Source organism: Trichosurus vulpecula, chromosome 4 (assembly GCF_011100635.1).
Source record: "Trichosurus vulpecula isolate mTriVul1 chromosome 4, mTriVul1.pri, whole genome shotgun sequence".
Classification (NCBI taxonomy): domain Eukaryota; kingdom Metazoa; phylum Chordata; class Mammalia; order Diprotodontia; family Phalangeridae; genus Trichosurus; species Trichosurus vulpecula.
The window spans coordinates 302,303,420-302,447,598 of NC_050576.1; the positions used below are offsets into that span (position 1 = coordinate 302,303,420).

The 144,179-nt window shown below is 40.7% G+C and overlaps 1 protein-coding gene across 1 annotated transcript; it reads left to right on the plus strand.

The window, feature by feature from the left end:
• Positions 1-17,857: 17,857 nt before the first annotated feature.
• On the plus strand, positions 17,858-106,743 carry SIAH3 (siah E3 ubiquitin protein ligase family member 3). Its single transcript, XM_036757648.1, has 2 exons — positions 17,858-18,007; positions 105,828-106,743. The coding sequence occupies exons 1-2, from the start codon at positions 17,873-17,875 to the stop codon at positions 106,506-106,508; spliced, it is 816 nt and encodes a 271-aa protein (XP_036613543.1). The 5' UTR covers positions 17,858-17,872; the 3' UTR covers positions 106,509-106,743.
• Positions 106,744-144,179: the final 37,436 nt, after the last annotated feature.

The following is a 144,179-nucleotide window of genomic DNA, read 5'->3' on the forward strand; positions in this document are numbered from 1 at the left end:
AAACAAAAGAAATAAAAAGTCCCACTTTGCTTGCCCTTACACTCTACCACCTAGGTGGCTAGCACAAAGTAGACAGAATAAATGAAGCGACCTATGTGAGGAATACACAGAAGTCCAGCTTGTCTGGATCATGGAGGAGTGTTAAAGTAACAAGGCTGCAAGTTAGGTCATGGCCAAGTTATGAAGGGTTTTTTACAAGTCAAACAGAGGAATTAATATTATATCATAGAGGCAATAGGGAGCCATGGGAGGTTATTGAGCAAGGATGCGACATGGTCAAATCAGGTCTTATAATCCCTACGAATGCTTTTTCAAATGCCTTCCTGGAAGGATCTCATTTGACTCACCAGAAATTGGTATTGTGAGCGTATTTAACTATGTGCCCCGGGAAGACAAACTCCTCTCCTGATTGTTAATACCAAGATAAAAATGGATTTCTCTCCACGGAGAGCTGCCTCTCACCTCTTGCGACCAGGTGGGTCTGTCTTCTCAGCTATTGGCACCTGAGGATCCTCACCAGTGGTAGCATAGCAGATAAAGCTGCTCAACTTGGTTTCAGAAAGAGCTGGCATTCAGATTCTTATTAACTGGGTGATCCTGGGAAAATCACCTAACATCTCCTAACTTGACTTTTCTCATCTGTAAGATGGTGATAATAACATCTGTAATATTTTTCTCACAAAGTGGTCGAGAAGATTGAATGAGATAATGTAGCTCAGAACCTTACACAAGGAGAAGCCAAGGCAAGAGAACTGGGGCTTGTGGTTTCAGCAAGTCCTCTAGGGAGCGCTAGCAAGCGGGAGAAGGAGATGACTTGGTTTTCCAGCAGCTACTGCTCTCATCACTATCATCATTCCATAGGGGCAGCTTGGTCAGAAAGACCCAGGTTCAAATCCCACCTCCTGACATTTACAAGCTCTCAGATCTTAGGCAAGTCACTAAACCTCGGTGTGCCTCAGGCAACTCCCTAGGATTTATCCATTGAGTGACAGAGGAATTGTGTCAAAGGATCAGAGGGAATTCATCATGTTTGCTCTCCTTTGTATATCACTGTATTCACTCCATAGAACAAGAGCACTTTTTTCTGTCCTCAGAGAGTCCAGCTCAAAGTATATTCTGAGAAGCTAGAGGCAGCCTAGTACTGTGGAAAAAACCCTGGCTGGGGAGTCAGAGGCCCTCAGTTCAAACCCTGCCTCTGGTATTTATTGCCTTTGTGACCTTGGAGAAGTCGTTTTTCTTCTCCTGGACTTGGTTTGTCCTCTGCATTTCCTTCTCACTTTACATCTCTGAGACAATGCAATGCCACATTTTTCTCACTTTAGATCTCAGAGACAATGCAATACCTCATTTCCCTCCCATCACTCCAAAAGTTCACTGGTCTTTTTTTTTTCTCCTTTCTCTGGGTAACATTCTTCCAAACTCCTGGCACTAGTTAGGATTCTCCTCTGCCCTCTTTAGCTTAGGTTCTTACCTTTGTTTTCCCCTTGAGGCCCCCGTCTTTTCTGTTGGTTCTAGGAGCACTTCCTTCTTTCTGATAGAAAGAAGAACAGCATTTCTCCCACCTTTATCTGTTCTTCTCTGTAGGGAAGTCAGCCTGTATTTTGTGCACACATAATTGCTACTTTGTGCTGGCTGAAGCACAGAGAGCAGGGTTTCTGCTCTCACTGGTGTATTCCCAGCTCCCTTTCTAGAGGTTATGGTTGATAAGGGGGTCCTCAAAGTAAAGAGACTGGAGAGGTGAGGATAGATGAGAATAGATGGAGGTCCAGACAAGTTCATCTGATTAGAACATGGAGAAGGGCTGTGTGTGCTTAGCGGGGTGGGGATTGCGGGACCAGAGGAAAGAGCTCGTTTGGGACAGGTTGGGTGGGGGAGACTGAATAGAGTGTAAAGATGGAAGCAAACAGGATTAAACAAAAGGGTTACCATATGGTTGGTGTTAGATAGCAGGAATTAACAAGGGATCTGTTAGCAATTGAGGGTCAGGTGAAAAGGCTAATGAATGGGGGGGATGAAGGAGGTGTAGGTATTAGTTGGGCAAGGAAAACTGAAACATAACAAACCAAAGAATGAAAAGGTGGGACAGTGTCTTAGAACAGGAAACGACTGCTTAGAACAGGAAAGAGTGGTTGTTGTCCTTCCTGCTTGAAGAAGACCAAAATGACATCATTATGCTAGAGTCAGTGTGTTGGACTGTGGCTGATCAGACCAACAAGAGCCTGAAATGCTCTACCACAGGTCTGACACAAAGCTCATGTGAACATTTGGGGTGGATTCTCTAAATTTGTGCATCTTGCCTTTCTTTTGAGCTATTTCAATTCTGCTTTGCTCATACAGCACAGCATCTTCTCTGCATGCAGAGCTGTCCTGTGCCAGTGTCTCCCATCTCAAAAATCAATTCCAAAGTTCTTAAGAGAGACCTTGAGAGTGTCCTTGTATCATTTCTTCTGACCACCATGTGAATGCTTGTCCTGTGAGTTCTCCATATAATCATCTTTTTTGGCAAGAGTATGAAAAGAGGGAAATAAAAGTAAATCAGAGTGTAGAGGAACTGTAGGATCCAAAGGGTCCTACACCCAGGGCAGTTAGGTGGCCCAGTGGATAGAGTGCCAGGCCCGGTCATGAAGACTCATCTTCCTGAGTTCAAAGCTGGCCTCAGACACTTAACTAGCTGTGTGACCCTGGGCAAGTCTTCCCCCTCCCCTTTGCTTCAGTTCCTCATCTGTAACATGATCTGGAGAAAGAAATGGCAAACACTCTGGATATAGGAAGATCTGAATTCAAATCCTACCTCAGGTGCTTTCTACTTGGGTGATGCTAGATCAAGTCACTTAACTTCTGTCTGTCTCAGTTTCCTCCTCTGTAAAATTAGGATAATAATAGCACCTACTTCCCAGAGTTGATGTGAGGATTAAATGAGGGGATATTTATAAAGCTCTTTGCAAACCTTAAAATGCTATATAACTATTCTTATTATTAGGTTTATTTGGCTGGAACATAGAGTATATAAATAAGCATTTATTAAGCACCTACTATATACCAGGGACTGTGCTTTACAATATTATCTCATTTGATCTTCATAACAACCTTGTGAGATAAATGCTATCATTACTCTGATTTTGCAGGTGGGAAAACTGAGGCAGAGGTTAGATGGCTTATCTGACATCTCACAGCAACTAAGTGTCTGAGGGCACATTTGAACTCAGATCTTCCTGACTTCAGGCCCAGCTCTTTATTCACTGTGCCACCTAGCTGCCTCTAAGGTGAGAAATAGTGCAATAAACCAGGAAAAGATAGTCAGATTGTGAAGGGCTCTAAGTGCTAAATGGAAAAGTTTGTATTTTATCTTTGGAGGCAGTGGAGGGTCAGAGATGCTTTATGAATAGAGAGTGATAAGATCGTATCTGTTTATATTGATTGTCAGCTTATGAAGTATGAATGGAAGAAGGGAGAGACTTAAGACTGGGAGACAATGAGCATGCTATTGCACTGGTCCAGGAGAGAAGTGATGAAGGTCTAAATATTGATTTCCAAACAAATATTAAAATCACCAAATGGGATGGTAGTATTTGGGGTGATGAGGGAGACCAGCAGCAAAGTGCTATCATCATTGGCGAATGTGGGAGGGTGCCTTTGAAGACAGCATATCTCAGTGGAAAGAATAAGGACAGGATTACCTAATCATCTTGGAAGGTTAGATGCAGTCTTTCCTGAAGGCAGCAGGATGGGTCTTAAGATTTATTAAAATCCCTGTGAGATATATATATTATATATATATATATACACATACACACACATATATATATATATATATATATATATATATATATATATATATATATATATATATATATATTTGTATGTTAATATTGGTGCCAGAGCAGTTTATGGAATTGCTTTGTTTGTTAGTCTATCATGGAAAAAGTTATCACATGTTTCTCTCTGTCTCTTTGTCTCTATCTCTGTATCTCTGTCTCTCTCTGTCGCCCTCCCCTCTGTTTCTCTCTGTCTCCCCCTCCCTCTCTTTCTCTCTCTCTCACTCCCTCTCTTTCTCCCCTCTCCTCTCTCCCTTTCCCTCTCCCCCTCCCCCCTCTCATTTCTCAGAATCAGTCTGAGAAACTGTGACCTCTACCATGCAAAGGGGCCAATACAGGTGAGAAAGAAGAGAGCACCTTGATGAGTCGTAATTTAGGAAAGGAAAGAGCCATCCTCCTTCCCCAGAAGCCCCCACAGTCCTCAGGGGCACATGAAAAATCCATTGCCTTTTGGCTTCAGTGGAGAGAACACCACAGAGAAGTAATATTACCCATCCACAAGAGGCACCTTTGAAACTCCTTTCCATCACCTGTGCCCTTGAACGCCTGAGGGAAGTGTAGGACTTTGCTGATGAGAGGTTAACAGGAAAGGTTTTGTACAGCTTCTGTGTAGCAAACAAAGAAAATTGGGCAGACAGCCATGAACCGGAAAAATACCTTTTGACAGGGGAACAGAAGCAGGTGAACTGGTTCCAATGGGTGATAATGGAACTCAGAAGGTCAAGTTGTTCCCAGGGCCATGCCATTTAAATGGTTTCATTCTCTTTTCCTTCCTTTTGCTTGTAAGTACACTAATACTTTGTATTTGTATCTTGCCAATCTTCTGAAAAGTTAAAAGGAGTTGGTAAATATCATCTTGACAGTTTTCTTGGCATCCCTCAAAGGAAGAGAGGACAGATGTGCTAAGGACCTTTTCACAGATAGGAGAACTAATGCTAGCTAAAGTGGATGCCTTGTCTGAGGCTGGAGAGTGGAAGTTGGAGCCGCTATGTAAAGTCTTACAGCTTTTGTCATAATTTTAGGTCTCACAACTTTCTGTGTTGTGTCATAACCACTAAGAAGTATGTTATAGAATTTCTAGTCCAAATGTCAATACGACATTAGCTTTTCAAATGGTTGCAGTCTATTAAATTCTTCCTACTTCTTTTGGCTCTTTTTTTTTTGTGCTGTTAATGAGACTTTCTGTTCCCATCTTTATACAACATCTTAAGATGCATCAGGAATTTTTCAGAAATCCTTGACTCTCTTCATCTTTTCTACCCTCCCTCCACCCCCATCTGTTAGGGTTTCCATGGTAATTATTCAGGCTCATTGAACTATTCACAGCTGTGTTTAGAATTTAAGTAAAATTTTGGAACCTGGATTCAAGGTTTTTTAACATAGCCTCTAATTCAGCTTAGATAAAATGAACTTACACATGAATTACCACCCTTCCTCCTTAGAGACATTTTATGTTCATAGAATTTATTTGGATATATGTTAATTTTATATTTCCATGTTCAGTCTTCTTTATTAGACTGTAAGTAACTTGAGGGAACCCTGGTATGCACCCTCAAGTGTTTAGAATAGGAGAGAGCTACCAAGCTGATACTGAAACAGTTGATGCCTAGGCTAAGGACCTGAGATAAATTGAACTGCATCCAAGTAAAAATTTGATTTGAATAAAAATGGAAAATACAATACAACTCTGATAACCCAGAACGTTGAGGGGATGAGGGACTCTAATAAATTGAATTTTTAAGTTTCCTCAGGGTATAATAAAACAGACTCAGGCTCCCTGAATTTAACTGCTGGCAGCTTCTCCATGCTACCACCTGAGAATTTAGGAGCTCACAGAATAAATCCAGTCCCTCTTCTTCATGACAGTCCTTCAAGGATTGGATGACAGATATCAAGTCCCCCTTAAATCTTCCATTCTCCAAGCTTAGCACTTCTACTTCCTTCAACCTGTTCTTACACTGCATGGTTTTTGAGCACCCTTCCCTCCATATCATCCCAGTCACCCTCTTCTTAACACTGTTCAGTTTCTCAGTATTATTAAAATATGACCCAGAAGGGAACCCAATAGTTCAAGTGTGGCCTGACTGGGATAGGGTATCGTGGGAACATACCCTTTGATTTTTCCACTTGTGTTGGGATGATTGTTAAGGGACAATAGTTCATCCATTGAAATGACATTCCTCTCCTCTCCTTTCCTCCCCTCTCCTGTCCCCTCCTTCCTTCCCCTCCCCTCCCCTCCTCTCCCCTCTCCTCCCCACCTCTCCAGCCCTCCTCTCCTCCCCTCCCTTTCCCTCCTCCTCTCTTCTTTCCTCTCATTTTTTCTTCCTGGGCAATTCTCCACCAGATAAATGTCATGACATATTGAAGAACCCCTTTGTTACAACCTTACTTCTTATTCAAGTCTGGATGTTATTGGCTAGTGATGATTCAATATAATACCCAAACTAATTTTCCTTTTTTCAAGATTCCTTCATGTGCCAAGAACCTTACAGAACTTTCCCTCCTTTCTTGAGTGGCAGAAAGAACCTGGACTTGAATCAGAAGTCTTGAGTTTGAATCTTGATTCTGCCATGTACAAGTTTTGTGACCTTGTGGAGGTCATTTGCTGAGCTTTAGTTTCTTCACCTGTAAAATGAGGACATAATAACTGGACTACCTGATTCACAGGATTTCTGTGAAATTTAACTTATATAATTTGAGCAAAGCATTTTTTAATCTCTAAGGCTCCATGTAAATGTCCAGTTGGTCTGATCCCTAGAACAGCCCAAGTGATATTAGGCTCCACTCATCTACAATGAAAAAACAGGAAAAAAAATCCATTGAGTTTCCATTGAGAAGTAAAGTTGTGACAGAGTGGTCCTTCGATACGCAACAACATTTATCTGCTTGGGGAATTGCCCAGGATGAGGCAAGCAGAACGAGCGTGTTGATTCACCAGTTGATATATCTCTATCTATATATCTATCTATGTATACACTTTTGAGAAGAGAATCAGTTAGGAAAGGAACATTTTGTGGGTTGATCCACCCTTCTCATCTCTATGCCTAAACAGGAAGCATATGTGAGCTTCCTGTTGCTTGAGTTTGAGAGGATGGACTCTTTGTCCTAAGCATTACTTCCAACCCTTTCACCCTTCAGCTCTTTCCCAGGTTCTAACCCCAGCCTTGGAGGCTCTCTCCTCCCTTCCCTATCTTAAGTCCTTGGGCAATTGGTTCAACATTACACTACAAATTTACATGTGAGGTGTGCACTGCCCAAGTAAGATGTATTTTTCACATGAAATATTGTCTATACTGTCTAAATGTATAGACAGTTGACTCAAGGAGATTTTTCTGAAATCTTGCCTACCACTATGCAAGGGAGACTTGCCTGCTCCCCACATGTGCCCCCACTATGGCCTTCCCTGCCCTTCCCTTCCCTTTTCTTCCCTTCCATACCATTTTCCTCTCCCTCTTTATTGTCTTGCTTAGTGACCTCAGCAGCTGTCATGGCTTTAATAACCATCTCTACATAGATGCTTCCCAGAGTTATATATCTAACAACAATCTCTCTCCTGAGCTCCAGTATCATATCACCAACAGCCTTTTGGACATTTCAAGTTGGATGTTCTGTAGGCATCTTCAACTCCACCTGTCCAAAATGAAATCATCTTTCCCCCTCCTCTCCCTTACCATTGAGGGCACCACTATCTTCCCATTCACCCACACTCACAACTTTGGTATTACCCTCAACACCACCATCCCTTTTCATTCACTCCACATTGCCAATCTATTCCCAAGCAAAAACGGACTCAGATTCAGATTCAGACTTTAGAATCTTTTCTTGGTGACAAGATCAAAACATACAGCCAGAAGAAGTCAACAAAGTCGAAGAGCCTACATCAAAAGCCTCCAAAAAATATGAATTGCTCTTAGACCATGGAAGAGCTCAAAAAGGATTTGGAAAAGCAAGTAGAGGAAAAATTAGGAAGAGAAATGAGAGTGATGCAAGAAAAATCATGAAAAACAAGTTAATGACTTACTAAAAGAGACCCCCCAAAATACTGAAGAAAATAACACCTTAAAGATAGACTAACTCAAATGGCAAAAGAGCTCCAAAAAGCCAATGAGGAGATGAATGCCTTGAAAGGCAGAATTAGCCTAATGGAAAAGGAGGTCCAAAAGACCACTGAAGAAAATACTACCTTAAAAATTAGATTGGAGCAAGTGGAAGCTAGCAACTTTATGAGAAATCAAGATACATATACACAGAGGGCACAGGGTGAGTTGAATATGAAGGGATGATATCTAAAAAAAATTAGATAATGAGAGAGGGATATATTGAGAGATGGAGAAAGGGAGAGATTGAATGGGGTAAATTATCTCACATAAAAGTGGCAGGAAAAAGCAGTTCTGTTGGAAGGGAAGAGGGGGCAGGTGAGGGGTAATGAGTGAATCTTGCTCTCATTGGATTTGACCTGAGGGGGGAATAACATACACACTCAACTGGGTATCTTACCCCACAGGAAAGTAGGGGGAAACAGATAAAAAAGGGGGGAGGATAGAAGGGAGGGCAGATAGGGGGAAGAAGTAATCAAAAGCAAGTACTTTTGAAAAGGGACAGGGTCAAGGGAGAAAATTGGATAAAAGGGGACAGGACAGGATGGAGGGAAATGTAGTTAGTCTTTCACAACATGGGTATTGTGGAAATGTTTTACATAATGATACATGTGTGGACTATCTTGAATTGCTTGCCTTCTTAGGCAGGGTGGTTGGGGAGGGAAGAGAGGAGAGAATTTGGAACTCAAAGTTTTAAAAGCTGATGCTCAAAAAAAAGTTGGTTTTGCATGTAACTGAGAAATAAGATATACAGGCAAGGGGGCATAGAAATCTATCTTGCCCTACAAGAAAGTAAAGGGAAAGGGGATGGCGGGGGGAGTGGGGTGACAGAAGGGAGGGCTGACTGTGGAACAGGGCAATCAGAATATATGCCATCTTGGAGTGGAGGGTAGGGTAGAAATTGGGAGAAAATTTGTAATTCAAACTCTTGTGAAAATTAATGCTGAAAACTAAAAATATTAAATAATAAAGTATGGAATTCAAAAAATAAATGCTTATTGATTGACTTATAACAGATGCTGAAATTTTATCACATTATTTTTAAAAGTTAATGTCTCACAGTTGAGGCAAGGGTAGATCAAGGTCCTTATTTGGAAGACTTTATTCTATGGGAGAAAGGGTAGCATGGTGTAATTGTAGTATTAGTAGTAACTGACATTTATATAGTACTCTAAGGCCTACAAAGTCCTTTAATGTATTGTTTTCAGGTAATAATTAGAGATCATGGTGAATGGAGATTTTTCAGGAAGATTTAAGTTTGAATTCTGCCTCCAACTCTCACTGGCAGTATGTTCATAGGCATATCAGCTAACTTCTTTTAGACTCAGTTTTCTCTGTCTGTAGAATGGGGATAATAATGGTGCCTCCTACTTCATAAGGTTGTTAGGAGAATCAAATGAGAAATATATGTAAAGCCCTCTGCAAACATTAAGGTACTATATAAATGCTATTATTATTAGAGACTTACAACCAAGGGAGGCAGTTGCTGCAGGTAATATTACCCTCATTTTACAGATAGAGAAACTGAGGTACAAAGCAGCAAAGTTTGTCACATTGCTAGTCTGTGTCAGAGGCAGGATTTGAAGCCAGGACTTCCTGACTCTAAGCCCCGAATTCTTTCTGTTATACTCCCCTATAGCAAAGTGAACACTAGCCTGGGATTAGGGGATTGGATTCTAGTTCAAATTCTTATGTCCTCAAGCAAATGATTTCACCATTCTGGGCCTCAAAATGAGGTGGCTGGATAGTATGAATTTTAAAGATCTTTTCATCTCCAACATTTTATAGTCTGGGCAAAAACCACCCCAGAATGTAGTCCTAATCTCCCACTTTGCTGTTACTTTCTCTTCTTTGCAATCCTTTCCTCTCCTTTTCTTCTGAAAAGAGGAAGGGAATGAGGGTGCGTGGGGGGATGATAGGAGAAGGAGTTGAGGGGAGAAGAGGATAAAGAGAATGATTTCAATCTCTCCCTCTCTCCAATTTAAGTCCTGATAACAATAACAGCCTAATAGGCATCTTTCACCCAGATGAATAGAAGTTATGATATCCACAGCTGTGAATACCATAAAAACATCAATGTATTTTAACAACCGAGGGATTAAGCTCAAAGTAGTAAGTTTTCTTCATCACTGCTCTGGCTTATTGAGGGGAAATTGGCAATCTAATCAGGAGCTCATGATGCCATGTGTAGGGTCACAGGTTATGGTGACAGGTTAGACTATGGTAGCAAAAGTCACCATATGATTCCCTTTCATTGAAAAACCTTCAAGGGCCTTACAAATGCCACCAGGTATGTGGTACTTTCTGATTTCCTTTCTATTTTCTGGGGGACAGGTTGACAGCATCCTCTTGTCTGTGTGTTTCGGTATATTCTCCCTCCCTGAGTATCCCAGAAGCAGCTGTTGTTGCCTTGGCAACGTGACAGCATATGCTTGTTGCTTTTGGGCCATCTGTATACAGTGTGGTGAATTGTGTTTGGGCTGTTTGTTCTTTTCCCCAATTGTCTGGTCCATTGTAAATCAGTCCTGTTTAGTTCCAGTGTTTGCCTTACAGAACACTTTATCCGAACCTACAGAAATCTACTTTACCATAACTTTTGTTTCAAGAAAGCTGAGTGATGCATACTCCAATGTTAATCATAAAACCAGACTAAATGAGTTGTCTTATGTAAAGTGCTTTGCAAATTTAAAAGCCCTATGTGCATTCTATTATTATTAGAAGGGATTCCTATAGATAAGATAATAGATTTAGAGCTGGAAGGCATCTCTGAGCCCATTCAGTTCTTTTTTTTTTTACAGATGTGAAAACTGAGGCCTAAGGTCAGTAAGCACCTGGATTGAGATTTCAATCTCTGACAATACATGACCTATTTTTCATCCATCCGCTTTCCCTCCATCAGTTCACTATTTTCTTCATGCCTTAGGAGACATTTCATGAGTTCCTAAAACAAAACAAAACAAAACAAAACTATAAAAGGCATTGCCCATTGGCCAACCCTCTGATGTTGGATCTCTCTGTACTTAGTCTAACTTATCCTCAGAGCCAAACAGACACAGTCTGTTACCAGACCTTGACTCAAAGTTTTTTTGATCCAGCAACACTGGCCTTCTGGCTGTTCCATGAACAAGATGCTCCATTTCCAGACTCTGGGTAATTTTTTCTGGTTGTTCTTCATGCCTAGAATCTTCACCTCATCTCTGTCTCTTGGCTTCAGGTTCTAACTAAAATCCCACTTTCTACTTAACCCTAATCCCTCTTCTTTCCCCTCTTAACTATTTCCTATTTATCCTATTATCCTATTTATTGCTTTGTATATATTTGTTCACATGTTGTCTCCCCTGTTAGATTGTAAGCTTCTTGAGAGCAAGGACTGCCTTTTGCTTCTTTTTGTATCCTCGGTGCCTAGAATACAGTAGGTACTTAATATATTTTTTATCGACTGACCGGTAGGCCCTACAAGATCTTGTGCTCCATTGGCACAATCTTGAAGAGGCCATAATCACCTTTCCTCTGTGATAAGGCATCAAAGAAGGACTTTAGTAGAACAATGTTTTTGCTGCCACTAAGAATGATGCTACCTTACACCTGCACGATCTTACCACTACTCTTGCTATTTTATGATTTATGATAGCATTATTAATACATGACAACCAAACTCCACTATCAGACGCCATGACCACATGGATAACATTTCCCACCAAGCTAATTGACCCTTTTTAAGAGTGGTGTCAAGCTCAAATAGAAACAAAGACCACTACATAAGGATTGTTGTGGGCCATGCATTGACTTAGTTTTAGAATGTTGCATTTTTATTTACTTTAAAAATATTTCCAATTTTATTTTAATCTTTTAAAAAATTTAATTTTAAAATTAAAATTTAATTTAATTTAAAGGCCACACTAGTGTGTGATGTGGGTTACATTGCAGCCATGGGCCACATATTGGGTACTTTTGCTTTGTAACATTGTTTCACTGACCTCATGTCACCATGGAACTAATGTACCATCTCAGGGCACGTTTATGGAGTACATTGTAGCTTTCACAGCGACTTTACGTACCGGGCTCTTCCGATTTTTTGATATTAATTGATGATAAATGATTTGTATAAGGTCACAGAATTCGTGAGTTGAGGATCCAGGTCGAGAATCCAGATCTGACTATAAGTTGTTCAATGTCCTTCCCACTATGGGCTGAGAAAGTCCTGTCTGACTCAGAATCTCTGTCTCCCTTCAGGATTCAGCTCAAGCACCATCTTCTCCATGAAACCTTTCCTAGTCCCCTTAAATGCTAATATCTTTCCTTCTAAACGACCATGTATTTATTTTTTTAGGGTAGGTAGGTGGTGCTGCACTGGCCCTGGAATCAGGAGGACCCGAATTCGAATCTGAACTCCGAGACAGGCTATGTGATCCTGTACAAGTCACTTAACCCTGTTTGCCTCATCTGTAAAATGAGCTGGAGAAGGAAATGGCAAACCCCACCAGTATCTCTGCAAAGAAAACCCCAAATGGGGTCATGGAGAGTTGGACACAACTGAAAGAACTCAACAACAAATTTATTTTGTTTATACTTATTCTATATAATGACAGCTAGCATTTATATAGCACTTTAAGATTTGCAAAGCATTTTACGAATATAATCTTGTCTTATCCTCACAATCACCTTGGGAGGTAGATGCTCTTATAACATCCCCATTTTATAAATGAGGTTAAGTGACTTGCCCATGGTCATAGGCTAGTTAGTGTCTGAGGCAGGATTTGAACTCAGGTCTTTTTGACTCCAGGTCCAGCTCCAGGTCCATTGTGCCACCTGACTGCCACATATACTTCCATATGTATGTTCTTGTTTCTCTGCTTAGAATGTAAGCCTCTTGAGGGTAGGGTTTGTTGAATTCTTTGTATTTGTATTCTCAGCTCCTAGTACAGTGCCTGACATATAAAAGGTGCTTAATAAATGCTCAATTGCTTGATTGACTAATTGAGGTAGTGCAGGTTTGTATAAAATGGGGATATCAACACATACTACAAAGATATTTTTGTACCCTATACTACCAAAGGAGATAACATATGTAAAATGTTTTACTACAGACTTATAATAACAACAGCTCACATTGTTAAAGCCCTTTAAGGCTTACAAAGCACTTCCCCTATAGCCGAGAAGTTGACCCATCCACTCTGCTTCTGACTTTCTATACATCATAACTCAGCTGTCTTCTCACCCTGGAATATCCTTGCCTATTGCAGCCCCCTTCTCCTTTTTTGGGGGGGGGGGTCTTCTGGAGATAGGTCTAGCTTGGTCATGCGTCATTCCCCTTCCAGTTGTATTTCTGACCCTCTGGATTCTACCATCATGACACAGTTGGCTTCTCATCCTGTATCATCCCACCATCACAAATGCTTAATGAATGCTTGTTGCCTGGCTTCTTGGCTGGGCCTTAAATACAAATAAATGAGAGAATTTGCCAAGGAATCAGGGATATATGGGAAATAAGAGAGAGAGAGACAGACATCTCCCCTAGGTGTCCAGCCCTATTCTCGAGAGAGAAGCAAGTGACCCAATCCCCAGGACCTGGGGTTCCTGGATGCACTGGTTTCCCTTGAGACAGGCCTGTATATCCATACAGCCTCCAAGAGAAAACATGCCAAGGCTTGGAGGATAAGCAACCTGGATATAGTCCTTCAATGGTACTGTGAGTCATGTGGACTGTATAGGTCCCTGGGGCATAGGATCACAAAAGAACCAAAGCTGCCTTGATTACTTAAATGTTTGGCTACACATCCTATGCATTTTCTGTCTCTTCAACAAAGCCTTTCCCACATTCAATATCTTGGTAACCTGAGTGCTTGCCTGGGAGTTGAGACTTTTTTTCTCTTCCTTTCACTTCTTTTAGGAGAGATAGATATAAGATGAATTCTGATGTTCCCAGGGGAATCCCTAGGTAGGAGAACAAGTATTCAGGACTGACCTTTGAAAGATCCCACATACACCAAAACATTCACACTAGCCCCTTTTAAAGGGGAAAAAACCCACCTATGGACACAAAGTGGGTATTCATCATTTTGCAGAATGGTCAAAGACAGTGTGGTATATAAATGCAGGCTATTATTGGACCATAAGTAATGGTGAATATGAGGAATTCAGAGAAATTTGGAAAGATTTGTATGCAGAGTGAAATAGTGCAAAATCAAATCCACTTCTGAACCAAGAGAACAATATACATAATAACAATAATGTAAAGGAAAGCATCATTAAAAAAATCAGAATTCAGATTAAGAAAATGACCAATCTTGACCTCAGAGGACTAGAGATGAAATATATCATATTCTCCTTAGTAAAGAGAGGTGATCCACAGGTTCAGAATGGGACATATGTTGTCAGATACCTGACGTGTCAGTTTATTTTATTTAACTGTACTACTGCCTTAGAACAACGGAGGGTTCTTTCAGATTAGTGGGATGTGATGGACAGCTAGGCAGTACAGTAGATGGAACTCTGGCCCTGGAGTCAGGAAGACCTGAGTTCAAACCCAACTCAGGCACTTATTAACTGTGTGAGCCTGGACAAGTCACTTAATTTCAGTTCTTCATCTATAAAAGGAGATGATGATGGCATCTACTCCCAGTAGTGGTAAGATCATGCAGGTGTAAGCATCTTGACTTTTGTCTTGCCGCTGGACTTCAACGACTCTGGAGGAGAAAGTGAGGCTGATGACTTTTCGAAGCTCTGCCTCACTTCAATCCATTTCATGAGCAAGTCAAGCTATCACCCTTGTGATGTTATTGGCCCTCTTGCAGAACGAAGGACAAACAACAACAATACTTCCCAGGGTTGTTGTGACGATAAAACGAGAAGATATTTGTAAAGCACTTTGCAAAACCTAAGGCAGCATCTCAGGAGTGGGAAACCTGTGGCCTTTAGGCTGCATGTGGCCTCTAGGTCCTCAAGTGTGGCCTTTGGACTGAATCCAAACTTCACAGAACAAGTTGACCACATGCGGCCTTGAGGTCGCAGGTTCCCCACCCCTGATCTAAATACTAGTTACTGTTACATAAATGAAATCCAGGTGTGTGTGTGTGTGTGTGTGTGTGTGTGTGTGTGTCTTTAAAGGAGTGAACCTGGTTCATATGAGCCTAGCATTTCAGTAATAGACCATCCTACAGTTGCATATATACTGAAGGATTTCTAATGTCTTTTTTTTGGAGGGGAGAAGGCAAGGCAATCGGGGTTAAGTGACTTGCCCAAAGTCATACAGCTAATAAGTGTCAAATGTTTGAGGTTGGATTTGAACTCAGGTCCTCCTAATTCCAGGGCCAGTGCTCTACTTGCTGCACCACCTAGCTTCCCCATCTAATGTCTTTTTTTAAATAAAATCTTAGATATTCCCAATACAGTAGGGAGAGATTGTAAAGATCATCTCATCTCATCTTCTTTTCCCAGATGAGGAAACTGAGACCCAGAAAGGTTAAGCAACTTACCCAAGGTGAAAAACATGATAAGGAGTAGAGTTGGAATTAATCATTTTGACCTATATATCTCATGAGGTAGTAATGAGTATCAAATGACATTTTATAGTGAAGAAAGAACTTGTTTGAATGTTAAACATTGTCAAAAGATCATAGGTCTGGAGCTGGAAAGTATCTCAGAGGCCATCTTGTCCAATTATCTCATTTTACAGATGAAGAAAATGAAGCCAAGGAAAGTGGAATGATTTGCCTGAAGTCACAGAAGCACTGAGCATCAGTAGAAGGATTTAAACCAAGTTCCCTGACTCCAAAGCCAAGATGTTCTCTGCCATATTAGCCACTGGAGGCCATAATACCATAATATTATGGTTTTTAAAAGTAAGTTAAGAATACTCTGGGGATCTTTTTATCTAACAACACCAACAATAATAATAGTAAGCATTTAAAAGTTACTTAAAATGGAGCCTTTTCTATATTTGTTCCAGTGATCTGAGGGCAGCACCCCTTACTAAGTTTCATTTTTCTTCTCTGCTGTATTAGAAAGCTCCAGGGATTTTCCTTGAATAAATTATTAGTTCAAGTTCAATAAAGAGAATATTTTGATATTCTGGTTTACTGCCAGCTTAATAGTTTGCTTCCTTTAAATTCTCTGAGCATTTGAGGGAGAAAAAGTTTGGTTCCCAATTCAGTTGAAGAATCAACATTTGGGAAGCTTAGCTCAGCAGACAAATTCAGTTTCTTCTGGTTTTGTAGTTCATCATTCAAATAAATTGCCAGAAGCCACATGTGTCATAGGCATGTAGTTTTTACATATGTTGACTCACGGGGAAGGACTGGCATCTCTGGAAATCTTCCATTGCTGGGCATAGCTCACAATATAGGATCACTTCAGAAATGAGCAGTGGGTACACGGTGACTGCAGCTCAGATACACAAACCCTCAGCCAGTCGGCACAGCATGGGGGCTCTTCTGACCTGATCAGAATCCTGATGCCATCCAGGGTTGATCTTACATGAAAAAGAAGACACAAGAATAGGGGTGAGAGAACACACACACACACACACACACACACACACACACACACCCCAAATCCCTCCTAGCCTTCCCAAGTCTATCTCTTCTTGTTTGTTTGGTTTTGGTTTTTTTTTCCCCCAGAAAAAAAAGAATGGTACATTGTAAAAGAGCTATCAACCCCTTCTTGTCAGAAAACCTAAATAGCGCCCCTACAGGATGGCTTGGCAGAAAGCTAATTCAATTAGTCCCCTTTGATTCATTAACCAGCAGAACTGGCTGTCACTCAGGATGGCCCTCCACAACAAATCAGCTTTTTGATCCACACACAGGCTGACTCTGTTCACACACAGTCTAAGCATTTTGTGGGGCCAGCCTCCTTTCAGGCTCAAGTAGAGAAATGTGTTACTGCTGGAAACAGAGGGAAAAAAATACAAGGGATCGGGTACATGCCGACTTCATCTCTATTTTAAACGTCACTAACAATTCAGTGGTTAATTAGTAATTTGCTGCCCACCAGTATGCAAATGAATGACAAGCAAAGACCCTCAGCAGCTGTAATTATTTTGCTGATTTACAAGCCACTTTCCCCTCAGTGTTGGTTTCTCTGTGTGTGCGTGCATTCATGCATCATGGATTTCATTATTTTTAGAAGCTTGCCCTATGCATTTTTATGCTTTCATACTTCTGGCTTCCAGTAATTAGTGCTCTTGAGTACTACATGTACATGCGTGTGTGCAGGTATATATGTGTATATTTTAACGAAGATGCATTTGCTAGTATTTCCTTTGCTCACAAGGGGTGAAAAATAAGATGTAGCAAGCTTGTGAAATCCAAATCATAACATATAGAGAGGCAGACCCTGAGACTGAGAGCGACTCACTTTTTCTCTTGTTGCCAAATTCTTCCGGGGGACTGCTCTAGTCTTGTAATACTTGGTTTTTCCTCAAGCAGCTTGTGGGAGTCAAGCTTCACTCTTCTTTGTGTGTCTGACTACTTTTGAGCAGGATATCTAAGGCTTAAATGCTCTCCTTGGGGGGGGGGGGCGGGGCACTAAGGAGGGCTCTCATGTTAAATTAAGTCAATTAATAAATGGAGACATTAAGCAATCAATTTTGTCAGCCCATCTCCCTAGCATTATGTATGGTTGGCTGTAATCACGAGATAAATGCAATGTGCTGATATATGGTAATGTTCAATAATCCATTCTCCACCAGGCTCAATTCATCAGGGAGTTTCTGGAGGGGAGGCATTTGTTATTGGCTGTCTCTGCACCTCAAGGATAACATTTCTGTCCTTTTGATTGGCCGACCCACTGCTGCAAGATTCTAACCGTCTTATTTTGATGATGAATATGAAGGCATGCTAAGCCGTGCTGGAGAGTAGTTTTTGCGAGGGCTGCACTCTTGCCAGCACAGCTCAAGAACTGACAACCTCTTCCGCTGTTTTCCTCTACCAACAAACCCCCCCACCCCAAAAAGTTGTGATGCTTTTCTTCACCCAGTGTTTTGGGGCAGTGTTAGATCTCATTCATCTCAGGTTTCAGCACTACAAGGCGAAGAGGGTCTTCTCCGCTGCCGGGCAACTTGTGTGTGTTGTAAACCCAACGCGGAACCTAAAGGTAAGCTGCTTTCTCGGTCCGAACCTCACCCAGCTTGGGTTTGAGAGCATGGTTTTCCAGAAAATTTGGACGGGGTTGGAGCCAATTCTGTCTGATTCTCTCTCTGTCTCTCTGTCTCTGTCTCTCTCTCTCTTTCTCTCTCTCTCCCTCCCTGGCCTCTCTCTCCCCACACTCTCTCCCCCCTCCCTCCCTCCCTCTCTCCAGCGCTCTCTCTCTCACCCTCTCTCTGTGCAGGAGGCTTGTACATATTTTGTGGTTGTTTTGTTTGCTCAGCTCTCAAGAAAAGAAAGGTATCCAGGATGTAGTCTCATTTCTTTTCAGAAAAGGCATCCAAGTGAGACTGGGTTGGGAAGAGCAAGGGTGCCTGCCCCCTCTTCTTATCCTTCTGTCAGGAATATTCATGGGACAAATGTTCAGGAGAAATGATTTGAAAAGTTAGAGAAAATGGCAATCTGTTCCAATGTGTTCGGAGAAGCCCTAACCACATGGATACTGGGTGCCGTCTGGCTGGTGCCAAAGTGAGAGATGTGGCTGATGAGAAGACTTCAAGGGGTGGGGGACATCAGAGAGAAGAGGGAGAGTTCTCTTCTGTAAGTTGTTGGCCCTTGCCCTTAGAAGGGTAATTGCATTGGGTTTGCTAGGCTGGACTCTGTGAGCTAGCTGTGCTTCAACCCTGAGGCCAAGACAGAGGGAAAGAAAGAAAGCAAAGAGGAGGAGGAAGCCTCTTTTTATTTTGCTGCCGTAAAACACTTTGGTCCCTGTTGCTTGTGCTTGCTATGGCCTCTGTACTGAGAATCTTGGAGCTGCAGCTGCTTCAGACCCTGTGAGTTAGTGTCTCTGTTAGAGAGCAGTCAGGTTAAAGGGAAACCACTGATGGATTCTTACAGATATTATCAATGGGGAGATAAAGTACCAGCAGCTTGGCTGAGAGAATGTTGAGAGAGGAGGAGGATAGCAGGATGAATATGAATCTGTTGAATTTCTCTGAATATGCTGTAAAAATGAAAGGCGGATACTTAAGGACTTGTTCCTGTTTCACTGCTGCCCCCCTCATTTGCATTTTCCTAAATCCTGCTTGAGAGGAGAGGCTATGTTAATAAAATGTATGGGCATCCTCAGATAGGATGGTTATGGCATTCTCCCAAACTCTCCTCTGATCACCTGGGGGAGCTGCCATTGGCTTATTTTTCATCACCAGGAAATCTAAAGCTTCTGCTAGACAATGTGGACCTTATGAATCAGTGCTGAAGTGTAGGGTCCATCAACCCAGCCTTGGACTTCATAGGAGTCTCTAGGAGAGACAGTCACCTATCACCTAGGGTCAAGATGCCAGAGGTTATTTCTCCCCAGGAAGTTACATGTTCTTTAGCTGTGGAAAGGACCTGTCCCAGGTGCTGGGTCTTTATCTTTGAGCAGGTGAATAACTTTGTGTTTTCATCTTTGCCTAAAAAGCATGTCCCTCTTCCTACCCCCATTCAGAAATATGTGTTTCTTAATGACTTATTCTTACAAATGAAATTTACTCTCAGTGAGTTTCAGCAGTGTGTTTGTATAGGATATCTTTTCATAATCCATCTTATGACCACTTTTGAGGCCATATTTACAATTCCATTTATAGTTATACTTCTTTGCCACTTTAGTTACCTGGTGCAGGGAGGAAAGGACCATGTATTATCTTGACGTTTTTTTAAAAAAGTTTTATCTTTTTAACTGTTTAGTCTAAAATAGCATTTACTTGGTGACTTAATATGTTTTTTAGATTTATAACCTAAAAGGTTAAAATTGATATGAGAAGATACCCTTGTTAATGGCTTGAAAGAAGGAAGTGATATGTGTGAAAGGTTTCCAGATAAATGGCAAGAGTCTAATTGTGAAATAGCAGCCCTGATCCTATTCCAAAAGGAAGTTCTAAACCTCTCACTTAAAATCTTTAGGCTTTTCCCCCTTTGTTTCGGAATGGACCTGTGATTTTGTTGGTGTGAGGAACTCCTAGTGAGGAAGCTCCCTCTACCAATGCATGTCAACCATCTGCTCTGCAACTTAAGGTCTTTTAGAGTTGCCAGAGGCAAGTGACTAGCCCAGGGTCACATAGCCTATGGCCATTCTGCTTCAGAGGTGCAATTTGAATTCTGGGCTTCCTGAATCATAGGACAATTCTCTATGTACTACACAATGTTACCTCTTCTACAGAAAAGTCATGTGAGAAATAGCTCTTTTTACAAAAGCAGCATATATCTTAGTCACCAAATATGACTCATTTTTCCAATGCTTTCTTCTTCTTGCTTTTCATTTTCTACACAAAACCATTTGGGGATTTTGCTCAAACAGTCCTCACAATAGGTAAACAGAGCAAGCTGGGTGATCTGTTAAGGGTGCGTGCAGCATGACAAACAAGCGTGCTTGCAGTGGGGAAAGGGCTGTAGCAGAGCTAGACACATGGTTACAGCCCATGCTGCTGCTGCCCCCTCTCTGGTATATCTGCAGTCCACCAGGAGTGAGGCAGAGCCCAGGTTTCTAGAGTCCCCTTGATCATTCACCGATCTCTGCCGGGGGAGGGGGGCAGTAGGAAAACATTCCACCAGAGTAGTTAACTAGCCACGCAATAGGAAGCAGAGATCTCTTATAGTCCATGTGCCCACAAAGGAGATTCCCCATTCTAAATTTTCTTTTATACAGAATAGGCAAATAGCCGATTAGATATAGACTTAGGAGCCTCTTACGTTTAAGAAATAAAATTTAAAAAAAGAAAGATAAAAAATTGCTGACCAAAGACTGGCTATTGATCTTTTCCTCTCCCCCACCCCCAACCCCTTCTGTATGAAAGGCTAATCCATGCAATTGTGACCAAGGACAGATAGATTGCAACCTTGGTTTCAATTTTCTGGGTTAAATGTGGCCACAAATAAGGTTGGGAAGCCAATGTTTTTCTTTGTGGAAATATTTTGCACTTTGTTCTTCCCTGAGCTTTCTTGAGAATGCTAACAGCATCTTAGGACCTGAGGCAAGTGCTGAGTTATAATCAAAATTCACTTGCTGAGCAGAGAAAATCATGTATTTACCATGCTTCTATAGGTCACCTTCATTCTCAATCTTATTATGGCTATTACTCAGTAACCTGGGATTCTTTCAAGCAGAGACAAGCTGATGCCTCCCTTTTGAAATTAAAGCCAAAGCTTTCTTGAGATTGCAGACACTCTGGTTAAACAATTACGCTCTGTAAGCCAACCCTAATTAAAGAGGATTGCTTTGAGTGCCAGTGTGCTGTTGCCTCTGACATTAGGGACATAGCTTTCAGGGAAAGTTTTCAAAGTGTTTACTAGGCATGGGAAGAATCAGTAAATGAAACAATATTGTTTGAGTGCAAATGAGTCTCAGTGTCCCTCTATATTTCTAGGTGACTGATTCTGTAGGTCTCCCTGGATTTCTTCTTTCTCAGAGATCTCTATGACTCAGTATACCAGGATACTTCCTCCCCATACAAAGAAAAGGTTTGACCACAAAGTAGCAGATAGCCTTGGCTTGATGTGCTCTATTTCTCGAAGAGTTTTTTGGAACGTGGGCAAAGTGGGCAGCAAGCCTGGAGACACCAGTCAACCAGACCTTCATCTTCCTCTGAATTAGTACATCTCCCCTTTACCCTCTAGCTTCTCCTAACCACTGCTCAAGTCTTTTCTTCAAAAGGACACACACACACACACATACACACACACACACACACACACACACACACACACACACACACACACACGCATGCACGCATGCACGCATGCACACACACACAAACTCCGAACCCTTTTCTTCACTTTGCAATAGCAACATGGCATATTAGATTGAAATTCAGAAGACCTGGGTTCAATTATTTGGTCCTATTATCCCCTATGTACAGCTAGGTGATATAGTGGTTAGGGCACTGGGCTTGGAAACAGGAAGGCTCCTCTTCCTTGGTTCAAATCCATCTGACCTCCAACACTTACTAGCTATATGACCTTGGGCAAGTCACTTAACTCCATCTGCCTCAGTTTCTTCATCTGTAAAATGAGCTGGAGAAGGAAATGGCAAACCACTCCAGTGTCTTTGCCAAGAAAACCCCAGCTGGGGTCATGAAGAGTCAGACATAACTGAAAAATAAAAAAGATTTCCCATCTGTGTGACCTAGGGCAAATCATTTAATGTACTTGAGCCTGTTTCCTCATTTGCAAAAGGACAGAAAGAGACTTAATGATTTCTAAGATCTCTTCCCAATCTCTCTCAGAGATCCAGGCAGCATGATATAGTGAAAAGAGCACATGTGTGCCAGAGGACCTGGATTGGAATCCCAGTTCTACCATTCACTGTATGTACGACTTTAAGTGACTTTAATTCTCTAGGTCTCAGCTTCCTCCTCTGGGAAATGAAGAGGTAGACTGAGTAATGTCTGATTTTCTTCCTATCTCCAAGTCTATGATCATTTGTACTTCAATATTTTGCCTCTGATCAGACTTATTGGTGCACATATCTTACCTTTGCAATAGAATCTAAGGTGCATTTTTTGTTTTGTTTTGTATTTGGATCCCTAGTGTCTAGAATAATACCTTGCTTGTAGGTATAGTGATAAGGACTACCCCTGTGATTTCATAGGTATAGGGAACTCCTAGGTGAGGAAACTCCTTCTGCCAATGCATGTGGGCACCTTTTCTGTAACTTCTCTGTAATTCTATAATTATATGGATCTTAGAGAGTTGCCCAGAGCAATAAGAGATTAAATTGCTTGCTTATAGTCATATAACCAGTATATGGCCAAGGAAGGACCTAAGTCCAAGGATTCCTGGCTTTGAGTTCAGTTTCCTATCCATTAAGCCACACTAAGAGTTGCTATTCTGTGTAGTCAAGGTCTTCTTGTCACTCTCCTCCTCCCCCCTCCCCTCTCACCATGTGACTTTTTCCATCAGCCCACTCTTCTTTCTCCCAGTGCGCTGTCCCAGATTCCAGGATCTAGAATGAGGATGACTGAAGCTTATGAGGCCAAAGGTTTTTGGGTGAGCACTCAGCACTTCCCAGGTGGGACAGCGCAGCTTTGTAGACTAATTGCTGCATCTCCTTAACGCTTCAGAATGTAGACTAGCACGGCTGCTTTGAGGCAAACAAGTCAGAAGCCTCTCCATTGACATCTACACGTTGTTGCCAATGCATCCTTTAAAGGCCAGTTTCCTTCCTCTCAGTGACAAAATCAAAGGAGCAAATGCCTCAGCAACTCTCCCTGAGTTGACCCGTCTAGTAAATCTACCCAGTTCCTGGAGTTGTTTCCTTACATAATTCATTAACTATGATTTCAGAGACAAAAGCACACAGAGATGCAGCACAGGATAAATGGGACAACAAGGGCTTTATTTTAATTATTTAACAGGTGTAACTTAGCATCTGCCAAAGGGGGCAGTTTCAGGACCATTGCTTGAAATTACTATGGATTTTTTTAAGGTCTACATATCTACATGCAAGGTGAGTGGGGATGAGGCTTCCAGGAAGGGAGAAAGAACAGTGTTGTTTAGTCTTGTTAAATTCTATGTGACCCCATGGACTTTTGTCCATGCGGTTTTGTTCACAGAGATACTGGAGTGGTTTACCATTTCCTTCTCCAGCGTGTCCCCATTTTACAGATGAGGAACTGAGGCATATAGGGGCTAAGTGACTTGCCCAGGGCAAGCTAGTAAGTGTATGAGGCTGGATTTGATTGACTTCAAGCCCAGTGTTCTATCCATTGCACCCAGAAGAAAAATGACAACAATAACAAACAGTAGTGTAGACCAATGCCCAGAGCCATCTCTAAAACTAAAAGGATTATCTTGTGAAAGCCACAGCTTCCATCCCCAGCCCACTTTCCTTCCTTTAAGAGCTATTGTGTATCCTTGGTCGACATTCATTAAGTCTCTTCTATGTGCAAAACATTCCAGGTGCAGGGGGTGGGGTGTTGGGGGTCGTGGAGGAGAAGGGGTATCCAGGTGAATAAGGCAGATTCTGTCCTCAAGGAGTTTATAGTCTTGTAATGGAGATTGCATGAGGACATGCATATAATAATAAGAATTAGAATATGGTAAGTGCGTGGGAGGGGTGGGGGAGGGAGATAGTGGTAGTGCAAAGTACTAGTAGAGAGGTTATGATTGATAAAATACTCTGGCATGGGGGTGAGGAATAGGAAAGACTTCCAGGGGGAGGTTGCACCTTAATAACACTTAGGGATGAAGCAACATGACAGCTAAATGTCTTGGCATTGCTTTTAGAACAGATTTTTTTTTAAAGAGAAAATTTCTCTGGAAAATAAATGCTTTAAAGGAGATAAAGACTTCCAACAAAAGCTTTCAGCTCTAACGTGTGTCATTGACATTGGACCCATGGAGCTATCTCTCAATTTTGCAGGGACTTAGGATTCCATTTGTGAGCTTTCTAGCTCTCTAGTCTTATCTCTTTTCCCTTCTGTTGCCCAGTCCTTGGTCATCTCACTCCCTTTTGCATCTTTAGAGCTGGACAGGGGAAAGAGATAAAGATGAATCCATAACCCAGTGATACTATGTTATAAAAGAGCAGCGATGAAGCCATAACCCAATGATGACTATGTTCACAATCTGAATCCAACCTAGCTTTTCAGACCTATTTCACTTTATTGCCCCTTATGTACTAGATGTATCAGCCATATTGGTTTACAGCTTCCCATACATGATATTCTCTTTCCTTTCTCTGTATCTTTGCACAGGTTGTCCCTTGTGCCTGGAATGCACTTCCTCCTCATTGCTATCTCTCAGAATCTCTGGCTCAACTTAAGGGACCTAACCCTCTTCCTCCCTCAAAAGTTATTGGTGCTTTCCACCAAAAAATGACTTTGTATATATTTTTGTATTGTCTCATTCGCGTATGTGTCATTTCCTCAATTGTCTGTAAGCTACTTGAGGGTAGGAACTATTTAATTTTTTTGTATTTCTATCCTAGCTCTTATACAGGGCTTTGACCATAGTAGGTACTTAATCAATGCTTGTTGAATAAATAAATGAATATCTAGACCATATGACTTTCCACGCTGCAACTCACTCCAGCTCTTTGAGCCCTAACTCTGAATCAGAACATTGTATTGTGTTAAGTGTTATAGAGCATACAATGTCACAGAGCACTTTTGGTTAATGGTGATTTACAAGTGTGGCCCCAGAGTCACATAACAACTACTGTCCCAACTAGTCAATTTATTAGAGACTTATTAGCAATTTGAATGAAAGGCGAGCAGCAGAGAAAGTTGATGCTAATAGGTTACAATGAGACTAGGGGATTATCTATGTGTTCCACTTATCCAACAGCACAATGCTGGGCTGTGATCAAATTGTATGAAGTTTCCTCCTATGTGGGCCCAAAGAGGCTATTTGGGGAATAGCTACTTTTATGCATGACATCCTTACCCCCCCTACCAAAATGGATAAAGAACAGGCTAGAATGAGAACCCTGAAACTTAAGCCTTCATTTCAACATTTCAGAACTCTTCCCCATGACTGTAATTCAGATAGTTGAAAATAGTTCAGCTTCATTTTCTCTACAAATATGGTAAGCATGCCATCCAAGCTTTCATCTGAGATATCCATTGAAAAAAGAAGAGCAGAACCAAAGGTGATGAGGTAAGAAAAGGATCCCTGGGGCACTCTGCTAGAAACTTTCCTCCATGCTGGTATCAGTCCATTAATCATTCCTCTTTGGGTATGGCCATTCATTTGCCAGCTCTTGATCTGCCTATCTGTTTTGTCTGTCATTTGGCCTATTATCTTCATACTTGCCCACAAAGATCTCACAGAAGTCTTAATTAAATGCTACATTGGAATCTAGGTATGCATGGCATCCTACTGACCTACTGTGTGAGTAACCAACATTTTCTATCAAAGAAAAAAAAAGAAGAAATGATTCATTTGATGTGACCTTTTTTTTTTGATGAGTCTGTACTTGCATTTAGTGATCTGTGCTTCCTTTTCTAAATGTTCATGAACCATACTAGGGATAGGGACAGGGATTGATGCTTATGTAGCATTTTAAAGTTTGAAAAGCACTTTACCTATGTTATCTCATTGGAACCTTACCAAAACCCTGGAAGGTAATTGCCACAGGTATTATTGTCATTGACAAATTAAGAATTTTTCATCTGTTCTGCTCTTCATGGAGAGAGCTCTAGGATGCACCCGGATAATTAAAATTTTCCCATCACTGCTACGTTCTCCATTGACAAGTTCTTGATTGACTTCCTACACTATTCATCTATTTCCTTCTTCTGTCTAGGTGGTCTATAGTATATTCCCATTATATTGCAACATACAACTTCTGTTTCTCCTCTTATTGATCTTCATTCAAACACTTCTCACTATGCTTCTCTTTTTCTGGTTCACAAATTCCCTCACATGAGTATATCTTCTTTTTTTCACTGTTACTCCAATGTCCCATCTTTCTTAATCGATTCTTTTTGACATGATATTCTAGTTATTAGTTCTATCCTACCATTTTTTCTATGATACTTATGAAGTCAAATTTAGCTTCTTGGTTTCAGGTCTTCAGCTCACCTTGCTGATTTCCCATCTTTGTCACTTTCATGCAGAGATATTCTAGACTATCAGTTCTAAGATTGTCACTTATTTAGGATATTATCTTCTGAGATTTATTGTGTATTTCCACTGCTATTCTTCCTCTATGATAACATATCTATCATAGTTGTATTGAGGCTGGTCAATTTAGATAGACAATTTTCTCCTTCCCTTTCCATTTTCAGTTTGAATTACGAAAAAAATCCAAAATTCTCCAGACAAATGTTTTAATCCTTATTTTTAACTCTGTACCTCCTAATATCCCATGCTTCTGCCTGTGATGCTCAATTAATGCTGAGGAAGTAGACAGAAACAGAAAGCCTACCAAATGGCGTAGTATCTACAGTTCCTAGGCAGCATAGTGGTGTAATGGGAAGAAGACTAAACTCAGAGTTAGAAGACAAAGGTCTCCACTGTGGCGCCTCCATTTCCAAATCACATGACAGAGGTCAAATCATGTAACTTCTCTGAGCATTAGTTTCGTCATCTGTGAAATCTGGATAATAACAATAATACTTATATTACCTAATTCACAGAGTTGTTAAAAGGAAAGAGCATTGTAAATTATAATAAACTTTATAAATGTTACATTGTTAATTTATGTGGTCCTCAACTGGAGTTTCACTTGTCTTTATGGTGGTATACAAGTGACTCTGGATTCTACTGTAGCAGGGCATACCCTCTAGCAGGTCTTCTCAAGCCAAAGAAGCTTTTGTACCATTCTTCCTTGGACTGCAAAGCCAGATGAATATACTTAACTGCCTTTGTTTAATTAAATAAATCACTTAACCACTTTAGGACTTAATTTCTCCATTTATAAAAATGAAAGATTGGATTAGATGATTTTTTTTGAGATGCTTTCCAACTCTCAATCTATGGTCCTATCATTATGTGACCTCAGTGTTATCTCTTTTGTTGAATGTAGTATGGATATTCAAAAAGGCCTTGTAATCTACAAAGCAATGAAATCTCCATCAATTTGAACCTTAGAGGTTATCTATATAGAAGTATAATTTTCATAGGATACAAAGTCCTATGGTTAGAGCTTATTAGCTTTGCCTCCTACAATGGGGTGAGAAATAAGGAATAATAGTAATAATCAGCATTTATATAGCCTTTTCAGGTTTGCAAAGTGTTTTATATAGCAGTCTCATCTGGCCCTCAAAACAAGACTATGAAGTAGATGCTATTGTTTATCCCCATTTTACAGATGAAGAAGCAGACAGGGAAAGGTTAAATGACTTGCCAAAGAATATATAGCTAGTAAGCAGCTAAGACAGAATTTGAACTCCGGTCTTTCTGACTCCAGGTCCACTATGCCACCTAGTGACCTTACATACAGTCAATTACTATTGTGTGATGAGGATGACTGGGTGAAGGGGAAAGAAAAATAATTGCAGAGCTAATGGGGAGGAGAGATGTATGCTAGCCAAGGACACTGTCTTTCTGATTTGTCCTCCCAGAAGAACTGGACCCCTTCCCAAGCGCACCTTGTCCTCAGCTCCTTGACGGTGTGTAAATCATAGGGGGAAGTAGCAGGACTTTAAAAAGGGAAACACTTACTGGTTCCCTGGTGCTGGACCAAATATAGTGGAGAAGAAGAAGATTCTCAAAGTTAGAGGTCATACAAAGTCATCCAACCCTACCTCCAGGGCTTGTAAATAACAGCACTGGGTCTTGATTTAAAAAAAGGCTATATTTCCATTTAGACTTTTGATGCAGATGAAAAGTACCCTCAGAAAACAGATCTGAAATCAAGCTAATGTTTTTAGCAGAGCAGCAGAGTAACTGTGACTAATTTGGAAGATGGGTTTAACTGGAAACATCAGTCTTACTTGCACACCCCTGTATCTCTTAATCATTTCTTGGTCCTTTAATGTATTTTTAATAGTGAGTCTGTGATTAGGAGGGAGAGCCCTGATTGCTGCAGAGCTGGCTGATGCAGTAGCTGTGGGAATCCTGGCAGCTGCAGGGTATGGCCTGTGGCGTCTTTGGGTATGGCGCCGGCTTGGAGCTTACTGGGGCACAGTGGCCAGGAGCAAAAGGGAGAGTTCATTTTAAGTATCAGAAGCCTAGTGGAAGATAATACTTTCAGACAGTAGACGCGACTTAGCTGGGCATCAGGAAGACGCTACTTCTTAAGAATAAACCAAACCCAGATCAATACCTGACATTTTGAAAAAGCTGCTGGGAAAGTCTGATCTTGCTCATCAGTGACCATCATACTAAAAAGAAGCTGAGACCCCTTATATTTAGCACTTGAGGCTTCTGTCAGGGACTTGCTGAGTGACCCTCAGACAAGCTGCCACTCTGTGCATACGGTTCTCATTTTGAAGAATGGGGTGGATATTTTAAGGATAACTTATACTGTTGTCAGGGTTTTCTCTGAGTAAGGGGCTCTCCACCTGGAATCAACATGTCCTGGAGGAGGGGGAAGCTCTCAGAAGATGCTAGTGAAGAGAATGATTTTGTGAAACCATTTCATCAAAGCCAAAGTCCCTCTGGAATACTCCATAGACTTCAGACAGATCAGCACCATGGCCAGAAGCACAAGACCCTCCAGGAAAACCCACAGATCCCAGGGAAAACATAGGCACGGACAAAAAAGGGTACCTGATCCTTACAACCTATTGCTTGCTGCAAATTGCTCTGACGTAACAAGGTTCCACCTGTTGGCTATGCTCTCACTTCTGTCCTGACAGCATGATAAGGACCAGTCTCAAAAACACCAATAGTAAAAGCCCCGTTTCTCCTTGCCTCAGAGGTGCCTCCCTAGGGCTATAGTCCCCAGCTGCCACCTTCTCATCCCCATAGCTCAGTCTCTTTCCTCTCTGTGTCAACAAATGTATCTACTAATCAAATTGAAAGCTTCAGAAAGTGGTTTTCTATGGCTATGGGGGGAAAAGGACCACCGGGGCCAGATTTTCCTTAGGGCTCCCCTCTCAACTATTTTGAATTGGATCTGGGCTAGTTTAATAGGTTTAGAGTAATCTGACAATGTTGAGATCTGCCTGCAATAATGAAGTGAGCCACTCAAAACTGAAGTCAATCTATGCAAGATTATCCTTAACCAAGCAATCCACCATAGTCCCTTATACTCCTCTCCTTGGCTTCTTATATTCTGTTAAGAGCATAAGGTCCTTAAAGGTAAGGGTTGTTTTTGTCTATGTAGATACCCAGTGTCTAGTATAGTGTTCCGCTTGTGTGTGTGTGTGTGTGTGTGTGTGTGTGTGTGTGTGTTCTAGACCTTTGATTTTATTGGTATAGGGAATTCCCATCCTTGCTTGGCAAATGGTAAGTGCTTAATACATACTTTTGTGTTGATTCATTGCTACTACGAAAACTTCCTCTATTTTCATAAGCACCTCATCTATCATTTAAAGCCTTAGACAGTTGCCTGGGAGTCTGAGGGGCTAAGTTCCATGCCATTGGTCACATGGCAAGTGAAGATGTGTGAGTTAGGACTTGAACTCAGGTCTTCCTTGATTCAAATACAATCTTCTATCAGCTATTTGTCTCTGCCTCTCCCCTCACATACTTTGAATACAGTGGGTGCTTAATAAATATTTGTTGAGTTTAATTGGATTTTCCTACATTTCCTCTCCTTCTCCCCTTTCCTTCCTTCCCTCTTTCCACACTTCCTTTCTTCCTTCCCTCCCTTCATCCCTCCTTCCCTCCCTCCCTTCCTTTCTTCCTCCCTTCCTTCCTTCTTTCCTTCCTTCATTCCTCCCTCCCTTCCTTCCTTTCTTCTTTTGTGTTTTTCTTCTATTCCTTTTTTATTCCAATTTTTCCTGTTTTCTTCAGGCCTTTCAGTGACACACATAGTGCCCAAACCTATCACCTCCAGGATCAAATAGAAAATTCTCTATTCAGTATTCAAGGCCCTTCATAACCTGTCCTCCTCCCCACCTTTCCCCCACCTCACATCCCATCACATACTCTTTGATCCAGTGACACTGGCCTCCTTGCTGTTCCTCAAACAAGAACCCTCATCTCCAGACTCTGGGCATTTTCATTGGCTGTTTCCCATGCCTGGAACATTCTGCCTCCTCATTTCTGCCTCCTGACTTCACTGGCTTGCTTCAAGTCCCAGTTAAAATCTCGCCTTCTACAGGAAGCCTTTCCTGACCCCTCTTAACTCTAATCCCTTCATTCTGTTGATTATTTCCGTTTTATCCTATATTTTCCATTTTTGTACATAACTCTTTTTATATTGACTCCTCCATTAGATTTCAAGTTCCTAGAAGCCAGGGACTTTTACCTTTCCTCAAATCCCTGGTGCTTATCACAGTGCCTGGTGCTTAACAAATGTTTATTGACTGACTTAACAATAGTTGCACTGACAGATAAAAGACTCTGCAGCTTCTAAGCTGGCCTGTTCTCCCTCCTTCTAGAATGGTTTCACTTATTGCTGGCAGGTGGGTAGCAACCTTATTTCTTAAGATCTCCCATAACCTGCTCTCTTAGTCATCTGTTTCACTACTCATGAGCCCTCACTAACAGGAAATTTCTACTGCTCCTAGAATCAGAGAACTGGAAATTTACCCAAGAGATAACCCAGTCCACAATACATACATATACATCTGTGTATACACACAGAAACATATATGCATGTCAGTATTGATGCACATAGCTTAGAAAAAACTATAGAAAAGAGATTTCCATGGCTTCACCTGCACAGTTGTCCCACTTTCCTCTTGTTCTTCTAAGAGGAGTCTGTGCCTTTTCATTTTCTCTTCTATGGAGAAGAAAAATAGCTTGTCGAATGAGAAATTCAGAACCCGCCTACTCTGAACATTAAGGGAATATAGGCAGGCAAGACTCACCCATGGAGAGACAGAAGACAGAGACTTTTTTCCTTCCCCAGGAATAATCCTTTTCGACAGAAGCAAAATTACTTCAAGAGAAGTTTTCTCTTATCCGAATGACACCTGTTTTGTATAAATGCTGCTGGCCTCTGAAATTCTGTACTTGATTAGTATTCACACTGTATTGCTGCAATTTATTTTTTCTCAATTCCAGGAGGAAGAAAAAAAATCAATGGAAATAAAAAGAAATTTGCCTATCAGAAAGAAGAAGCTAATCTTACTAAGAAAAAACCCACACATTTTATAGGAAATTCAACCAAGACTTTGCCCCAATTTGCCACAAAATTGAAGCAAAACTTTTTAAGGAACTTCAGGCATCTTCCCGTAATTTTATTTAAAAAATGAAAGAAAAGGAGATCTTGGGGCACTCTTAGCAGGATGAATGGCAGGGCTGTCAGAATAAGGTAAAATCAAATCAGAATTCTCAGTGTGAATTAGGGAGCAAAGTCTTCCTTTGAAGTTGAATTTTGACACAGTGGAACCTCAGCAAAGAAGTTCCTTAGTTTTTCTACCTGCCGAGCACAGAGGAGACAGTCAGTCATCAAACATTTATTAAGTACCTACTATGTGCCGGGTACTGTGCTAAGCATTGGGGATACAGAGAAAGGCAAAAACAGCCCCATTTCTCAAGGAGTTCACAGTCTAGTAGGGGAGACAGCATGCAAACAGCTATGTACAAACAAGCTATGCACAGGATGAATAGGAAATAATTAACATAATAATAATAATTAACAGAGGGAAGGCACTAGAATTAAAGGAGATCAAAATAGGCCTCCTGTAGAAGGTGAGATTTTTAGCTGAGACTTGAAGCAAGCCAGGGAAGCCAGGAGGTAGAGATGAGGAGAGGGAGCATTCCAAGCATGGGAAACAGCCAGCAAAATGCGTGGATGCTGGAGATGGGAGTTTCTCGTTTGAGGAACACCAAGGAAGTCAGCGTCACTGGATTGCCAAGTATGTGATGGGGTATAAGATGTAAGAAGACTGAAAAGGTAGGGGTGGGGCGGGTTATGAAGGTCTTTGAATGCCAAACAGAAGGTTTTCCATTTGATCCTGGAGGTGACAGGGAGCCACTGGAGTTTATTGAGTGGAGGGGGGTGGTAACGTGGTCAGACTTGTGCTTTAGGAAGATCACTTTGTCAGCTGAGTGCATTATAGACTGGAGTGGGGAGAAAATTGTTCTAGGGAGATTACTAGAAGGCTATTGCAGTAGTCCAGGTAAGAAGTGGTAAGGGTCTACACCAGGGGGGTAGCAATTTCTGAGGAAAGAAAGGGCATATGTGAGAAATATTATGAAGGTAGAACCAGAAGGCTTTGGCAATAAATTGGATATGAGGGAGAGGGGGTGAAAGAGATTGAGAAATTGAAGATGACACCTTTATGGTGAAACTGGGTTATTCTCAAAGGTAATAGGGAAGGGAGGTAATGACAAGATGGCAGAGCAACAGCAAGAATTACAGCTTAGTTCTCCTACCACATTTCCTCCATGAAGATCTTGAAAATACACTAGACCAAATTCTGATCAGGAAACCCAAGAAAAAGCCATAGTGGGTCCTTCCCCCCCTAGCTCAATATAGCTTAGGGAGACAGACAGAAAGGTTTGGGGTTGGAGTCTGGCCAGGAGCTCCCATGCATGGAACATTCAGGGACTCAAAGAAGGCTGAGACTAGTCACCAGAACAGGAAGCATGGGGCAGAGAGAGATTCCAGGGGATACCTGAACTACTGAAGTATACAGTTATAATACCCTTTAGTAGCTGTCACCCACTACTGGATTCTGGGTCACAGATCCAGGGCTGCCTGAGGAGAGGACTTGAATATTTGGGCTCTAGCTGTGTGCTTAGTGAGGAACAAGTTTGAAAGCAAACAGCAGCTGTGTGTGTCTGATTTCAGGAGCAGAATAGGAACTCAGTTTTAGCCTCCTGCTTAGGCCGAAACCTGCAGTGGAACACCCTGGGAAGGAAAAGATCTTAGGACAGCATCTTGTGAAGTCCATGGTTAGCAGAAAGAACACTGGCCTTGGAGACAGGAGACCAGGTTTGAGCTCTGACTGTGTGACTTTGGATAGTTCACTAAAACTCTCTGTTCTTCAGTTTTTACATCTGTAAAACAAGGACACTAATGCTGGCACCACCTACCTCACAGGGGTGGTTGTCGCAACAATTTTGCTAGCAGCTACTGTGGCTGTGTAAAACCAACAACAACCAGCACACAGAACGCCACGAGCCCAGGTTCTTTTGATCTGCTTTACTAAGGAGAGAAACGTTAAGGGGTTAACAATCTTACTTTAATTCAGCATACAAATACTGTTCACTTAGTTCAGGGGGAAAAGCCAGCACCCTGAACTTCAGAGCAAACACAAACAAATTACAAACATCAACAGACAGATCTTGTCTGATTCAAATCTCGATTTATAGTTACCAGAGTTTAACAAAGTCTGAACATCTGGGTTTACAAGCTGGAGGGCTCTTAACTACAGTTTCCAAAAGGCTCCACATCAGCGGGCCACCAAGAGTGAAAACCCTAAGCAAAAAGCTCTGTTCTCTCTTTTTATGCACTCTTTAGCCATCATCAAACATCATCTGAGCAACCAAAACTTAAGCTCTTACTATTGGCTCAGGTCTTAGCAATTCCCCTTGGGACCCTGAGGGCTTCACGCCCACCCAGGCTTAGCACCTAATAGATAGGGGTTTGGGCTTGGGGCTTAGCACCTAATAAGACTCAATCAAAGACACCCAACTTAATTGATATTACAGTGGTATGAGGAAAGTGCTGCATAATGTTATAGTACTATTTACATGTGAATTATTGATAACTGTTGTTAATAATAACAGTAATAATTATGACACCTTATAATCCAACTTCCATTCCCACAACTCTACTAAATGATCTAATTGCAGTGGCCTTTGGTTTCAATTTTATTCTTCCTGGATTACTAGGTAGCATTTGACCTTTGATTACTCCCTGTTTTGATTACTACATGTCCTATAGAAACATCAACCCTTCCTTCTTCTTTGGCTGTTTCTTCTCTGTTCCCTTAACTAGCTTCTTGCCTCCAAAACCTTCAAGTAGTGTTCCCCAAGGATAGAAGGGAAGAGAAAGATTTACAGTAGCATCTCCTATTTTCTATCCCAATTTTCTTTTGTAGTCCTGGGGAACTGGATCTTATCAAGTCCACTTAAAGATAGTGAAGACAAGACCCAGAAAAATGGTGATTCACTTTGTGACTTAAGACAATTGAATTAAACCATGCAGGGCCTCAGTTTTTCTATCTAGGAAATGGAAACTATATGCCTTTTGCCAAATGAGAAGGGGCTCATAAGGAATGAGAACAGTGTAATTGACTTTGTCCATGGGGTTTTCTTGGCAAAGACACTGGAGTGGTTTGCCATTTCCTTTTCCAGTGGATCAAGTCAAACAGAGGTTAAGTGATTTGCCCAGGGTTGCACAGCTAGTAAGTATCTGAGGCTATATTTCAACTTGGATCTTCTTTACTCCAAATCCAGTGTACTATTCATCGCACTCTCTAGCTGCCCAAAATAGCAGTGAACTTCAATTTCCCTCTGTCAGATATAGATGAATCTAACAAAAAATAAACAAAAAATAAATGAGATATCTGAGTAGAATTTTAGAACAGTTTGATATGATAGACCTCTGAAAGATATTGGGTGAGAACAGAAAGAATACTATTTCTCAGCTGTATATGAACCTTCACAAAATTGACCATGAATTAGGGCATTAAAACCTCCCAAAGAAATGCGGAAGAGCAAAAATATTAAATGCATCTTTTACTGACAACGATGCAATAAAGTTGTATTCAATAAAGGACCTTCAAAGCAAAGATTAAAAATTAATTGGAAACTAAATAATTTAATCCTAAAGAATGGATGAGTCAATGAACAAATCATAGAAATAATCAATAATTTCATTAAGTATAATGACAACAATGAAACAACATTCTGAAATTTTGGGGCTACAGCCAAAGCAGTACTTAGGGAAAAATGTGTATCTCTAAACAGTTTCATCAGTAAGAGAAAGAGCTGACCAACAAATTGGATCTGCAACTATGAAAATAAGAAAAATGAAACAGTGACAAGGAAGTTAGAAAGAAGGGAAGATTTGAGGTGGGGGAGAGATGATGAGTTCAGATTTGGACATGTTGAGTTTAACAGCATCCAATTTAAGATGTTGAATAGTTGAAGAATAGAGTCTGGAGGTTAAGAGAAAGATTGGGACTGGATAAGTAGACCTGAGAATCATCTGCATAGATAATAATTGAATCTATGACATCAATGAGATCACTAGGAGAAAGTTGATAAAGGGACTTCAGCTCTGATCAATCCATGAATATTTCAGGAAATTGCTTTTCAGGATTGTTTGAAGTATATGGATAAGTGGAATAAAAAACAGTGACCACTGAGGCTCTGTTTTCTTTTATTAATCTCCAGTACAATTAATCTAAATGTGCTAGAAGAGCGATTGTGTGGCAAATCAAGTTTGAAGTGATTGGTTACTTAATGGCTATGACTGCCTACATGACAACTGAAATCCACAGACCCACTCTTCATTCATCACTGAAATGAATAATAGGGTCTCTAGTTCTCAGGTTGAAGGGGGCATTTCTCCCTATAGAAATTGGATCTAGTTTCAAATCCTGGACATTCTTACAGAGACAAAGCACTCACAAGTCACACCATTTCTAAAGGGAAATGCTGGAATCATTTATTCCGTTGATGGATTCATTTATTCATCTCTTTTGTTGTAGTATAGTCTCAGAAAGCACACTCCAAATAAGGAAATGGGACTCACCAAGGAAGGTCAGTGGAAAAATAATTTAATGGAATAAAAGTGTCTAGCTTAGTCTCTTACACATGGAAGTCACAAAATGACTGTGTACATGTAGTAGTTGGAACCTGGGGAGTTGATGAAGATTTCCAAGGGTGGAAAAGTAAAAAGAAATGAAAACAAGATCAGGATAAAACCTTAGCTTGAAGGTGCTGGAAACAATAAGCCAGTCAAGGAGAGAGAGAAGAAACAATTAAAGAAGTTTTATTTCAATGCCTCATTCAGATGTGGAGTTGGCCATTGGTTTTCAATGGCTATGCCAGTGATCCATCAATTGTGGCAGGTTCTACCAAGCTAGAAAAGCTTAGAACATGGGTATATATCTGTTATTTGAGGAGCAGCCTAGCTAAGATCAGAAAGTTTCAATGCCAGGGGGTTGGACACCAGGTAATGAAACTGGGAGGACCATTCCGACTATTGAAGAGTCTCTAATAAAGATTGGAGGAGCTGGTGACCTTCATTAATGGAACTTGTATTCATAACTGATGAAATAACAAGTCCTTATGGTATTGATATATAATCTTAGGGAGAGTTCTTGGGGTTTCTGCTCAGGAATGCAGAGAAATGCTTGAAATGTTAATGTTTGCAGTCTGGGGAAAAGCGACTTCCATATCAAAGCCAAGAGATGGCTTTAGTAATCTGAGGATTTGTTCTGGGTTTGTTGTTATTTCTTTTTCCTTAAATGATGTATTCAAATGATTAGAATTTCATTGTTTGGAAGAATTTCCACCACTTCACCCTTCTGCCTTCCTTTGCTTAATGATCTGACCATGTCATCCTCCTATTCAGTAGACTCCTGTGGCTCCCTATCATTTCCAGGATTCTGTTTGGCATTCAAAGTCTTTTACAACCTGCCCCTCCCTCCCCAATCTTTCCAGTCTTCTTCCACCTTACCTCCCTCTCTTGTTCTGTGATTCAATAATACTTCTCTCCTTGTTCTCAAATAAGATACTCCATATCCCAACTCCAGACATTTTCACTGGTTGTTCCCTATGCCTGTTCTCTCTCCTTCCTCATCTCTGCCTCCTTGCTTTCCTGATGTTCTTAAAGTTCCAGCTAAAGTCCCATCATGTTTGAGTAGCCTTTCCTGATCCTCCTAATATCAATGCCTTTCCTCTATTGATTAACTCCAATTTATCCTATAGACATCTTGTTTGCATATAGTTGTTTTTACTCCTTGAGAGCAGGGATTGTCTTTTGCCTTTGTATACCCTTAGCGCAGTCCTAGCACATAGTAGGGACTTAATAAATACTTACTGACTGACCCCTTTAATCATAAATTTCAAGGTCTGGAAAGGGAAGATGAAGAACCAGAGATGCAGAGATTCTGAGTGAAGTGGCTTGCCCTGAAGTTACCAAGTTAGTTAATAGAAGAACCTAGATTAGAACTCTGGATTCTGTAACCAAGTGCAGTTTTCCTTCTAGTTCATTCTTCTCCATCTGCCCTGGCTGCCTCACCGTGATTTTTCCCTGCAGGAGAAACACTGGATCTCCTGTCAGTGCCATCAATGTGACTCCTGACATCTCCTCTGTTTAGAGAGCTTTTTTGTTCCCAAAACTCCCTGGGTGGATTCATTCTGCCACCTGAAGCTGCAGGAAGTCAGGCAACTATCAAAATGAAACCATTTTCCATCTCCCTGGAGCTGTACCCACCCAATGTTTTGGACGTGGATGGCTGGGGAGCAAGCCTGTGGCCAATTGACCGAGAAGTCTCATTTGTTTCTTTGGTCACATTTCACATATTAGCCCACTTCAGATCTTGGCAATTTCAGTTCTCTGGGACTTTCAACCCACTGGCCTTGCTTCCGCGGCCCCTAAAAGTGAGCATGGAGCACTAGTGCACGCTGCAGATGTGGGTAAATGGGTCTGGGTAATTGTAAAGGCTATCACCACTCAGCAACCCTTTCTTTCCCCTTGATGGAGATAAATGTTGATAACTCAATGATGATGAAAGCATCATAAACTGCCCATGTTTGTCACGCTCCCCTACACAAGCTAGGGAAATTTGCTGCAGCCTTCCTCACTGTGAAGAAAACCAGTTGTCAGGGCCAGGATAATTCTAGTCAAGAAATTAGTGTTGGGGGATTAATTGTTTAGAAGGTAATGGTTGGTACAATCCAAATTAATGAGAGCACAAGGCAATTTGCAGCATAGCATTTTCAATCAGAATTTCTGGACTCGAATAAGTTTTGTGAGACTGGTTGGAGCAGAAAAGGGGAAAAAGAAAGACATTTTTCTCTCTCCTTACAGTTATTTGAACTTGGTGGTATTGATGAAAACATGGGAAAGTGTCTCCAATAACTACTTCAGAGATGGGTCCATCCATTATTTCTAGAGATGATTGATTTGTTTGTTTTACTTGCTTCTGCAAGCTGAATGGAAAAGTATATAATAATAAAAACTAGCATTTATATAGCATTTCAAGGTTTGCAAAGCACTTTAAGAAACATCATCTCACTTGATGCTCACAGTAGCCCTGTGAAGTAGGTGCTGGTGTTATTCTCATTTTACAGATAAAGAAACTGAGGGGGCAGCTAGGTGGCGCAGTGAGTAGAGCACTGGCCCTGGAGTCAGGAGGACCTGAGTTCAAATTTGACCTCAGACACTTGACACATGTCCTAGCTGTGTGACCTTGGGCAAGTCACTTAACCCCAATTGCCCTGTCCAAAAAAAAAAAAAAAGGAAACTGAGGCTTCTGAGAAAGAGATTCCTTTCATGTATGGGTTGGACTGGATGGCTGCTGAAGGCCCTTCCAGCTCTCAAAATCTGTGATTCTGTAAGTTCACATGCTTTAAGTGGGCTTATCTGGCCATGGGTCTGTGTCCTGGTTCACTAGGTATAGTGAACCATTGAATTCAGTTCAAAACCAATTCAGAACTCAGGATTGTGGTTCAAGGATGGGCTAACCCTTTATTCTTCCCTATATATAGACTCCATCCTTCCTGTCTCTCTTTATGCCTACCCCACCTTAGGAATTCTCTTGGCATTCATTGTGCTGTCGTATTTTCCATTGCTCTCACCATTATTCTACATCCTCCCATCTGAACTCCTCTAAATTCCTTCTGAAGATGCTAACAGGTTGGACTCCTCCAAATTCCCCAGCTTAAACCAGAAGGCACTTTTGCTGAAAAAACTCATCAAGAAATGGATGGCTCCCTGCCAGATTTAAAATCACCTTGGGAACCAAAGCTTTTTCAAAGAGTGGATTTTGACATAAAACTCAAAACATCTTGATGTTTCTGTGCAAATTTAGTACCACTTCCAGTATCCTTATGTTGGGAGGCAACACCAAATTTATTGTAGACTTGGGAATGAGGAGGTTCTGTGTTCTGAACCTCTACCAACTAGGAAATCCTTAAAATCACAGAATCGCACATAAACTCGTACTTGTAGGAGTTGAAAGGAAACTCCAACTCCTCTAGAGTTCGTTAATCAATAACAGTCAGTAAGCATCTATTAAATACCTACTATGTGCCGGTTACTATGCTAAGCTCTAGAAAGAAAGGCAAAAGACAGCCCCTGTTCTAAAGGAGCTCACAATCTAATGGAAAAGACAACAAGCAAACAAATATATATAAACAAGCTATGTACAAGGTAAATGCAATTAAGAGGGGATGGGAAAGGCTTCCTTTATAAGGTGGGGTTTTAGTTGGAACTTAAAGCAAGCCAGTGGGAAGAGATGAGGAAGCATAGGGGACAGTCAGAGAGAATGCCTGGAGCTAAAAGATGGAGTGTCTTGTTCATGAAACAGCGGAGGGGGGTGGGGAGGAGCAGTGTCACTGGATAGAAGAATGTGTAGTAGGCAGTGAGGTGTAAAAAGATTGGAGGTAGGAGGGAGTTAAGTTAGGAAGGGCTTTGAATGCCAAACAAAAGATTTTGTATTTGATCCCAGGGATAATAGGGAGCCATTGGAGTTTATTGAGTAGGGAAGGGTGACATGATCAATTTGCACTTTAGGGAAATCAGTGTGGTAGCTAGATGGAGGATGGATCAGAGAGAGGAGGGACTTGAGGGGGGCAGCCTCACCAGCAGGCTATTATAATAGTCCAGGCTGAGGTGGTGAGGGCTTGTACCTGGGCAGTGGCATTGTCAGAGAAGAGAAGGGGTCAAATTTGAGAAATGTTGTGGAGGTGAAGTAGACAGACATTAGCAACAGATTAGTTATAGGGGGTGAAAGATAGTGAGAAGTCCAGGCTGACTCCTAGGTTTCAAGCCTGAGGGCTTGGGAGGATGAGGTTGTACTTTGCAGTAATAGGGAAGGTAAGAGATCGGGAAGGTTTGGGGGAGAGATAGTGACTCAAGGAAGGAAGGTGGCATAGTGAATAGGGAGAATTTCTTGGACTCAGGGAGAGCTGAGAAAGAGATTCCTTTCATATATGTGTTGAACTGGATGACAGCTGAGGACCCTTCCAACTCTCAAAATCTGTGATTCTGAGTTCAAATCTTGCTTCAGATGCTTTCTAGAGCTGGGACTCTGAGCAAGTGACTTAACTTCTCTCAATCTGTCTCCTCATTTGTAAAATCGTGATGATAACTAGAACCTACCTCAGAAGGTTTTTGTGAGGATCAAATAATGTATATAAAGCACCTTGCAAGCCTGAAAGCGCCATATAACTGTGAACTCTTAATATTATCTGCTCCAGGTTTTCTTAACTTGAGGTCCATGAACTTGGTTTTTAAAAATATATATTTAATCTGTATTTCAATGTAATTGATATCCTTTGTTTAGTCTTCAACCATGTCCAATTCTCTGCGACCCCATTTGGGGTTTTCTTAGCAAAGATACTTTAATGGTTTGCCATTCCCTTCTCAAATTAATTTTATGGCTGAGGAAACTGAGGCAAATAGGGTTAAGTGAATTGTCCGGGGTTATACGGCTAGTAAGTATCTGAGTCCAGATTTCAACTCCGGTCTGGTGCTCTATCCACTGTGCCACCTAGCTTCCCTGGTATCTTTTGTAAACCTATGTATTTTACCGTATGCAGTTAAAAACATTGTTCTGAGAAGAGAGTCCATAGACTTCACCAGACTGCCAAAGGGGTCCGTGACACAAAAATGATGAGACTCACTGGGTTAGTCCAATCCAAACTGTGGATCCCATCATTTACATCCCAACAAGCGATCATTCAGCCTCTGCTTTCAGACCTCCCATAATAAGTGAACTAACTACCCCTCATCAGGTCACTCTTTATTAACTCTCACTTACTAAGCTTTTTTTTTCCTCAAAGCTGTCTTTTTGTAATTTCAACCCACTGGTTCTTCCTTATTGAATTCCACTGCACTGTTCAGGTTCATAAGTGGTACCCATGAAATAACCTGTCAATCATTTGGGGGGAAATGCAGAATTGAGTTCTAGAGTGAGGAAGCTGGTAGAGATGAATTTGCTTCCTATTTCTAATTAAAATGTTATGAAAGAAAGGTAGAGCTTTTCTACGTGGAACAAAGCACTCTGCTGGCTACTGCAGTTTAAAGTTCTTCCAACTGTTCTGTTAAGGGCACCTATTGCCATGGATGTTTCTTTTCAAGTCCATTGGAACTGAGAGAGCTAATCTCATTCAGCCTAAGGAGGTCCTCCTGTTTCATCACCATCCCCTTTCTGTTAGACCTCACAGAGCACTTCAAATCCAATTGGAAAGGGAAACTCAGGTTTCTGAGGTTGAGAACAGGTTGTTGGGGTGGGGCAATTCTATATTGGAGAGATGGTCACTTCTCAGGAAAAATTTCGATCAAGGAGATCTTTGGGGGATATGGCTACTAGCTCTGTATGCATTGAAAATAATGGTGATGGTTTATGTTTGCATATTATATTATATTTTATGAAGCAGAATCATAGATGGTTAGAGCTAGCTTGGACCTTTGTGATCATATAAGGCAGTAATATTGCCTTATAGGCAATGTGATCATATAAGGCAGTAATAAAGTGGCTTAATAGTAGACTTGGAATCCAGAAGACTTGGGTTCAAATCTTGCCTTGTGTATGACCATGGGCAGGCTATCTCTCCAAGCCTGTTTCCTCATCTGTAAAATGAGGATGACAATCATTGTAGTGCTTATTTCATTGGGTTCAATATGTGGTAATTATTTTTCTTCTCAAACCTTTTTAAAGCCCACCTTGCAGAGATTCACTCTTCCTTGCCTTTAAAAATCACATACATGTCAGAGGTGGGATTCAAGCCTGGGCATTATGGGACTCCCAAGTGCCACCCTCTTCTCTTCATGCCACCCCTACCCTGGGAGAATAAAGTGAGATAATTATATGGGCAGTTCTTTGCAAACGGAAAAGCCCTACGTAAACATCACTTTTCATCTTGTCAAACACCCTCATTTTGCACATGAGGACCAGACAGGTACAGGTGGGACCAGCTGAACTTTGACTTCCCTTCCAGCTCAGATACTGTGATTCTGTGAGAGTCTGCTTAGCCGGGATTTGATGTCCACATGATGTCAGTCACAACTTGGGAATCCTATGCATGCCACTTCTAGGAGATGATTGAGAAATATGCTGCACATGCACCAGAATGACCTGTGTGATTCAACATAGAAAAGCAGATGCTTTAGCAATCCTCATGTATGGCCTACACTTAAACAATTCTTTACCCCTTTATAAAGTACTTTTCTCACAACAGTGCTGTGAATGATACCACCTTCTCCATTTTATAAAGACATTGAGGCTCACAAATATGGAGTGATTTCCTTGGCAAGTGGTGGAACTGGGGCTTAAGCCCAAGTCTGATAACTCCAAATCTAGTTTTCTTGCCATGGTAACATTTTAGATCATGGAATAATCAATATCAATCTGGAAAGGACCTCTGAGGTCCTTTTACAGATGAGGAATCCAAAGACTAGGGACATTAAGTCACTTGGCCAAGGGAAGTGCTTGGAAGTGCTTTCTTCACAGGGAGCAAACCGTAGAGGTGGAATTTGAACTCAGATCCTCTGAGTCCTTAGCCAATGTTGTTTTATTGTACCACACTGTGTCCTTCATGTAATTTAGATAATTAAAGGTACTGGAGAAGAATCTTGCATGATCTTCATTAGCGTTACACTAATGATGATTACTTTAAGTTGGAGGAGAGAGGAGTATCAGTGCGGCAAGACTTGGCCACAAAAACCTGGCCATCAATATTTTACTACAGATTGCCCAAAGTTGGCCATAGGCTGCGAGAAGTTCTGGAAAAAGAAAATGCTTTTTGGCTTTACCACATTCCAGCTCAGTGCATCCAAGTCAAATCATTAAGCAGCTGCATTTGCTCACTATAAAATGAAAAGATTAGATAAAAATTAGGTCTCTTTTAACTGGGCAGCAGATTGAATGCTAGCCTCAGAGCCAGGAAGACCTGCATTCAAGCCCTCCGTCTAATCCATACTGACCATGTGATCCAAGGCAAATGACTGAAGGTTTTGGTGTCCTGTGAAACACATGAAGACTCTAAGTTGCAGAGAATGTGCCAACCTGCTATTGGTTGAAGTAGTTCCCTCACCCGGGAGTTCCTTATATCAAATAAGTCACTTCTTACGTTCTAGCTCTAATATTCAGTGATACAGTGAAATGGCTTGCCACTTGCTCACCTTGGTAATTTGTAACAGAAGCTGATTTCTACTTGTCCTATTGTCAGTACCTTCTTGTGGAGGGCAAGCTGAAAGTGTTGCACCATGACATTGACCAAGGTCTCCCTACCCTACCTGGGAGTTAAAGCAGCTTCTTGCCACTTGTCTTAATGGTGATTGGCTTAAGAGAGTGATGTTGAGAATGATAATAGTTATCCCATGTGATCAGGAGAGGGCTTCTTGTCTTTCTTGTGTAGCCCAAATCCCTTTTTATTAATGCAGATGCTCCCAGAGCAGAGAGAATGATTTAAAAGCTCTAATTTTGTTACCTTCTAAAGCCATGAACCGCCTAAGCTGATTGTAATGAGATTTGGGGAAAGAGTTAGGCTCTTAGCTGAGGTCAATTTATCTTAGGGAGAAAGTGCTATCATCAAAATGCTTAGAAATTATTAGCACTTAGGGTAAACCTGAAGAGACCTATTAATGTAAGATGCTTAGCCAAGCTACAAATGCAAGATGCAATTACAATTCTTATTTATTTCCCTTTGCTTCATATTTAAGCATGAAAAAAGATGGCTACGTGAGATGCCATGAAAATCAATTGATGAAACAGTAACTATTTATGAAGAAGCTGTTTTGCTGCCATTCTAGGCTGTGTGGGGCATACAAAGGAATAGCAGACATGGTTCCCGCCTTCAAGGAGCTTTTTGTCTTCAGAGGGAGGAGCACATCCCAAGAATGAATGAATGAATGATAGAAACATTTGTCAAATGCTTGCTTTGCACAAAGCGCTGTGCTAAGCCCTGACAGTATAAATAGAAAAGTAAGATAGTCCCTTCTCTCCAGGAGCTCACTTGGTAATGGGAGAAACATATGGAAAGTTTCACCTGCAAGGCAGATGGAAGGGTGATGGTAATGCCTCTTTGTTAATGTGATTTTTAGTGATAGAATCGTATCAGTTTCTGGTATTGGATGGACAGTGCCAAGGACTGACTTTGGTGGTGAGAACTTTCTTGCATTCTATACTGTATACCCAATGAGTGGAAGAGACAATAAATTCTATGGCAGTTCAAAAAAAAAGGAGAGATCATTGTGGGCTGGGAAGGTTTCACAAAGGAGAGAGACGGTAACTGGAATTGGGCCTTGAAAAGTAGGTAGGACTTGGATTAATGCAAAGCAATGGGGGAGTCTATGTGTCAAGAATTAGTTGAAAAAAAGGTGTGGAGGAAGATGTCCCCAGGGTATGCTGAGATGGGTACCAGTCTAGCTGGGACTGAGAGTTTGTGTTAAGGACTAGGGGGAGATAAAGTTGTGAAAGTAGGTTGGGCCTCTGTAGTGGAAGACCTTGAATGCCAGACTATGGATTTGGATTTTATCCGAAGGAGGCAATGGGGGAGTCATGGAAGATTTTTTAAGCAAGAGAGTACTATGAGAAAGTACAGTATTTTGAGGATAGGTATCCATATTAATTGGAATTAATTTGTAGTATGAAATGGAAGAGGGTAAAGACTGGAGGCTGGAAGACCAATTAATTAAAAGGCTATTGTAATAATTCATGGTAAGGTGATGAGAGTCTGAACTAAGAATGGTAGTAGGAATGGAAAGGCAGGGGCAGATTCTTTATACTACCAAGAGCTAGTATAAAGAAATAAGGATTTAGTAACTATTTCTTTGGGTATTGGCCAAAGGACAGTGCGGTGACGGAAAGGAGTGAAATAGAGATTTTCAGTATAGGTTCCTGGGAGAAAATGATTTTGTTGATGAAAATAGGGAAGTCAATGGGTACAGAGAAAGGGGAAGGAATATCAGCTTTGTAGTGAACAGAATCAATTCTGTTTTAGGTATATTTAATGTGAATTGATTTATAAGTACCCAAGTATAAATGCCCGGTAAGCATCTGGACATGTAGAACAGAAGCCTGGGGAAAAAAAAGATAAAGGTACAAATTATATAGATTTGGACGTCATCTGCATGGAAGTCAAAGCTGTTGGAATATACAACCTCAACGGAGGGCATAGATCATAAGATCATAGATTTTAGAGGTGGAAAAAACCTTAGAGATCATCAAGACCAGCCCCCTTATTTTACAGATGAAGAAACCAAGACCCAGGGATATTTCGATTCACTCAGGTTCATATAGCTAGTAAAAGTATATGAGGCAGGATTTTAACCCAGATCTGCACAATGCCAAGTGCAGCCCTCTAAAGGAAAAAGGCCATGGGTTGAATTTTGGAAGAACAACTATAGTGAGGGTATGAAGGGGAGAGAAAGAGTGAAGAATAAGTCTCTGATTCTTAACAACCAGGCATTTGTGGTACTTGAAGTCTGCTGCTCACATTTTATGTACCAGCAGTGATCTGAAGGCTCTTCCTGGGTATATGTGGTTCCATCCCTCAAATAAAGAAACTTTTGGTAGGAGGCTGAAGGAAGGAATATTGGCAATATAAAAACGTCATTAACATAGCAAAATAAACCATTCAAATAGTACAATAATATTTTTGAACTAGTCCATGCTTCTAACGAATTTGGATCATATCCCATGGGTAGCAGGGAGTTATTGAAAGTTTTTGAATAGAAAAATAGCATGGGGAAAGGCTCTAATGTGCTGGGACTATTTAACCTGGAGATGAGACAGAGGTGAGGTTTGTTAATAGTCTTTGAATATACCCAGGTAGTGACCAGCTAGTCATTCATTCATTCTTTCAATAAGGATCTAATATGCTCCTACTATGTGACAACTGTCACGTAGTGCTGTCACAAGTGCTAAGCACTGGGGATACAAAGAAAGGCAAAAACAGCAATGAGGCATAGCTGTTCCCCTCTACTGAGGCTGAAATAAGAGGAAATTGATTATGGTTAGAAATGAAGAGGAATTTTCTGAACATTTAGAGTCTTTTACAAGGCTGTCAAAAGAGGAAATAGAGTTTCCTTCTTTGGAATGGTTTCACCCTGCAAGACCAGGAAGTCTTCAGGTCTGCCTTCCTACTCTCAGCATCTATAACCTCCTGGCTCAGAGTGAATGTTTCTCTTTTGGCTGGCAACACTGAGGGTCTTCCCCTCCTATTTTGATTTTTTTAAAAATTAAACTCAATTCACTTCTTTTTTTTTAGTTTTCATATTAGTCATGATGTAAAGAAGAATTAGAACTAATGAAAGGCACCACAAGAAAAAAGAAACAAAGCAAAACAACAAAAGAAAAAGAGAGCAAATAGTCTGCTTCCATCTGCATTCAGACTCCAAAGTTCTTTCTCTGGATGTGGATAGCACTTTCCACCATGAGTCTTTTGGAGTTGCCTTTGACTCACTTCTTAAAGAGGCCTATTCACTGAATGGGCATTGCCTCACTCAAAGTGAGAACCTGAGAAGACCAGCTTAAAAGGGCCAAGATCTCCCACTGCATCCTGGGCTATCTCTCATTGTCCTGATTGATCTCAGGGCACTGGACCCAGATGGCTCTGGAGGAGAAAGTGAGGCTGGTGACTTTGCACAGCCCTCCCTCACTCAAATCAAAGTCAATTGCAAGTCATGTCATCATCTCCCTGATGTCATGGTCCTCTTTGAGAACAAAAGACAAACCACAACACAACCACACACAACTACAACCACACAACCACAGTCTATAACACTCTAATCATTTCCTCATCAAAATATCAAAAGGTTGATGGTTATCTCCTCTAACTATATTGTAGCACATCTATGGCTTAGTAGAGTTGCTTTGACCAAAAACATTCATGGCCTGGTGGCCAACCTTCTGATGATGAGCATCTTCAAATTTAGCTAGTTTGGACTTTAGTCAAGTCCATTATTGGGTCAGTATTATAATCCTTTCTAGCTCAGTGGGACCTGCCAGAGTTTTTGATCTATGAGGAACCCGGGATTATTTCCATACTATGATACACAAGGACAGCATGGCATAAGGGTTAGAGCAGTAGACTTGAAGTCAAGAAGACCGGGGTTCACATCCTGCTTCAGATATTATCTGTGTGGCCATGCGCGTCACATAATCTCTGAGCCTCCATTGCCTTGCACATAAAGTGGTGAAAACAAAACTTGTAATGTTGGAGTTGAGGAAAGCATACAGTGGAAATTCACCAACTCAGACAACTACCTGTATATGCCAGTACAATTACCTGGTCGTCAATCTTCTGGTGATGAACCTCTCTGTGCCTGGATAGACTGACATGCATTCTGCTTTCTGGCTCTCCATTTTCAAGGGAGCTGTCAGATTGTCCACCCTGTTAACATGACCTTTAATAACTTATCATTATCACCACATCATGGTGAAGTACTGGAGTGCAAATGTAGTGGGGAATAGGAAGGAACACTTTAAAAAGATAAAGCATAATTACCAGGGAGATGATTATCCTTCAAGCAAATTGGTAGTAAAACAGTCCTTTAGCTTCTAATCACGTCCCAGAAAAACAGCACCTTTTGTTTTCATGGTTTTTCTAGTAATGTAAGCAGGATGTTTTAATAGGTTCAAATCAAGACTCGAGAGTCTTTTTACATGTAATTGGGGGAAAAAACAAAGTATTCAAACAGCTCAAAACCAGAAACCTTGAGATTCTTTAGTTAACAGTTGGGTCACTGCAGTTGAGTTGGGCACATTTTCTTGGGCGGAATTTGAACCTTTCTTGCCAGGTCTTGATACTGATACTATTCAGGCTCAGACTTCGTAACTCTCAGAAGCCAAACTTCCCTGAAAGGCCCAAGTGTCCAAGTGTCACTTGGCATAGGGGGCCATGTGGCATTAAAGAAAAGTCATGTAGTCCAGAGCCAAGAACAGGCAGGTAAGATTAATTCACTGTAACTGCAACTCTTTTGTCTCATCAATCACATTTGACTTTTAAGCCAGGCCCTGCCCTCAGTTTTATGGATCATGATGCTGAAAGTCAAGACCCCCAAATCAATCTGGCACATGAAAAAGATCTTCCTGATTTTTAAATGAAAATCTCTTCTAATATGGGGGGTCCTTACTCATCCCCACCAAACTCAATGAGAAAAACATTTGCTCCTGAGTACCCATCCATCTTCACTCTACTCTCCCTGCCTTTGCACCCCCAATAATGTAAAACAGTTGTCTCTATTATGGTTTTCCTAAGAGCCACATCTGAATATACACATTTGCATATCATTTACATCTGTGTTGCATCTGCCTAGGAAGACTGTACAGGATATTCTCAGGAAGTTTTCCATTTAAAACTTTATTTTTACCCTTGGGGTTCTTGCTTCTTGTTCAACTCTTCCCCCTTTCCTCCCCTGAAGCAGTGTAGTATGGAGGAAAGAACCAGGGATTTAGAATCATGGAACCTGGTTTTGAGACCAACCCCTCAGGGAGCTTACAATCTAATGAGGGAAGACAGAAAAAAAAAAGGAAGATGAAAAGGGGGTTTGGGGTGGGGCAGGTACCTGGCACTAGGATAAGACAGCATAGGCCAAAGGAGTGGGAAATGAAAGATGTTCATAAAAAGATTACTTGAAGGGACTGGAGTTGAGGTTAGTGTTTATGCTGCAGAAGAGAAAACTCAGGGGCAATGTGCCAACTCTTTTGAAGGACTTGAAGGACTGTCACATGGAAAAAGGGATAAGGGGATAACCTTGCTCTGCTTGGCCCTGGAGACTGACTTGGGAGTAGTGGGTGGAAATTCCATAGATGTAGATTTGGACTTGATGTGAGAAAAAACTTCCTAATGAAAACTGTCCAAAAGTGGAAAGGACTGCATTAGGAGGTAGTAGTTTCCTCCTTCCTGGATTTTGTTAAGCAGAAACTAGATTATACTTGTTGGGCATGTTATATAGAGGAGTCTTGTTCAAGTATAGGTTGGCTTCATTGACCTCTAAGGCCTTTTCCAACTCTGAAATTCTGCTTATCCCATTTCTGATTCAAGAAAGTGACTTGCCCTGTTACTTTCTACCTATGTGGTCTTGGGCAAGTCTCTTAATCTCTCTAAGACTCAGTTTCCTCACCTATATAACAAAGGGGTTGGAATGATTATTATGGATGACTACACATTTATAACCCATATCAAATTGCTTTCCTTCTCAATGAGAGGGGGTGGGGTAGGAGGAAAGAGTGAATTTGGAACTCAGAGTTTTAAAAATGAATGTTACATGTAACTGGGGAAAAATAAAATACTAAACAAATAAAAAAGGAAAAACAAAACAAAACCAAAAAAGGGGGTTGGATCCAATCACCTTTAAAGAAGGTCCCTGCTAGCTCTAAATCAGGCAGCTGGGTGGTGAGGTGGATGAAGTGAACACTTGACCCAGAGTCAAGAAGACCTGAGCTCAGATCTATCCACTGATGCTTAATAATAGCTGTATGACATTGGACAAGTCACTTGACTTCTGTCCACCTCACTTACTGCATCCATAAAATAGGGATAATAATAGTACCTACATCACAGAGTGAGGATAAAATGAGATAATGTTTGTAAAGAACTATATAAATGCTAGCTATTATTATTAAATCTATGGTCCTATGATCCTATGGAGATGCCTCATCACAATGTGAGGCAACTACTAGATAGACTTGGAAGTCAGGAAAACCAAAGTTCAAATCTTGCATCAGGCACTAGCTATGTGACCCTGGGCAAGTCATTTAACCTGTTTCAGCCTCAGTTCCTTCCTCTATAAAATGTGAATTATAGTATCTACTTCATGGGGTTTTTGAGAGGACTAAATGATATAACACATGTAAAGCATTTTGCAAATCTTAACGTGCCGTATACATGCAATTTATTTAATGAATAATAATATTTATTTAAATTAATATCTAATTAATGTGGAGTAGACTTTGTTGCCCTCACTTAAAGTCCAGAAGACCTGGGTTCACATCACTTGAGGTCCTTCCTGGCCAAATAGGCTTATATTCTGAAGTGGCATAAAAATTAATTCGAGTGGTAAAGCTTTTTTAAAAGGGTCTAGGAAGGCAATAGAGTAAGTATAGAGACTAATTCGGTCCCATGAGGGAGACTGTTCTTGCTGAATTCTTTCAATCTGGGTATCTCTGTCCGGATAGACTATTTTCTTGACCAGAAGCCCATAATCCTTAGCTCTGATTGTATTCTCACTCTATGTAAAACTCTGTCCCCTGGTTACTCAAATAGGAAGTTTTTTCTAGTTTCACTCCTGGAACTTCAACAATTCCCATCCTTCATGAACTAACAACCATTGTTTTCTTTCTGATTATTCCCTATTTCCTGTCCAGAATCCTAGATCCCATTTGGATATCTTGACTTGGAACCATTTATTTCTTTTGAGGAAGCTCTCTATTCACTTCCATAGGCTGCCCCTCAGAAATATCCATATATGTGCATGTGTGTGGGTATGACTACGAGATAACTCCAAAGAAAGCACACATCCATGCAGGCATAGGCGGTTGGGAAGACACTCACCTTTGTTTAGTGGGGTTCTCTTGTAACTCCATTAGTTGCTTTTCGAAGCATGTGTGGAAAAAGTTAAATGTTACCCAAATTAAAGAAGGCTGTTTTCTGGAAACATTTTATGTTGGGGGAAAAATACGCACACATACATAGAGAAAATGTTCAGCATCTCTTTGACACAAGCCAGGCAAAGGTTAGCCATACACTTTCTTACAGTTATGGCTGGAGGAAGAGTAATTATCGTAAACTGCCTCAAAGTGCTGCCTGGTGAAGAGTCTGTTGACATTTGCATTATGATGAATGCCATTCTCCAAGGGTTTTCTAACTCAGCTGTTCTCAGTTGTAATAAGATTTTTTGTAAAAGCCACTCACAAACACATAACTTTCCAGTTCTGGTGTTGGAAGAAAAAACACAGGCTGCAAATCTCTCCTTGATGGAATATTAATGTTTCACTTAATGAGCCTATTCTAACTGCCCTTATCTCAGCCTAGTTTCCAAGAGCAAAGATGAAAAAGAAGACAGAAACACATGTTATTATATGCCCAATTTTTATTAAATCTAATTGGCTTCTTTGAAGCATTTCAATCTGAAATCTCCAAACAAACCTCTATGTTGTAACAGGGTCTCAGCATCTTTCCTTCCTGGGATTTTCCAATAGGATTTTTTATGCCTTTCTTATTTGAGTCCTGTTCTTGAAAGGCAGTACAGCCTAGGGAGGAAAGTATTAGACTCATATTCAAAAAGGCCTGAATGTTGGACTCATATTCAAATAAATCCCATCCCCTCACACTTACTAACTGAATAACTCTGGGTAATACTCTAAACTTTCAATTTCTTCATCTTTTTAAAGGGGGTAGTATTCATATCCTGGATATTGATGTTACAGCTGCCTATGAAGACTTTGTAGGATTTGCTCAAGTAGTTTTCAATTTAAAACCTAATTATTCCCACCTTTAAACTTCTCATTTCTTGACGTTTTACCAACCCCATTCACAGGGTTGTTGTGAGACTCAAATAAACAAACCTACAGAAATGCTAAAGTGCTTAGATAAATGTCAATTATTATCATTTTGTATTGTAGTTCTTTGTGTGCATGTCTTCTATCCCCCAATGGACTGAAAGTTTTATGATGGCACAGACCATGTCTGATCTTGAATTTTCCCCATTCCCAACTAACCCCAGCAGTACCTGACCAAGCACATGGAGCATGGAGTAAGGATGTAATTGTTGGATTGAAGTAATTGAATTTTGAGACCTCCCAAACAGTCTAGTCATTTGTATGAGTGTTGTGTCTTTTTGCAAATAAAGAATTCAAGTCCAGAGAAATTAAATGATTTGCTAAAGGTTCACAGTGTGGGACCTAGGGTTTCTGACAGCTGTCCTTTGCTAAGAAAATGTACCATTTCCTGAAATAACCAGGAAAAATCATATGGCTCCAACATGTTTCTCCCCTCATTGCCACAGCAACACTCCTTAATGTGTTGTCTTCCATCCATTGGAATGTGAGTTCCTTGAGGTCAGATGCTGTCTTACTTGCCTGAATTTCTACCTCTAGCTATTAGTAAGCACTTAATAAACTCTCTCTCAATCTCTCTCTCTCTCTCTCTCTCTCTCTCTCTCTCTCTCTCTCGTCTCTGTCTGTCTGTGTCTGTCTGTCTGTCTCTCTCCTCTCACCACCTATCATCTATTTATATACCATTTGTCCATTTTATTATTCGTTATTAATCTAATTGGGATAATAATTCCTGTAGTATATATTTGTTGGGAACATAAAAGAGATAATGTGTGTAATATATTTTGCAAACTTTATAATGGTAGGTAAATACTGGTTGTCATTGGTTTAGAGCTGGGATTTAACTGGTGTAAGAAACTCCCAAGGAAGAAGCTTCATCTACCAGTGTAGATAGGCAATTGCTCTTTGACTTATAATAAGAGAGTTGCCTGGAGCATTGAAAGATTCATTGACTTGCCCAGGATCATATGGCTAGTATGTGCAAGAAGGGGGACTTGAAGTTTCATCTTCTTGACTCTAAGGCCACCTTTCTCCCTCCACTGGTGTCATCATCATCATCAAAATCAGCATCTTCTCCTCCTCCTCCTCTTTCTCCTCCTTTTCTTCTCCTTTTCTCTTCATCCTCTTCTGCCCCCTTTTCTTCTACCTCCTCCTATTCCTCCTTCTCCTTCTTTTCTTCCTCCTCTCTTCATTTGAGCTTCCCTGAATGATATGGTAGCTGAGATTCTCTAGGTGCTTCCTCAAAACATCAGATAACTAGCTAAAATTAGACCAGAGTAGTGGTCTTGGTCCTAAGGTACTTTGGGCATTGCTAAAAACTTAGCCATTGCTTTATTTGCATTTTATGATTAAGGGTCCAGGGGCCAGGGATGCCATTCAGTTTAGCTAGGCTGGTTGTCCCAGGAATAGCAGTCTCAGATAGGAGGAACAGGGCAAACATAGGCAAACATTTCATGCAGATGGTAGCATCACTAGTACATTGGTTTGCATTTTATGAGAATCCTGACCCTTTCATCTCCAGTGCTGAAGCCCACACCTCATCAGGCTGGCCCCCAACAGTAGTGAATGAATGAATGAAAAGAATTTATTAAGTCCTTATTTTATGCCAGGCGTGGTACTATACAAAACAAATAGAAAGACTTGAGGGTACAAAAAGAAAGGTAGTCCCTGCTTTTAAAGAGCTTACATTCTAATAATAAAGCAGTGCAGCATACATAAGGAAATGGTGACCAAGGAGTGGTAGTTTCAATTGAGAAGAACAGCAATGGTGAAGGGATCCATAGGGAAATGGATATATCCTTTCCAGAAATGGTAGTGTAGGTGTGATGCTTGTTTCCAAAAACAGTGGCAGAAAAAAGGAGGGGAAGGGTGTATGGGTGGTGGCAGGGTAAAGTGCTTTGAGCTCCTCAGGGAAATAGGGTTTTTAGCTATAACCCAATGCCATTCTTAGTTTATATTATGTTACTGATCAGCATATTATGGTCTAGAGTCATTGAGTCAACCATACACAAGTCAAATTTTGGAACAGTACTAGCATTGAACACCTAAGGAATATCCTAGTAGCTCTTATTTTGAATGACCTATACTCAGGTTCTTCTGAATCATTCATTTTCTCTATGTCTCCAGTATTGCTGGTAGGTGTCCAAACCTTTGGACAAAGACCTCAGGATAAAAAGGAATGAAAGGATGGGGGCCTAGTTTCCATTATTGAATGTATGCTTAGCATCAACGCCCCCATAATACTATCTCTTAATCAATCATGGAGACATTCCCCTCCTCCCCAACCAAATTGGAATAGAACACCCTCCAAGTCTGGGGAGTGGCAGTTCTGTCTGTGGGCCCTGAACTTCAGATACGGCTGGGAAAGGATAAAAGGCTCTGCAACTCCCAGTGGAGACACACAAGTGCTTTATTTTCAGAGGGTCCATTTTCCAAAATGGACTCAGTTTCCTGGGTCAGTAGAGGTTAATGTACATAAAAGAAGAAATCAAAGCTTGACAACAGCACCATCCAGGAAAGGAATGTGGTGTGATCACAAGAGGAAAATGGAATTGGTTAAATTTAGTGCAGGCGCTCTTCACATGGGTCTTTGAACTTTTAAAAAATATATTTTTATCATTGTATTTCAAAATAATTGGTTTGCGTTATAATCTTCTGTATTTTATTTTCTGCATTTAAAAATGTTATTCTGAGAAGGGGCTCATAGGTTTCACCAGACTGACTGCCAAAGGAGTCCATGGCACAAAGAAGATTAAACCCTTGATTTAGTGTATGAAGGCACAGTGATTATATTTAAGTTCAAACTTTACACCTCTTGTCATGCTATCACACCACTTCGTAAGAGTGTGGTACAAAAGAGGCTGTGTCATAGAAAGCTGCAGTCTCCTAAATGGGGTGTATATACCCCAGACAGTGCATAGGATGATGACAGCATGGAAAAACAATATTAGAACTTCTATTTTTGAATATGAAAAGTAAGTGAAAATTAAGCTGCACTAATATTTAATATATAGTTGATGTTAGCTCGCACATTTGATCTATGCATCAAATGGTCATGGGACCTACACAGAATTCAAGACATCTTAAAGGAAGAATGGGGATTCCATTAGGTAGAAGTGGTCGTTTCATTTTTTCCCTCTGTTTCCAGCTTGTTGTGAAGGATATTTATGTGTGCCTGGTTAAATGAATTTACAGATTAGTTTTAACTAAGCTACTCTTCACAAGGGCAGCTGGGAGGCTCAGTGCATAGGGTGCCAGGTCTGGAATCAGGATGACTCCAATTTGGGAGTTTTCAAATCCTGCCTCAGACACTTACTAACTGTGTAACCCTGGGCAAGACATTTAATCCTGTTTGCCTCAGTTTCCTCATCTGTAAAATGAGCTGGAGAAGGAAATGACAACCATTCCAGCGTCTTTGCCAAGAAAACCTCAAATGGGGATATGAGAAGTTTGATACAACTGAAAAGACTCAAGAATCTTCACAAAATGGACAAGGTACTTTATAAGCGTCCTTCGAAGAAATGGTAAATTGAAGACAATAGTAACAATGGGAGCATGATGAATAAGAAAATGGCAGAGTAGAGAGATTTTTTTCTTCTCCTAGTGTGGGAGTTCTTACCTTGGTATCTGTAAACGTATTTTAAAAAAAAAATTGGATAACTATTCTAGTATAACTGGTTTCCTTTGTAATCCTCTGTATTTTATTTTAAACTTTGGGAAACCTGATTATAAGCAGGATTCAGCAGACTGCCAAAAGGATGCATCACATAAAAATGGTTAAAAATCCCTATTGTTGTATGAACTTTTTATCACCTGTATTACAAGGTGAAAACAATAGTGATCTAATCAGATCTGATTATGTATCAGACCAAAAAAAATGAAATTATCAAGATTACTTGAAATATGGATTTTCATTTGCTATTAATAATTAATCTTTCCCTAAGTGTATATTGTACATTAAGATATTAACTCATCATGGATGAATGAATGAATGAATGAAACATTTATTAAGAACTTATTATGTGCAAAGCACTTTGTTAAGTGCCAAAACAAGCAAGACACTTAAAACTAAGCTTTTGTTGCTGAAAATGATAGGTATGTCATGTTTCAAAACTCATATCTATGCAGAATTTTCCACCCTCTTTTAAAATCTTCACAATGAATAGTTTCAATGACTTTCAAACACCTTTATTAAAGATATGAAAATGCAATACCTTCTGATTAGTTTCCAAGAACAAGTGATTGACATTTTTGAAGATGGATATTTCCTACCTGAATTTAAGGAAAACCTTTGGATAACTGGTGAATTGGATTGAAAAATGAGTGTCATGATTCAGTAAGCACAGTCAACACTATACTTTTTTCCATTCATACCTACTTATCTTTGTGAGGTGTCTTTGTGAGGCATCTTTTTCAGCTTTGGCAGCCATTTAAATCAAGTATCAAAATAAACTAGAAACTTTTTTTTAAATGGAGCATAATCAATGACATTGCTTCTTACTGAGAGTAAGGAATTTTTTGTATTGTTAATAAATATACATCTGTTGTCAAATCCAGCTGAAAATAGCAATAGCTTGTCAAGTGGATGGGCACCTAGACTCTGTCCCTATCCCTTTTCTTTCCCCCTTCCACAAGGGAGTAGCCTCTTAGTCTTGACTCTAATCTTTCTCCCTAATTGAGCAGAGATATAGAGGCTTTTCTCTTTTTCCTCCTCTCTCTGTTGCTGAGAAGAAGGTCTGAAGTTTGACCTCACTCCATCTCTGCCAAGGGATGGATGTTGACATGGCAGAGTGTCCAGGTAGGCCCCACTAGGCTGAAGACAGGTATCAGTTGTGATTCACTGCATTTTTCTTTGTAAGGAAAGTTGTGCACCTTATTGGCTTAGAATTGTTGCTAAGAATTGTATTTTCATGACATTAAGAGCCATTTCTAAGAGATTTGTGTGTTCATTGTTGAGTTAAAAATTCCCTAGTTTATCTGGTCTGTAAAAGTTGATGATTCCCATTAAATATCCCTCACTCTCTAAATCAACGTTTACTTATTTTATGAAATCCAGCCATACTGGCACTAACTAAGGCTTAATGATCCCAGGAGTCCAGAAGTCCCAACAGATTATAGGCTATAGTGCACCAAACACTCCAAATAATTTTAAAAAGTCAACTGCCCATGATAGCCTGTCCCTTCAAACTACCATCCAATCTCTTTTCTATCTTTTACTTCCATACTTCTTGAAAGAACTGTCTATACCCAATGTCTGTGGTTCTTAACCTCATATCCTATCCTTTGCAGCTTGTAACCACATATCTTGACCCTTTCCATTCAACTGAAACTGTTCTCTTGAAAACTGCCAGTGACTTAATCACAAAATATAATAGCAATTTTTAGTCCTTATCTTCCTTTACCTTCACAGTCCTTGAAAATAATTCCTTTGACTTTGTTGATGTCACACTTATTGATTCTCCTTCTACATCTGTTCTTTCTCTGTTTCCTTGTCCTTCCCTCTACTTTGTATTCTCTGGTCTCCTCCTCCATAGCTCTGAGAGCCAACATTTATTCTCTGTCCCTACCACCTTCTTTTGAACTTCAGTTTTGGAACCATGACCACAGTTAAATCAGTTTGGTGAGCCATTCCAAGACATAAATGCAAGCACTGTTTATTTAATCTTTATATTATCCTTTTAAATGTCTATTTTTATATATACTTGATAGTGTGCGTAATATAGCAGCATAGCAGTACATGTAGGTAATTTGTAAATAAATATGCATATATTGGGGGTGTCAAATTACTGACAGAGATAGATGCATGACCAAAAATTTTGGAAGGCACTGGCATAGTGAATGGAGTGCTATGCTTGGAGTGAGAAAGACCTAGGCTCAAATTCTACCCTATGTCTAAGACAATTCCCTAGGACTTTTCTACAAGATCATAGTGGGGAGAGGGATAATTTAAATATAAATACAATGTAAAAGGAAAAAACATCAATAAAATAAAATTTGGGTAATAGTATTTGCCCAACTACATTGTAGGTTGTGAAGATGGAATTCATTATCTTTCTTCCTAAACCTTCCTTCCCTCCTTTCTTTCCTGTTACTGTAGAGGGCAACACCATCTTCCCATTCACCCAGGCTCACAACCTAGGAATCATCCTGGACTCCTTGATATCTCTCATCCCCCATTTTAATGTTAATCAAGGAGGGACTTTTTTTTAACCATTTTCTCTTTTAGAATGCTAAAGTAATCAAGTGTCTTTGATTAAATCTTACTAGGTGCAAAGGCCCACGCCCACACCCCCTTTTACTGATTAGGTGTGAAGCCTTCAGGCCCTAAGAAGGGTATACAAACTCATAGGTTAGCATTTTGTTTGGGCCTCTCACTGGAAGAGTGTTGATGCAGAGCCTCTGGCTTTGAAGAAAACCCAGATGTTGGTGCTTCACTTTTTGGTAACTATGTATGTGATGTCTTGATCAGACAAAGCCTGTCTGTTGAATTGTGTTATTTGATATGTTGATACTTTCTGTTTGTAATTTCTATTTGTATTTGCTGTGAAGTTTAGGGTGCTGGCTTTTCCCCTTGAACTAAGTGAATGACATATATATATTTTATATATATGTATGTTTGATTAAAGTGAGATTGTTAACCCCTCACAGTTGCTTTCCTTAGAAAAGCAGATCAAAGAACCTGTGCTGGCAGCTCTTGTTGCTGGTCTTGTTGGGTCTTACACCTCAGCAGCAGCTGCAAACAGCATTGTTATTACACCCATATCCAAGTGGTTGCCAAGCGTTGTTGATTTCACCTTTGCAACATCTCTCTAATATGCCCCCTTTTCTCTTCTGATGCTTCCTATCTCTTTAGTCTATTTATGCCTTATGCCTTATACACGCGCACACACACACACACACACACTCACACACACATATTCTTTGATCCAGTGATGCTAGCCCCCTATTTGTTCCATGAACAAGACCCTCTATCTCTCAGCTCTAGACATTCCCTCTGACTGTCCTCCATGCCTGGAATGTTCTCCCTCTGCTACTCTGACTACTGACATCTGTGGCTTCCTTTAAGTCCCAACTAAAATTCTGCCTTCTACAGGAAACCTTTCTCAAATCCTCTTAATTCCAATGCCTTCCCTCTGTTAGTTTTTTCTGTTTAATTTTGCTTTGTATATATTCATTTGCATGTCATCTCTCTCATTAGATTGTAAGCTCTTTGAGGGCAGGGATTGTCTTTTGCCTCTTTTTGCATCCCCAGCACTTAGCACCATGCCTGGCACATAGTTGGCACTTAATAAATGTTTACTGATCGATTGAATTGTTATTACATCATCACAAGCTCAGAGTAGATGGGACCTGAAAGGTCATTTTATTTTCATCATGTTGTGGCAGTTTAAGTACAATGTAAAGTATATGCGCATGATTTTTTGGGAAGGTAGTAACTAATGGGGTATGTTCCCCTTCGTGACATATACACTTATTCTTAGTAGCAGCCTGTGCATATCAAAAGAAAGTAGGGCTCCAAAGAATAATACCATTATGGGAAAGCAAGCACAAGCAAAAGTCTCAGCACCATTAAGGTTATGCTATCTCTATTCAAGGGAACTATGTCAGGCATGAATTATATTTGTGCGTTCATAGCAACAGGGAAGTTAAACACATTTAAACATTAACAACATATGATGTTGTACCACTGTCCTAGCTCAGTAGCAGTCTTTGGCTAAAGTGAATGAATTTATCATCATATTCCACTAGATTAAGAAATAAAAATATTTATTATACACATAAACACATTTTTTTTTAAAATAAGAGGTTAGTTGGTGGACTCTGAGAGTTCCCATCCCTGATGAAATCACAGATCCTTTGTGTATTTGTGTGCATCACTGAAGAGATCCTTCTTGTATTTGCATATGATGCAGAAGTGATTTCCAGAGATGACAGCTAGAGAGAATAACTAAGAAGAAGTTTCATTTTAAAGGAATTGAAGGCATTTTTTTCAGACTGTTTCATTATCTATCAATACAATTTAGTTGATTATAGTAATGATGATTTGATACTTAAGTTTGCAAAATGATTTACTATTTGGAGTCAGGTGAACACTTGGGTTCAAGTCTCACATCTGGTAATTCTAGCTGTGTGAGCATGGGCAAGCCTAATAAAACTCTTTGAGCCTCAGTTTCCTCACCTGTAAAATTGGGCATGTATCTGCAGTACTTTGAGGCTCAAATGAGATACTATATATAAAGGGTTTTACAGGCTTTAAAGGTCTTATATGTGTCAGTTATTATCATCATCATTATTGGTAATAACCACCTCATCCTTCTCATCTTTTTCTCTGGGGTTATAAATGGTCTAGGGACGAGACTTGTCCTTGCTATTATCCTTTTACACTTAATAATCTTCAAATTTTTCCACATATGAATGAAATAGCTTCTTTTTGTAATTGAATTTTATTATATCATTTAACCCTCACACCAACCCTGTGAGTGAGGTGCTATGCCTGTTATTAATCCCACTTTGTAGAGGAGAAACCTGATGCCTACCCACAGACCTACATTTAATGAATATCAGAAGTGAGATTTAAATTTAGGTCTTTGTAACTCCAAGTGCAGCACTCTGTCCACTACAACACCTTGGTTACATGTTAGAGAACCGTGTAAATAATGTCCCAAATCCATTAGAGTGTGAGGAACTCTGCCTTGCAAAACATTTTATACATACACACACACACACACACACACACACACACAAACACATATATATGTAGTGTATGTGTGTATGTATATACATATATAATATGTATGTATATATGTATACACACATATACATATACATATTTATTCTGTCATATTAAAAATTGGGACAATTAACTCTTTTGCCTCATGTAGTTTTATTTATGATTTCTTGAAATACAGCTCTAGAAAACTTGGCTTTAACAAATCCCATTGGGATTCAAATGGAGCTATCTGACCATGCCTTAAACCCAAATCACTTTGCTTCTCACTGATTGGCCAACAACAGGTTCCAGCCCAAGCCTCACTAGATCATTGTTTTGAGTTTTGATTGCTTAGAGTTAATGTAAATAGCATTGCTTCTGTTCTGGCCAGAAACCTTGAGGGTTTTCCCTCCCAGATTGACTTTTTTTTTTGAGTACCTAAGAGGCCATTCTTTGCCTCATTTCTTACCTAGCCTTAATCACTGAATAGATGTGGCCTCAGACATTCTGAGACCTGGGGAAGACCTTAGTTTAAAAAGGCCAAGGTCTCCCACTGCATCTGGGTCCTTCTCCATTTTCCTGATCTATATCTTGCCGCTGGATCCAGATGGCTCTGGAGGAGAGAGTGAGGCTGGTGATGTTGCACAGCTCTGCCTCACTTAAATCCAATTCACTTGCAAGCCAACTTCACCTTCCTGATGTCATTGGTCCTCTTTGAGAATGAAGGACAAACAATAACAAACTCTCCCTCTCTCTGTCTGTGTGTGTGTATACACATATACACATATACATATACATATCCAATACACATATGTATATGTATGTGTATATGTATACACACATCTATCTCTGCTACTTTTCCTGTCTTCTCCTCTAGCTCTCATATCACTAAGTTAACAATTTGTGTATCTAATCACGTGTGTGTATGTGTGTGTGAACCCAGTCTGTTGTCCACCAAATAACAATCTCAGAAGAACCAAAGCAAAAGGAGTAGATAGGAAAGTCAGAGCTTTCAAGATGTCTCCTTCTGTCCCTACATTTTATTTCCATTAGGCACATCCTAATTTCTTTTAGATCTGGTGTGTGTAGCCCTCCTTACTCCTAAGCCATGAAAAAAAGGTAGAGGGGCCAGAAAGAGAACCAGTTGTAATTTTGGTTTCTGAAATCTTCTGAATGGGTGGTGCCTGACCCAGACAATGATGAGGCATAGTCGGTTATTTGCAGCAAAACTTGTGTAAGAAGCTTATTCTCACACTCCATATGTTTCTGTTAGATTCACATGCTAAGTGACTTCTTCTTTACTTAACGACTTTGCCTCTGGCTCAAAGCCTGGGGGTTAAATGGAGCAAAGCACAGGAGCTATGCTGAGTTCTCTGGTTCCAGGCAAATGAACTGGATCAGGCTCATAACACAGCCATCCCTTTCCCCATCCTAGTGCCTTTCCATTTTCTGGTGACTCTTGGTTGCTGTTCCAGGACACGTCAATACATTGATTTCTGCAAGCAACTAAATCCTGTCAGTTTGTAGCAGGACTTGATAAATGTCTCAGGGATTGTAGCCCACCAAGGGATGAGAAGTTTCTGGTATAAACTAACCTACAAGGGACCCAGTCTGAAAGCTGACTCTGGCATAAGATGCCTGGCTTTGTCTACTCTTTCAGCAATTTTTAGTCATTCTCATTTAATGGTGCCAAGCAGAAATTCATTCATTCATTCATTCAACTAACAAATACTTGTCAGGTATCTACTTTCAGCCAGAATTTTTCATCTCTCATATTCATGTAAAGGGCATAAAATGAGTGGTTTCAGGATGAATGAATCTCTCTAAGAGAGCAGAGGGGACAATACTTAGTGTCCTGAAAAATACTGGAGTGTGAGCTTCATTGCTGACAAAGTGCCAGCTAGGTAAACTGAAGACACTGTTGTTCTACACAACAGCATTTCCAACAACACTACTGGGACTGGTTTATGACTTCAGGTCAGCTTAGAAACCTTGAGAAGGGCGAGGGGTGAACATCAATGCTACTTGCCGCTGCTGTAGCTGTGTAAGGCCAGTAACACCAGCACACAGGAGGGCTGCTAGCACAGCTTCTTTGATCTGCCTTTCTAAAGGCAAGCAACTTTAAAGGGGTCAACAATCTTACTTTAATTATCGTTCACTTAGTTCAGAGGGAAAAGGCAGCACCCTGAGCTTCAGAGAAAACACAAACAGAAATTACAAGCAGAAATTATATAAACAGAGCAAAATAACACAAATCAGCAGACAGGCTTCTAGCTGTCTGTCCAAGACATTACATACATAGTTACCAGAGAGAGAAGCACCAACATCTGGGTTTTTCAAAGCCGGGAGGCTCCATAACGGCTACACAGAGCCTTGTCTGGTCAAATCACATGACACTCTTCCAGTGAGTGCGCCCCGAAGCAAAATGCTAATCTCAGAGTACATATATACTTCTTCAGGGTCAGAGGGCTTAAGCCGTGACTTAAGTGGGTCATCAAAGACTCTTGATCCAATCAAAGATTTTTGATTGAAACAAAAGCAAGACTCAAAGGCACTTGATTGCCTTAGTGCTGAGAAGCACTCCAAAACAAAAGGCAACAAAAAGTCCCACCCTGCTTGCCACCACAAGTGGAGTCAAGGCAAAGCTGCATTATATGGCATCATCCTGTGGAAAATATTCTTGGCCACTCCAGTAAAGGAGAGTCTAAGGTATTTACACTATAACCTGGTGGCCAGGTTATATATAACAGATGGAGGAGAGGGGCTCTAACAAAACTGAGTTCCTTAGATGAACCTTTCACCACAGTGAAGTTTCAAGAATCCCTGGGCCATACCTTAAAAGTTGTCATAGCTCTTCTTCATGCACCTTAAGGATTTGCCCTTCCTTATGTTGGATTTCCAAGGGAATCCTGCCTGGAAGGGACTCTAGATGGCACTTACACAACTCTTGGAGCTGATTGAATGGGAAACCGCTTCAAGGTCCAGAATGACATGAACTATTCAGATGATCCCAACAAGGAGTACTCTCACAGCCATTGGGGGAGACAGACAAGAGCTGAAACTTGGGCAGCATGCCTATATTGACAGTAAGTTCAATTTTAAAAGTGTTTGTAGGTCTAATATGCCAGAAGTCATAATATGGCATTCATTCTGTGAAGGGTCTTGCTCCAGTTTGTGCCAAGGAACCAAATTAATCTGCTAAATGATGGACTCTTAGATGAGCTCTATGGCAGGGGTTGGAACTAGATTTTAAGGACTTTATGGATTCCACTCTGTTGGTTTTGGCATTCCAGTAACCAAAGGCTGCAATCAGCAATGCCTATACCTCCCAGGATCCTGCCTTTTTCTCTTGTCACTTAAGATAAACAGGTCTGTACTGAATTGTTTTCTTTCATATGTATTTTTGATTATTTCTGTCTAGTCTGACATTCTCCAGATGTCTTACTGAAGTTTAAGGAAGGATGTTTATGTATAACAGCCTAACTCTGCTAGGATCAGGGACCAAGGAGTAGGTAGCTGTTGATCACTTAGCTTTCTACCACTAATTGTCATGTCTTAGGTTCTTTTGTTTAGGATGTGTGTCAGTTATGATGTGTCTCTCATGTCAATGGCCCTATCAATGAGGCTCTTCTATTTCTTCCAGAGCTAGATCTTTGTTTCAGTCACTCAAACCTAAATGATCATAGTTTAAACATTCATTTAATTAAAGAAAAACATAGTCAAATCCAAGAAAGCATTAGACATTTATAATATAAATGTGATATTCCAGATGGTTCTCAGATTCAACCCTTCAAGCCAAAACCTCCTTTCAGGATGGAGTCCAGTTCCTACATAGTCTTCCATGTATAGCCCAAGCACGAAAGAGAGACAATTCCTAAATTCAGCATCTTATAATAGCCCTCTCATCTCCTGCTGCCCCAGGCACAGGAGGATGAATGATAGTCAAAATATAATAATATTTACTGGAGAGCCAGATGACTAGCCCTTGCAAGGGGTGGTTACAATCACTACAGAAATGGGTAAGCAATGAATTGGGGGCTGGACTTCTCTGATGAGGTCATTGCTGCTTTCACAGAAATTGGAATACCAAGGATTATGATTTCCAGAGTTTCTGGCACTAGTGTTTATTGATCTGGCTTGTCAGAGTAAGAAGAAAACAGAGCACAGAAAGGGGGAGGGGAAAACATCCCGAGTAAGTCCTATGTTCTCCTGCATGAGTGGAAACCACAGGAGATAGTCCTAGCTTCGGCATCTATCCTGATCATTATTTTGTGCTCTGTCCTTCAACTCTGTGGTTTACTCCTGTCTCTTAGATTTACCATCACATTACCCCTTACCTATGCCCTATGCATATCAAGAGGAAAAAGGGCAAATGAAGTTAATTCAGGGAACCAGAGTGTTGTCAAAGAAATAGGGCCTCCTCACCTTGTACATCCAATGGGGGAAAAAGAATATAAATGATGAAATAATATATCAGGTTAAAGATAATCAAAAGTACATATAAAAGAAAACAACTCAGTACAGACTAAGCTAGCTTAAGCTATGATATAAGGGTGGTTGCCACCTCAATTTTCTGTATCCAGGGAGCTAACCCCAGACTTCCTGGCTCCCTGTGGTGGGCATGGTATTTTGGAAAATCCAAGGGATTTGGATAAGACAGTACAAATATGGAGCTCTCCATCAGGTGAACCAGAAGCTAAGTTAGAAATAGTTAGGACAGATCCACAAGCAGAGACATAGGTAGGCAAGCAAACCTCAATTTCCAGGAAAGCTTGTTTGAATTAGAAGACTGAATAGATACTGAGAGGGTATCACAGGCATCAAAAGGAACAGGTTGATGAACTCACCTGTATGTTTTTAGCAATAACTGTTGGCCACACACCCTCATCTCATTCTTCCAAATGGATCAAACAAGAAAATATTTGTAAAATGCTTAGAACAATGCTTGGCATGCAGTAGAGGATCTAATAAATTCTTGTTCTTTTCCCTTCGTTCATGCCTGCTTAACGTTCTGAAGCTAAGCTGTGAACCTGTTCGAATCTTGTTGTTTAGTCCCATTTTTTCACATCCCTTCTATCTGAAACAAAAATTTTAAAATTAAAAAAAAACACAGGGTGGCTTTCTATTATTTTGAATTTTTTAATGAAACAAAAAAGATATTTTCTCTCTCTACTATCTTCCCCAGCCCCTACACCATTGGAAAGAAGAAAAAACTAGAAAAAAACCATTTTACCTACTGTGCATTAGAGCCCTCCCTCATTCAGATCCAAGTCAACTGCAAGTCATGTCATCATTTCCCTGATGCCAAGGTCCTCTTTGAGAATGAAGGGCAAACACAACCTCATTTTGTTCCCTGAGTCCAGCACCTGTCTGGTGAATAGGTAGATAGCATTCTTCACTATTGGTCTTCTGGAATTGTGGTTATCATTGCACTGATTAGAGTTCTTAAGTCATTCAAAGTTGTAGGATGACTTTTCACTTTCTCCCAAGAAGTCACACTTAGAGGATATTAGCCAACAAATCAGGAAGATCAAGTCTTTGAAATGTACTTCTATTCACTAACTTGCTAAGAAAGTTTCTCTTCTTCCCAATCAATGGAAGGGCATAGTGACAGTATTGTCTGGGGATGATGACAGGTAAAGACAGATTTTCAATCATCTGAAACTTAACACCCTGAAAATACAAAGACAGCCCCTTGACTTACATAGGACTGTAGGATTTTGCACCTATGAGAGATCTTAGATCTCGCCTAATACCCTCAGATTACACATGAGGAAACTGAAAATCTGAGAGGTAAAGTTATTTGTCCAAGGTTGTACAAATTGCCAGTGGCAGAGTTAGGATTTGAAACGAGCTCTTTGGACTTCCAATTCACTGTTCCTTCCATTTGTTTTTACGTCCTCCCAAAAGACTATGTCACCAGCTTCTGAAAGGGATACTTCACTGTCCACCGAAAGCTCCTTAGGGTCAAAATAGAGCATCTCACCCCAAGTGGCCTAGGCCTGACGTAGTGGAAAAAAAACCCAGGGGTTTATACCACCTTGCTTTTCAGGGCTCCACAGGGACTGAAGATTTTATATTCCAATAGTTTAAACAATACATAGTGTAAATTATTAAACTGATTAACAATTAGTATTTTAAATGTATACAAGTCAATGAACAGAAGCCAGACATTGCAACTGTTTCTGATATCTTACAAATAAAAATTGTGTACTTTTAAGTACCCAACAAAATGAGAAAGTCTTTCAAGGACTTTCAAGGAATCTAAAAGATGGGGGGGAAATGACATTGAAAAAAATCATACCTTAATACTGAGAAGAGCACCAATAACAATTGACCTCCATGCCTACATTCCTCTCTATACAGAATATTTATGAGAGTCAGCTGTACATGAAGGAAGGACATACTCGAAGCAGATATTAGTGGGAAACAGGCAGGCTTCTTCAAGCCGTATTCAATAATAGGCCCCGTCTTTACCATTTCACAGTTAACTGAAACATGTAGAAAACACAAGCTCCTATCATAATTACTGTTTGTGGATTATTTTAAAAAAGCAATTGATTGGATGGAACAAAATGTGACCTCACAAGAACTTTTATAACAATGTTTCCTTTCAAACGATCTTAGTCCCACTTAAATGTGTTATTTAGAACTGTATGTTTCTTATTTGTTCTTTTCCTCCCTATTTACCTGTCTGTGAACACTTACATTCCCCTAGTAGAATGTAAGCTCTTTGAGGACAGGTATTATCTAATTTTTGTGTTTTATCTCTGGCACCTAGCATAGTGCCTGGAACACAATAGTTCTTTAAAAAATGTTTGTCTCCCAGCTTGGTATAAACTGAGTTTATATTATTTTAGAGTCCCAATTGAGCTGGGATAGGGGTTCAAATCAAATGAAGTGACTTGCCCAGGATCACACAGCTACATTCCAATATACCCCACCATGATGCTAATAGTTCATGTCAGTCCAGAATTGAGTGGAATGTGAACTATACAAACAAAGTAAAGCTGGATTATAACTTATCATCCAGACTTCGTATGCTTTCTAAGCTAAGGGTGACTGCCTTTCCTAAACTGAAAAGTGGGAAGTGAGCAGATAACGTAACAGTGTAAAAGACAATACCACTGGTATTCAGTGGGATACCACTGAAGGATGCAGGGACATGATTATAATAATAGCTACCATTTACATAGCACTTTAAGGTATGTGGAGCCCTTTATACACCATCTCATTTTATCTTCACAACAACTCTTGGAGATAGATGCTGTTATTATCTGCATTTTAGACACAGGGAAATTGAGGTAGGCAGACTAAATGATTTACCCAGGGTCACACAGCTAGTAAGTGTCTGAAGCCAATTTGAACTCTGGCACTCTATCCCCTGGGCTACTACTAGTCTAGGAGAGATGAGGAGAAAGCCGCTGTATATTACGTAGAATGGCAGTCACCCTATTTCTGAGCTAAGCTGTTTTCCCTCTTTGAGCTCAAATCCAGGCCCTTCCCCATTACAATGGCACCTTTTACTTCAACATCTCCAATATGCCCAATACCATTGAACACCCAACTTCTCATACTAGATTTGAGGAGACTTGAAGACTCCTTCTCTGGATTCTTGGTACTCAGTCTTGCCAAGTTAGCTCTTCCTTTGACATGAGCTGTCTATTCTCTAAGAAAGGATGCAGAATCTGATGTCTTAAGTTTTTATTGTGGCTTCAGGGCACCAATTAAAATATGACTCAGGGAGATACAGCAACCTCATGGAAAGGCTCTCTAAGCAGGATGCAGGGCTCTCCTCTTAGCTCTGTGAATGTGCCTCATTCCTCTCTTTCAAATCAAGCTTCCCCTTAATTGATTACCTTGATTGGTCGGTCCTTTGTTCTCACAAGCAAATAGTTCACCTGAGCTGTGTGTATTCAGATGTATCATACTTGTAGACAACTCAACATATATACACATCCCAAATATTCTGCACAAACAAATGAGGGAAAGGTTATTTTCATGTCAAAGATGTCTTTGCTTGTTATTATAAGAGATTTAACTCAGGGATCTCTTTCAACAGTGAGCTATCCTGGTAGCATAAAAAGATATATGTACAAAAATTCTAGATACCTACCACTTTTTAGGAGCTCATCTGTTGTGAGTATATAACTGTACAAATGTACAAAGCATTGTTGAGTAGAACAGATAAGAATGTGCATTTTGTAAATGCTGTTATGGTGTATCCCAGGGCACTGTCATAGAAAATCCCCTTAATCCAATTTTCAGAATCAAAGGATTTAGAACTGGAAGGAAATTTGGAGATCAGTTAGTCTAATCATCCAATTTTATAGTTGAGGAAAATGAGGCCCAGAATGGGGGAGGAACTCCCCCAAAGCCACTCAGGTTTTAAGTAGCAAAATTGGGATTCAAACCCAGATGCCATGAAAATGCTTATTTTAGGAAGGACATTGACAGACTGGCGCTTGTTTAAAGAAGAGTCACCAGAAACACAGATGGAGATAAGTTAGGAGAACTGGGGTGTTTAGCCTGGAGCAGAGAAGACATAGAGGGGATATGACAGCTATCTTCCGGCACTTGAGGGAATATCCTGTGAAAGGGACATTATTAGATTTATTCTGCTTGGTCCTAAGAGTCAGAACTAGAGGGGCGGGAATGGGTGAAAATTGATTTAAAGAAAAAACTTGCTCACAATTAGCACTGTACAAAAGTGAAATGGGCCACTTCATGGAGTGTGGGATTCACCATCTGCAGAGGTTTTTCAAGTACAGCCTGGATAACCAATTGCTGGACACATTGTAGTTTTTTATTCATGTTCCAGTTGGGCTACATGACCTCCAAAGACCAAGGGGAGGCCCCAGAGGTTAAGTCACTCACCCAGACTAACACAGCAATCCAGTGGCTGAGATGGGATTCCAAACAGTTTTCTTCTGGCCACAGTCTACTGCTTAAACTTCTACCTTGTCTAGAATCGAAGAATTGTAGGGTATTTTAGAGCTAGAAAGAACCTTTGAGATCATCTGTCCTAATCCTCTCACTTTACACCTCAGGCAATCAAAACTCAGATTTTTTTTGTCGTTGTCATCATTGTTGTTGTTGAGTTGTGTCTGACTCTTCATGACCCCATTTGGGGTTTTCTTGGCAAAGATACTGCAGTGGTTTGCCATTTCCTTCTCTGCTCATTTTACAGATGAGAAAACTAGAGTAAATAGCGTTAAATGACTTACCCAGGGTCACACAGCTAGTAAGTGTCTGAAGCCAGATTTGAACTCAGGAAGATGAGTCTTCTTGACTTCAGGCCTGGTGCTCTTATCCAATGCACCACCTAGCTGCCCCAAAGTCATTCACCCAAAGGGGGAAAAAAGGTGGATGGAGGCTTGAACCCTTATCTCACAACTTTTACTTCGGTGCTTCATTATGCCTCGCTAAATCTTATTTCTTACATATTAGTTAGGCTGTCGCAGTCCTATAAACACACACTAATAATTCCCATCTCTTTGCTATTTTCTTGTTGATTTCTTTCTCACAGACTACTCTCCTCTCACCATTATCTATCCAAGCTCCATCTAGCATTCAAGGTATACCTGTCTTCTATGAATCCTTCCCTGACCACTGTTACACTCACTGCCATCTATGGATCCCATTCCAACCCAAGGAGGAAAGACCCTCCTAATCCCTATTTCTGCTCTGTAATCTACTTAGCACTGGAGTGAATCCTGGGGTTGGACTGAGCTGGCTGAGGGCGGGTACCTTCAAACATACTTTACTCCTCGATAACAGCCCTGCCATCAGGATTTTGCTGACCCCCTTCTTGATTGTTAGACAGGAGCAGACCCTAGACATCTGCTTTGCTGCTGAGTGTGTGCTTCTCCCTCCATCAGCTTCTCAGGGATTGAGAATCAAATCAAAAACACCTTTGTTACAGTGAAATACATAACAATCTACTGCTCTTTGGCTCTTCTCAGAATCCCTGGCTGCCCAGGAGGAAGCTCCTTTTCCTGATCAGCCCTTGTTGCTACCTCCTATCCATCCTTGTCAAGCCTATTTCTCTGGCATCCCTGTCCTTCCATGATACCATCTGAAACCCCTGTTCTATTGTTACAACCCACCCTCCATATTAAAAATGTTCCCTCCCCACCAAAAAATTACTTTATATGTATTTTGTATTTAGTAATTTGTGTATATAATGTACCTGACCAATAGGATATAAGCTCCTTGAGGCTGGGGACTGATTCCTATTTTTCATAACACCTGACACAGAGGAGGCATTCAGTAAGGCTTGTGGGATTAAATTATCTCTCTCTCCTTTGAACCTCTAAAATCATAGCATCTTAAAGCTAAATGGGACCTAAGAGATCATCTCATCTAACCTGGTCATTTATAGACCAGGAAACCGTAACCTAGGGAAGTTCAAATCACTTGCCCAAGGACATGTGGATATTTAGCAACCTTCCTGGAACTAGCTCTCCAATTCTTAGTTTCCTTCCTGCTATCCTGGGCTGGCTTACTGCTCTAGTCTGTATCACACTCCTCAGCACTTAATTATTCTTTGCCATATATCACTGATGGTAGTTTCCTGTGCATTAGGTTCACCTAAACCTTTCGTCGGCCATCACTACATCCCATAACTTCTTATCTCTATCAGCACCAGCTCAGTAATAGGTACTTGGTAGATGACGATTGAGTCTTGGTTGATTGATAATAAACCCGAGTCCGAAACCTAGTGAATGTGCAGCTCCTCTCACAGAGAAACAACCCTTTCAAGGTCATGTGAATATCAAGGCTCAGGAGTCTTCCTCTTTTCTGCGCATACACAGCACTTGAAGACCCCACTCATTAAGATAAGGTTCCATCTCATTACTGTGGCAACCCTTGCTGGAGCCCTTAATTTCTCGTGTTAAAACAGCAAATGAGATGATCCAAGCATGATTTCTAATAGGTACCATGGGTCAGTCGTTATTCATTTGTTCTAGCGCTTTTCACTCGAACGGCCGAGATGAAAATTTGTCCTGATTCTGGCAAGAGCTATAAATTAGTTTTATGCCCATACTAAATCCGGATGCATAAAGAGGAGAGAGGTTGGGAAAGATGACCAGGTTTGAGCTGCTCCCCAGCTGTACATATAGTGAGCTCCTTTTCACGGGGACTGAGTCAGACAGATAAATGAGCAATTGTGTCAGGCAGGAAGCTGACACTCTTTACAAGTTGCTGAGTAACCCCTTAATGTAAATTAGCAGGGGTACTGGTAAATGTTTAGCAACCAACTTTCTTTTTCCAAATGTACTCACAACATACTTTTAAGTTGAACTGGCATTATTAACATTTTGATTGCCACTTTTTCTTAAGTCTAGACAATCGACAAAACAAGATCTGGTTTGTACCTTTTGCTAATTTTTGAGGTGTAAATGCTCATGCTGAGAATTTAACAATCGTCTCTCTTCAGCTGGTTTGACCAGGTTTCAGCACACCCCATGCATATAAGTTAAGGCTGGAAAGGCAAGTTGGGGTTAGACTGTGGAGGACTTTGAATAAGAATTCAAGTAGTTTATTATGTTATATGATATATAACATATAGTATATACACAATATATAAAATATATAACATATATAATATATGATATATAATAGATTATATATGACATATAACATATATTATATATAATATATAACATATATTATGTATAATATATGACTTTTATATATATGTATATATACATACATATATATACATATATATATATAAAAAAACATACTTAGGAAACAAAAGGGAGCTACTGAAGGTTTTTGTGTAAGGGAGTGACTTGATCTGATTTAGGTATTTTCAAGCTGACTCCATCAGGTAGGAAAAATTGATACAAGCAAGAACACTCTGCCATAGTATAAGAAAGGTCATTAGGAACACTTTGTTCTCTCCTAACAAAAGATTGAATTAAATGGATTATTTTGAAATATCATTATTTCTTATCTTTGCTAGTAGAATAGATAATACAGTACAATAGATAATCTCCAAATTTCCAGTATGTGACTTTGGAACATATGACATAATTTTCCTCACCATAAGATTTACCTTCTTAATTATATTTTGCAGTTGCTTAATAATAAAATTAGTTCTCATTAGTTGAGCACACTTGACAATTTATGAGTCATACTGGGTGATGAGGGGGAAACCATACTAAAAAGCAATATTTACTAGAGATAACAGTAATTTGATAGAGAACCTGAGTGGTAGATAAAGAGTTGCCTGGAACTCAGGAAGAATGAGGGTCAAGTCCTACTTCTGATACATCCTGTCCCTATAATCCCCTGGCAAGTCATTGGACTTCTCAGTGCCCCTAGGCAATTCACTAAGGGAATAAATGTCAGACAGGTTGATAGGCAGCTGGCATTGGACCCAAGAAAACTTATTTTCAAGTTCCACTTCAGACCCACATGGATTTTGTGATCCTTGGGCAAGTTATATACCTTCTCACTGCTCTAGTTAATGGTGTCAAACTCATTTATAAATGACAGCTACTAAACCATACATAAAGATCCCTGTGAGCCACATATTCACTTTGAAAACCACACATGTTTATATATTTTTAAAATAATACGTCGATATATTAAAATCAGATGGGAACTACATTTTAATTTGGTTTGGACCACACTGGTCCTAGAATGCTGTGGATTCCATACCCATTGCCTCTGTTGTTGGCAACTCTCTGGAACTACAAGTTGTAGGAAAGGCCGACTTGCATTGGTGGAGGGAGTTTCGTCATCCGGGGAGTTCCGTACACCATTGAAATCACAGATCCAGTCCCTGTCCCTTCGCACTAAATAATCATACTATTGTTTGTATTTTTAGAGCATTTTCAAGTAGTTTTAAAATCTTACCAAATCACTTTTAAAGCTTCTTTGTCATTATACGGTAGAGACACAGAAAGGTCTGCTATTCTCATTTCATTTATAGAGGGAGGGGTAGAGCTGGGAAAAGACCACAGGTCTTCTTGTTATTGTTGGTCAGTCATTTCAGTCGTGTCTGACTCTTTGTGACCTCATGTGGGGTTTTCTTGGCAAAAATACTGGAGTGGTTTGTCATTTCCTTTTCCAGCTTATTTTGCAGATGAGGAAACTGTGGCAAACAGGGGTAAGTGACTTGCCCAGGGTCCCACAGCTAGTATGCATCTAAGGCTGGATTTGAACTCAGGAAGATGAGTTTTCCAGGGCTGGCACTCTATCCATTGCACCACCGACCCCAAAACTTTCCCTATGATGCATACCAACTCACTCTCATTCTCTAGCTAAACTACTCACTAGCCTCAGGTGCGGTTGTGTCTTCCACTGAGACAATCTCTTTTTCTGAAAGGAGATTATAGAGCCCAACACTACACCAATCAGATAGCCACATTGACCAAGACTTTGTTATCACGGTCCCTAGATGGCAGGATGCCTCTGTTGGAACCAGCACTTTGGACCTAAGGTGATTCCATCTCACAGGGTGGGTGTTTTAAGCCCCATTTTTCTTTATACTCTCTTAAAGGAGGCTGAGGTGCCTACCAGGCACTTACAAGAATCTACTATATGGAGCCCCAAACATGTTCACAAACCTGTTGGGGAAGCTCACCCAAAACCAGCCTCTCTCATCCATGCACTGATTCATACACCTTCAGCTTGCTAAGCTCATCAATAACTTATCACTTCACTCCAAGACGAACACTTCTATCTCCCCTCAAATCCCATTCCATACACCATTTGCAACACTTTCTATCTTAACCATCCAGGACCTCATCCCAACTGTCCCGATTCCTAGCCTCCTAGAAGGATGTCAAGGGGATAATCAGTCACTTTGGACAGCTGTGAGCTCTTTTCAACCCTATCACACAGCTGCTACATCTCCAGAGTATCACTCCATTGGTTTCTACTGCATTTGAAAAGTGCTGTGTATGGCTTAGTTTCCTTACCTGCTCAACCCTGTGAAGAAAATATCTCATCGACTCCCTCATTCATCAATTCCCAAGGAGTGTTGTGAAGACAGACCCAAGTTATTATTGTCAAGTGGTTTTTTTCCGAAGGTCAGGTGCTGTAGAAATGCCAAGTAAAGATGAATCCCCAACATATGAATGTTTAGGTTATGTTCTAAAAAATTTTATGTTAATCATCTATTGTTTGTTACTCAATACACATTTCCTCATTATAATAATGTTATTTAAGACCTATGATTGTAGCTTTTCTCTGTTTAACCCATAGATATGCCTGAGTATGGTACAATACTAATGGAAGCATAGATTCAGGGCTAGAAAGGACCGTCCCTTCTATGATAACCTGAAGGTTATCAAGGCTGACCCCTTTATTTTACAGATGAAGCAAGTGCTCAGGGAACTCACATGACCAGTAAGTATCTGAGGCAGGACCTGAACTCAAGTCTTTGTGGCTCTATCTGCAAAGAATCCAGAACTCTACCCATGGCTCCATACTATATGCATTCTATATGGGAATACTATATTCTATATGGGAAAACATCTGTAGTTGGAAAAGAGGGTCTGACCTCCCCTTTTATTGACCGCATGTAACAAGCAATGAGAGAAGGATTTCACCAGCTCAACTACAAGCCAGGGTGTTTTGGAAGGGAAGGGAAGGGACTCAAGCAGAATGAAGGGTAGGAGGAGGCTGGTGAAGGGCAGGGATGGGGACTCTGGTGTGGACTGGGAAGAGGACTGAAGTAGGTCTGCCGATTATATTATTTATATAGGTAATGGGCGTAGGGGTGTATGTGTTTGTAAGGAAGGTTCTATGTAGACTTTAACTACATAAATATGAATTATTGTTGATAAAACAACAAGAACAATTTGGATTGAGGGGTAAGGAACTGTAGGGGTAGGATCTTTCACAAGGTATCACTCCCCTGGGACATTTTTCCATCTTGGTCTAGCTTCCCTAGTTCACCCCTATTCTTTTCTTCACTTAAGTGAGGGATCAGCTCACCAAAGCACCCCTCTCCCTGCATTGTGAAAGATTAACTAGCCTAGGGTTTATAGACTCCCCCAAAGCATACATGGATTGATTTCAAGGGGTCCATGAACTTGGATGAGAAAAATTACATTTTTATTTTCACTAACCTCTATGTGAAATTTAGCATTTCCTTCAGTTATGAATTTTTAAAAACAATTATCCCAAGAAGGTGTATGCTTCACCACAGTTCCAAATGAGTCCATGGAACACAAAATGGTTAAGAACTCCTGGATTAAATCATTCCCTCCCCTGCCCTTTGCCCTTCTTATTTCCTTCTCACCCTCCTCTTCTTAAATATCATTTAGGTCCCTTTGGAGAGAAAGTTGCATCCAGGTATTAAAGGGGTCAATAGGTATATAAAAGATCTGAGGGAAAAAATATGCAGGTTATCCAGGTCACTTTATCACAGAATTGGGGAAGAGGGAGAAGTCCTTGGAATAAAGAGCAAGACTGGGTCTCTAATTGGGAAAATGGGGCCTGCAGTATCCAGTGTGGTTCTTGAGCTGTATGTATGTGTGACGTGTGTGGGTGGGGTATGTGTGTGTGTGGGGGCGGTGTATGTGGGGTGTGTGTATATGTGGGGTGTGTGTGTGTATATGTGTGGGGCGTGGGGGCGGGGATGTGTGTGTGTGTTTGTGTGTGTGTCTGTGTGTGTGAGAGCGTGGATGGATGTTGAAAAGAGGAAGGTGGCTAACATAGCCCTGGACAACCAGGACATGCATGAAGCATGGTGCCTGTCCACACGACTGCCTCACTCAGTCCTCTGACCCTAGTTTACTTATAGTAATCGCTAGCATTTGTATCGCACTTTAAGGGCTGTGAAGCACTTTACCTGTATCATCTCATTTGATCCTCACAACAACCTGGTGGGGCAGGTGTTATTATTACCTCCATTCTAATTAGGAGGAAACTGAGGCTGAGAGTTGGAGTGGCTTGTCTAGGAGACATAATTTTCAGGTCTTCCTGACTTCGTGTTCATACCCAGTTGCCTCACCTAAGTTATACACTTGGACCTCATTTCACCCAAGTACCATTGTGCTAAGACTGCCTATCAGCAAGCCTCTTTTGTCCTTCAGGACCTCAGTTCGACTTTGGCTTTTTGGGCCAATGGCCCAACTCTTATACCTCCCTGTGACAGGCTCCCTCTCCTACCATGTACTCAGGATACCCTGATGGAGCACTGTGGTTCTCCACTGGGCAGGTTTTCTTCCTGAGTCAGGAACAAAGAGAGATGGAGGACCAGGAGCATGCTCAGAGAGGATGAACACTCATGTGATAGGAGTGTGGAGGGTGAACTCCAGGGATTTCTTTTTACTCCTCCCTGACTGTCTCAATTCTATCCCCCATACTAGAGGTCCTGTGAGACACTGGAATGGAGAGAGATGATGTGAAGGGAGGGAAACAAAGGCTACCTTCAGCAGCTAGAAACAATTGAGCTTAGCACCTCGCTAGGAAAAAGAGGAAATAGGTAGAATAGGAAGCTACTGGATGTCACGCTTCCTCTGCGTATGCCCCATGCCTGGCCCTGTCCTACTTGGAAGCAGTGACCTCCAGTTGCATAGTAAATTCTGTCTCCATCCCATCATTTCCTCTCCTTCTCCACTACTCCCACCATCCATTACACCCCACTCCAACACACAAATGAGATGAAGACTCCATGGCCTCTTCCATGTCCTAAGGTCCAAGGCCTCCTCTTTCCACCCTTAGACTGAATTTGCTGTAAAAAGTTGATTTGAAGGCATCTTTCACCCTGCTTGCCTTAGGCTGGCTTTTGTGGGCCTTGCCCTAAGTGCCAGCATCGCCAAGTACAGCACCATCGGTTAGTACTAAGGGATAGAAAGAGGGAGAACAGAAGAAAATTGGGTTTTCTGCCAGAGTAGGGGGAATAGGGGAAGTTCCAAAGCCGCTGGGCCACCTAGCTGGAGTTCATGATTTCCAAAGGTCTTTCACATAAAAGGGATGTGGAAAAGACAGGTGTTTAATAGGAGCTGGGAGTTGCCTGTATTTAAGATGGGGAGAAAAAACCCAAGGAAGGGCCAATGATGAAGATATGGGGCCCAGAGAGTCTCCCTTGGCTCCTTGCCTGGCATCCGGTAGGTGATTAAAGTTAAGAGGCAATATGTTTCACTGCTCTTATTCTGAAGAGTGAGCATCTAGTTCCACCACTAACCGGGTGCCCTTTAGAAACATTAAATTCACTGAAGTCTATTTTTTTTCCAAGGCGGAGGAGGAGGAGGAGGAGAAGGAGGACGGGTGGTCAGGACCTTCTAAACTTTTCATCCTCTATAAATAGGTTCAATTTTCTCTCGCTGTAGGTGGGACACATGTTAGGCTGAATTTGGACCTCCTTCCTCACTCTGCTCACTTCTAATGGAGAACCAAAGTCAGACTGTATAAAAACACCCTTCCCCCCCCCCACTGACTTTGAGATGAGGGGAGGAGCAGGTGGTAAGAAAGGGGTGATTTGCACAACTCATAGCTCTGTCAGATTCTGGACAGCATCACTGTCAGCCTGTTCTCCTATAAATAAGTCTCTTCTTTCTTACCACAAAGGCTTTACTCCCCATGTGGCAGAAAAGCTTCAAAGGAACATAACAGAGTTTTCTTTATTTATTTTTCTATATTTATTTTATTTGATTTCTGTATAAAGTGAGGGGAGGAAAGTGTCTGCAAACCTTGAACACAAAAACCCAATTTAGTCTTTCAGGTGTCAAGTAAATAGTAGGAAATTGTGAGCAGCCATGGAAAATGGAGAATTTACTCATTCTGACCAAGCTGTCTTCTAACAGATGAACTCAAATTCCGTGAAAAGAAAGAAGATAAACAATTCTCTGTTGCCTACTTAGGGATTCTTCAATGACAATGTTTCCCCTCTGTTTCTTTTCTGAACATCCTCAGGGTTATGTGGCTCTCTGACTCGGCATAGAGTTAATGAAATGGTAAACACATCTGTTAACTGAATGGTTAACAGCTCAAATTGTCATTCTTGTAGAATAGATTGCCTACTTTAACCTCTCACTATAGATAATGGAAGTAGCTAAGTGTAACACAGGGGCTTCCTCTTCATTCATTGCCTCTCCTCTCCCCACCACCCCAAACCAAACCCAAACTACCCCAGGTTTGAGGTACTCTGAAAGTCATAATCCATTTAAAACCATAGCCTCTGAGCCCCTACTTACATGTTTGCTTTCATAAGCCAGGAAGTAGACATATTAATTCAAAACAAAAGACATCTGTCTAACCAAAAGTGGGGCAAATAAAGTGGCAAGAAAAGATTCCACTCTGAGATTTCACCCGGCAAATGGGTAAAGATGACCAGTAAATTGTGGAGAGACAGATGCTGTGAATTGGTCCAGTCATTGGAAAAAACAAATTGAAATTCTTCAAGAAAAATGACTAAACTGTTTATTCCTTTCTACCCAGAGATAACTACTAGGCACACACCCCAAGGAGGTCAAAGAAAGACATAAAAATACCAAAATATTCATAGCAGAACTTTTTGTGATAACAACTGAAAAGAAATTGTCTGACTGTCAACTGGGGAATGGGAAATCAAGGAAGTATATGACTATAATGGAATATTATTATGTTGGAAGAAAAGACAAATATGAAAAATTCAGAAAAACATGAGAAATTTTATATTTATATATTGACTGATAGAATATGAAATAAGCAGAACCTGAAGAACTATCTGCATAATGACTATAATAATGTAAATGCAACAAACACTAAAAGGAAGATAAAATTTGATCAATATTGGCTTCAGAGACTAGACAGTGAAATATACTTCCCTCCTCTTGGCAGAGAGATAGAGGACTATGGGGGCAGAACATTGCATACATTATCAGATGTAGTCATTGTATTAGTTGTTTTTATTTAACTTTTTCTTTAGTACAAGGGAGGGTTCACTTCTGGGTGGGAAAGTACCTATATGACTAGTAGGTAAAAACAAAAGGTTACAGTCAAATGTGATTGGAGTTGTTTGTTTTTTAAAGAAGAAAAGATTTTCCTAAGGACGTATTTGTTCTTCTACATGTTACTGTACCATCAGTGGAGTGAGGCACACACACAGAGATGTACACAAAACACATGTCTAAGGGACATGCAAGGGAGCACGGACCAGGAACTTGTGTGGCCAGGGTACATGCGTGGAAGGCAAATGTACGCTCTAGGGCTGCCTATGTATTCTAGTAACATTATCATGCTGTTTTCTTGCATCGGCTCTGCTGTATTTTTCTCTATTACCCTTTTCTAGATTTCAGCTCTTCCCATCTACTGGTTCCCTGCTCCTGTGTATCAAGGTGTGGTCACTAGAAAGCCTCTCCCTGGTGAGAACAGGTTGAGCTCTTTTAATTTAAAACACAATCTGCCTAGCCAAGGGCAGCAGAACAAAAGCCAGACAGAGTGCCCCCCGCCCCCAAGCTAAGACTGAATCTATTCTTTTGACCACCTATGACTGATGATTTGAAGACTGCAGTCCCAGACAACCATCTAACTTAGAATTAGGGAAATCTTTGTAACTCTCATCTAAACCTTTGATCCATTTGTTCCACCCCCAACCCCATTTTCTGGGGCTCTGTCAAATAAAACCCACCAGAGTTGAAGTGACAAAACTGACTTTGACCTCTTTTTGAATGGCATTCAAATGAAGTTAAGGAAGAACAAAAGCTAAATAAAAAAAGAAAAATAATTGCCCAAAAGTTTCCTGTTCCATGTTACTACTTTTAATATATATGTATGTATGTATGTGTGTATATATATGTATATATATACACACATATGTATATGTATACACACATACACACATGTATACCTATATATACACACATATATAGTATACACACATATGTATGTATATGGGGTGTGTGTACATATGTACATATATTATATATAGGTACTAGACCTATGATTTCACTGATAAGAAGAACTTCCTAATGAGAAAACTCCCTCTATAAATGCAAGTCAGTACTTTCTCTGCAACTTACATTCTAAAAGAGATATTCAGAGCATTGAGAGATTAAAAGACTTTCCCAACCAGCACAAGCCAAAAGTGGAACTTGAATGCAGGCCAGCACTCTATCTACTCTGCCATGCTGCCTCTCCTCCTCAGGACTGCAGCTCAAACAAATGATTACAAAGTACTTTCCAAAGGCTGCAGTGGAAAGAGGACTTGGAGACAAAGGATCTGGGTTCAAATGTTGGTTCTGCCACTTACTATGACTTTAGGAGAAGGGATAGTACTGGGACAAGCACTCACTCTGCAGTCAGAGAATGTAGGATCAAATCGTGCTTTGGATACTCACTACCTGGGAAATCTTGAGCAAGACTCAACTCTTCAAAGGTCTCAGTTTCCTCCTGTGGATAATGAGGGGGTTGGACTAGATGATCTCTAAGCTCTCTGTCAGCTCTGAATCTAAAACCCAGTCCTTAATAAAGACCATGTATAAGTAAAGGATTGCTACAGGAAATGAACATTATTAGATTCAACCTTAACTTTTCTCTTTCCAGTCAAGCTGAAACCTGTTAAAGACCTTACCTTAAAAAGACCAAGATCTCCCACTGTATCCAGGGCTATTGCCAGTTGTCCTGACTTATGTCTTGCCACAGGACTCCGATGACTCTGGAGGAGAGAGTGGGGTTGATGACTTTGCATAGCTCTGCCTCACTTAAATCTAATTCACTTGCAAGTCATGACATCATGGTCCTCTTTCAGAACAAAGGACAAACAAACAAATGGTCTAGATGGCCATTGAGTTTCCTTCCTGCTCTGAGCTATTGTTATTCAGTGATGATTCTTTCCTTTCCCTCTCTTTCCCTTTTCTCTTATTTCTCTTTCTCCCATGCAGTACGGTGTTCCATCTTCCCCAACTCTTTCTAAAGCTAGGCATAGGTTGAGCCTTAAAACATTCTCTCAAAGATACTTATTCTATGGATTAAATTGAGATACACTTTCATTAGTCACCTATAGCCCTTAGTAAATGAAGCCACTCAGGACTTGCCTCTGAATTTCTTCAGATGCACAAATATATACAAAATTGCAAAGAAACCTACAAAATAATTCTTCCTGCCTGAAATGAAGTGTATTAGAAAACTGCAAAACCATGACCAAAATGCTTGTGTGAGAGTCATGGGGAAAGGTTTTTAAGGCATGGGGAAGAAAAGAGTGCAAGGAAGGTTTTATGAGGGATAGGACATTTGAATTAACGTTTAAAGGATGAGTAGAATTTCAGTAAGTGATAAGGGCAAGGGAGGGCATTCTAAGCATAAGGCATAATATAAACAAAGGCATGGAGGTGGGAAAGCCTAGAGCATACTCATGGCTCTCATAACTGGAGCTATATTTCTGCTTCCAAATGGGAGGAAACATCTCCTTGTGGTTTAGCTGTAGGTATGGTCTGTGATCTCTTTGTGGAATGTCAATGACTGTCCCAAGTTCTTTGCCTGTGATGAAATCTGCTATAGATATGAGTGCTCCTACTGTCTGTCAAAGCCTCCCTGAGGTGAACAAACAAGTCACAAAGGTGCAGCCTTATGCCTCAGGGTCCCTCAATGAAAGTCTAGGGATCCATCTTCTCTCTTCATTGACCCAATGAACAACTCTAGTCTCTCAGTAGGGCCCACTCAGGAGAGAAGTTCGACCACACAGGGCACTGAATTGTAATCATAGTGCCATCTGGAATTGCTTGGGTTTATGGAGAGAATTCCTGTCATCTTGAAGTGGCTTTGGCACCATTTTCTCAGTTGAAAACAATCAACCTGCTCCTTGGAGGTAACGCTGTTGCCGTAGTAACTCAGCAGTGAATACTGGATGAAAGAAAGAGTTATTAGGGCAGTGAGCTCCCCAAACCCAACAGGAAGCAATTTTCCCATCTTCTTGTCCTCATTTTTTCTCACCCCTCCCAATATCTTTATATAAGAACAGAAAGCTAGTTGTAGGCTCATAGATTTAGAGCCATAGAAATCATTTAGCTTAACTTCTTCATTTTAGAGATGAAGAAACCGAAACTTATACTGGTAAAATAACTTGTTCGAGGTCACACAGCTGGCTGAAATAGGATTTGAACCCAGATCCAGCGAGTCTCCCATGATGCCCTAATGCTTCTCATTATATCTATGTTTGTTCTGCCCCTCGTATCACTCATAGAGACCTTCATCATTATTCATATTCTGCAGCCTATGTGTACCCACCCTGGTATTGATCCATCATCTTTTGGACTTCTAACAGTGTGATTCTTTGTAGAGAGTGTTGTTCCGTGATTCACAACTATGTAGCATCAGAAGAGAATAGTATTGTTTCTTAAAATCTTGCCTTTGTGGCAGGAGTGCTTGGGGATCATTGAAAGGACTTGCCAATTTCACCAATGTGGCCAAGCCAGATCTCCTCTTCCTGTTCATCTCTGGGTCCATTTCATTACCCATCTGCCATGTTTGCCCAAGATAGAGGTACTGATGAACTCATACCATGGCTGCAATTGAAAGTTACATCATCATCTAGGCAATGGACACTCTATCCATTTTATCACTCAATGGGTCTTTCCTCACTTCCTTTCATGAAGGCTTACTCAGAAATGTCAGCCAATGGTCACTAAGCATTTATTAAACACCTAGTATGTGCCAAGCACCATGCTAAATGCTAGAGATACAAAGGAAGGCATGTTAGTCCCTGTCCTCGAGAAGATTACAATCTAACAGAAAAAGACAACACATAAAAAGAAGAAGCTAAGGTGGGAGTGGGGGCTGGGGGGAGGTACGCATGATGAAGTCCTGAAGATGATCTGAGGAGGTATGAGTTACAAAGCTGATTTCGTCTTGCAGAGTGATGAGCTTCTGCAGATTGTGAAATCTGAGAGGTCAGCAGTGTGGGAGATGATGAGGTGAATTCCTTAAGTGCCCTCCTCAAACGGTAGAGAACTAGCCACAGGTGCACTGAAGATTCATGGAGTGCCTCCTTGAGCAATCCCTCAAGACCCAAAGATGTTGCCTCTCCTCTACTCCCCTTAAGGAAACAGGAGAAGTCTTTATCCAAAGAAATCCTGACAGAATTTCTTTTACTTCTTCATGCATGGATCTGACCACACTAAAAGACAAAAATGAAACAGTCCTTCTCAAGGAGCTTACATTCTATTGATTAAATTATCAATTCAATTCAACGACCAAGGAGTAGTCCAGTACCCTACATATGTTTCCCTCATTGCCTTTTCTTATTTCATTCTCTATACCTGGAACATCCCTTCTTTTCCTCTGCTTACTTTTTTTAACTTCTTTTTTTTTGTTGATTAATGAATTTAATATTTTTAGTTTTCAGCATTGATTTTCACAAGAGTTTGAATTACAAATTTTCTCCCCATTTCTACCCACCCCCCACTCCAAGATGGCATATATTCTGGTTGCCCCATTCCCCAGTCAGCCCTCCCCTCTGTCACCCTACTCCCCCCCATCCCCTTTTCCCTTACTTTCTTGTAGGGCAAGATAAATTTCTATGCCCCATTGCCTGTATATCTTATTTTCTAGTTGCATGCAAAAACTTTTTTTTGAACATCTGTTTTTTAAAACTTTGAGTTTCAAATTCTCTTCTCTCTTCCCTCCCCACCTACCCTCCCTAAGAAGGCAAGCAATTCAACATAGGCCACATGTGTATCATTATGCAAAACCCTTCCATAATACTCATGTTGTGAAAGACTAACTATACTTGCTGCTTCCTATCCTATCCCCCTTTATTCAGTTTTCTCCCTTGACCCTGTCCCTTTTCAAAAGTATTTGCTTTTGATTACCTCCTCCCCCTATCTGTCCTCCCTTCTATCATCCCCCCTTTTTATCTCCTTCCTCCTCCTTTCCTGTGGGGTAAGATACCCAATTGAGTATGTATGTTATTCCCTCCTCAGATCAAATCCGATGAAGGCAAGATTCACTCATTCCCCGTCACCTTCCCCCTCTTCCCTTCCTACAAAACTGCTTTTTCTTGCCATTTTCATGTGGGATAATTTACACAATTATGTCTCTCCTTTCCTCCCTCTCTCAATATATTCCTCTTTCATCCCTTAATTTTATTTTATTTTTTTAGATATCATCCCTTCATATTCAACTCACCCTGTACCCTCTGTCTATATCTATATATCTATATCTATATATCTATATCTATATATATGTATGTATATATGTATGTATGTAGATTCCCTTCAGCTACCCTAATACTGAGGCTCATGAATTATACACATCATCTTTCCATGTAGGAATGTAAACAAAGCAGTTCAACTTTAGTAAGTCCCTTATGCATTCTCTTTCTTGTTTACCTTTTCATGCTTCTCTTGATTCTTGTGTTTGAAAGTCAAATTTTCTATTCAGTTCTGGTATTTTCATTGAGAAAGCTTGAAAGTCCTCTATTTTATTGAAAATCCATATTTTGCCTTGGAGCATGATACTCAGTTTTGTTGGGTAAGTGATTCTTGGTTTTAATCCTACCTCCATTGACCTCCAGAATATCACATTCCAAGACCTTCAGTCCCTTAATGTAGAAGCTGCTAGATCTTGTGTTATCCTGATTGTGTTTCCACAATACTCAAATTGTTTCTTTCTGGCTGCTTGCAGTATTTTCTCCTTGATCTGGGAGCTCTAGAATTTGGTGACAATATTCCTAGGAGTTTTCTTTTTGGGATCTTTTTCAAGAGGTGATCAGTGGATTCTTTCAATTTCTATTTTACCCTCTGGCTCTAGAATATCAGGGCAGTTCTCCTTGATAATTTCTTGAAAGGTGATATCTAGGCTCTTTTTTTGATCATGGCTTTCAGGTAGTCCAATAATTTTTAAATTCTCTCTCTTGGATCTATTTTCCAGCTCAGTGGTTTTTCCAATGAGATATTTCACATTGTCTTCCATTTTTTCATTCCTTTGGTTCTGCTTTATAATATCTTGATTTCTCATCAAGCTTCTACTTGCTCCAATCTAATTTTTAAGGTAGTATTTTCTTCAGTGGTCTTTTGGACCTCCTTTTCCATTTGGCTAATTCTGCCTTTCAAGGCGTTCTTCTCCTCGTTGGCTTTTTGGAGCTCTTTTGCCATTTGCCTTAGTCTATTTTTAAGGTGTTATTTTCTTCAGTATTTTTTTGGGTCTCCTTTAGCAAGTCATTGACTTATTTTTCATGGTTTTCATGCATCATTCTCATTTCTCTTCCCAATTTTTCCTCTACTTCTCTAACTTGCTTTTCCAAAGCCTTTTTGAGCTCTTCCATGGCCTGAGACCAGTTCATGTTTTTCTTGGAGGCTTTTGATGTAGGCTCTTTGACTTTGTTGACTTCTTCTGGCTATGTTTTGGTGTTCTTTGTCTCCAAAGAAAGATTCCAAAGTTTGAGTTTGTGTCTGAGTTTGTTTTCGCTGCCTGTTCATGTTCCCAGCCAACTACTTGACCCTTGAGGTTTTTGTCAGGGTATGACTGCTTGTAGAGTACTTTGTCCCAAGCTTGAAGGGCTGCGCTGTTTTTTTCAGAGCTATTTCTACACAGCAAGCTCTGCCATACCAGTACTCCTCCTCCCCCAAGAACTGCCAACCCAGACCAGACTCAGATCTTAGCTGGCTCTGCACTCCAGCTCAGATCTGCCACTTAATTCCTTCTACCAGGTGGGCCTGGGGCCTGAAGCAACTGCAGCTGTAGCTCTGTAAGCAGCCTCAGAGCTGCATCACCTCCGCTACTCCCAGGGCGGTGGCCAACCGCCAACTTCTTTCACTCTGTCCTCGCAGCTTTTCCCACTAACCTTCTCTGTTGTCTTTGGTATTTGTGGGTTGAGAAGTCTGATAACTGACACAGCTCACTGATTCAGGGCGCTAGGGCCTGTTCTGCCTGGCTCCAGGTCTGGGTGGTCCAGGTGTGGCTCACGCTGGGCTCCGCTCTGTTCCCAGGAGCATGCGATAGACCTTACCCCACGACCATCCAGGCTGTCCTGGGCTGGAGCCCTGCTTCCCTCTGCTATTTTGTGGGTTCTGCCATTCTAGAATTTGAGCCATTTTTTGTAGGTGTTTGGAGGGACCTAGGGGCAGCTCATGCAAGTCCCTGCTTTTCAGCTGTTATCTTGGCTCTGCCCCTCCTTGATTCTTCTGCTTACTTTTTACTGAAACCTCTTACTAGTCTGTAATTTCCACAAAGGCCTACCGTATCTTAATTAAATTACTATTTAATTACTCCTATCTTAAACATGGCGCCGGTGCTTTGTATATGGTGCTTAGTAAACGCTGATTGGTTTTTGAATTGAATTGATAATTTAATCAGTAGAATGTAAGCTCCCTGAGGAGGACTGCTTCCATTTTTGTCTTTGCCTAATAAATGCTCATTGGTTGTAGAAGTAAATTGAATCGAATTGATAGCATCTAGGCCAACCCCTTACTTTGATGGATGAGGACACTAAGAATGGAAGAGGTTAAAGTAACTTCATCAATGTCATGTGGCTAGTCAGTGACAGAATCCAGATCTCCTACTCCTAATTTATGTCTTTATCCCAGCACCAAGATGCTATTGACTGTCCCTGGTGTCAGACTATTATTATTGACAAGATTGTCATTTAATATTAACTTAGTGACAAATAAATAGGATGTGAAATACTGAATGAATCATAAATAAGCCAGACTTACTTTACTTTTCAGGAAGAAAGTCACACAGGGCAAATTTCTTTCAGTCAACAAAGTTCAAACACAGAAAAAGAAGGAGTAAGTATTTCTATAGCTCCTGCTATGTGTAAGGCAACTCTACTAAGTGCTTTACAAATATTATCTCATTTAATCCTCATAACAACTTTAGGAGGTAGGTGCTATCATCATTTTATTTTTATATATTTTATATTTATATAAATTATATAATATGTAATATAATAATATAAAATATATTTTATATTTATTATTATTTTACAGATGAAGAAACTGAAGCAAACAGGGGTTAAGTGACTTGCCCACAGTCACACAGCTAGTAAGTGTTTGAGGTTGGATTTGAACTCAGGTCTTCCTGACTCGGAGCCCAGCACTCTATCTATTGAGCCACCTAGATGACTTTAACATGGAAAGATTCTATTAAATTGGGCTGAATGTCTCCATGATAGGAACTCAAAAGTGGCAGGAAGGCCACACTGCCCAAAAATATTTCACAGAATCACAGTTGGATGGGACTTGGGCAGGGGGTGCTGAAAGGGGAAGATCTAGTCTGCTAGATAGCACAGTGACAACTAGTGTGAACCTGAGCAAGTCATTTAACATGCTTGCCTCTGTTTTGTCACCTGCAAAGTAGGGATAACAATAGCACCTACCTCCCAGGGTTGTCGTGAGGATCAAATGAGATAAAAATTGTAATGTACTTAGCACAGTGCCTGGAACACTATATTTATTGTTGTTCACTTGTATCTATCTCTTCAGGACCCCACTTTGGGGTTTCTTGGCAAAGACAGTGGAGTGGTTTGTTATTTCCTTCTCCAGCTCATTTTATGAATGAGAAAACTGAGGCAAACAGGGTTAAGTGACTTGTCCAGGGTCATAGAGCTAGTAAGCGTCTGAGGCAGGATTTGAACTCAGGTCTTCCTGATGCTAGACCTGGTGCTCTATCCACTGTCCAGGTAGCTATTCCTTGATGGTCCCTTCCAATTCTAAATCTATGATCTTGTAATGAAAGCTAGATCTCTATTTTCACTAATGTTTGTCTTTTCTTGGTATTCCTGCATTCCTATGTATTTTATCATATGCTTTTAAAAACATGATTCTGAGAAGAAGGTCCATAAGCTTTGCCAGCTGCCAAAGAGGTTCATGGCACAAAAAAGGTTAAGAGCCCCTATTTCAGGGAGTTTCACATTTTGGGTGAAAGAATTGGCATGGGGGAGCAGCTAGGTGGTACAGTGAGTAGAGTACCAGCCCTGGAGTCAGGAGGACCTGAGTTCAAATCTGGCCTCAGATACTTGATACACTTACTAGCTGTGTGATCTTGGGCAAGTCACTTCACCCCAACTGCCCTGCCTTTCCCCCCTCCAAAAAAAAAAGAATTGGCATGGCCCATGTGTGAAGGTAACATGGCTCCCTACTTTCTTGTGGCTGTGCTGGCTTCTTCTAATTCAACAGTGTGGACACAAAGACAGATCTGCATAACCTGAATCAGCTCAAGTGCAAAGGGATTAGAACAGGAGGAGTTTTGGATAGCCTCCTTTATCAGCACTCAGTCCATGGCCATGCTTCTGTGGGAATGCTATGAAATATGTTATAATAGAATAATAGTTAGCATTTATATAAATGTGATATATAATGTATATATATGTATATATGTATAGATAGAGGTATAGGTATATAGATAGATATAAATGTAGATATAAATATAGACATGGACACAGACATAGACATAGACAGATATAGATATAGATATAGATATAGGTATAGGTATAGATATAAAGTAGTCCCTGGGATGCTAAGGCTGACAGAGAAGGAAAAAAGAAAAGATAGTCATAGCCAGCACTTTAAGGTTAGCAAAGTGCTTTCCATTATCCTCACAATAAACAGGGAGGTAGTTGCTATTATTATCCCCATTTTACAGGTGAGGAAGCTGAGGCTGAGACAGGTTAAGTAATTTACCCAAGGGTTACATAACTGGTAAATGTCTAAACCAGGATTTGGACTGAGGTCTTCCTGACTCTAGGCCTCTCTTCACTGTACCACCAAGGTGTCATTAAGATAATGCTAAGGGAGAATGGTGATACTACTGACAGAAATAGAAAAGACAGAAAAGAGGCAGACTTTGGAGAAAGGAATGTTTGGTTTGGTATAGGTTGAGTTTAAAGTGGTGGAGAGACATCGTGGTGAATATGTCTGGTGGGCGCCTTGAGTGGTGGATCTGAAGCTCTGGAGGAAAAGACACAGGACTGGAGATTAAGAAGTTATCTGCATATAGAAAACAAGCAGCTCCTTTGGAATGAATGAGATTGTCAAGGGAGAGAATGTAAAAAGAGAATCTGTATGAGTGCTGACCACAGAACCTTGAGGAACACCAACATTAAAGGGTTGAGAAGAGAAAGAGGAGAAATCAAATGATTCAAAAGGAAGTAGTTAGAGGTAGAAGATCTAGGAGAGTCGACTATCTTGGGAGCCAAGAGAGCAGTGTAGCCAGGAAGAGGAAGTGGTCAATGGCATCGAATATTTCAGAGAAGTCAAAGAGGATGAGGATTGAAAAAATGCCTTTGGATTTGGTGATAAAGAGGTTGTTAATGACCTTTGAAATGGGAGCTTCAGTAGAATGATGGAGATCAGGACAAAGTGGTGATAAAATGGAGTCATCAGATATAGATAACTTTTTAAAGCAGTTTGTTGGTGAAAGGGTGGAGAGAGATGGGGTGATAATCTGATGTGGTAAAAAGGACCTTTTAGGATTGGGAATACAATGGAGTAGGAATAGTAGTGTATTCCACCCTTTGCCATGCCCACAAAGGCCTGACCATGGAAAAGTTGTAGAGAGCCAGGAACCTACCTGCTAATAGGGAAGACTACCCAGAATTCCCTGGGTTCCAATAGCCATGCACTTCCCTGACTACCCGGAGTTCCCAGATATCTATGCATGGTCCTCCCTTTCTCTAATGAGGGAATTTCAGTTACCGTGATATACACTGATCTGGTTTCGAGGGTAAAGAAGTAAAGCATTCTATCACCACTCAAGTCATACCACTATCTACACTGTCACAATTTAAGGCTAGCCCCTGTCTATTCTTAAGGTTTGTACATTCACATCTACAAATATTTTTAACTGCTATGCACAGTTGAGGACATTGGCTCATTCCTGTTCTGGACCGGAAGGTATATGAGTTCCTTCCAATTCTGAGATTGGATTCTATCCCAAGCCCCTGCTGGGTGTGCAATACTCTTACCAGATGAGCTATTTGCAAATTGGCTTGTGGTCTGTAATGGGCAGAGAGGAAAAAAAATAGCAGCCCTGTACAAACCAGTCTTCAGCAGACTAAGGGCCGGTCCTCAAGTGATCTTACAGATGCATTCATAATTAATAGGGTTTCAGGTGATTACATTTTAACTCAAAATTACTCGTATGAGCCCGAGGTTTCATTTAGCAGTCTTGGATAGGAAAATCTGATGTTCTACAAAGAGTAGCCTTCAGATTGGGGGGATCTTTCATCTTCAAGATTCGTGAAACTCATTAGCAAGCCCCAAACCCAGCAGATGAAAAACAGCCAAAGATTAAAAGGAGTGGAAGTCACAGCCTCTCAACTAGATAGTAGAACCGAGGTGACATCTTCACCTAGTTGGGAGCTAATAGAAAATGAATTTTGGAAGTAGGGGCCTGGCCCTTTGTTAGCTGAATGCAAATTGGGAGTCAGAGATGACCCACAATAATGAGGAAGTTGAGGAAGGATATGGATCAATTTAGGAGAAGAGATTTCCTGGGTTGAGTCAGCAAAGGTATGTATGTACACTTCTTAGACTCATTCACTGATGGATACATAAAGGTTAGATACACAGTGAGGCAACACTCTGTGTGTCAAAATGAATCCCTGATGTTTCTAGTCAACTCTGAAAAAGAATAGTGGAAATGTTAATATCACCCTGGGATGAGTTCTCTATCCTTGAAGCATTTTTGTTTCAATTTCAGAGGATGAAACTTGCTTGTTTGTGGGAAATAGATATTATAGAATCAGAGAAGAGAAAGGCACCTAGGAGAACACTTAGACCATTCCACCACCCACCTTATATAAGATGTGGAAACTGAGGCCCAGAGAAATGAAATGATTCAATCAATGTTAATCTCCTTGAAGATACAAGGAAAGACTCTAGACTTGGTGTCAGGGGACATAGATTCTAGCCCTACCTCTTCTTAGTCATGTTGAGTAAATCATTCAACTTCTCTAATCTAATCTAGAGGTAGCCAGGTGGCCGCTTGGATAGAGAGCTAGAACCTGGGGTCAAGAAGATGAGAGCTTAAATTTGGCCTTTCACACTTATTATCTGGGGGGTGCCATCTCCAGGCATCCTGATCTACATCTGGCCACTGGACCCAGGTGGCTCTGGAGGAGAAAGTGAGGCTGGTAACCTTGCACAGCCCTCTCTCACTTAAATCCATTTCACTTGCAAGTTATGGCATCACCTCCCTGATGTCACAGTCCTCTTGGAGAACAAAAGACAAACAGCAACACTTACTATCTATGTAATCCCAACAAGTCACTCTCCCTCTGTCTGCCTCAGCTTCTTTATCTGAAAAATGGAGTTAATAACAGCACCTAATTCCCTGTGTTGTTACAAGGATCAAATGAAATAATATTTATAAAGTACTTTGCAAATATTAAATGCAAGCTATTATTGTTATCACCCACATTTTCCTCACCTGCAAAATGAAAGGAATCCTGGAATATTGGATAAAGGGTGACCCTCAAAATGAGGAAGCCTTGGCTTCAAGACACTCACTGAGTTCCTCCAGGTAACTCTGTTAGACAATAAGTTGGAACAAGTTGATAATCTTTTCAGTGGAGTCAGTTTCCACACTGGGAGATGTCTATACTGATGAAATATCAAGCCTTGACTGAAAAAGAAAGAAGAGAGGGGTAGGGATGATGGGAGCAAATAATAATACAGTATTTACAGCATACGGTGAATAATAATACAGTATTTGTGAGGATCAGATGAGAAAATATGTACAAAGCTCTTTGTAGCAGTCAAGTGTAAAAGTAGTTAATGTAGTAATAGTAGTAGTAGTAGTATGGTGGTGGTGGTGGTGGTGGTAGTAGTAGTAGTGGTGGTAGTAGTAGTAGGGTGGTGGTAGTAATAGCAGTAGTGGTGGTGGTGGTAGTAATAGTAGTAGTAGTAATAGTAGTAGGGTGGTGGTGGTGGTGGTGGTGGTAGTAGTAGTAGGAGTGATGGTAGTGGTAGTAGTAGTAGTAATAGGGTGGTGGTAGTAATAGTAGTAGTGGTGGTCATGATAGTAATAGTAGTAGTAGTAGTGATTGTTGCTCTTTGAAACTGTCTGGTGGCTAGAACTATTTTGTGGAGAACTGTCAAAATGTCTTTCTTTTGAGGGAACCATGCTCTTTAGGGATTGGGACCTCGTGTCTTTACATGGCAGCTGCTCACACACACTGATGCACACATTTTGAGATAACAGCAGCAGAGATGTAGGGGAAAAGCTAAGGTCAGAGTCTTGGCAGCAGGGGAATATTTAGAAAGCACAAAGCTCTCCCAAGGAAGTGGTGTTCTGAGCAATAAACTATCAAACAAGTGATCTTAGCGTGTGCCCAGAGGTGTGTCAATCTTTGGGAGTGGGAGCACAGAATAAATTAGGGCAGGATTTCTGCTTTAAGGAGACTCTAGTTTGGGAACAAATCAGAGAACAACACATCTGGGAAACAAGAGTGAACAGTACAAGGCAATGTATACTTGTAACCCATTTACCTGGAACCCCAAAATCTAGTTCAATCTTAAAGACTTCTCTATAATTAATATCCTCTATGGCTCATGCTCTTTTTAAAAGAAATTAGTTCAGACTATTCATTGGAAGGTCAATACTGAAGTTTAATACTTTGGCCACATAGTGAGAAGATGGGACTTATTGGAAAAGACCCTGATGTTGGGAAAAATTGAAGGCAAAAGGAAAAACGGATGGCAGAGGATGAGATGGATAGATGATGCCACAAACATGAGCTTGGACAGACTTTGGGAGATAGTGGAGGACAGAAGGGCCTGGCATGTTAGGGTCATGAAGAGTTGGACACAACTGAATGATTGAACAACAAAAATGGTTCATGTTTGCCCCACACCCAGAAGTCTCTGTGTAAAGATCAAAATTTGGTTCACTTTTAGTTCTCCCTAACAAACAACATTGGTTTTCCCTTCCTACAAGCAAGAGAGGCTACCAAGTTCAAATATTTATACTTTATAGCAAGACATGTGAGGATGGGTAAATATGGCACCCCTTACAGAAGAACAAATATGGCACCGCTTACAGAAGAATAAATATGGCACTCCTTACAGAAGAACAAATATGGCACCCCTTACAGAAGAATAAATATGGCACCCCTTACAGAAGAATAAATATGACATCCCTTACATCGAACCTAGGCTTTACCCCTACAGTTCAGTTCAGAGTCCCTGGAAAAGATTCATGACACTATCAATCACTCAAGTATACAGTGGTCCTGGGTCCAGTTCAGTGTCACCTGCTCCCTGTGTCCTCCATGGTGGTGGCCCTCCATTAGCTCTGGCTCTTGGCATTTGCTATCATTCCCAGCTTGCCTCAGACACTTCTGGGCTTTGCCTCTTGGGTACCATCTTCTAGGCATTAGACCCGCCCCCCCCCCCATGGAAACCCCTGTCACCCAGCAATTCTTTTCTGGGCATGTATGGGAAAGTGAGCTCTTTCCTTATCAGTGCATGCATCTTCTTGACTCCTTCTTTTCCTCTTACAATGCAAGGAAAAGAAGTAGAGGCATGAAGGAGACCCTTGAGCCCATCTCCTGCTCAATGAAGTGCTTGTTTGTGTGACACAAATAGCCTGTGCCATGGGAGTTCAGAAGAGATGGGGAAATTTGGTCTCTGACTCTTGGGAGTTTAGCTTCTAAAGCAGGTGACACAAAGACGAATAGGCACACAACAATCACATCTGTTGGATTGCAAACTTCATTAGGGCAGGGACCTCAAATTAGCTAAGTTCTATTCTTCTAGCATCTAGAGCATGGAGTAGAGAACTCTGCACATAGTAGGTACTTAATAAATTATTATTGAATTTACAGTACATACCTAACTACCCAAAGTGCTGTTCTTCATACAGGATGTTTTACTGATCCCCTCCCCCTTGCATATATTTTGAGATGGTTTTCAACAGTACTGTTAGCAAAGCCTTGGCCATCTGAAATCTTGTCCAGTTCTCCTTGCGGCCAATGGCATGGATTCTTAGAGAGTGAGAAAACAGGGAAGGGTTGATTAGAGATACTTTCCGAGAGCAGGAAATCCAGTGCTGCTGGCTGGCCCAAAGAGAAATTAAATGCCTAGCTTAGGTCTCCTTAGCAATGTGCAGTAACCAATGGAGCTAAGCCAGAGACCAATAAATAACTATAATACCTTGCATTTACATATTGCCATTTGATTGACAAAGTGTGGAAGAAAGAACACTGAACTGAGCACCAGAAAACTTGAATTTGAATCCTGCCTGTTTCCTAGTACCTAAAGCCTTGATCTGGTAATTATATTTTTCAACCTGTGGAACTTGGGCAAGTCCCCTTAACTCTAAAATGTCCTTTGAGGCTCTTTTTGGCTCTGGAACTATGATCCCATGATCCTCTGGGAAGCTTTTCCTGATCCTTCCAGGTGCTAGAGCTCTCTCCTTTCTTGAACCTCTTTACCTGTTGCATCCCAAAAGACAATAAGCTCCCTGAGGGCAGGGATTATTTTCATCTCTCCATCACTTAGCTGGAACCCTGCCTATGGTATGTTCTTAATAAATATTTGTTGGAATCAGTTGATGCATAGGGTTGGTGGGGCATCTTCTAACAGGTGGCATGAAAATAATCCCTAGTCAAGGACATTATGACAAATATTTTACTCCCCTACCCTAAGTGAAAATACATTATTCTTTTCGGAAGATGGCTAGTACCATGCAAAGGGCTTTGGCGCTAGAGTCAGAGGACTGTATTCAGATCCTGCCTCTAATGGTTTGGGTTAAGTCTTTTAATCATTCTGAGTCTTGGTCTCCTCACCTGCAAAATGAGATGTTCTAAGGTCCTTTCCATCTCTATGACTACATATCTATAAATACATATGCATAGATATACATACATATATGCATATATGTGTACATATTAATATATCACACTGTACAGATATTATTATATTACATATTTAATGTATATTACATATATTAATGTGTGTTGCATCCATATATGTATGTGTATGTGCATATATATACATATATATATTTCATTTCCTCAGTTTAAATCCCTTCTAGAGGAAGATTCAGTAATGAAAGCTCACATGGCATTGCTTTACAATTTACCTCTCACCTCTCCCACCAAAATTCCTGCTCTTTTTTTTACTACAACCTCATGAGTCAGGTAATACTTTCTTTTACAGATGAAGATGAACATGGTTCAGAGACACAAACCAGGAGTTTTCTAACTCCTAATCCACTTCTTTCCCCACTATACCATGTTCATCAACAAATAATCATAAAAGAGATTTGGTACATTGTGTCCTGAGAGGTTTGAGATACAGAAAGTCATAGATTTAAAGCTGGAGGGGGGCTTTCCAAACCAAAGATTCCCACCCTCCTATTTACAGATGAAGAAACTGAGGCAGATGGAGGTTAAGTGATTTAATCAGGGTCACACAGGTATTAAGTGTCTAAAGTGGAATTTGAACTTGGATCTCCCTGCCTCTGGATCCAGGTTTCTATCCACTATAGCATTGCTTCTGCAGAAAGGTTCACATCTGGCAAACCAGCTATGTTTCCCCTCCCCACTCCCCAGCTTTCCTCAAAACCAGGTGATTTCCATGAAATACCACCCGAAGGAAGCATTTTGTATCTACATGATTTCACCCCCTGCTCCCCTCACCCCCCAGCTCCAAGTGTTAAAAATAGCCATTCAGCAATTCAAACTAGCAAGGACTGTCTGCATGAAGGTCCCTTCTCTGTACCAGGTATGACCTGACTGAGAACAGAGAGCAAAGAAGCCCAAGATCCACCTCCTAATTTGAGCTTTGCTTCTCCCACTGAAAAAAAATGAAGCTTCATTATCACCACTTCCACTCATTCTTTGGTCTTTTTTTTTTCTTTGCGATTTGGCAGCAGTCCAGATCTCTTGGGACTTTGGATACACCAGGCAGTCATATGCAGGCTATTAAAATAGAGCTGGTGAAAGTGACATCCCATGAAATTGGTGTGGGGAAAACAGTGAGCTCGATACGTCTGCACAATCAATATCAGCCCTGGCAAGTTTTCCTCCTGACAAGGGTGGGAGGGGGGAGGGATTTTTTTAAAATCCCCAATAAGTTGGAGCTGAAAACCACTTGCTACGTTTCCCCAAATGCCCTGGTAAGGGTTTAGAGAGAACCTGCCAACTGCTTTTATTCCACAAGTAGGATAAAGCTTAAAATGCAAATACCCCGGGAAGAAGAAACATACAAACCAGTTTTGGCTAAGATATAAATGCCCAAGAGGCAACGTGGTGGGGTGCTGATACTGGAGTCAGAAAGAGTTCACCTTCTGCCTCTGACATGTCCTACCTGTGTGGCTATGGACAAGTCACTTCACCTCAGTGAGCCTCAGTTTTCTCATCAGTAAAATGAAGTATTTCGACCAGATGGCTTTGTAAAGTCCTTTCCAACTTTAAGTCTATAATTGTATGACTAATAAGAGCATTCCCAGAGTGTAGGTTTGCTAGGGGGAGTAGAGAGAGAACACAAGACCCAGGACGCTTGGGATAGCAGAACAAAAAGAAAGTGTTCAGAAAGAAAAGACTGGGATCATTAAAGATGTTTCATGTTTGTCTTTGCATCTTCAGCCTTACCATGGTACTCGTCACCAAGTAAGTAATTAATTTAATTAAACTAAAAGCAAGCTTCACAATTTTTCCAGGGTCTAGCTCTGGCTTTCTCACATCAGGTATTATCTTTCCAGGGTACATGCCTAAGGGAATTCAGCAACTTGAGAAGGGGCCTGAGTTATTCTTTCTTTAATTTATTTTATTTATTTTTCTGAAGAAACATCTGAGGCATAGAGAAGTAAAATGGCTTGCTTATGGGATGGAATGGAAAAGCATTTATTAAGCACTTACTGTGTGCCAAGCATTCTGCCAACTGTTTCAGAGAGCAGAGCAGGTAACTTCTTTCAAGTAGCTTATGTTCTAGTTAGTGAAGACAACACATACAAGAGGGTTCAGCTTCAGGGTAGATGGAATGGCCAAGTAGTCGTTAGGGTACAACAGCAGGATCAATAACAAAGAGCCTTTGGGGTACAACAGGCCATAAGGCAATGCCTAGGAGGGGTAGTCTGTAAGGGTGTAGTGGTAGGGTAAATGGCAAGGTCCACCATCTTATTAGAGGATTTTTGTTGGTGATTCCCTGCTTATCCAAGTGATATAAGTGACCATATCCCCATCCAGTGACTATTGGGATAGGGTAGTAGACCCAAAGGTGGGAGTGGAGCAGGGCTCTGAGTTACCTCCAGCATGATGGTCAACATCCAATTGGGAGCAAAAGTCAAGCACCTGGTGCTGGAGATCAGGAAGGCCTTCCCACCAAAAATCAGTACATGAGTTGAATCTTAAAAAGAGCTAAGGATTCTAAGAGGCAGAGATGAAGAAGGAGTGTTTTCTAGGAATGGAAAACAACCTATACAAAGGCAGAGAGCCAGGAGAGAAAGGGCTGACTTTGGGAAATAGCAAGTTCAGAAAAAGGAATAATATGTTACAAATTTAGAAAAGTCATATAATGAAGGGTTTTTAATGCCAAGGTGAGGGGCTTATGTTTTATCCTAGAGGCAATGGCGAGCCATTGCTCCTTGAGCAGGCTAATGGCATGGTCATGCAAGAGTACAATTAGAAAGTTTTGCAATAGGCAAGAAGTGATGAGTCTGAACTAGGGTGGCGGCCCTATGAGTGGAGAGATGTTGAAGAGGTAGGATCGATGAAACTTGGCAAGGGACTGGATATTGAGGGCAAAGGTAAATTTGAGGATGATTCCAAGGTTGCAAACCTGGATGCCTAGAAGAATGGTAGTGTCCTTTAAGAGAAGCAGAGACATTTGGTTTATGGGGTAAGTTTAGACACGGAAAGCACTGGGTTTCATTTTAACCATATTGAATTCAAAGATGAATGTGAACTTGTTCTACAAATCCTAGGATGTGAGAACCAAGCAGTACTCCTTGTATCAGAAAAGAGATATCAAAAAAGAGACAATCTTAGGACAATCTTAAGGACAATCTTAGGACACTCAAAAGTAAAGAAGAACCCTTTATGCATGTTTCATTGTATTTTTTTTAAAAATTATTTTTATTTCATTAAATATTTCCCAATTACATGTACAAATTTTTTAAAATTTTTTTAGTTCCAAATTCTCTCTTTTCCACCCTGCCTCCCTCCTTGAGAAGGCAAGTAGTTTGATTTCGATCATGCTTGTGAACATGCATGGTTCATCATTACAAAGATTCAGCTGTACACTTGATCAAATTATATGCCTAAAATATATTAAGCCCCACAGGAGGTATTCTAGACCTTTGCCTATCTCTTCAATCCCCTAACTCTAGCTCTCTCTCATCACATGGTCCCACTCTTACTTTACTAAGATGGAAGCCATCAACCGTGAACCTCTTACTGCACATAACACATGAGCAGAATTTCTCAGCTGCTCCTTTGCCTGGACCCAGACTGTCATCACCAACTACATATTAGTCATTCACCTATGGAGACCAGTGCTGGGTATACAGGCATGTCTGGTTATCATCATATAAATGAGACCTCCAATTTTCAATTAATGAATTAGTTTAAAAAGCATTTGTAGAGAGCATACTTTGTGCAGAATACTGTGCAAGGTGCTGGGGAAGTTATAAAGTTTAGATATTTGTCCTCATGGAGCTTCCAGTCTAGGAAGGGTATTACACAAATACAAATTACTATCACACACATTAACACATGATAAATGCATTGGAGAGGTAGGAAGCAATAGGCAATAATGAAAGGTTTGAGGAAGCTAGAAGAGATTTTGAGTTAATTTCTGTTTGGAGCATTTCCTTTACAAGAATGGGAGACTGATAAAAAAAGGCAGCTAGTGTTTCCAGAGAGCTTGATTTAAGAAATCTGCTATTCCAGTGACAGAGGAAGCTGGGGCAGGGGAGGGGTGCCCCACCACTGGTGGTCTATATCAGTTTCTGGGCCTGAGTGATTAAGTGACTCTTAGGTTAGCTCCTTTGCCTTTTCCTCCCCTGGTGTAAAATGAGAAGGTTAGTTCCTTTGCCCTTCTTCGGGTACTAGAGAGCCTTTTCTTAATTAATGCTCATTAATGGGGTCATGAATGAGTATAAAGCAAATGAGTGTGAGCAGCAGTCAGTTGGAATTGTGTATAAAATGCCCCTCCTGTTGAAGTGGATTACCAGGGTAATGTTCTGGGATGGGAGGGCTTTCGAGGGAAATACAATCCTGTAAATCAGATTCTTGACTTGCAAAGAGAAGGAAAGTCATCAGAAAAGGAGTGTCATGGGATATGGACAGAGACAAACTCTTTCCTACCTGGCCTGAGATCCCACAGCCTGGCCGTTATACACCATACTTGAGTAGTTTATCATATTAGCTAAAGCATTTTCAAATTCAATTACAGTGATGCTGGAAATGGCCCCATGGATGCTGTTAATCTCTGGGAAAAAATTATACCAGGTCTCTGAAGCTTCCCATTTCTAAACCCAATCTTGAGCATTATTCTAAAGGTTAATTTAAGACCCATCGTCCAAGAGAGAAGTTAAACATAACTGTTGGAAAAACTGTCCTCCCCCACTCGACTGACTGAGGGGTTTATCGGTGTGTGAGAGTTCATTAGTTTTAATTAGTGTAATCACTAATGTTGCATTAACAGTTTAGTGAGGGAAAGTAATTACTCACACATCCACTGTATTAGATAGGAAGATGAGAATTCATTTTCCGAGACCATTAACATTTCAGATTAACATTGCAGCGATTAAAAAACACTTTCTCCCAGTCACCATCCCGATGACCTGCTTACCCATAGATAGTTTAAATTAACCATATCTTTCATCAGGAGAAGTGGAGAGAAATGGAGAATGAAGCCCAAGTAGATTATTTTATAATCCCTTCCACAGCCACACAGCAAGAGTAGAAATCTTGATTAGTTCATAATGTCCTCCTTGATTTGCATAGTCATTGGGTTCAGTCTCTGCATTGGGGATTATAAACTTGGCTACATTGTTACCCAGAAGCAATAAAGCCCAGTGAAAGCGAGAGACAAAAGAACAGGCAGGCGAGTCTAGATGGATTGAATGCTCCATGGGTCCAGGAATGTGTATGGCTCACTGTTAGCAGGGTTAGGGGTTCATTATTCTTTCTATCAGGAACTATAGGTTAGGGCAAGCTATTATATTTGTTCATAGAGGATTTTGGTTTAAATTAAAACACATCACCACCGCTACCAGGCCAGTGGGAAATCTTTGTGCCTGTTGGAGACATTCTAACGCCTGAAGGACTAAAGGTCCCTTCAGTCTGCCCTTTTAAATCATTGAGGGTCAAATGAAATGAAACGGTTGCCCTATCCCCTGAACTAGAAACTCCCTGCTCTCCTCACCGCACCACCACCCACCCCCTCCACCGTCCCTCCGCAGTGTCTTGAGTTTCAGAAGTCCCCATGACAGACACATCTTTTTCTAAGTCAGATGCTCAGAATTTTTTTCTTTTGCAAGGTCATTGCATGTGACCAAAGAGTCCTAGGCCAAGGACATTAGGACCTCTTTGATGAAGAAACAAATATACCAAGTCCCAAGGCTGCTGCCTCAGAGGCTAGAGGGCAAGATATGGAGGGAAGAGGCAAGAGGTCTGTGGAGAGAATTAGGCTGAATGCCACCAGCTCTCTCCAACTAAAGGCACTAATGGAAGAGCCCCTTATTTGCTCAGCACCCCACATTTTTCATAATGCTTGCATATATGATACCTCTCTGGGACCACACCCAAGTGAAGAAGAATAACAGAAATAAATACTACTACCACTGCCAATTGTATAGCACTTTAAATTTTGCAAAGCACTTTACAAATAATATCTCATTTGGGGGCTCACAACAATCCTGAGAAGTAGGTACTATTATTATCTGTATCTACAGAAACTGAGGCAGATAGAAATTAAGTGATTTGCCCAAGCACATTGCTAATAAGTACTGAGGCAGGATTTAAACTCAAATCTTCCTGACTCCAGGTCCTGTGCTATGTCCTACCTGGCTGTTAAGATCATTATCTAAATCTGTGATGCTGAGGTAGAGGAGGCAAGATGTAGTGGGTAGAGGACGAACCTTAGAGTTAGGAAGAGCTGGGCTTACATCTCATCTCAGAAAGATGCTGTCTATATGACCCTGGAGAGGTTATGTAACCTCTCAACACACCAAGAAACTCTAGGATTGTAAGTGGAAGAGAAAGTTGCATTCTTTAAAGGAAGAGGGAGTTTCCTCTGCAGGGATTTCCTAAAGCATTGAAAGTACAGGTGGGAAGGGAAGGCAAAGGGAGACAAGGGGAGGGAAGGCAAGGGAAAGCAAGGGAAAGAATGGGAAAGGGAGGGGAGGGGAGGGAAGGGAAGGGAAGGTGAATCAGGATAGACAGATTGACAGAGCACTGCATTTACAATAAGAAGACTTGGGTTTGAATCTGGACTCTAATAGTTACCAGAACCATAGATTTAAAGCTAAAAGGTTCCTCAGGGTCATCTAGTCCAACCACTCCATTTCACAGAATGAAACTGAGGCTCAGAGAAGTTAAATGATATGCTCAAGGTCACACAGATAATCAGTGGTCTACCATTTATCAGAATTTGAACCCAGGTTCTCTGATTCTTTCCAATATAACAGACTACCTGTTGGACAAGTCCCTTTACCTCTCTGGGCCTCAGTTTCTTTGTCTATAAAATCGAGGGATTGGATTAGATAACGTTTTAGACTCATTCTAGCTCTAAATCTTATGATCTTACTGCCTCAAAATATAGCCTTCCCTTCAAAAGGATGGTGGCTAACAGAGGAACGGGGCAGCTAGGTGTCATGGTGGATAAAGTGCACAGCTTCAGACATTTACTGACTGTGTGACCCTGGGCAGGTCACTTAACTTTGTTTGCCTCAGTTTCCTCATTCATAAAATGAGCTGGAGAAGGAAATGACAAACCATTCCACTGTCTTTGGCAAGAAACCTCAAAATGGGGTCACGAAGAGTCAGCCACTACTGAAACAACATAACAGGGAGAATAGAAATTGGATTAGAGTGGCACTTTTTAATAAAAAGCATCAAATACATGATGATTCTGTGTAGAAGAATTGAAAAGAGCTCGGGGCTGTACTCATAGCAGCCACAGCTAAGCCACACACCAAAATATATTATTTCCCAGAATGCTATATGTAAAGGACTATGGACTGTTAGTATTGGTGTTTTCACTGTGGAGAAATAATACTGAATAGTTCATAGTAGATAAAGCCAAGAACTTGAAATTAGGAAGATCTGAATTCAAATCCTGCCACAGACTGTGTGTCCCTGGACAAGTCACTCACCCTGTTTGTCTCAGTTTCCTTGTCTGTAAAATGTGGATAATAATAGCACCCACTTCCAAAGGCTGCTGTGAAGATCAAATGAGCTGGTCTTTGCATTTGCAAAATGCTTTGTAAAGCTTAATGTGTTAGATAAGTGCTAGCAGTTATTTTAGCACGATCTTTAAATGTGAAAGAAAATACCACTTTTTAACAAGCCAGGGATGCTCATAGAGTCATCTGAGTGCTAGTGACTACGCTTTCAAAGCATGTGTGCAGTAAGACATACAAGAGTTTTGGTACCATTGAAGATAATCAGGTCAGCACTCTGGACTGATGAAGAGGGAGGAACACTGGGTTGTTCTTCTCTCCTCTAAGATATAAACACCCTCATCTCAGGGAATGTTTTTGCTTTTTCTCTATATCCTCAGCCCTTGGCACAATGCCCGTCATCTAGAAAGCATTTACTAAATGCTTGTTGGTTGATCGCTTGATTCTTTCACTATCGTCTCTCCCTTGGCAATTTTCTCTTCCCACAATTTCAACCATTACCTCTTCATAAACAACCATCAAATCTTTCCATTCAGCTGTGTCTTCTCTCTTTCAAGCCCTAGATCCCCATTTCCAACTGTCTACAGGGTGGATCTCCCCATATATCCCATTGACATCTTAAATTCAACTTGTCTATGAAATATGATTTCAAAGAATCACAAAAATCTCAGATTTGGAAAAACCTCAGAAATCACCTAGTCCAGTGAGTAACTGACTATTCAACAGTCATATTCAACATAAACATGTGTTGAGCATTTATTATGTCCCAAACACTGTGCTGAGTTCTCAGGATACATACTTCCTGCCCTCAAGTATATCACAATCTAATGGGGGAAGGGACAATATGCAAAAGGAGACTGAAAGGGGAGAGGGGAAGGAGGAGAAGGTACTCCACTTGGGGGTATGGTGGAGAAGTCAGTCAAAGAAGTCCTAAAGTGGTATCGCTAGGTGAGAAATGAGGAGATGTGTGAGCTGAACTCTTTCCTTAAATGGAGGTTTGGGGTTCCTGGCCTCACCCTCCAATCAGAGAGGCAGAGGGTGAGGCTGTCAAATTAAAGAATCAAAAAGGTTTAATTATTGTTTTTCCCTCTGAACTGATCTCTTAAGAACCGTAAGTTCAGAATATACTCCTCTGTTTTAAAAATATAAATCTTGTCACTTTTACTTATGTGTTGCAGCATAACTGAGTTTTTCTCTTCTTTAGCAGAAACCCCAGACTAGGGTTCTTTTCACTTATGTCTTATCTTCTTCACCCATGGGGTTCCTCAAAAGGCAGGGGTTCTTCACTAATGCATTGTTGGTAGAGTTGTGAACTGATCCATCCATTCTGGAGAGCAATTTGGAACTATGCCCAAAGGTCTATAAAAATGTGTATACCCTTTAACCCAGCAATACCACTTCTAGGGCTATAGCCCAAAGAGATCATACAAATGGGAAAAGGACCCATGGGTACAAAAATATTTATAGCTGCTCTTTTTGTGGTGGCAAAGAATTGGAAATCGAAGGGATGCCCATCAATTGGGGAATGGCTGAACAAGTTGTTGTACATGAATGTAATGGAATACTGTTATGCTATAAGAAATGATGAGCAGATAGACTTCAGAAAAACCTGGAAAGACTCATATGAACTGATGCTGAGTGAGGGGAGCAGAACCAGGAGAACACTATACACAGTTATAGACATATTGTGCGATGACTTACTTTAATAGTCTTGGCTCTTCTCAGCAAAGCACGGTTCTAAGACAACTCCAAAAGATTCATGACGGAAAAGGCTATTCACATCCAGAGAAAGAATTATGGAGTCTAAATGCAGATTGAAGCAAACTATTTGCTCTCTTTTTTTTTTGTTTTTTTCTTCTTTCTTGTAGTTCATTCCATTGTTTATAATTCTTCTTTGCAACATGACTAATGTGAAAATATGTTTAATGTAAATGTATATATAGAGCCTATATTGGATTCCATGCCATCTTGGGGAGGGGGGAAGGGAGGAGGAGAGGGAGGGGCAGAAAATTTGGAATTCAAAAGTTTGTGGAACTGAATGCTGTAAACTAAAAGTTAATTAATTTTTTAAAAGGCAGGGGTTCTTAATATGGGGTCCATATACACACATATACACATATATTACATGTATATGTACCATATATATAATATGCATGTTGTGTATATATATTGATAATTATATTTCAATATAATTGATTTCCCTGGTAATTCTATATGTTTTATCTTATGCACTTAACATGATTCTGAGGAGGGGTCCGTTTTTGTTATTGATGCTGTTCAGTTGTTCTAGTCATGTATGATTATTTGTGACCCCATTTGGCTTTTTCTTGGCAAAGGTGCTGGAATGGTTTGCCATTTCTTCCCCAGCTCCTTTTACAGATGAGGAAACTGAGGCAAACAGGGTCAAATGCCTTGCCCAGGGTCACATAGCAAGTGACTGTCCAAGGCTGGATTTGAATTCAGGAAGACTCAGGAAAGCCTGGCATTCTATCCACTATACCATCTGGCTGCTCGAAGGGGTTCGTAGGCTTCTTCAAACTGCCAAAGGGGTCTAGGACACAAAATATTAAGAACTCCTGCCCTAGAAGTTTCTCAGACTATTTCTCACTAACCTGTTTCTCTTTCCTTTGCAGTATGTGTCCACCAGGCGTGCAGTCACACAGAGTACGCCAGAGCCTGCTGGCTTCCATCCTCACCATCACATCCACCACCACCACCGCCACCACCAACAACAACGCCACCATCACCACCACCGCCATCACTCCCTCCCTCACCACCTTCACCATCAGGAGGCAGTGTTACACGAGGCACCGCTTCCCCTCTGCATCTGCCCTTTATTCTCCTGTCAATGGGAAGGCCAGCTGGAGGTGGTATTGTCCCACCTGAGGCAAAGCCACAGAATCAACATCCTCCAGGGGGCAGAGATAGTCTTCCTGGCCACGGACATGAACCTCCCAGCACCAGCTGATTGGATCATCATGCATTCCTGCTTGGGCCACCACTTCCTGCTGGTGCTAAGGAAGCAAGAGAAGTATGAGGGTCACCCACAGTTCTTTGCCACCATGATGCTGATTGGGACCCCAACTCAGGCTGACTGCTTCACCTACCGCCTGGAGCTCAACAGGAACCAAAGGCGCCTCAAGTGGGAGGCCACCCCCAGATCGGTCCTGGAGTGTGTGGACTCCATCATCACTGATGGCGATTGCCTGGTACTGAACACCTCCCTGGCCCAGCTCTTCTCTGACAATGGCAGTCTGGCAATTGGAATTGCAATCTCAGCAAGCAAGGTCCATGCCCCTGAAGTTGAGATCTGAAGGACAGAGACACGGGCACATGACTACTGCCTCCAAGAACAACAAACCTTAGGCTGTGTCTCCATGCTTTCTGGATGTCAAGACTTTAGACTTTCTTCTTCTTTTTTGGTCTCAGGTCTTTTGTGGTATTTAGAATCTGTCTGCCATGGGCATTATGTTATGTATACATCCTGTGATTTAAGGTCTCAACGTAATGTAATTCCTGTTTTGTTGGTATAACATTAGGTAGTATTTTTAAGATAGTTACCCAATCAGAATGGTTATTTCTATCCACCGTGACTCTCCATACACACCCATGCACCCAAACACGTCCACATGCATACAGGTGCAATTGAACAAAACTAAATAAGTTCATTAAACCACTCACATGTAATTGGGCAAAACCCAGCAAGTTCATGAAACGAACTAGAAAGATACATGGTGTCTTAAAAGAAGTAGATTACTTCTTCCTCCTGTCTGTCATAACTGGCTAAATCTGGAGTGCCCATTTTCAGCACATCAACTAAGAAGGTCTAGTTGATTCAGACATCTGGCAACCCCTAATTAGAACTCAACCACAAAGATGACTTCTATATATAGTATTGGGGGCAGGGATATGAATTGTAACATGCATTCTATATATACAGATCTAGTCCTGTGATTCAAGACGGACATTAAATACTAAGCCTTAGAAGGCTCTCAGGTTTCTTCTGCTTTAGGAGACAGTGTTGTTCATTGGAAAGAACATGGGCTTTTGAAGCAAAGGACATGGGTTCAAATCCCACCTCTCATTTATTACCCATGTTTAACTTTGGTATTCCTTTTTCTCACAGGATCATGGGAATTTATAGTTGGAAGGGACCTTAGAGATCATCTTATTCAACCCCTTCATTTTGTAATAAAATGTTTACTGAATGAATTTTATGGATGAAGAGACAAGTCCAGAGATTTAAAGGTCACACAGATAACAAATAGCAGAGTTTGACTTTGGTCCCAAATTTTCTGACTCACAATCCAGTTCTTCCAGTATGATAGTGAGTCTTATCTTCCCTTGAACCAGACTCAAAATTACCTGTCTTTTTTTGATGCTCTCCTGAGCATTCCCTTGTCCTGTAATTTTCAAGACAAATTCACTATGACATCAAATGGGAGAGAAGGAAAGAAAGGCAGAAAAAGCCAAAAAAGAAAGTAAAGCAAGCATCTGCTTTCTCTGAAACAAAGTTATTTCCCCAGATAGTGTGCTTCATGATGTGGTTATGAAGCCTGTCAATCCCTTCTCCTGGCTTTTAATACTTCACAACCTATTGCTCCATACCAACATTGAATAGGATGAACTTAGAGTACAATACACAGATCCCATGTCATGGATGAGAAATAACTCATGTTCAAAATGAAGGGTCCTCTGTTTTGTCTTCTGCAGACAACTGAACAGCATCCTCTTCACAAATAGTCTTTCATATGTTTTAATTCAATGAAATGTAGCAGATATTGACTGAGTACCTATGATGGGCAAGGGAATGGTAGAGTATACAGAGATGAAGAAGACCAGATTCCTGCCCTAGAAGAGCTCACAGCTTCCCAAGAGATTTTTCTCACCCATATTATATATTCCAAAACATTCCATGGACACCACCATTCAGCACATAAACATAATCACTGGAAGTCTAAACATCATTGGCACACATTGGTCCATAGATTGGTGCTGAATATTATGCAAGTCAATTTGGGTGAACCTGGAAGCTACCCTTTAAGAGTTTAAGAGTAAGAGTCATAGAAGAGATTAGGAAGAAATATCAGTTATTCATTGGGTCCAGCCTTAAGGCCATTGAATGAAAAACATTTAGGGCAGGTAGCCATCTATTCTCCAGGGACAATGCTATGAGTCCCCACTATAGCCTATTTTAGTACTTTGTTACCTTGAAGGTCAAGAGATTATACCAATACTCAACCCGAATCTTTCCTTGATTTCACATAAGCCCATTTCCTTTATCTTCTGTGGACATAGAAATCAATGGTGGGGGTGGGAGGACATCATCCTCATGAATAAATAAACAAAAATTTCTTAAGCCCACTAAATGCTAGGTACTGAGGATGCAAAGATATTCACTACCCTCAAGGAGCTTACAGACCATCAGGGGAAACAGCATGTATATACGCGTATGCAAAACAAATAAACGGTCTTTTTTGGAAGGGGAAAGCCCTTCTTACATTTGGATTTGATTAGCAAATGTTTATTAAGTTCCTAATACATGCAGCAAAGTTTGTGGACCGCTGTGGGGTTATGGCAAGACATGGACATCTAGTAGGAGAGATGACAGATACAAAAATTATTACTAAAAAGGAAGATTGTTCTTAATTTTATGGAAAAGCTATAAACAAAGAGCTATGGAAGCATAGTATAGGGAGAGATTACCTTTAAATGTCAGTATCCGGGAGGACTTTAGAGAAAAGATGGAGTTTCAGAGTTGGAGGAGACCCCTGAAACTGTCTACTATAACTCACAATCTAAAAAGAATTCTCTTCACAATATATCCAGCAAGGATTCTTGAAGAATAGGTTAGATTTTAGCAGGCTGAGATTGGGGGCAGGGTAGAAACCTCGAGATTGCAGAGCCTATTTGGGGAACAGTGAATAGTCTAGTTTTTCTAGAACAGCAGTCCTCAAACTTTTTGAATTCAAGTCTTTATATTCTTAATTTTTTTTTGAAGAACACCCACCCCCACTGTGAGCTTTTATTATGTGGGTTAGATCTATTAACATTTACCATATTAGAAATTTAAATATTGGCACAGAGCCCAGGTGGCAGAGTTCAGAGAAGAAGTTAGCTGAACTCTCTCAACATTCCCTTACAAATCTCTCTTCAAATTGAATTCTGGAATGGCAAAGCCAACAAATAAGTCAGGGTTTTTCCAGCCTAAGACAACTTGGGAGGTGGGCAAGAAAGGTCTGTGGCACCAGGGTGATGGACAGCCTGGAGTGCTATACATCCTATGGCAACAGCAGCAGCAGCAGGGCTTGGAGGCAGCTACAACAGCAGCATCAGCAACTTTGGGAGCTCTCAGCCCACAGACAGTAAGGGGATTCTACAATTAGTCAGAAAAAGATTACCAGGACCCTTTACTGGCATTGTGTTCTGGGCCCTATTGCCCTGCCTATATGCAGTTCCAGGTGTGAAGAGGAGCACTGGAGCTTGCAGCCACAGAGAAATAGGGGCCTTGGGCATAGCTCCAGGGCAGAGAAGAGTGCTTGTGGTCACTCACGATGGAGCAGAAACCCTGATTTCAGTTCTAAGGTGGGAAGAAACACTAACCCTTGAGGCTGCAGGGTGGCAGTGAGCCTAGTTATAGTTCCAGAGCCAAGAGGAGTACTCATACTTTCCACTGCAGGGGAGCAAAGTCCCTTTCTGGGTAAAGACCAGACAAAACACAGATCAGGAGAGCAGTGATCACACCTCCCATTGGATCATATCACCTTGTAAGCACTAAAAACTAAGAACTAGTTCTGAAAATAGCAGCATGAAAAACCTGAAGCTTGGGACAATACCTCCTCCACCCCAGGAGCAGAATCCAACCTCAACATGAAGTTAAAAGTCAAGAAATAGGCCAGAAAAAGGGACAAACAACAAAAAGGATCTGATCATTAAAAGCTACAGTGGTGACAGGGAAGATCATGACACTAACTCAGAGGAAGACAACGCTATCAAAACAGCTACAAGCAAAGCCTCAAAGAAAAAAGTCAATTGGACATAAGTTCAACAAGAATTCCTGGAAGAGCTCAAAAAGGCTGTTAAAAATCAAATAGGAGAACCAGAGGAAAAAATAGGGAGAATGAGAATGATGCAAGATTATTATGAAAAGGTAGTCTTGGTAAAAAATTATTATTAAAATTATGAAAAGAGCTTGGTAAAAAGAGGCACGAAAATACTAAAGAAAATAACACATTAAAAAGCAGAAATGGCTAAATGGAAAAAGATGTTCAAAAGTTCACTGAAGAAAGCAATCCCTTAAAAATTAGAATTGGGCAAGTGAACTCTAATGACTCCATGATACATCAAAAAACAATCAAACTTAAAAGAATGAAAAATAGAAGCAAATGTGAAATATCTCATTGGGGAAACAATTGACCTGACAAATAGATCAAGGAGAGATAATTTAAGACTTATCGAACTTCCTGAAAACCATGATTTTAAAAAGTGCTTAGACACTCTATTTCAAGAAATTATCAAGGAAAACTGCCCTGATATGCTAGAACCAGAGGGTAAAATACAAATGGAAAGAATCCAGTGATCACCACCTGAAAGAGATCCCAAAATGAAAACACTAAGGAATATTATAGCAAAATTCCAGATCTCCCAAGTCAAGCAGAAAATATTGCAAGCAGCCATAAAGAAACAATTCAAATATTATTGAGCAACAGTCTGGATCACACAAGATTTAGCAGGTTCCATATTAAAGGAGTGGAGGGCTTGGAATATCATATTCCAGAAGGCAAAGGAGCTAGGATTACAACCAAGAATAACCTACCCAACAAAACTGATTATAATCCTTAAGAGTGAAAATGGATATTTAGTGAAAAAGAAAACTTTTAAGCATTTCTGATGAAAAGACCAGAACTGAATAGAAAATTTGACTATCATATATAAGACTTAAGAGCAACATAAAAAGGTAAACATGAAAGATAAATCATAAGGGACTCAATAACATTCCTATACAGGAAGGTAATACTTATTATTACATTCCTATGTAGAAAAATAATACTTGTTATTCCTAAGAATTTTTTTTATTATTAGGGCAGTTAGAAGGAGTGTAAGTAGGCAGAGGGCATGATTGTTAGTTGCCTGTGATGGGATGATCTCAAAAAAATTAAGGGATGAGAAAGAGCGATTCACTGGGAAAAGGTGGAATGGGGAGGAAGAACAAGGGAAATTATCTCATATAAAAGAGGCATGAATAAAAGCACTTTAACATTGGAAGGTGAAATGGCAGGGAGGGTAGGGGGCAACACTTGAACCTTACTCTCATCGGAATTGTCTAAAAGATGGAATAACATAGACACTCAGTTGGGTATAGAAATTGATCTTGCCCAACAAGGCAGTAGGAGGGGAAGGGGACAAAAGTGGAGGGGGGAAGGGGGGCTGATAGAAGGGAAGGTAGATTAAGGGAGGCAGTGGTCAGAAGCAAAATACTTTTGAGGAGTGACCATGTTAAAAAAAAAAGGAGAGAGAAAAGGATAACCTGGGAGGGAAAGATGAAAGGAAATACACAGTAACCATAACTGTGAATGTGAATGGGCTGAACTCACCTATAAAAGAGAAGTGCATAGCAGAACAGATTAGAAACCAGAATCCAACAATATGTTGTTTACAAGAAACACATTTGAAACAGAAACACACAGAGTAAAAATAAGGGATTGGAGCAGAATCTATCATGCTTCAGCTGAGGCTAAAATAAAAAGGCAGGGGTAGCAATCAAGATCTCAGACAAAGCAAAAGTAAAGAATAGAGCTTATTAAAAGAGATATCCAATACATTTTGCCAAAACATACCATAGAAGATGAAGTAATATCAGTAATAAACATATGTGCACCAAATGGCAAAGCATCCAAATTCTTAAAGAAAAAGTTAAATGAGTTACAGGAGGAAATAGACAGTAAATTATGCTGATGGAAGACTTCAATTTTTCCCTCTCAGAACTAAATAAATCTAACCATAAAATAAGTAAGAATAAGTTAAGAAAATGAATTTTAGAAAAATTAGATATGATAGACCAGTGGAGAAAGGATTATACCTTTTTCTCATCTGCACATGGCATCTTCACAAAAACTAACCACATATTAGGCCATTAAAAATCTCACAACCGAATGCAGAAAAATTAAATGCACCCTTTCCAAACAATAATGTAATAAAAATTACATTCAAAAAAGGGCCATGGAAACATAGATTAAAAATTAATTGGAAATGAAATAATCTAATCCTAAGGAATGAGGTCAAGGAACAAATTACAGGAACAATAAATAATTTCATTAAAGAGAATGACAACAATGAGACAACATACTAAAATTATGGAATGCAGCCAATGCAATACTTAGGGGAAAATTTATATCTCTAAATGATAGAAAAAGAGCAGTTCAAGGAATTTGGCATGCAATGATGAAACTAGACTTACTCTTTGCAGATAATATGATGGTATACTTAGAGAATCAACTAAAAAACTAGTTGAAATAACAACTTCAGCAAAATTGTAGGATATAAAATAAACCCACAAAAATCATCACCATTTCTATAAATTACCAACAAAGTCAAGGAGGAAGAGCTAGAGAGAGAAATTCCATTTAAAATAACTGCAGACTCCAAGAGAAACCCAGGAATTTTATGAACACAAGTACAAGACACTGTTCACACACAGATCTAAACAATTGGAGAAATTAATTGCACATGGGTAGGCTGAGTTAATATGATACAAAATGACAATTCTACCAAATTAATTTGGTTATCCAGTGCTATGGTAGTCAAACTATCAAAACATTATTTTATAGAGTGAGAAAAAATAACAAAATTTATCTGGAAGAACAAAAGGTCAAAATGTCAAGGGAATCAATGGAAAAAATGTGAAGGAAGGTAAAATAGCAATACCAGAGCTCAAACTGTATTACAAAACATTAATTATGTAAACAACCTGGTACTTGCTAAGAAATAGAGTAGTGGATCACTGGAACAGATTAGGAATACAATACCCAGTAGTAAATGATCATAGTAATCCAGTATTTAATAAACCCCTTTGGGTTTTACAAGCTTTTGGAAGAACAACTTACTATTTGACAAAAATTGCTGGGAAAACTGGAAAGCAGTTTGGTAGAAACTAGGTATAGACCAATGTTTCACAACATAAGATAAAGTCAAAATAGGAATATGACTTAAACATAAAGGGTGATATTATAAGCAAATTAGAGGAGCATGAAAAATTTTTTCTTGTCAGGTCTATGAATAAGGGAATAACTTATGACTGAATAAGAGACAGAGAGTATTGTGGAAAGTAAAATGGACAAAACCAATGCAGCCTAGATTAGAAGGAAATCAGGAAGTTGGGGGAAAATTTACAAGTCTCTCTGATAAAGGCCTCATTTCTCAACTATACAGAGAACTGAGTCAAATTTATAAGAATATAAGTCATTCTCCAATTGATAAATGGTCAAAGGATAGAACAGGAAGTTTTTAAACAAAGAAATAAAAGCTATCTATAGTCATATGAAAAAATGCTTAATGATTGATTAGAAAAATGCAATTTAAAACAACTCTGAGGCACCCCCTCATACCCATCAGATTGGTTAATAGGACAGAAAAGGAAAATGACAAATGTTAAAGGGGATGTGGAAAAACTGGGACACTAATTCATTGTTGATAGAGTTGTGAACTGATCCAACCATTCTGGGGAGCAATTTGAAACTATGCCCAACTATGCCCAAAGTGCTATAAAACTGTGCAAAACCACTGCCAGGTCTATATCCCAAAGAGATCAAAGGAAAAGGAAAAAGACCTACATGTATAAAGATATTTATAGTAGCTCTTTTTGTGATGGCGAAGAATTAGAAATTGAGGGAATACCCATCAATTGGGGAATGGCTGAACAACTTGTGATACATGATTGTGATGGAATACTATTGTGCTATAAGCAGGACGATTTCAGAAAAAACCTGGGAAGACTTATATGAGCTGATGAAAAGTAAAGTGAGCAGAACCAAGAGAACATGGTACACAGTAATAGCAATATTGTGCAATGATCAACTGTGAATGACTTATCTATTCTCAGCAATACAATGATTCAATACAATTCTGAAGGACTTACGAAAAATGCTATCCACCTCACGAGAAAGAACTTATGGAGTCTGAATGCAGATAGAAGCATAATTTTTTTCACTTTATTTTTCAACATAGCTAACATGGAAATGTTTTGCATGATTTCATACGTATAATTGATATCATATTTCCTACATTTACAATGGGTGGGGGAGGAGTAAGACGGAGGGAGAGAATTCAGAATTCAATTCTTTTTTAAAAAAGTGAATGCTAAAAATAAATTAAAAAAACAAATAAAGGAAATTTAAATATCTTAGTATTATTATGGCAATCATTTTGATCTCATGGCCTACCCTTCGCTAGACCACACTTTGAGAACTGATACTTTAAAGAAGAGGGGCTTGAAGCAGGAGTTCTCAAAGTGTGGTCTGGGTCTAGAGTATAGGCTGAAGAAGAGTAGTGAGAGGTCTTTCTTCTCTAGGCAAAAATGTTTTTGTATAAGGAAACCATAGCATCATAGACATAATTTAGAAAGAAATTATGCAGCCATGAGTGGGCAGAATGCATGGTGGGGGTGCCATAGGGGTCAAAAATGGAGAATGTCAAGAAGACCAACTAAAAGTCTGTTAATTGTAACAGATTAACAGTTAATTGTAACAATTACTCTAGACCACAGGTGATGAAGGCCTGAAGTAGGGTTGTGGCCATTGGAACAGCATGGGTACAAAAGACAGGAGGAGGACAGAACTCAACCCATAGCCTTCCCTTCTCTAAAGTGAAATGATATTAATCTGGTTAGCCTTTCCTAGGAGGTTCTATTTTCTTCTTTTTGCAAAAATTATTTTTTGCTCCCCTTTCCTGGACCCTCTCCAATTTCTTCCCATTTGTTTTATATCATGGTGACCCAAACTAGACCCAGTCTAATGGACATTTCTCCTGGCAGACACTTACTATTTGTGTCCCCATTTTATCTGCTTTGACCAGCACATTTAGATTTTGGCAGAACTTCAAACAAGCACTTAATTTCTGACAGGTTGCCCCAGGTTGGCTGCTATCAATCTTCTCTCTATAAAACACAATTAACACTGGCCTGGCCACCTACCCATTCCTGGGATTCTCTATTCCTACTGTCAATGTACATTTTTTAGCTAGCTAATGATGGGATTTGGTCCTCAGGGTCTCTGTTCAGACCAAAACCACTACTGTGCTGGTCAATGTCCTTTGAGATACCATGCTTTCCAGTCTTGAGTATGGCTCAAAATTCTATAACACAGAGACACTATTGGGAGATCCAAAGTCCATCTTTTTCCATTAAAAAAAGAATAGTAATTGTCATTGTTTTTAGCCTTTTTTGTTCTCAATTGATAGAATGTTAATGTTTTTATTACTCTTGCAAGGTCATCCTGATTATTGCTGCCCCTAAGGAAACCATAAAGGCAGTTATATATTCCATGAGTATGTGAGGGGTTCACCTTAAATTCTTTTTCTGACGGTCTTTAAAAAGAGGGTAGATATCCATATAATCTTCATCGAGAGCTGTAAGGGCCCTCAGAGGCCATTTAGTCCACCCCCCACCCATTTCATACATGAGGAAACTGAGTGACTAAATGACTTGCCCAAAGACATACAGGTAGAATCAGAGATGGGATCGTGAACACAGATTCTGCAATGCAGAGCCACTTCTCTTTCCACTGGGCCACAGCCTCCTCATCTAAGGATGACAAGGCATGATCCTGTATGAAGAAAGAGGAATGAACCAAGTGACTTCTTGAGGATTGTCCAGCCTTGAGATTCTCTGCATTTCTCCTCCATCCCTTCCACAAAAGAAAGGTTGTCAGGGAAGAGTCCTATTTTTTTAAAGTATATTTAAGACTTTTGACTCAACAGAGAAGGTAAAGAATACTTTGTCTTTCATCCTTCTCCCATCTGAAAGAACATTACCACCAAGACCACCTCAAAGGGCATCATTATAGGAGAGTATGGAATCATGTTTTCTAAAGTTCTTTTAAAATACATAGTTGTTCATAGAATTACAACTGGAATAAATCACAGAAGGTATTTAGGCCAAAATCCTCATTTTGTCAATGAGGAAACTGAGGCCTATGGAAATTAAATGACTTTACCAAGGTCATATAGGTAGTAAACATAGACAGGATTTGAACCCAGGTCCTCTGACAGAAGAACCAGTGTCCTTTCCAGTGTACCATGCTCGACTCAAGCTAGTTTAAGGGAAAGAAGATAGACTGGGAAGGACAAGAACAGTCATCCATATCAGTACTGGCCCATGACAGTGAATATTCAAAATAAAACATTAAGAATGAGGCACACAATCATTTCAACAAAAATGGAAGGCACATTTCCAGTTCCTGGCACCAAAACTGTACCTATTTCCTGGGGAAAATAGCATGAAAGGTGATCTCAGTAGAGCAGGGTGGGGAGGTGGTCCAAGCACTTGACCATGGCAGGGGACAAAGAACCTGCAACACCAGCATGAGTTTGCTGGTAAGAAGGCCACTGGGGTGTGGGAAAGGAAAGTGTAGAGGGTATGTCAAGGGGAAACAAGTATTGTCAACACCCTTTAAATTCAGTAGCCTAAGCCCCATCCATCCAACCTTAGTTATGGCTCTTTCTGGTACTATAACCCCTTTAACCATCGTATCATATTACCGCCAGATATATACCTCCAGGACACTACTAAGGACCAGGAAGATTAAGGTGAAAAATTTTGGCAGGACCAAGAAAAATATCTGAAAGCTTGATGGTTATATAACCTCTCTGTGAGGCTCGGCAAAATGACCTCCAGATTGCCTTTCCAACTGTTCTCGCCATAGGATTTTCCTTCAATAGTAATACCCAGACAGAAGTGTTCATTTCAATATAAAGTTCCAAAAATAGAGTCATACTCTGTTTCTTAAGATTCCTGTCTTTCTTCTCATTGCCCCAGTTCCACCCCTGAACACCTGAGATATAACAGAAAAAAAATTTTTTTTTGAGTTCTGAATTCTCTTCCTCCCTCTCACCCCTCCCCTCCCAATTGTGAAGGTAAGAAATAAGATATGAATTATACATATGAAATCATGCGAAACATTTCCATATTAGCCATGTTGAAAAAATAAGGAAAATAAAGTGAAAAAATTATGCTTCTATCTGCATTCATACTCCATAAGTTCTTTTCCTGGAGGTGGATAGCATTTTTCTTATGTCTTTCAGAATTGTCTTGAGTCATTATATTGCTGAGGATCACTACATCATTCACATTGTACAGTATTCCTGTTGCTGTGTACCATGTTCTCCTGGTTCTGCTCACTTTACTTTTCATCAGTTTATATGTCTTCCCAGGACTTTCTGAAACTGTCCTGTTCATAGCACAATAGGTTTCTGTACAACTGGATGACGGTTGGAGCTCCCTTGACTTCCTTTCTTATTCAGTGAGGCAGGTTCTCCTAAGATATAAGAATATCTTGGTTAAAAATCTAGCACATCTGTAAGCTGAAATCACTCCCATAGGTCACCAGGGCACTTACTGTTCCATTGCGCTAAACAGGGTTCTGATATAGCACATTGGACTTATTTTATGTGAGCCTCCTGCCTTCCCTTGCTTCTTTCAAGCATCAGCTAAAATCCTACCTTCTTCAAGAAGCCTTTACTGGTCCCCCTTAATGCTAGTGGTTTCCTCTGTGATTACTTCCCTTTTATACTGAATATATATCTTCTTCATTATAGTTATTTGTGTGTTATCTTCTCCATTAGACCATGAGCTCCTTGAATGCAAAGACTGGTTTCGCCTTTTTATTTCCAATGCTCAGAACACTGCTTGCCAGGTAGTTGTCATTTGTCCTTCGTTTTTGAAGAGGATTAATGACATCATGGAATGGTGTCTTGACTTGCTCCATGAATTGGATTTAAGTGAGGCAGAGTTGCACAAAGTCATCAGCCTTACTCTCTCTTCTAGAGTTATCAAAGTGACCAGTGATGGCCTGGGATGCAGTGGATGACCTTGGTGTCTTTGATGTCTGACCAAGCCCTAAGCATTCCACAGTGCATGCTTTGGCCGTCTTCGTAGCCATTGGAACATGGTTCTCATCCATCCATTCCACTGGGGAAGGAGGTTGGGGAAGTCTTTACCTGCTTGGTGTAGACATCCCCATGATTCACCAACAGGTTTGAGGCTTGTTGGTTACCCTCAACCAGTTTGCTGAGACAGTTTTACCAGGGTGTGGCTGCTGCATCTGCTACAGCATCTTGGAGCCGCAGCTGAGAATCGAGTGAAGGTAGACACCAAAGATGCACCAGCAGCCCTTAATAAACGCTTTTTGTTGTTGACAACAACCTGGTGAGCTGGGAACTATAGATACCATTATCCCTATTTTACAAATGAGGAAATTTAGGCTCAGAAAGATTAAATGGCTGTGGTCAAACAACTAAAATAAGCACCTAGAATTCGAACTCAGGTCTTCCTCACTCCAGGCCCAGCACTCTACCCCCTCATTATACCATAATCTCATGCTATCATATATCATGTTTAAAAGAGTTAGTACACCCCTAAAGCTCTCAAACTAGCCATCAGGGAAGTAATTTGGGGCCTGGGAAAAGATGGCATTTGTTCACACCAGTGGGTGTTCTAAAAAACACGATCTAGATGTGTATACATTAATTGACTTTCCCAGGGTTGTACTATTGGTTAGCAAGCTATGACAGGTGTGGAAGCCTCTCCTCTACATTCTCCATGCCAAATTACCTGAGCCCAATTGGGAATGACTGAAAAGTTCTCTTAGAATTACACGGAGGACTCAAATGAGTAAATTATCCTGAACGTAAGCTCAGTTTTTTTTTCTTATTCCTTGAAGCAAGTAAGGTTTCAATTCATAATAAATACATTCTACTTGTTTTGTCCACTATGACCATCAAGGAGAGCAGCTGTGGACAGAGCATTGGATTTGGAACCAAGGGATATGAGTTTGAATCTCAGCTTTGCTCTCTAATATCTATATGAGTTTGAGATTGTCACTTCTCTGGGAATAAGGAAGCTGGTTTGGAGGGTTTCCTCATCTGTAAAATGAAAGAGTTACACCATGAAAGGTTCTTAACCTAGGGTTCATGGACTTTTAAGAAAACTTTTTTGATAATATATTTTAATATAATTGATTTCCCTTGTCATCCTACGTACTTTATTTTGGGAATTTAAAAGCATTACTCTGAGAGGAGGGTCATAGGTCTCACCCAACTGCCAAATGGGTCCATGACACAATAAAGGGTAAGAAGTCCTGGACTGAATCATCTCTAAGGTCTCTTTCTGTTTTAGAACCTCTGATTCTACAATATTACATTTCCATTAGTGAAGTATTACAGACCTGCACTTCCCCCAGGTAAGCCTGGCCTTGGCCTACCAGAGCTATTTCAGAATACCAACTAAAGTCCTATGACTTGCCAGAGGGGCAACAGTCACCCAAAGCAACATGACCTTGTTCCTGAGATCCAAATAACTAGAGTCAAAGCTGATTTTGCTTTTGTAGACATCCCCACCATGGGAACCAGTTCAGTCAGCCTGGAAATGGGGCCATTCCAGGGCAGAATTGTAAAGTCAGCAAAACTTGTCTTCAAGGGCCCCTGCCTCCCTCTATTCTGTGCTGATTTCCCTCCTCCCTTTTCGCGTCTCAGCCTAGAGTAAAGAGGCAATGTAGTTAGATAGGAACAGTTCTTTTCAGGACTTGGATTCAAATCTCTCCTCTTGAATTTACTACCTTAATGACTCGTACAAGTCACTTAATTTCCCTTGGCTTTCATTTCTTTATCTGAAAAATAAGAAAGTTGGTTCGGAGGGATTCCCAAATTTTTAGGTCTCAGGACTCCCTTAAAAACTATCGAGGCTTTGCTCATGTGGATTGTGTTTTTGTTCAGTCTTCATGGCCCTTTTTTCTTGGCATTTTTCTTGGCAAAGATACTGGAGCAGTTTGCCATTTCCTTCAGTGGATTAAGACAAATAGAGATTAAGTGACTTGCCCAGAGTTACACAGCTTGTAACTGCCTAAGTAAGGATTTGAACTCAGGTCTTCCTGGTTCTAGGGGCAGCTAGATGGTACAGTGGTTAGAGTATTGGGCTTGGAGTCAGGAAGTTCAAATCCAGCCTTAGACTCGTGCAAGTTTTATAACCCAGGGCAAGTCACTTCACCCTCTTTGTCTTAGTTCCTCATCTGTAAAAATGAGCTAGAGAGAGAAGTGGCAAATCATTCCAGTATCTTTGCCAAGAAAATCCCAAATGGAGTCACAAAGAGTCAGATATGACTAAAAAATGTCTGAACACACCTCCTGCCTCTAGGCCCAGCATTCTATCCACTGGGCTACTATCTGCCTCCTTTGTGGGTCATACCTATCGATATTTACTACATTAAAAATTAATATGTCTTAGAGTTATTATGAAATAAATTTTGACCCCTTGAAAGATTTTTAGGGACCCTTGACAACATCATGAGAATAGCTGGTCTGAAGTGCTACTGAGGTGCCTTCTGACTCTGAATTGATGTCCAATATGTTTATTTACACAAAGATGTTAGCAGCTTAATTCCCTCCCAGGGTGTATTTGCTTTAAAAAAAAAAGGCAGCTATAGAGATATGTCAAGCTTCAAGTCCAACAAATGATTAACTAAGGGTAAAATTTCAGCCATCTATTAAAGAAGGGTACTCTTTAAAAAGAGCAAGAGAGAGAGAGAGAAGTCTTTATATGTTAAAACTTATCAAACTTGCCTTGCTCTCCTTAGGCTTTGATACTATCATTCATTTCAATAATAGCTGAGGACCATTTTACCCATGCTGCAATCCCTACCATCAACCTCTACCCTCAGCTTCTGCCAGCTCTGACTGACCCACAATCTAAAGCCTCCAAACTTGTCTGTCAAACCCTGAAGGACTGCAAAGTTTCCAACACAAACAGATCCTGTCCTCCATGGAATGGAGGGCAGGAATAGAGAGTGATTCTCATGACTGGTCTCCCTCATCTTGCTTCTCCTCATCTCTTGATTGACAGCAGGATGGCCCCAGAATATGCTTCAGGGGCTATCAGATCAGTTGTCAAGAAAGCCTCCTGGTTTAATTCTTTAATTTCAGCCTACTGTTAGTTATTTGCAAGATCAGGATTGAAGCAGGAGTTCTAATCATATTGCCTGTCAATTCATTTTAGTCTCAATCATTTCCTCTACCTTCTTGTTCCCAGAACCCGTTTCCTGCTTTCATCAAGGCTGATAGAAAGTCCCTGGAATGGCCTTGAATGATCAAAACTGACCAGTGTGGGCAACATGAATATTCATGAATTGGTTCTTTTTCAGATCCTTCCACTTCTGGGGGACATTCTGACACTTCCATGTTCCCAAGATTTACTGTTCATCAAATTGATTAACACTTAATCCTCTAGGAATTGAACTGGGGTGTTATAAGGTAGTACAAAATTATTCAAGGGGGAAAGAATATGGTTTTAAAAGAGTCTCCTTAAATGCCATCTCCATACTCCTAGGGAAAGCCAGAGTGATTTCTTATTCAAAGGACTCCATCCCTCCCTCCCCCATCCTTAAGGATTATCTATCAAGAGAATGATACTTGCTGACAACAAGAATTGGGGACAGGATACAACAAAGCAAAGAAAATCATAATTAAGAAAGAAGTCAACCAATCTACAAACATTTATTAATTGTCTGCTCTATACAGAGCATTGTGCTGGGCATTGGGGGCAGATATGAGAAGTCAGGGCTGAAAAACAAAAGTTTAGATAGCACATGGTCCCTTGACCTCATGGACTTTGCAGTATAGTAAGGAGATAAGACGTATACTAGCTATTATACTGCACAATATTATAAGATGAGTGCATTGGAAAGTATAAAACAAAGTCTATGTATGGTGCAAAGGTCATTATTGAAAAGAGGATTGAAGGAGAAACTTTAAAGGTTTCAAAGGATAGTAGGAATTCAGCAGATGATGGGAAGGAGGGAGGTATGGCGTTCTAGGCATTCGGCGTGGCCTGTACAAAAGCAAGAAGAAAGGATAGTGTGGTGTGTTCTGGGGAAAAAAATAGTTCAGCTTGGTTATTGCATGGAGGTCTGGAGTAATATGATTATAGGTCATAAGATCAGAGCTGGAAGGGACCTTAGAGGAAATTTAGCCCAACCAACCCCTTCATTTCACCCCCCCCCAAAAAAAGGAGCTGAAGCCCAGAGAGGTTAATGAGGTTAAATGACTTACCCAAAGTCACATAGATAGTGAATGGAAGAAGAATGGTGCCATATTGTAGAGGGTCTTGAATGTTAGGGTAAAGAATTTGAACTTGTTCAGTAAGTCAATTGGGAATTATAGAGTTCTTTTGAGGAGAAAAATGACAAGACAAGGTCTTTCTCTCTCTCTCTGAAAGTGACAAGAAAAGACATGCATACATACACACATATATGCATATATGTGTATCTATACACACGTATACACATACACACACATGTGAAAGATTAGCTTGCCTAGGGATGGTGAGGGAGAAAGGCAGAATAGGATGGGGTGAATAGAAAATGGGAAGGCCTGTGAATGAGTAGGTCTACCTTCTGAAGGAGGAAACCAAAAAAAAAATAAAAACCATCATAGTGATATCAAGGCCCAGCTGAGTAGTTATTAAAGGCTACTATGTACTAGGAATTAAATGGAATCTATTATTTCATCAGTGAGGTGGGGGAGGGGGAGGAGGGTAAAGTCAGAGTTCATAAGGTCTAAGGATGTGACAGCAAAGAGTGATAGTACCTGGTAATCCCCCCACAGAGCTGACTGATGGAGTCCATGGCCTATTTCCAGCCATGGTCCTGTTGGGATTACAGTAACAATTCCCTGGGGGCAGGGTTGATGGAAGTGACTGTGTATAATTCTTCCCTAGAAGTATAGATGGGGTTTAGCCTGTAAATCTCCTGCCTTCTGGATGGTAATTCACATTTAAATCCCCTCCTTAGCTTTGACAGGGAGATACCAAGTCAATCCCTCCTAAGGCAGTTCAGTCAGGAGTGACGGTTATCCAGCAAATCTCACTGCCCACCCTCAGAGACAGTAGCAATCATTTCAGTGCCCTGTGTATTGGTGATGGAAGTTGTGAGCTACTTGGCAGCTCGGAGCCAAGAGCTCCCCCAACTCCCACTCCCTGCCCCCTCACCCCTACCATAAGGTTTATCTATGGCTCTGAGGGAATCACTGTTTTCTTTCTGTTAGTCTGAGGGTGAACAAGGTTTGCTCTGTATCTCCTCTACAGTGAGGGTGATGGCAGAAAAGAACTCTTCAATCCCAAAGCCTTTGTCTTGGGGACTTTGCTCACAGCTCATCAAGACAACCAAATTCCCCACTTTTTCCTCAGCCTTGGTTCCTATTTTTCTTTCATTAATACACAGGAGGAGGCTATTTCCTAATCTCATATCAAAGCATTATCATGAGCAATTTTATGTAATCACAGGGGAGGGTAGGAAGGAAAAAAGGAAGGAAAAAGGAAGGGGAGCAGAAGGAAGGAGGGAAGGAAGGAAAAAGGAAGCAAGGAAAAAGGAAAGGAAGGAAGGAAGGAAAAAGAAGGAAGGAAAGAGAGATGGAAGGAAGGAAGGAAAGAGGGGTGGAAGGAAGGAAGGAAAGAGGGGTGGAAGGAAGGAAGGAAAAAAGGAAAGAGGGAAGAACAGAGGGAGGAAAGAAGGGAAGGGAGGGAGGAAGGAAGAATATAGGTAGAAGGGAAGAACAGAGCAAGTAAGTGAAGAAATAAGGAAGTGAGAGAGAGGGAGGGAGGAAGAAAAGTCATTACCAACACAAGCAGACCTTAAACATGGCCAGGTTTTAGAGAGCAGTCACCTTCCTTCATACTTCAGGCCCCAGCAGACCACACCTGGGCCATCTCAGGTTGGGGACCTGCAAAAAGTCTTCAGAGGGACTCCCCAAGGCTTCCTCCAAATAAATCCTGGGTCTATCTCTTCACTAATTCCTAGAAATAGTCCCCTTTTTTAAAAAAAAACAGACTTACCAACCTCTGAGAATAGTTTAAGGAAAGGAAGAACTCTGTAGAACAAAACAAACCAAAACCAGTTTTGTTTGAGCGGGATGAAGAGTAAGAGAAGACGGGCAAGGAAGAAAATATAAAATGTTCCTGTTTTACTACGATGAAACTCTACTCAGGCAGAGATCTCCAGAGAGAGAGCACAGATGCTTATTAATCCTGCTAACATTCCAGGGAGACAAGCATTCTAGTCTATTCACACTCCTAATAATAACTCACACTAATATGCTGCCTTCTCTACCACAGCTTTCAAGATAAGTAATGCAAGTATTGTCATTACCCCCATTTTACAGAGGGGAAAGTGGAGGTTCAAGGGAAGTTAAGTGACTTGTGCAAGGTCACCTTTCTAGTTCATGTGAGAGTAAAGATTCAGACCCAGATGACCATACTGCCTCTCTGTCAGAGGCAAGGAATAGAAGAAATGAAGCTGCCCTAGGCATGCCCGTGGAGCTGTGGTTGACATTACATTACATTTTAAGACAGCAAAATGGGTTTGTATCCAGCCTCTGACATTTACTGGTTGGCTTAACCCTGGGTAAGTCACTTCACTTTTCGGCTGTTGTTGTCCATCCTTCTTTTTTTGAAGAGGACCAATGACATTACAGGTGATGTTTTGACTTGTGCATGAATTGAGGCAGAGTTGCACAGCCTCATCTCTCTTCCAGAGTTATCAAAGTCCAGTGGCGAGACTAAAACCAAGATGACTGGTGATGTCCCTCTCATCCCAATTACAGCTTTGTCAATCACTTGTAACTGGTGAGTCATCTAAGAAAAATGATAAGTAGCTTAACATAATTAGAATAAGAAGCGGTAAGGGGAGGGGAGCCAGGGGGACAGCAAAAGATAAAGACAGGCGCTGATAAAGTTGCTCAGTTGTAGCTTTCTCATCTACAAAATGGACATAATAATATGCCCATGTCAGGGTTTATATGAAGAGCAAATGACATAATATATATAAAGTACTTCAAAGACCGTAAAAACTCCTTAAAGTAAGAGGAATAACCATGATAGTAGTGGCTAGTTGTATTAATAGATTAATAGTTGCAGTGGCACTCAAAGCACAACCTAATGGAGGCTAAAAACTGCTAGATCAGTGGTGTCAACCTCAAATGGCAATGGGGACCACTAAACTGTACATAAGATCCCTGCAGGACACATATTGACTTAGAAAACCACATATTCACATTATCTATGTTCTATTATATTTGTATTAATTTTGTTAAATATTTCCCAATTATATTTCAATCTGGTCCAAGCTACATTTGGGAATGTCATGGACAGTATGCTGGTAGCTGCATGTTTGACACTTCTGTGCTAAAGCATATAAGTCAGGACATAATACTCTTTGGCAGTCCCCTTTCCATTGGGCAGCCCATTGGAAGGATTGTCTTTATTGTTGTAGCAGCAGCAGTAGTAATAGTATAGCAGTAGCAATAGAAGGAGGAGGAGTGATGGTGATGGTGGTAGAGATAGTAGTGGTAGAAGTGGTAGTGGCAATGATGGGGATGGTAGCAGTGATGGTAGTAGTGATGGTGACGGTGGTGACGATAGTGGTGATGGTGGCAATGATGGGGTAGTAGCAGTGACGGTGGTGGTGATAGTGATGGTGGTGGTGGCAATGATGGGGTAGTAGCAATAATGGTGATAGTGGTGATGGCAATGATGGGGGTGGTAGCAGTGATGGTAGTAGTGATGGTGATGGTGGTGACGATAGTGGTGATGGTGGCAATGATGGGGTAGTAGCAACAATGGTGATAGTGGTGATGACAATGATGGGGGTGGTAGCAGTGATGGTAGTAGTGATGGTGATGGTGGTGACGATAGTGGTGATGGTGGCAATGATGGGGTAGTAGCAACAATGGTGATAGTGGTGATGACAATGATGGGGATGGTAGCAGTGATGGTAGTAGTGATGGTGATGGTGGTGACGATAGTGGTGATGGTGGCAATGATGGGGTAGTAGCAACAATGGTGATAGTGGTGATGACAATGATGGGGGTGGTAGCAGTGATGGTGGTGGTGATGGTGATGGTGGTGGTGGCAACGATGCTGGTGGTGGAGCTATGTGGCAACAATGGTGGTGTTGTTGCTTCATTCCAAAGAGAATCTGCTTCAGTTCCCAAAACCTCCCTCCAAAGAGCTGCCTCAGTGACCTCCCTCTCAAGGGAGGTCTTCAAGTAGAATTCTGCTGGTGGTTCACATGGAAATCACAGGATCCAGGGCTGGAAATAGACCTCAGAGGCCACCTAATCCAATCCTCTCATTTTATAGATGAGGAAACATAGGCATACAAAAGTTAAGTGAATTGCCCAAGACTTTACAAGTACTCAGTGATAGAGAGGGATTTGAACCCTGTCCCCTGACTTTCAATCCAGCACTTTTTCAGTTTGTTCAGAATGTTTTAAGGAGATTCCTGTTCAGTTGGGGATTGGACTTAATAAGTTCTGACATCTTTTTCAACTCCAAGATCCAGTGATTCTGTGTGATTCTAAAGTGCTATACAATTGTGACTTATTCTCCTGAGCACTTTATTCTACCTCTCTGGACTTCAGTTTCTTCTCCTGTAAAATGAGGAGTTTGGAATGTGATGATCTCTGGGACCCTCCCAGCTCTAAATCCTTGTAATCCTTGAAGGCAACTCTATCCTTCATAAACATAAAGATCTTGGATGCCTACTGTATCAGTAAGACAAGATCCATGACCTCAAGGATGACCATGAACATGCCTGTAGGTTTGGAATTGCAAAGTATGAAAAACTCTATAGGTAGAAGGCAGAGGAAGTATATCATTTATGTAGACACCAGAGTATCAAATCCCAAGACCAACGACTCCAATTCGATATAGCAGTAATTATATTCTAAAACCAGTAAACCTATTTCAATGTAGCAACAAGGAAATTATAACACAGTATTACAGAAAGGAATCAAGTCATCCTGTAACCTTCCCCCCTGCTAGGGCCTTCCCATAAACAATCGTTCATTAATCCTAACTGTTTGCTTATCTGTTGTCTCTTCCCTTAGTTCTCTGGTCTCCAAAGCTCCCTGGTTTCCACTCTCCCTCAGCACTGTTTTCTGCAGCTCTGTCAGCTTGGAGTTTTTATTCCTTCTCCTTGGGCTGAATTCTGAATTCTGCCTTCTTTTCTGACTTCTGAATTCTCAGTTCTCAGGGGCTACCTTCTGGTTGTATATACTCCTTTTAGGGCCTGAGGGCTTCATACCCAATCAGCAAAAGGGTGTGGGGCTGAGGCTTAGTGCCCTGTAAGTAAAGGGATTAGGCCTGCCTACAAACAAACCCTCTAATTAAGCTTCTCTTAATTGGCCCCACCTGAGGTCTATTGAATGGGCCAGAAAGATCTTTCACTTACTGATTGACCTCACACCTACCTGCTCACAAGCCCACAAAGCACCTTTTGCTATCACCATTCAAAGACTTCTTGTTTAGGATCCAGAATCTCCAACCCCAAGTGCTTAGGTTCCCTCTCAGTCATATTTCCTCTGTAAGGACAAATTTCTTCCAGGTATTGTGCCATCAATAATCAATGAATCAATAAGCACTTATTAAAAGACTCCCAGGGCAGCTAGGTGGCACTGTGGACAGAACTGGCTCTAAAGTCAGGAGGACCTGAGTTCAAATCTGACCTCAGACACTCACTAGCTATGTGACCCTGGGCAAGTCACTTAACCCCCATTGCTTCCCTGTACAAAATAAAATAGCTGCATCCACGCCGCCCCCCTCAAAAAAAAACCTGAAGAATTCTCCAATCTCCTCTGCTTGACAATTTAAAGCCCCTTCACAATCTGGCTCTAATTTCTCCTTTAAAAAAAGACTCCGGTGGGGCTCTTTGGATACAAAGGCAAAAGCATCATCCCTGGAGATGACTTGTCTCCTTGTAAAGGGTCTCTTGACAGTTGCCATGAAGAGCCTGATTCTAAAAACAGGGGCATATAAAAACAAACGTAACAAAACCTAAGCACAAGCAAGAAGGTCCAAAATTCTTTCAGGTATACCTTACTTTATAAAACAAGAGGTGCTGTTGAAAAACTTCATTAAATCAAATTTTAATGAAATGAGTCACATGCTAGGTGAACTAAGGAATACAAGCTCTTTGAGAATGGGAAATTCCTTTGGTTTTGCCTTTGATATCCCCAAGCCCTAGCTCAGTACCTCACATGTTGTAGACACTTAATAAATGATTGTTGAGTTGGGGGAACTTGCTATTTAAATAAAACCTGTTGTATAATAACAATGATGACCTCCAGTTTTTTGCCATGTCAATCCAGATTCTCCGATAAAAGCCATTTCATTTCCTTAGCCCTCAGTTTCCCCAGCTGTAAATTGAAGTGGGTTAGATTAGATAACGTTGGAAGCCCCATTTAGCTCTGGATCTATGACTGCATGTTCCTGCAATTATAAGCCTAAGGTACATCAGGATAACTATGTACATAGCTCCCCTATCTCTTCACACACACACACACACACACACACACACACACACACACACACCACAAAAAATGGGATGAAATAGGATTTGGGGAATTTTTTTTAGACCATAGCTGTGATTTCATCAATATAAGAGACTCCCAGGGAAGATACAGGTCAGCACCCCTTCTGCCATGTACCATTCTGAGAGTCAGCTAAGACACTGACCTTCCTGCCTAAGTATCAGGAAACCGGGGGTCAAGCCTGATTTAGGACACACACTGATTATGTGACCCAGAGCCAGTCATTTAACCCCTCAAAGGCTCCAGGCAGTTCTCTGAGAAATAGGGGTAAGAGCTAAATATCATAAGTCTCATGAAACCAGGCACAAAAAAGGCAACGTTTGAATGTAGCAGGTGGCACATAAAGATGAATGGAAACTGGCATCTGTAAATGACCATCATTACATCCTATACCTCTTGTATTTCGAGCTGAGAGGGATTTAAATGAGTTTCTGCTCTTTGGCAAAGAGCACTTGGGAGCTAAGGACCATAAAGTCTCACACAGAACAGAGATCTGGGGCCCCACACCCACTTGTGTGCTATAAATATCCTCACCCAGGCTAAAGCTGGGAGGAACCAGGTATTTAATACTGCTGTAAAAAGCAGCTTGCAGATGGTAATTAATGCATTGAGCCATCTCCGTGCCGAAAGGAATCACTGGAGCAGCAGTTGGAGCCAGAGGGGCCCTCAGCTCGGCAACTCAGTTCCCTCAGTTATTTATTTATTTAGCTTGGAAAACATCAGGACTGAGAATGGCACATTATGAAAGATTTGTCTGCCTGCTTGCCCAAGACCCAGGTCATAATGGAGATTGGTTATCGTTAATAGACTCATGTACTCCTTCCCTAGTGCCTTGTCAAGTTAGAGCGCACACAAAGCAGTGAGGAGAAGGAAGAAAAAATCCACACAGATCTCAAAGGTCCAAATGAGGGAGGCAAGAAGAAGTAGGGGGAGGGGAAGGGAGAATGTTTATTACACAGTCTGGGGCAGAATCAAATTATTTATGGACCATTTAGATGCAAATGTATCATTCATTTAGAAAACATGCCTCGCATACACGTGCAATTTAACCAAACAATGGAGGCATAAGAACATCCCCACTAATCTTCAAAAATCAACTGGGTCTTTTCAAAGGGGATCTGGGCTTTCTATGAATTGATCAAACTTGACAAGTAATTTCAGCCTAATGTTCACGGCTCTCCTTTTCTCTCTTCCCCATCTGTAGGTGAGAAATCCCATTTTCTGGTTGTGACAAAGTAATTCAGGAGGCTACAGATGTCCATTAAGAAGGAGGTGGGGTTAATACACATCTATCTGTGTAGCTGCTGAAAACAAAACCCACTCTGAAGGAGAGGGCTGATTGGTTGATTTTAAATGACAGATTGTTTCCTCTACCTTCATTGTCTGTCTTTTAACCACCCTTAGATGTTTTCAGAATTGTTGCAATAACAAACAGATACGTAAAAAAATTCCAAGCTTTAGAAAAACTGATTCAAAAGAATGTGGTAAGTCCCTTCCAAAGAGACTGAAAGAGAAAAGGCCCATGGCCATTCTAACAACTTACTGAATCAATGAAAATCATATTAGGGAAAAGGCATCAAATCCCAACACTCTGTCCAAAATGTCAGCCTGATAAGGTTGTACTAACCATTGAGGGATATTGGTGGTGGTGGTGGGGAGCCGGGGAATCAAGAAGGAGAAAGAGAAAGCAACATGGATATTCCCAGTCAATGACCTAAAATGGAATTAGTTGAATGAGTCTACAGCAGGAAACCAAGCAGAATTGTGTTCTCTACCAGGGGGCTTTAAAGGTCGACCTCCTGGTACTCTAATCTCAGAGAATAAAACCAGCACAATTTATGTCCTTGTAACATGATGTGACCTTTATTAGAAATCATGTTTTCTCTTTAATCATACCCAGATGAAGGAAATAAAAGAAAGAAAGCGTGCAGAATCTCCTGTCACTTGGTTCCTAAAGGGTTGGAATCAGGAAGAAATCTCCTGCATATCACTGATTATAGATTTCAGGAAGGAAAGAGCCTTTGGCCTGATCGTTGAAAAAAAGTTTAAGAAATAGTAGGCCTGTTTTCCCCACAGTGGGGCATATGAGGCATAAATGTTTATCAGATGCCTTAATTCAGCAACCTGTGAACAGACTAGATTCTGACCTAAATAAAACTAGGTAAGGGGATTAGTATCCAGAGTCAGCATGGGCAGAAAAGGCCATAATTATGCAGAAGTACAACATTGCAGTTGGAAAGGGGCATATCGATTATCTGGGCACCACATTTTGCAGTTGAAGAAATCGAGACCCTGAAAGATGAAGTATCATTGACCTTTTAAAGTACTGATTTAATTCACTTCTGGGTGTACTATTTTTGGAAGAATGTCTATGAGTTGTAATCAAGATGGCGAGAGAACTGAAGACCATTCCCTATGATGACTGGTTAAAGAAACTAATAATATTAAGCCTGAAGAAGAAAAGACTTAAAAGGGACATCTTGCTGTCTCCATATACTTGAAGATCTGACATAAGGAAGAAAGTTTGGACTTGTCCTATTTAGTCTCAGAAGACAAAACTAGAAACAGTGAGTAGAAATTGCGAAGAGGCAGATTCAATGTAAGGGGAAACTTAATAATTTGTTGTGCACTAGTTTCTTTGTGACCCCATTTGCGGTTTTCTTGGCAAAGATACTGGAGTGGTCGCCATTTTCTTCTCTTGTTCATTTTATAGATGAGGAAACTGAGGCAAACAGCATTAAGTGACTTGCCCAAGGCCACATAGCTGACAAGCGTCTGAGGCTGGATTTGAACTCAGATCTTCCTGACTCCATGCCTGGTGCTCTATCCACTGAGCCACCTAGCTGCCCGTCTTAACAATTAGAGTTGTCTTAAAGTGGAATTGGCTATTTGAGGAGATGATAGGTTCCCCTTCACTGAAGGTGTTTCGAAACTGGATGACCATTTGCCAGGGATATAGAATGAATTCTTATTCAAAATTAAAGATTATTCTAAATGATGGCTGAGGTTCCCTTTTGAATTAGAAGTTTCTGTGAGGCAATTTGCCCAAGTTTACATAGCTAAAAGTGATATCAGACACAAGACACAGATGTAGGTCTTCTGATACCCAAATTCACAGCATTTTTTCCCCTACTCCATGCTTTCTCAACTTTCTAACTGAGAGAATTGTCAAGTGGCCAAAAATCCTAGGAGAGGGCAAATGAGAATATCTTTCTTCTATCAGTCCCATATGTCACATCTACAATGAATAATAATAAAAGAAGGAGACAGTTCTTCCAGTGATGCATTCCCTCCCCTGGAGTCAAGTGGTCCAGAGAGCAGGAACCACAGGGTAATCAAAGCTGACAGGTCTAGTGACTATGCATCTACTAGAAACTAATCAGATGTTCCAGTGGGGTGGAGGTACCAGGCTTATTATGAGTTTATTGACTTCTAGTCCTGACTCAATCCATAAAAAACCCACTTCACCTTCACATCAGTTTCCTTAAAGGTAGAGTGAGGGCAATTTCATTTATCTTCCCTCTTAGGGCGCTTGGCAAGAAATGTCCTTGTCTACATACTCTTGTATGTAAGTATTACTGGTGCCTTTCCAGTGACCACATCTCAAAGCAGGTAACTCTAAGTGATCTTGCATGGATGTACACTGCTGTCTTTATTTGCTCGGGCACTAATGAAAACCATTGAATGAAGAGTAAAATCCCAAGATTTGAGTTAAAAGACATAAAGTAATACAGAGGAGTTTGGCATCACAAGTCCTGGATTGTCCACTTGCCTTCTCTGGGTCTGTTTGCTCATCTGTAAAATTAGGTCGGAATGCTGGGAAGACTTGTGTGAATTGATGCTGAGTTAGTTGACAATTTATGTCTAACCTGTGGCTCAAAGTTCATTCGCATTAAGACTCTCCTCATTGGTGTAGATCAATATCTTGGTGCTCCATGACTGCACGAAGGGTGAAGTCGTCCAGAGCTTCCAGTCTGACTTTGAAAGAAGCTGAACTAGCTGACCCTTCAGTTTCTTTCTAGCCCTAAGGTTCTGGGAGCCTTATGATTGGAAGTACCAGCCTTATCCCTCGAGAGGCATGTGATCTTGAGCAATCACAAAGGATCGTATACCCTTGGGATCCTAGATTTAGAGCTAGAAAAGACCTCAGAGGCCCCCTAATCATCTTAGAGATGAGGAAACTGAGGTCCAGGGGAGGGAGGTCACTTGTCCAACTTGGTCAAGCCTTCTGAGACTTTCCTCATCAGGTAATAATCCCTGATCTATCTCACAGGGTTATGGAGACCAAGTGACAGAATTTTTGTAAAGCACTATGTGACAATAAAATGATTATTTTAAATGTCAATGATAATTATCGAGAAATATTGAATAGGGCGGTGATTAGAATGGCTTAAAAGCCTTTTTGAAAATATAAAAAACAACTAACAAGGACATAAAATTCCCTTCCCTATTCCTACCTTACCCCTAGGTTGGGATTGAGGTGTTTCCTGGATGGAGCAAGGGAGATGTTAGTAAAGAAAAAAGAACAAAGCAGAGTAAAGAAGTCCGAAGGGCACTAGACTAGAAATGAGAAGACTGTTCTAGTCCTGGCTTAGACACTTAGCACCCTGGCACACCCAAGATGGCCTGCTAGCACAAGTTCTTTGATCTGCTTTTCTAAAGAAAAAAAACTTTAAAGGGGTCAACAATCTTACTTTAATTACATTCACTAGTTCAGGGGAAAGGTCAGCACCGTGAACATGAAGAAAATACAAGCAGAGAAATTAACACAAAGATCAACATACAGGGGTCCCACTGTCTGAACAAGTTAATACAACCACCTACATACACCACTACATCAGGGGAGCATTTACCTCTGAGAGTTGGGGGCCTCTTAACAAATGGCTACTCAGAGTCCCGTCCAGGGAATCAAAAGGTCCTTCTCATAAGCAAACCCTCAAAGCAAAATTTCACCTCAGAATATATAGAAAAGCTTAGAGCCAGAAGGCAACACAACTCTCTAGACTCAGTGCCTAATTCACTTAGTACAAAAAGGTGTGAAAGCCTCCCTACAAGCAAGCCTTCCCTAAGCAAGCTTCTCCTTAAGCAAGCTCTTCCTTAGGTAAGTTCCTCCCCCAACACGCTCTATGTGACTTAGGATGTATCGCAGCTGTGATTGAACACATGGTCACATAGCCTATTAATAGATGGGAAAGATCTTCATATTCTATTAACATTACAGACAATTCCTAGCTATGTGATCCCAAATAAGTCACTGAAAGTCTCAACCTCAGTGTCTGCACTAGTAAAATGAGGATAATTACTCATAACTCAGGGGATTGTAATGAAGCTCAAATAAGAAACTGTGAAAATGTTTCAGAAGCTGGGAAAAAAAGTTAAAAGCTGGGAAAGTTTTTAATTTGATGCATTAACAATATTAACCTGTGCTATCTCTGCTGGATTTCTGACTGGGGTTAAATTTGTGCTTTCTAGAACGTTTGAGAGAGGAGCCACTCTCAATAAGCTGCCTTCACACGGATACCTATGGGCTACTCTCTCCACTGGTATGAATTGAAAATGAGGAACGCTCATGCTGAAGGCATACTCTTCTTTGAAGAGAGAGCTAACTGCATCCAAAGTTCCTCTCTGTTTTGGTAAATTGCCATGTGATTCTTATGGGTGCTCTGCCATGGAAACATTCTCCAGCATCTTGGAATATTTCCTTACAAAGAAGAACCTCTGGGAGAAGGACTAAGGCTGAATTATTCAGAGGGAGGACAAAAGTGGCTGAACTATAGGAGTTAGAGCTTGAAGGAACCTACAGACCATTGACTCCAACCCCTAAGTTTACAAAAAAGAAAAGCACAGAGAAGTTAAAGTGATTTGTCCAAGGTCACCCAGCTAAAGTAGGGACAGAGTTAGGATTAGAACCCAGCTCTTAGGACTCTAAAAGCCAGCACTCTTGTCCCTTTGCCATAGCTATCGTGATGCAAGGTAGAAGTGTATATTTCAGGCAGCAAACTTCCCACATAAATAAGTTATTATTTTTTAAAATTCCTTATTCAAATGTGTGTGTGATCTCACTGATGTGAACATTTCCTCCAATGGAGCAGATCACAGCCTAACTATGCTGCCTCATCCTCTGCGGCTTTTAATCCTGTCTTCCCAAGAGGTCTGCAAGTGTGTTGGAGGGAGTGGTCATCTAACATACTAGGAGGCCTCCCTTGCTTTCTCTTAATACCTTGATGATACCAATGGAGCCCATGCGCTGTCCATCTGCTATCCCGTGCTTTTAACACATGAGCAGCCCACTTTGGTTTTGTTTGTTTTTGTCATACATTTCTTTAATGATCTCCTCTATTCTAGTTATTCATTGCAGATCCTTTTTTTGTTTTATGTTGTATCTGCTTACTATCATGATGTGTCTCTCCAATGTCCTCTGAGTGATATTCAATTTTAATTCTTTGACAATCATAGTGAATTGTGACTAACAGACATACAGCATAGATAGAATATGTGTGTTAAAAAGATGGGCCTTCGTTTCAAGAAGTTTGGAATCATTAAAGGAGCTCTGGAATTTTCCATACACAATCTAGTCTGTTCTTTTCCTCTTAGTACAAATTACTGTCTGTTTGTGTGTATGACCAAGGTATACATAATGACAGACAATAGTGTATAGGGAAAAAAACCCACCTCAGACTTAATTAATACTAAAAAATGGCCATCAATGACTGTGAAGTTATGTACGTAAGTTCTCATCTATATAACATTTTTATTAGAATAATATCCACACATACTGAGAGCATGCCTGATGAGGATATGAGTAGGGAACAGTTTTCTCAAGTGATATATCCATCACAGACCACCTCTTCACCAGCACACAATCAAATGAAAAAGAAAGCAAGATATGACTGCTTGTTAATTATTTTTTAAAAGCCTTTGAGTTGATAGAGCAAAATTCCACCATAAAAGCCTCCTTATAAGAGGGTTTTCTAAGCATGTGTCAAAATTTTGTAAGATGACAACAGCAATAACTTTGTCTGATGAACATCGCCTTCCCCTCGATTACTATCAGGTGAGGCAAAATGCACACACACGCACACACACACACACACACACACACAAATGTTTGTCAAAGATGTTGTGGAGAAAATGCAGGGTAATGTCTAAGTTAAAGAGAGATTCCTATACTTGAGGTCCCAGACTTGCTTTTGTTTGAGGATTGTGCCGATTTCCTGGCTGAGCCTGGAGTCAGGAAAACCTGAGTTCAAATTCAGCCTCAGATACTTACTAGTTGTGTGACCCTGGGCAAGTCACTTAACCTCTCTTTGCCTTATTTTCCTCAACTGTAAAATGGGAATTAAAATTGCATCCACCTTGAAGGATTGTTTTGAGGATCCAAGAGATAATATTTGTAAAGTGGAATATTGTGGAGCCTCCAAGATAATATCTATAACTACTTAAGAATTTATTTGGTCTAACCTATCCACGCAAGGAAAATTAAGTAGACTGTCTATTGTTCCGACTCTCATGTGCAATTAAATGGACAACCTACAATAAGTTATCATCATTTCTATTATTTATGCCAACAACTCCAGAACAAGCAGTTGCTTGGTTACCAGCCCATGGCTACCAAGGCCCTTGTATATGTTAAGGTTATCACTTACGTTCATGAGACAAGTATATGATTTGATGAACAATTATGTAAAAGCTGGGAAAGTAAAAACAAACAAAAACAATAATGTAGTCCAGTAAACAAACAAACAAATATGCCAAATATAAGGCCAAGAAATCTGGGTTCTATTCCTGACTCTGACACTCTTACACTAGTAGAGTGACTTTCTAGCTATGTGCCCAATGCACAAGTCACTTAACCCCTCTGTTAGGATCATAGGAACAAGGGTACCTTACAGGTCATCTAGACCAACCTTCCATTTTACAGATGAGAAAACCGAGATCCAAAAGGATAAAGTACTCTGACCAAGGTCTTATAGGTAATAGTAAATGGCAGAGCTGGAATTTAGTTCTTGACTCCAAATAGAGACCTCTTTCTCCTGCATTCTGATGCCTTAACTCTATGACACTTTCCCAATCTACCTGTAAAGATTGTATTGAGAAAAGCACTTTGTAAACACAAATCATCTTTTTTTTGAAAAATACATATTGGCTAGAAAAATGAAAATTCAGTGTCCACAATTGCATCTTCATTTATTCAGCTAACAGATATTTATTTAGTGTACAGTATGTAAAAAGCATGGTGCTAAGCCCTATGGAAGATTCTTGCTATCATTGTTGAGTCATTTCAGACTTTTCATGACCCCATTTGGGGTTTTTATTGACAAAGATAATGGAGTGGTTTGCCATTTCCTTCTCCAGCTCATTTTACAGATGAGGAAACTGAGGCAAACAGGGTGAAATGACTTGCCCAGGGTCAGACAGCTAGTAAATGACTCAGGTCACATTTGAACTCAGATCTTGCCAACTCCAGGCTAGTGCTGTAACTATGCCACCTAGCTGCCTTGTGGAGGATACTAAAGCTCACTACAATATGGTTCTGTTTTTCATAGAGCTTATGGTTTTTGCCAGTGATGCTAGGTTAAGAGGGAGGTAAATTGCCTCTTCCCAGAAAATCAGATATGTGACAGATCACTCTCGGGAAGTATAGACAGCAAAGATGGTTGCCATAGTGGCAGAAAAACAGCAAGATGACAGGCTTGCAGAGGAACCCATGTTTTCCCCAAAGGAAAAATAAAACCAAAGTCACAGATAAAGATACTGAAGTAGGTAGAGACAGGAAGATGTAGACACACTATGGCAGATGAATAATAGCTGCAGCGATGATGAGATAGTGTACCCTGCCCAGTTGATGCCCTCTCCAATGAAGGCAGTCAGACTACAGCACCAGGGTATTGGCACTCTAATCTAGATCCGGCTTTCACTTCATTGCAAGGGGAATGTCATGGAAAATGGGAAATAAAGGTAGTCTTTTGAGGAAGGTTCATGCAAAGGTAAAGGTTCTGAGAAATACCTAATCAATAAATATGTACTTGTGAGATTGATTTTTTGCACCCAAGTGTAAGGTTTTACATTTATTCCAATTGAATTTTTTATTAGATTCATCCCAATGCTCCAGTGTGTAAAGATCTTTTTGGATCCATAGTTCATTGTGCTCGCTATCACTTTCTGCTTGGTGTCATATACACATATGATAATCTGGCCATATATGCCTTTATCTAAGCTACTGAAAAAAAAGTTAACACAAGACCAGGTACAAATTCCTGTGCTATCCCATTGGAGTCCTCTTGACATAAAGACAATGAACCATTAACAACTGTTCTGATTGGCCATCCATCTGGTCCATATATCTCCATCTTCTGCACAAGAATAGGATGAGGTATTTTATCAAACACGTTACTATAAGTCACTATATCTACTTCATCCTCTCCCCATCTATTAGTTTAGAAATCCTGCCAAAAAAGAAATTAGGTGAGTCTGGCATGACTAACCTGATCTTAGGGAACTATGATGGCTCTTTGAAGCCACTCCTTCCTTCCCTAGATGCTTGCCAACTATCTCTTTAAAGATCTGTTGTAGAATGTTCCCAGGACCCAAAGTTAAGCTACTGTCCTACATGGCAATTTGTTTTGCTTGATTATGCTTCTGTAATACAAGGGGTGTTCCTTCCTTCCTCCCTATTGGAAGGGAGAGGACCCATAGTGCCAGAAAGTCTGCCCCTTATCCCTGCAGGTCTTGTGGAGAAGGCAGGTCTCAGAAAAGAGGTAACTACTGATATAGTAGCCCAGGAATGGCTGGACAGTATTTAGTTAGAGAGGAGGTATGGATAAGACAATTGCTGTGAAAAGCAAGTGTGTTCCCCCTAGGGGTAAAGTCTCATTTGCCCCGGAAAATTATGGCTCTGCTATGGGGAGTTAGAGGGAAGTAAATGGCAGAGAGACACTCTCTCGGTCTTTGTCTCTCTATCTCTCTCTCTGTGTGTCTCTGTCTGTCTCTATCTCTCTCATCTCTCTATCTCTGTCTGTCTATCTTTGTCTCTCTCTTGGTCTCTGTCTTTCTGGCTCTAGCTCTGTTTCTATCTCTCAGTCTATCTCTTTCTGGCTCTGGCTCTGTTTCTGTCTCTCTGTCTCTCTCTGTCTCTCTGTCTCTCTCTCTCGGTCTCTGTCTTTCTGGCTCTGTGTGTGTGTGTGTGTGTGTGTGTGTGTCTGTCTGTCTGTCTGTCTGTCTGTCTGTCTTTCTGTGTGTCTCTGTCTCTCTCTCTGTCTCTCTCTCTCCCCCTCCCTCTCTCTCTCTCATAATGCACTTATTTTCCCCAGGAATACCCCATCTATGAAATCATAGATCTGGTCAAAGAAAAAATATTATAGCAAGCAATTGAGCCTAGGTCATTAAAGAGGGGGATCTAGTGGATAGATTTCAGGTCTTGAGGCCAGGACAATCTGGGTTTGAATCCCATTTCCAACATTTATAAGCTGAGCAATGACTGACAAGTTATTTAATCTCCCCAAGTATCAGTTTACTTATTTGTTAAACGGGAATAATGGTGTCTATAGATTAACACTTTGGATCTTTTCAAGGATCAGGTAAGATAGTATACGTGAAGTGCTTTGTAAACCTTAAAGGATGATAAATATGTCATCCCTTATCATTAAGTCTGTGCCAGGGAAACACAAACTTTGGGGGGTCCTACAGGTGGTGGTGAGGGGAGCATGGTAGCAGTGAATACCTCAAAAAAACTGCTTGAAGTTTGCTGCCCCTAAGAATAGATTGCTTATATACTAGAGAACAAGGAAAAAAATGTAATATTCTCTAAGTGGAAATAATTTTCACATGAGAGCAATTTTCCTCATCTCTCTCTAACTAAAGCACAATAATACTGCCTTGCATTATTTTAGTCTTAATCGAATGTAAATAATTAAAAGAGAATTCCACTGGGTCCCATCCTTCGGATTACATAGATGGAAACCATCAGGATTTGCAAGGCCTAGTAGAGAGAATATGATGTCTGTAATTGTGGCTTATAACTATCATTTGGCTACATGGATCAAGTGTCATTTTCCAAGCAGTGGTTCCTCTTACTGATAATGGGCTTACTTCTCACCCCTGCTTCCCAATGAGCAGTCAGCTGAGAGGATAAAATTGGAATTGATTTCTCCAGTGCCTTCAAAGATGGACAAGAATCTTGGAGAACAGGGATGCCTTGGGATCATTGGAAAATCATGTTACAATTTATGCAAGTGCTAATTGTTCCACAAAGAACTAGGAGGGCTTAGGTTGTTCTGGGAAGAGAAAAAACAGCCTGTATTTCCTGACTGGATTATTTTCTGAATTAGAGGGAGTTGGTGCAATGAAAATAGCATAGGTCTGAGAGACAGGAGGCCTGGGTTCTAGTCTTGGTTCTATTTCCCCTCTTCTAAGCTTCCTTTTTCTTCACCTACAAATGAAGGATCAGAACAAGCTGATCTGTAAGGTTATTTCCAGCTAGGAATCTGATGATCTTCAGGATCTGGAGAAAGCACAATGAGACTATAAACAGTATGGATCAGAAACCACTGTGCCCCACCCACCCAAAAAAACCCTAATAAAAAGCCTAGGGCAGTGGCCTATGAATTTTTTTGATCATGTATTCCTATCTGCAAAAAAATAAATTTTAGTATACCCACATTTAACCCCCAAGAAATTAAATGATTTGTTCAGTTATGCCACTAATAACCAAGGTAGAAGTAGAACTCAGGTCTTTCCTACTCCAAGACCAGCATTCTTTCCACTACACCAAAAATATAATACCTATTGTATGTATCTCAATCATTTATTAGTTATATAATGTATTACTGCATTAAATTATATATACTATAAAACACACAAAAATTAAAAAGGCATAAAATAACATTTGATCCTGAAGATAATAGGGAGCTACTGGAGTTTATTGAATAAGGGATGACATAAATCTGTACTTTAAGAAAATCATTAGACAAGGCAAGGATATTAATTAATGCAATAGACCACTATAGCAGTAGTCCAAGCAAGAGGTGATAAGGACCTGAACTAAGGTGTTGATTATGATCAGGAAGAAGGGGACAGATGCCAGGAAGCTGTGGAGGTATAAACAAGATTGAGCAACTAATTGAATGCATAGAACAAGAAAGAGAGATGAGCCTGATATGACATTGAAGTTGTGAAAACTGGATGGTAATGCCCTTGACAGAAATCAGGAAGTCTGTAAAAGCTGTGAGGTTGAGGAAGAGAATATGATTAGTTCCAAGATGCAGACCACAACCCCTCATGCTGGCTCATTCTGTGAGATTCAGTCTGTTTTATCCCAAAATGAAAAGGGACAGGAAGTGGGTATGCTGGGGTTGTTGTTGTTTGTCCTTCATTCTCAAAGAGGACTGTGCCATCAGGGAGGTGATGCCATGACTTGCAAGTGACTTGGATTTAAGTGAGGGAGGGCTGTGAAAAGTCTACACCAGCTTCACTCTTTCCTCCAGAGCCAGCTGGGTCCAGTGGCCAGATATAGATCACAATGACTGGAGATGGCTCCCATGCTGGGGTAGGATGGGAGAGAGGGGGAGAATTTTTCCATTGGCACCTGAGGAACTGCTATTGTGGGTGCTCTGGTAGTGGTTAGGTTATAACTTCCCTGAGGGGCTAACACTTGACTCAAAAATGTGAGGATGAGAACTTGCATAGTAGAGGGAGTGGAAAAAAGTAGGAGGGAAGTCTTGGTGGATGAGGGTAGGGGTGGTTGTGCTAAAAACAAGTCCCGTGATTGACTATCACAGGACAGAGAAGTGGGGAAAAGAAAAGAGGATGCTAAGAATCACATCGTTTTAGACCATCACTACACTTTAATTTGATCTGGTCAAGAGTCACGTGGTACAGGTAGTCTGGGCCAGGATGCTGTCTGCACCCTTGGAGATGATTCCCAAATCGATGAGATCACAGATTCACTAGAATTTTTCTCTGTCAAGGGAAATAATCTTTGGACTGGAAAGAACACAATAAAATTGGTTAATAAGGAGTTTGATACCCAAAGATCAATAGGTCAACAACACAAAAACACATAGACACCTTTGAGTTCAAATCATCAGGCATCCATGTATTCCATGGAAATGAATAGGTGGCTTCGGATTCGAATCTTGACTCTTCTTTCTATCCATGCTGCCTTGATCATCATTGCCCTTCTCTAGGCTCCAGTTGCTCATATTTAATGAAGGGGCTGGACTAGATTACTTAGTCACTCTCTTCCAGCTCTAAATCTATCATCCTGTGATTTTGAAATACAGGTGAAGTCAAATTGTCTAAATCATACAAAGTATTTACCCAAGGGTGTCCATTCTATATCTAAAGCTGGGATCAAACAATATCTCAAAAAAAATCTGGGAGAGAGAGAAAGAGAGAAATCCTTGCTAGAGTAAATAAACAAGTGGAATACAGTAGTACAAAGGACAATGAGTGAAGAATCAGATCTAGGTTCCAACCTCAACTCTGCTACTCACTGTGTGACCTTAGGTTTCCCTGATCCTCAGTTTCCTCATTTGAAAAACTTCCATGGGAACTCAAATGCTCTCTGAGATCCTTTCTGCTTCCAACATTTGGTGATTCTGATTCTGATCCTACATCCTTTGGCCCTAAATTGTCTGGTTCAGATGATGCGCTGCTGCACTTCATATAAGGGAAAGGTTGGCGTGAGCTGATGACATTAGAGGGAGCTTCATGAAGGAGGAAGCATTTGAGCCGGACCTAATTCATCCAGTAAGACTGGGATTTGTGGAGAAGAGGAGGAGGGCACTCCAATGAAGGGAAACAGCACAAGAGGAAGCAGGAATGAGCATGCTCTGTTTTGCTGGGAGGACAGCTTGACTAAAGTGGAGGGTAGGTGTTGCCAATATTATCTGCCAAGCAGATAAGGTTAGACAAATAGGGAAGGGCCAGACGAGGGTAGAATGCTAACATTGAAATGCCAGGGAAAGGTAATAGTAACAGTCTCATGTGGGAAAGCTGCTTAGAGCCTACACTTCTTCAAACCTCTATCCCAGCCCAGATAAACAAGGATTCCCTTGACACAGAATTAATTTAGTTGCTATGTCAATACCATCCTTATCCATCCCAAACAGAGCCCAAGAACGTGCATGATACAGGGACTGAGCAATTGGAAATGGAACAAAACCTGCCTTGCCATTGTTAGGGCTCATACAAGGATGCTGACCCATGATCTTGGCGGCGAGCCCCATGGTACTTTCTCTAAGCTAAGCCTCTCACTCTTTCAGGGATTCCTTCCTCTTATGTGGTAGTGGCATATTGCAGGCATGGAGAGAAGGTTCATTAGCCTCAGAGCAAGAAACAGCTGCCTAAATGATTGCCAATTCCCAGATAGCCATAAAAGCCCAGAAGCTTGGGTGAGGTGGGATCCGGTGACACGCTCCATCACTAAGCTAGGGGATGGGGGTGGAGAGAGCCAACAGCATAATTCAGCCACGATGATGAAAGTTCCAGCGGCTTCTCTGATTAAAACTGCAAATCCACAACCCTATACCTAATCCCTTGGCGAAAAGGGAAGATTAGAGCAAGTCCTAGCACTGATAACTCTATCTATCTCTTAAGTTGCATGTAAAATTTCAGACATCTCCTGGGAGACCCAAAGCGGGGCTATTGCTGTGGCTCTCTCCCTAATTGGAAAACTATAATAAGAAAGTCAACATTGCTGATTCCATAATAACCTGAATAATAGAGCAGTCTGTCTTTGTGCACCCTGATTACTCTATTAGTTTACTAAATATACTTGCACAGCTTGAAAGGATGAATGATGGGGACTATTGCGACTCCTTGATGTCCCTGCATTTTTCATTATATTAAAACAATGGCACCTCACATTTGGTTCAAAAAACCCTTCAGACTCCCGTGCACCGGAATGGAAGGTCTGCAAATAAGGATGCTTCACTTTGGGGATATAAAGACATCCACCTTTTGTAGCTCACCAATTATATAATTAAACCACAGCAGGGGAATGAGGAAATATGAACACAGGTGTGATGGTGAGACAGCTGATCTCCCCTCTGCTTGCATTTTAAACCACTTCAAGTGCACCATCATCAGTACCTTATTAGGAGGTCATCACCGTCAGAGGAGAGGAGGATAGTCCCAAGGTAATGGGTAAAGAACAAATTCAAAGGTATTCAGAATGAAGATAATAATTACTTGTAAAATTTCTGCCTGCACAGAGAACCCGCGATCCAAGAGCGGACTAGGCAGGACAATGGAGTCTGGCTCTGCTAAAGTTTGAGCCAGCACATGAAATCCAGAGACCTGTTTTCCCAAGGCCTGTCTACTGCATCCTTGAAAGGCTCAACCCGCAGCCAAGACTA

Bases quoted from the DNA above. Each gene is read 5' to 3' on its own strand.
- SIAH3 (XM_036757648.1), top strand. From the start codon at position 17,873: ATGCTTTTCTTCACCCAGTGTTTTGGGGCAGTGTTAGATCTCATTCAT. The intron at 18,008-105,827 runs GTAAGCTGCTTT...TTTCCTTTGCAG, and splicing joins ACCCAACGCGGAACCTAAAG to TATGTGTCCACCAGGCGTGC.